The sequence below is a fragment of the Puntigrus tetrazona genome, chromosome 16 (assembly GCF_018831695.1).
Source record: "Puntigrus tetrazona isolate hp1 chromosome 16, ASM1883169v1, whole genome shotgun sequence".
Classification (NCBI taxonomy): Eukaryota; Metazoa; Chordata; class Actinopteri; order Cypriniformes; family Cyprinidae; genus Puntigrus; species Puntigrus tetrazona.
In genome coordinates this window covers 15,171,806-15,277,974 of record NC_056714.1, presented here as the reverse complement: position 1 = coordinate 15,277,974, position 106,169 = coordinate 15,171,806, and the positions used below count along the sequence as shown (strand labels likewise).

The window sequence follows — 106,169 nt, the reverse complement described above, 5'->3', positions numbered from 1 at the left end:
AGAATTTTGCTGTTCGGCGAGGAGCGAAGAACTGATTGAATTAATAACCTTTCAGACATGACAGCACGTAATGAAACAGAATGGCACGTTAAGCTGAGTATGCTCCACAGCCTCTGTCACTCACCATTTGTCCTCTCTGTGCTGTCAGTGTGATGTTCACAGGCACATGAGTGCTGAGAGGTAACAGCGGCTTGGGAACGTTCAGTTTAGTCGACTTACTGAGTGTAATCAATGAGCTCATTAGCAGAATCCCCCGAACCGCTCTCTTTAGCATAGACACGTTTAAACCGCTGCTCAACAATCGACTACAGCGGCCTTGCTCAATACTGCTGGGGGCTGAACAACAAGCACGTTTTGAAAACACGGGCAGAAACCGCGAACTACTTCATTTCAACTGAGAGAGACGTTTAGAGTTATGCTGGGCTCTGCTAAACAGCACTGGGCGTTTGGTTTTGTTGGGGTTTTTTTTGGTTAACTTTTTGTTTATGGTCATCACCAGAATCGTGTTGTGTATTACAAGACGCACGACTGTTGTCGGCCTGTAGTCGGTGTTTTCCAAACCAAATATGCGATTTTAAAGGCATGTCTAAATATTAAGATGAATAAATAGAGTAATAGAATAATCGAAAGAGGTAAATTATTGTCCTTGATCAAACCAATTAATTTTACACGTCCTCTAAAGGGTTATAAAAAGTAATTTTGTCGATTAACCCCGTCGACGTTAGCAGCGCGTGCCACACGTGAACGTCTAAATACCTCTAAAAACAATTGATTATATATTTTTGTGATACGTTATATATATATATATATATATATATATATATATATATATATATATATATATATATATATATATATATATATATAAACCCAGAATGAAAGTTGTCATGCCGTGCTATATGCTATTTAGCAAAATACCTCCCGCGGTCGTTGTCATGGTTACCCTACAAGCGTAACATATATTTATGGATTTATGAGGTTATGCCTTGATCATGAATATATAAATACAAAACTCTAATTCAATATTCAATTATAACATCTATACCCGTTAAGGCACTGTAACGTTTACACATACATCCTGTCTTTCAGTCACACAATGACACGCACGCACACAGACACAGTCATGTATAGATATATACTTTATTAATTCTCTCTGGTAAAATAAAATTACAAAATAATTTCAACCTCAAACGGCACCTCCCTTATCTATAATTAATATTAATAAAATCGTTTTTTATACAGCAATTATAATTTTCATGACGAATGAGAAGAATGCTATCTTATAATTATAATAAATATGAGCTATAACTGCGTTAGTAATTATTAATGGTAAAAAACTGAGCGATACAAAGCTAAGTTTCAGTAATAGCATACTGTACAATATTCCAAGCGGATGTAATTCAGTATTCCGGCCACAGGATGTCACTATTAGTCAGTTTTCAAAATGGTCTCTCCATTGGAACGGGGTCAGAAGTAAAATAGTCTCTTATTCCAACACCATTGTAATAGAAGCAATTCCACTAAGAAAATGACTATAATCACTCATTCTACAGTTATTTCCGTGTGAGCAGCTGTTCCACCTTGATGGGGTGGTTTTTATAATGTATCGACTGGCTTCAGCGTCGCTCTCCGAAATAATGCTTTGCTCAAATGGCTGTTAGTCTCTTGCAGACTGTAAAAAGTGCTGTCCAGATTTCATAACATTCTCAGCTGTTGATTATTTATACTCTCTCTAATCCCAACCACTCCAGTTCCTTGTTTTGCAATAAACACCTCAGTCCGTTTCAGTCAACTATAGACAGAGCACTTTGGTAGCAAAGACGGAATCAGAAAAAGTGTGCGTGTGTGTGTGTGTGTGTGAGAGTGAGCGAGCGTCCATGCATGTTAACATGTCTGAGTCAGTGTCTTCTAAAATGTATACATTCATGGTAACAGTAAAGTACGTCCGTCTTGTGGACTACATGGAATATGGCAGTTTCGTCATAGGGTTTTTGTGCAAATGTTAGCGTCTCCTTCATCAAGATACTGTAAATTCTGTGGCGTTAAGCTGCGTAATGCTCGTAGTTACAGTGCATCGTATGTGAATGTGTGTGTATGGTCATCTCGTCTCTTCGTTTCTCTCTGCCCCGGAGGGAACTTCCCGCACCAGCATCTCAGCAGCTGGAGCTGCTGGTGTTGGGACTGTCCTCGGTGGGCTGAGTCGGGACGGGGTTGGAGCCGGAGCCGGAGGGGGGGTTGGCTAGAGGCAGGCTGGCAGCGGTGGGTGAGAGCGCAGAGGGCACAGTGGGGCTCAAGACCTTGGCATCACGCTCACGCAGCAGTTGAACGAGCGCGGCATGCTGGGCGCTGAGCGTGGCCGACAAATGAGCGGGCAGAGCGTTAAAGCCGGCCGTCAGCTGCTCCACCCGCTGCTCCAGACTTAACATCTGCCTCTCCAGATCCTCACTGCGGTCATTCAGCTCAGACATCAGCTCATACATGACGCTCTGCATCTATGTGGAGAGAGAATGAGAGCCGAGTTAGACAGAAATACTGTGGTAAAGTAAAGCGAGCGACTCGGGGCAGTCAAAGAAAGAGAAAAGGAGTACACATACTGTACAAGAACAGAAGACAGATTAAATAGAAAGAGCTGAGATAATAAATGGAGCAATAAATACCCAGAGGAAATAAAACATCTCAAACGAGATCTCTTTTAAAGTCAACATGGTGTTCACAAACCATTTGCTTTTTAATATGATGCGTTTCTGAGGAAAACGGGATTTTTGACTAATAAAAAGTATTGGATGGGACTTGATGGAAAATGACTGGGTTGCAAACAGTGGGTGGTATGTGCCATTATGGAGCTTGCTAAAACGAGTAGCTTTGGCTGTTGGTTAGCACTACTCAATAGTAACAAGAAAAGCAGAGAAAGAGTAATTATTATATTTGTAAGAAAGATTATGATGACAATAGTTTTTTACATACACTGATGCACCATTTGTAATAGGACCAGGATTGTTCATTTTGTAAATAACGTCCATTTTTATCTCATCTCGTCTTTAATTTCTTGTAGAGTATATGCCTCGGCTAGACAGTCAAGTAAAATTAAACAGAGATTAAATGGAGAGTCTCCAGCTTCTTCAGTTTTTCATATGAGAAAATTACTCCAATAATCTCCCTGCTTTTTCCTTTTAAGTTTCTCAATGAGAAAGTGAAGTCATCTAAACTATGCAATACATATTCAATGTCAATAGTCTTTTTTTGTTTGTTTTAGAGAAACATCTTCAGAAGACAAAATTCAATTCAGTTAAATTCAATTAAATGTCTCCAAAGCAAAGAAAGGGTACCAACTGAGAAATAATATGGTCCTCTGAAGAACTGTAAAATAACTTACAGTAGTCTAGTAGTCTTAATCTTAATTGTTTTTACAATACAAATTTCTTAAATAGTTCAAATATCTTGGTTTTAAGCACAAAGCTAGTAACATTTTGTGAGTTTTATGTTCACGAAAGAAGAAGAAGCAAATTTGATATTAACGCTTGTTTTCTCAAATGTCTCAAAATGACTTTACATGTTACTGATTTTAATACAGATTTTTGCTGTGAATTTTTGTTAAAAGGGTCATATGATGTGATTTCAAGTTTGCTTTTCTCTTTGTGGTGTTACAAGCTATTTATGTCTAAGATATCTAACGTTGCAAAGACTAGAGTCTCAGAACTAAAGAAAAATTCTTTATAGAAGATAAATCTTGACCAGGGCTTCCTAAAACGGCTTGTTTTAACCTGCCCCCACTTCTCTCTGTTACACTGTGGCTTTATTTTCATAACGCTGCCCAAATGTTTACGCAAAAAGACATTATTCTCACTGTAGTGTTGTTGCCAGTGCTATGTCGTGGAGATGCTGTTTTTCGCTGTGAAATTGAAACTACTTTATAAAGCTTCCAAAAGAGGACACAACTATAAATCAGTGGTTTATAACACTGTTCCAGAACAGTTCATCCCAAATATTCAGGTGTTTGCTGCGCATTTACAGAGAACTTATTCTTGAACCCATGCCTGTGCACACAGGCTATAAAGTGAGGCAATTCCAACTCTGCAAGGACAGTCTGGCGCTTTTGACTCACAACCTTTAAATAATTACATTGTCTTAATAAAAGAAATTCCTACTATTCAAACACGAGTTTTGAGCAGTGTAGTGTAGTGCTTGTTGTTTGTCCTTTCTCTGATCATTAATGCAGACATAGTGTTATGGTTACGATGGTGCGATGCAACGCAATGCGTAAAAAGAAAATACTCATTATAAACAGTAATTATGTCTCCACTGGTCGCTACAAAATGCAACATTTGAAATGGCTTTTGTTGTTTTTGTGTCATAGCACCAGGAAACAGCATCACGTTACGGTAATGGGAGTAAAATTTCAGTCACGCGCTTGAGGTATTCAGCCAATCGCAACGTACCGCATAGCCGGCCAATCAGAGAATACCTCACTTTTTTTTAGAACAACAAGCTTTGTAAAAATCAATGCGTTTCAGAAAGGCAGGGCTTAGACGAATGTACAGTATGTGGAAAATAATGTTGTTTTTTTGTTTTACTTTAAACCGCATAAAACATTGCTTTACTCCAAATACGCGAAATAATGTTTTTTTAGCAACATCATATGACCCCTTTAAATAAAGAACATTTAACGAAAAAAATGCTTAAAAAAGAAGAGAGCATGCAACAAAATGTACCTTGAGCAACCCAAATGAATTGATTCTCATACAAAGCACAAAAAAGGCAGACTCACAACATGTACACTGCGCTACACCTTCAAATACCCAAAAAGAAAATGCTACACAGGCTAGGAACGCATGACAACTCACTCTCTTTTAGAAAAAAGCACATAATAGAAATAAAAACACTAGATACATTCATAAAAAAAATGCCCAAACACACACAGCAATCACGAAAAAATATCTTGAATTGCACACATTTTCTGTCATTCTTCAGCTTCCTGTCTCTCTCCCCTCCCACCCTCTCCCCGTCTCCTCGCTCCCACTGTCATCCCTGCTTTAACACTTGTTCAGGTTGCTAGGAGACACAAAGCCACAGAAACAAACGGGTCAGCATGGAAACAGTTGAATGCTGAGATATATTTGGGAAAGCAAAGGTATGTGTGTGTCACCAAGCATTATGTGTTGCAGTCGATGTTCTTGCAGCCTTGGGCGTTATAAAGTGTGTGTATGTGGGCATGGTAAAATTGCAGGAAAGGGAACACAATGTCATTGAAAGTGTGTGTGGGTGTCTACTGTTTCCTAACAGATGTAACGTGCATATGCGTGGGCTCTGATGTGCGACCATGTCTGTGATTTGTGTTGATGTGTGTGCATGTACAGTAGTCTTACCTTTGATAAGTCCACCAGGGTATTGGCTTGATCACTGAGTTTTCTCTGCTCCATTTTAACACTTCGTAATCTAAACAAACAGACACACACACACAACCCATTAGACCTCCTTCTAATCTCTCGAGCACCAACAGCCCTCAATTGTAAACCTCAAATAGCTAATTAACTTAATCATCTTGTTTTCTTTATTTGTTTGTTGTTGATGAGAATCCCCCAAGATGAATATGCAATTATGGCGTAAATCCTAAAAGCGTAAGACTTAAAAGGATTCCACAAGTGTGGGATTTCTTTAAAAGAAAGGCTTCGCTTTGAAAGGAGCCATTAAAATTGGCGGCCTGGGCCATGACAAAACAGTGACAGGAGGATTAGACTTCTTCAAATGATGAGTATGTGTGTGGTGTGGTGGGCACCCACACAGAGGATAGCATTAGCATCAGCAAGCTAACAGTCAAAGAAGCTGATACAGCAGTCACAGTTTCGCCAAGCGAACAGTAACAAACTATAGCAGTGTATTGACAATCTGACAAATCAGAGAGACGTTTTACCAAATTGGATGTGCTTATGAATATTATTAGGTGATGTAATATTTGTTCAGCTAATTAATTCTGATGGTGCAACTCATGACCAGCTAAGGACCTGAGCTTAAAACAGCTCAAAGCAGCATTTATGCTTTAAAACACACCTAACCAGCATATGCGGGGTTTTTTCAACAGGGAATACATAATGTAAATGTATCAAGCTAGCTCTAACCGTATTAGCATTAGTGCTTACATATTCGTCCAGTCTACTGCCAAAGCAACCAGCCTGACAGAGGCATCTGTTTGGTCTTAAAGGGAAAGTTCACCCAAAACCAAAACGTTTGGGACAAAATGAGGGTGAGTAAATGACATGACTTTCATTTTTGGGTCAACTTTCTCTATGAAATCTTATTCACACTAACTAAAATGCAATAAAAATGTTCCAAACAGTGGGGGCACGAATGTTGAAATGTCTAAAACGTTTAAGTTTAGGTTCACACAGACAATAACAATCAGTATAGCAATAGATAAGAATATTTAGTTTATTATAAGTGTGCAATGCAGTGCAGGCTGACACTTTTGATCCAAGCTCTTTGAAGTCATGTAGATTCTGATTGGATGTTTTTATTAACAATTCTTAAAACATTTTTGCTATAGCTATTGTTTGTATGAATGGCTTTTTACAATCCTTTATGAAGTTACAAATACCATGATTAAACTATGCTTAGTGTAGCAAAACAACAAATAATTGGTTGTTTACCATGGCTTACTATAGTAGTTTATAAGAAAAAGCTGCCACTTTCAGATGTCTTGAAGATATTTGTCTTGGGTTTTTTTTCTCAGATACGGTGTCTGTGGGCAGGTCAGACATGCCAACTAGCACTCAGCCCAAATGCAAAGCACTTCAAATGCTTTTTGTGCGGTTTTAGCTTACACTGCTAAAGCTCACTTAGCATATTTGACGGTCTGTACGTGTGATCAATGTGAGAATATTAAGTGTGTAGATAAGAGTTTGAGTACGTTTGCGGTGTAAAGCTGTGTGTCTGTGATGGGAGGTTGTTTTTCTCACTGGTGAATGGCTTGGAGGAACTTCCTCTGATGCTTGCGAACGCGGGAGTGGTCAATTTTCTTCATCAGCTTGGTGTGCTTGTATATGAGCCAAGTCTCTCGTAAAACATTCGCCGCTGCGTTCTTTATCTGAGGGAACATGTCACCATAACAACAATATTAGCAACAGGAAAAGCACCTCAGGAAAAAGTAATCACAAGTATAAGCTCTGCTTTGCCAATACACACACACAAACCCAAACGTCTGCCAAATTAAAGGTCCTCTTGGGAGATACTCCAGAGTGATCTGACAACAGATTTTGTAGCACATAATTCTGTCATCCGGTCAATTCACTATGTAGGCCCCAGACCAGCAATGGCCAATAAAAGAGGGTCAACTCTAAAGCTGTTACAAGATATCTTTATATCTTTGTGGTGAAGTTTTGAAGGACGGAAACTCTATTCTGACAACAGACAAGAAGTCATTAATTTCCAATGGATATGCAAGGTAGCAGTCACATGCATGTGTGAAAATGTGAGCCTCAAATTGGTTAAAATATTCAAACTTTTACAATTAAACCATATGTGACCATCCGACAAAAAGTGATGTAATCTAATTAAGACGATGATTGTGATGTGAGAGTTTCCAGCGTCTTTAAAGACTCCTGAAGGACTTGTTTAAAGACTAAAGAAATGTGTTTATAAATAATTATGTCAGAAACAATTATTTTATTATAACACTTATTAGGCTTAAAAATACTTTTCTTTCGGTGGTAAATATATATATTATCTATTCACATTACCATGGTGAAAAATAGGTGACGGCTGCTTTAAGAACAATTTTAAAACTGAGGGGCTGCCATTAGGGGCAAAATGCACAAATTTTTGTGCAAATTTTAGAGTGATAAGGTGACTTTAATATTAGTCACTGTACTGTTACAACGCGAAGTGTAAAATTATATTCATTCAGGATTTATTTGCAAACTCAGTCTGCATTTTTAGCACTTGATTCACTACAAAAACACATTTTAACATAGCACAGTGCTATGCTAGCGCATTTAGCATCTGGTTAGATGGGACTGCAGGTGGTTAGTGAATAAGATGCAGGTTTTTGGACAGTAATACAATGGTATAATGTAATGTTTCAAGTTTCAAATAATACAGTTAACTCCAGGCTCTTCCACTGCAGGCCTTCTTGTGCATTGAAAGATTTGTGTGTGATGTCCTCAAGCCACGAATGCTCTCTAAATCTCACATATGGCACCAGAAAAGAGAGGGAGAGCAAATAAAGGACAAAATTGAATAAAAAAATCTGGTGAAGAAAAATGAATGAGGAGACTTCAAAGGAGCGCCGCTTCGGAGAAAGAACAATTACATCCTCGGTGGGCAACGGAGGGACGATAGAACCTTCCCGCTTTTAATAAGCTCCTGATTTGACAGTATTCCTCCACCCATAGGGCAGCACCAAGCTTTTTTTTAAGCACTGTGTCTGGATTTAGCCCTGTGCAGCTCTGATTAATTAACAGTGGTCAGTGTATTTAATAATACAAGAGTAGGGGCTCTGGCCCAACCTCAATGCAGGTCTCATTTATGAGAAGAACCAGAGACAGGGCAAGTTAGAAAATGAGAGAGGGAGAAAGATGATACCAGATATAATTTAGGCAGGGATGCTCTGAGCAGTCTACAAGTGGCGTTTACAGGCATCTGAAATCCAAATAACAAGCAGTCTTATATTCATTATAAATAATGGTACAGAACAGCTTTCTTACATCTCCTAAATATACAAACTAGATCACACAGTATTATTTACTTATTTACATGCATACGACTATTACTTACTGTTTACTATTTTAATGTTTGTTTTGTCTGATTTTAAATACACTTTTGAGGTGCTTTGTACTTGAGATCCTCTTGGTACTTTGTCAACAGTCCCTGGTTGAGAACAACTGATTTAATCGAAACTGTTCTACACAAGTTAATCAACAAACCGTTGCCTCCAACTACAGTTTGATTGATTATTATGCGTGTTTAAGAGTCAACATCCTAACCAACCACACTGACCTCTTCATACAGTATTGCTGCATAGTTTTTTCACATGGCAATTACTACTAGGTATAGTACAATCAATCAGAGACAAGAGACCGAGAGAGAGACTGTCAGAGAGGTCAAAGCAGTTGCAAGTGGACGTCAAACAGAACGAGACAGAGGGCAGGGAACTGTAATGAAGTCCGGGCCGTCGTTGTTGACTGTGGTAAATTGAAGCCTTACCATTACAGCAGCTGCCACACCAGCTCGCCGATTCAATCATAGAACATTTCACAAAGAAAAAAGTCTACAGGATATGCACTACACTTTTACAATAAAGGTAATGGAGCTATTTGATTCTGTTATGTATTTTTAGAACTTGCTACATTTTTACCAATTTCTAAGAGATTTTTTAATAATCTAAAGAATCATTTTCCACTATAAAGAATCTTTTGTGCAATTAAGATCCTGTGTGTACTGAATAAACTCACCTATCTATGAAAACCCATAGATATGAAGCTGGATATGTATGATCCTAACATTCAAAAGCACCAGTTTTCAAATATCCCAGCATATTAATGTTGTTTTGTCATAACATGATATTCTTAAAGTAATTAATGCAAAAATTACACTTTATTAATCAAAACTGTAAAAGGGAATAAAAGGTGTCGAGTTTTATTGCCTCTAGTGTTCATTTCTTTTGAAAATTGCAGTGATGTGTACTTCTGGGTTCGTATTTCGTGTCTCGCTAAAAAATGCACCAAGGTGCATTCATGCCATGAGCTAAGACAGGAATAAACAGGTAGTTAAAAGTGGCTAAACTGAAAGAACATTGCACTGTGTGTTCATCACATGATAACCTTTAAAAACAATAATTGCATTTAAAAAAAAAAATGTTTTTTACCCTCATGAATGCATATTTATTCTTGAAGACTGACTTTTACAAGTGTGATAAGTTAGGAAGTGCATCGAATATATTTACCTCTTATGAAAACTTGTGAAAATGGTAGCCTACCAACATGATTAGAAAATTGGAACACTTTATAAAGAGCACATTAGCATTTCTATTTAAAGGTAGATTGTGGAAAACAATTCCGGGCTGAGAAGCCTGTCTGTCTTCGCCATACTGTCAGTTCCTTCTGACAGCGAGGCGAGGAGGAACAGCCTGCACCCTGTCATCCAGTTAAAGGTAAACCATTTGCCGCCATGTCTCCACAGCAACAGGTTTGTGAGGTCAAAGTTGCGAGCGCATTTTTTCTCTTTTAGTAGAGGTTTGTAACCATAGTAGCTGCAAACCCAACGCACAAGGATTATTGCCACAGTAACGCTACAGCATTTATCGATCTCTCTTTCTCTCTTCCCCCGACAGCCTGTTAAACTGAGGCAATTGGGTGAGCGTGAGGTAATAAACTTTTTAAAAACAAGCTCGCTTTTCATCCTCTTTTTTCAGGAAGGCATTTACTGTAGCTGCTCATCTGAAGCAGCACTTCACTGCTAAAGTGATTTTTTTTAATCTGCGTTGCAGTTATTGATCACCAGCCTTCTAGTCACTGATGTCGGCCATGATGTTGCCTACATATTTGATACAGAGAGCTATTTCTGAGTCCTTCAAGTACATCAAAAATTTAAAAGGACCAAAGAGAGAAAACTAGTACATGCATAAGCTTTTTTGAGAATAAAGAAGTGTACATTTAGTGATGTGTGTGTGTGTGTGTGTGTGTGTGTGTGTGTGTGTGTGTTTACCCGTTTCGTGAGCTGTGTGTGTGTCCATCATAAAGTTGTGCACATGCTTCTCTGCTTTTGTCAATTCAAGCTTCCTGGCTACCACAGCAACTACCAAAGCAGTGCATCCTGCTCCCTGCGAGAGACAAGAAACAAGGTCAAGGTGAGAGAACACACACACACAGACACATGAAAACATTACATACTTGTCTCATTAGCATAGGCTACATGGAACAACAGGAATGATTATAAACAAATGATTTCCAATGGATAAGCTATGGAAACATTAACTCCCATTTACGACCAATCAAGCAGATGTTTGTAAAGTGGTTTAAGTAAAAGGAGCTAAATTACAAATATGTCAGGGAAAATCGTAAGAAAAAAATATAATAAGAAAAAAATGTCTTTTGCTTTAAGAAAATGAGGACAATTTTAGGGCTATTAGGATTTTTTGCGGTGTTACATTCTGTGGCATCATGCACCTATTTCTTTTAAGCAGAGAAAGCAGTGGCAGTTCTGTATACATGGTACCCTTGGGGAGACGAGGCATGACCAAAAGGAAAAAAAACCTTTTTAAAGACTATTTCTGGTTGTACAGGTTTTTGTTTTTAAGTGTGAAAGAGAGCCAATGTCTAATCTTTACCTAACATGTAACAGCTTTGATGTTTAAATAATACCTCCTTTTGAGATATTATATAAATGTTTGGGCCCTGTACAAATTTAAACGATTTTCTCTTAAGCTCACCAGGCTGCAATGTATTGATCAAATATACAGTAAACAGTATTATTACTATATTCTATAGATATCACGATATATCAATATCATGAATTCTTTTGGCCATAACAACCATGGTGTGAAAAATATAATATTGTGACTGACCTAATAAATATATAGATTAAATATTACCCTGACAAGAGATTGAGATTTTCTAATTTAGACTGGGTATTACTGGAAAGACCAGGGTGATACAAAACACACACATACACACACACAAGGTGTATTCCCATTTACACATCACTAAGGTGTAAACTGAAGATATCACCATCAGCTACACCAAAGTGGTAGAGGCACGCAGATGAAAAGAGATTGAGGCGGGTTGCGATAAAATGAGGAAATAAACCCATTTAGAGGTGAAGAGTTGGAGTGATGCAGGCAGGGAGAGAGGAATAAAATTTCAGTTCAAGAAGAGAGAAACAATATTTCCGTGCAGAAAGAGAAGAGGTCTGGGGAAAAAAAGATGGAGAGTAAAGATACGAGAAGAGGAGGGAAGGTGTTAATGAGGTCGCAGAACTACTAATAAGAAATAGATGTGAATTAAAAAGTCACTAATGAAAGTGTGTGTGCTTCCTATGACTATGCATGCCGTATATGTGTACAGTGTGTGTGTGTGTGTGTGTGTGTGTGTGTGTGTGTGTGTGTGTGTGTGTGTGTGTGTGTGACATTAATGGAATGTTTTTAAACCAACTTGTAGGACATAAAGAAGAGAAACGTCAATCCAAAAATACCCTACACCCATTTCACAAGGCATAAATATAAAACAAAAAAGCCCATTTTCAAGAAGCACTTCTGTTGCCCATATTCAGCACTTAATAAAACATGACCACCATCCACGGAAAACCCCTCTAGGACATTGATAAAGTGTGTATATGTTTTTGCCATATGGCAGCTTGTATAACCCCATTCATCTCTTAAAGTGATAAAAGAGAATCACTTATCCGCATTGCAGTTAATATTTCACCTCTTTCCGGATGTGAAGACTATTAATGTCACCTGCCCTCAGACCAAAATACATTGTGTTAGAGCTGACAATGCTGAATCTTCAGTTATGATGCTCAGCTATAATAATCCATTAGCCTTTAGCTGGTGTTCGAATGAGGAAGTGAGTTATTAAAGATGCTATATTGATATATAATGTCCTAAATTCCACATCTGAATTTGCAGACAGGAAAGACAGGTGCTCCTTGCATCCCTAAATCCTCGAGCAGCACCAAGAGACTGGCAATCTAAAGCCCTGCCTAAACACTCCCGTTCCCGCAGGGCAGTGGTACAGTCTAACGGAGTTGGCCTTCCATGTTGTCATAGCAACAAGTCCCATAATTCTGCCTATAGAAAGTCATTACAATCACTCTCAACAGTAAAAGAAATCACATCCAACACTCTTTCTCTCTCTCTGCTTCTCTAATACCTGTTCTGTAATGCTTCATCTATTTAGCAGCTCACATTTAAAAATGGAAGGAACACAAGCGGTTTGAAACATTAGCTGCCCTTTCAGACAATTGAGACTGTGAGAACATGTCAGTGTTATCTGGGTCAATGACACATTGCTGTTTCTTTTATGCCAGATCTAATCATTTATTCAAAACGCATTAAACAAATAGACGTCATACTTATAATTACTTCAATATGTCTGCTTTATGATAAGCATGTTTTTCATTTTAAATTAATTTGAGGGAGCATGAAGCTAAAAATGTCAAGATGATACAGCTGTCCTGATATTATAGGGAACACAAAATGCCTCATTAAAATGTAATTCATCAAAAGAAATCCTTATTAAACATTTTGGCATAATCTTTTGTTAACATTATCAATTCTTATATAGTGCTGTCCAACGAATAATAGTAATACATTGCATCCAATATACGTTTTTGTTTGTATAATATATGTAAGTGTACTGTGTATATTCAGTATATATATATATATATATATAAAAACTAAGCAATTAATTGTGATTAATCATTTATATATATATATATATATATATATATATATATATATATATATATATATATATATATATATATATATATATATATATATATATATATATAGATATAGGAGTGACTCGCTTGACTGTGTTTCTAGGTCAGTAAGTTAAGTCTTGAAAAATATAAAAAAACCTTGAGATACAGGTTATAAAAACTTGAGAAAAAGGTTAGAAAAAAATTAATTAAATAATTAAATTAAATAAAAAAACTTGGTATTGATTTTATATATTTTACACAATATCATGAAATTATTTAAAATGTTAAAAATGTTTGGTCACTTTATTAATGACTTTTGTCTCTATTTGCTCCTAATTTGCTACTTATTAATAAGTTTATGTACTAAGTAGGATTAGGGATATAGAATATGGTTATTAAGGATATGTGCTTTGCAAGCACTAATAAACAGCCACTATGTTAGTAATAGTCAAAGTGTAAAGTGTACACCAAATGTATAGTAATAGTAAAAGTGCTACCAAATGTTTTTTTTTTCCAAAATAAATTTGTCAAATGTGTTTAAATTAGGGTTTCCTTTTCTTTATAATGCACATTCTTATTTGCTTTTGACCCATCTGCTGTGTGATTGTGTGTGTGTGTGTGTGTGTGTGTGTGTGTGTGTGTGTGTGTGTGTGTGTGTGTGTGTGTAATCGAGAGGGAACAATCTCAAAAAACTCTCCAAATGAAAACAAACAGAAAAAGAACCGTCACATCACATTAACCACGTTTTTCCTCTGTAGTCTCTCTGAGAGGATATTTAGAGACACTGAAACTGACAGTATGTGAACAGGAAGAACAAATACTCCAAACACGACAACAGAGAGAGGAGAGAAACAAGAGAAAGTGACCTCTACTAACAGACATTTACAATCTGCAAACTCAACATCAAAATAAAGACATCTAAACCGTTGCGATACACCACCTGTCAAGCATTTCTTCTTGCTCAGAGACATACTGTAAAGGCTCTGAAAGAGAGATTATAATAAGAAATACCTGGGGCTTACATTAAGCTAATGCTATTGTACTTTAAGCTAATCAGGCAGAACAATGGCAGCCCACAACAGCCGCAAAGCTGAACAAATGTGCTGTCCCAGAATACACAAAGGGATTCGTCCTAAAAACACTCGATGTTTGCATGCTAGTGTGTCCTAATGTTTGCTAACAGACGTGGTTGGTGAGACTGCGGTTGGTGTGCAGGTTTGGGAAAACATATCTTTAGACTATCCCTAGCTGCCGTGGGTGTGAAACCTCTGTGCTATTTGTGTGTGTTTATACCATAATTCCTGTGAGCAGACACACTCCCTTGCCACAGTAGGTGTGAGGCACCATGTCTCCATATCCAATGGAGAGGAAGGTGATGGAGATGAGCCACATTGCACCTAAAAAATTACTGGTCACATCCTGAGCATCATGGTACCTGAGAGAGAGAGAGAGAGAGAGAGAGAGAGGGGAAGAGAGAGAGAAAAGAGGTTCAGTTGGGAAAGATTTGATTATTGAAGGAAACTTTGAACAGGTTCTGCCTGTGGAAGGTATGGAGAAGCAATAACTGGATGTGAAATAGGCACAAATATCACATCAAAGTTTTTGCATCAAACACTTTCATACGTTTCCATTCCTTAATCTGATTTGCAAAGCACTGTGAAGGAAAATCTTACTGCGTACCCACAGGCTTCTTGAGAAACTTCTTAATTGTTTGTTATACCTTTGATTCAGCATGAAACAAAAAACAAAAAAAAATTAAATAAATGAAGGCAGCGACTATTTGCACTAAGTGTAGTCACATTCTTCAGTGATATGCTATTTACACTAAGTGAAAATAGCAATGGATTCTATGTATACTAATTAATAATAGCAGCATTATTTACTTGCAAATATAATTTTCTGCTATACTACTTATTGCAAGTGCCAATTATCTGCACCTCAGTACTGATGTACATTATAAAACAGAATGCAAGTGTAAATGTCAATTTTAATTCAAATCACTAAATAGATGCCATTGTTGACACCCTTATTGGGACAATAAAGTCCTCCCTACATCTATCCTAACCCTTCCTAAAACTTTATATATATATAAGTATATATATAAAATATTCTCATAGCTTCATAATATTAGAGCTGAACTACTGATGACACATGGACTAATTAATGAAGGAATTTTCATATTTGGATGAAGTAACCCTTTAAGGCAGTGGTTCCCAACCGGTGTGCCGCGGCACTAAGGGGTGCCGTGAGATCTTTTGAGGGTGCATAAAATTTCAACAAAATTTTTTTATTATGGCAGAATCAGTGTAAACAGTATTCTCATATCATCTAGGACTAGGTATAAGGTGTTGTTGCATGCAAACTCTCGAAATGAAACAAATAAATAAATAATAATAAAAAAGCTACTGAGATTTTAAATATATATTTCCTTATAAGGGTGCCGGGAACTTTTGAAAGGCTTTCCAAGGGTGCCTCAAACAAGAAAAGGTTGGGAACCACTGCTTTAAGGCATTGTATCAACCTCGCAAGAACGTAGTTAAAATAAGATCATCCACTTAGCAGAAGGTCTGAAGTCCACTGTGTGTGTGCTGGACTGAGTAAGAGCAGCACACAGCCTGCAGGGAGACTCCTCCTCTGGAAAGGGCCTTTAACATGATGACTTTGAGTGCAGTGCATAAAAATAGAGCAGATCCCTGTAGGCTCATCTCACAACAACGCTGCCTTGATCAGATGTGGCAATTCAAATGCGCAAACCGTCACTCATACCACGCCGCTCAAGCCTGATCATAATCATCAAACCTCAGGTCCCCAATCCGGGGAACCCTCAACATTTTAAAGCGTCTACTCCGAGACTAACACGCATTTAGAGTTTGTAACCACAACAACACGTCTGGTAAGAGTCGGAAACACCCACTTACTGGCCTGAGGGCCTAGTTTATCCTGCGACCCTTTTAAGACGCAACATGGGAAATCTGTTGATGCACGTCGCGATTGGCTGCTGCCCGAAGTGCACAAGCATCTGAAGGAGGAAGAGCGCCGTTTATAGACAGGGTGTGAATGAAAGTGCTTCATTCCGTCTCTTTCTTTCCTTCGATCCCTCCTTCTCTCTGGTTTCTTTTCCTCCCCGCAGAAGAGAGGATGTGTGTTTGCACACCTCAAGCGGTGTGTTATCTTCCAGGCAGTGCCACTTATTGGTGAGGATTCAGGTGAGTCCTCATTAAGCATAAGAAACTTGACAGCGTCTAGACAGAATGGTGCAGCTGGAAACACAATGATTCATTTGTTCATTCTTCCTAACGTTAGTTCTCTCCCTCACCTCTCACACACTCTTACGGTCCAGGCAGCAATGATCCACAGGGAGATACTGAAGACCAGCAGCACCGTGCCCGGGCATATGGTCATCAAGGTCTTCATCACAAACCGTGTGTTAAAATGCACCTGAAAAGAGAAAAACGTGGATGTCATTCATCACTGTCACTAGATGAAGTTCGACGACTTACAAGTAGTTTCGAGAAGCTTTTGATGATTGATAGAAGTGGCTTATAATGCTTGGAAACTGGTAAACATTATATCATGAACATGAAATAAAGTAAATAAAATAATAAAATGATCTGAAATGAATTTTATTTGTTAGTTTTGTCGGTCTCTTTGAACAAAATTACTTCCTTAAAGTTAATATATAGAAAAAACTGTGCTATTTTTCCAGTGTAACTATTATAGAGATACTAGTATGGTTTTTAATATTTTGTATTATTGTTATTTTGCTATGTTGTTTATTTTTATATGTTCTGTTTTTTGTTTTTATAAGTTTAGTGAAAGTCACATTAATGGAAAACTAGCTTGAAAAAAGTTTACATTTATTTTACCTAACGATTGTTTGATTTCGCACAGCTCTGTTGTTGTTGTTCTTTCTTTTTTTGTTTTGGTTTTAATAACCCTTCAATAAACAAATTGGCACACTCACAGAACTCTGATGTCAATTAGTAATTTTATTATTAAGTTTCTTAGATAAGGCGGGTTGTTGAATACACATCAAATGCTTATAAAGACTGAAAGCTGTTACATATGAAAAGAGAAGTAGAACAGTATTTTTATATAAATACAAACTTCATTGTTAAAAGGCTAATGGTTTTCTTTACAATATTTGTCTTAACTGTTCTAAAACCAATTTAGCTTCTTCACATTCCAAATAAAGAGGACATATTTTCATCCTCAAGAAAGTAGTATAAGATGCTGAGTCCCTTATGGTGGTCTTATTCATATTAAGACAATCAAAAGCTCACAGTTTCTCTTTTATTTGTTGCAGCGGTTTCATTTGTAAATTAATACAACTGGCTGAGATCAAAAGTTATGCAAAGCGGCTGTGCAAAAACAACCACTGTGACTTGAACTATTACGACTGTAAAATACTAGGTGTGCTCTGGCTGAAATCTACAGGAAGAAAAAAGGTTTGTTTTTTTTACATTTTCAGCTCGGTTTGAATCTAAAGTTTGAAGAGCAAGAAGTGCTGCCACTGTTTGTTTGTCTGCTATTTCATCTATACTTGACTGAAAACAACAATATTCATTATCGTCATCATTATTATTGATTTGTTTTACATAAAAGTCACATAAAGGGCAGCTCTCCAGAGGGAAGGCGGAGATCTCTGAGCTAAGATGGACCACGAGATCATTAATGATAAAACAGCACATGAGAGGAAAGAGAATTAGCATTTACATCTCTTTGAAACAAGAGCTTCTTTCAAAGGACAAAGTGATTACCCTCTCCAATCAGCCATTCAAATTAAAGTACGGCCGGACTCTTTTCACCTGTTTCGGGTTATTTTAATGGCAACCAAGGACAAAACTCAAACTTTGAACTATCAAACACTTGACAGCCGCAGCAGTCATTCTTCAGTCTCTCTTAAGCACAAAGCTGAAGAGATACACGATATTCAGAGACATCAACCAGCCATCTAAAGGAGAGCCGAGATAACCCTGCTTGAAAAACGCACAGCCATCTATCATAAAATCCATTACAGCAGAAAATTCATCAGTCACATCAACTGACACACCGAGCTGCGATGCTGCATCCTAACAATGCAAAAACAATTAGAGAAAGCTCCTGTCTGAGGCTGACCTTCAACTGAACGCTAGTTCACTCTGACCCAGCAAATGCCAAGGTACACCAAATAGCAAATGGCTTTTGTTGGATCTACTAACTCAATTTTAGTAGCATGTCAGTAGCTCAGCTGTTTCAATAATAATGTAGCTTTTCCAATAACTGTGACATCACAGTTTATATCACATCGTGTTGAACAGATAGCATTACAGCTGAGCCAGCTACACCATAATCAAAAGCTCTTTCCTACATGTCCTTAATATTGGTTTATTTCATTTCAGTGACTCATGTGAATGAAGCAGTTCCAAAAGAAGAGTCAAGTCTCTCTTATGCAGAAGGGCATCAACATTATTTGTGTCTTCTTGTGTTTGTCACTAACCTCGAATAAAGATTAATTTAGAGCCTCCTTTTTTTTGAGCAGGAGAAAAACTGTTAGTATTAAATGATAAATGGTATTATATTTTTAAGAATTTTACCAAGTATCTTCAGCGTAATCATACTTGAAATACTCCTTTAGAGAATAAGTTGTAAATTATTGTAGATTAACTGTCTGCTCTTAACATTTAGTTACATTTTAGTTTTTAAAGTTGCAGAATGTAGTTTTTATATAACGTTTTCAATATGCCTAGGTTTTATTTATTTAATGTTTTAGTTTTAGTTGTTTTAGCACGTGAATGTATAATAATATTTAAATTAATTTAGATAAAGTATGTTTTACTGCAAGCAACAATTAATTTTATATGCTTTCAGTTGTTTTGAAAAAAACAAATTGTGTAAAAATTAACAAAGAAATAATAAATAAATACTCAAATAAGTAATAATTTCTAGAACTTGACATAACTATGTTTGTATGATGCTTTCTTAAAACTGCAAGAAATCATAAAAATAATCACAAATATTTTACTCTGTAATAATCCCAATGTTTGTTGCTCTTTATAGGTTCATCATATTTTGGAGTCCCAAGAAATTCAAAAGTTTCACTGGCAGTTTGAGTGTGTTTTTTTATTATTTAGTAGCTTGAAGCAGTAGCTTGGCCAACAACCGTAAGGTTGGATCAGTCTGTTGCTGTTTGTTGGGTCAGTGTGAACCAGCCTATAAATGTGCAATCTTTAAACCGTCAGTAAATCTGACAGGTTCATCTTTCTCAAGAGACCGAACAAACCACATAAACACACACAAAACCTCTTCCTCCCTGTGCTCATGATTGTCCTCATAAAAGCAAACTTTACTGCCCTCAGACACAGCATGTACCGCATTTTTCTCATCTGAACCGATTCAGCTTCTTCAGCGCTGTCATACAGTCACATTCAGACGGGACAAAGACATAGTCTCCCGAGAGGATGTGTTTATTGAATCTAGGGCGCAAGTGGGCCATTGAAGCAGACAGAAAGGGAAAAGCTGGCAAGCTGATGAGGTTTGGTCTGGGCCGTCTATAATACCTGAAGAAAGCTAGCTGTTAGCATTCCCAATCATCTCAAAGGAAGTGGCTTGGCTTGTGAAGAAACTAAGTGAAGTATGTGATTTAAAAAGAGACCTCTGAACTGGAACTATGCGATACGCTACTTGCAAAAACATTTTGTTACCAGTGGCTAACGAGGCCATGCTAACTTGCCAAAATATGAAAACCGCACTCACAAGCAGATGCTAGAAATAACAATTTACGCCCTAAATTCTCAGAGTTGGGTTGGGTTGACCTCTGACCTTGTTGAGTGCCCCTATGCTGCGGGAGGAGGCGTCGGTGAAGAGCTTGCTATGTAGCAGCATGACTCGGGCGATGAGGTAGAGTCTAAGGAACATGGGTACAGACAGCACCATGTCTAGATCTGCCTCCGCCTGCGAGGGAGCGTAGGAGAAGGCCAGTCGCGCCCGCCACATGAACTTGAAGTCCCCCGGCACCGGGTGAACCGCAGAAACGATCAGCTCCAGAGCGATAAGCAGCACTCGCTCCATGGTCATGGCGATCCGCCAGTCGTCCGCACCGTTGTCAATGACGAAGAGCTGAAGGGGAAAAGTCAGAATGGGAATGTTAAACGATGCAAATAGAGTAGAGTTTTCCAGCAAAATTTCAATTTACATAATGGATATCAAATTTGCATTCAGTTTCTCAAAAGTGCTCGAGGGAAGACGGCAGTCACTAGCTGCAACAACGACATAACACAAAGAAATAAAACCAAGCCACCATAAAAGCTTTATTAACTGTTCTTTTAATCTAACACCATGTACAAATTAGATGCAATTGTGTAAAGCAATAAAAAGTGTGCGCAAGTTTTGTTCCAATATTTATTTATTCATTTTACACAAGTTTGATATATAAAATAAAATATATATAAAATAAATAAAAACCTACAAAAATAAGAAAAGAATTAGCATAAAATAAATTAATTTATTGATAAGTAAAGACGTTACAATTTGGTTTAATATCTTAAACTTAACATAGTGAAGTTATTCATTCATTATTCATTCTTTTGCCCACAGCAAAATCTCATTGGTCAAAAAATGCTCCACAAATTGCACCTGTATATCCACCTTTTTCCTCAATTCAGAGGCTTTCAGTTCGTTAGATGTTATAGGAAAATAACGAGGAGAATAACAACAAACAGTAAAACCTATTAAATTATATGTATTCATAATTAAGATAATACATTAAAATAACATTATAAGACACAACATTTTCACAAAACTGTTTTGTACAGCTAAAAATAGCTGGTCGCATATCTGGACCCATAGCGTTTACAAATGGCGGGGGCCCATTTTTACGAAAGGAAAAGATGGATAGAGTTGATTATCTTATAATTCTAAAACCCAAAAAGAATTTGCGTCACCATTTCCTCCCTTCAGAATTTCAAACTTTTTTATTTGATGCATGCCTGTGTGTAATTTATCCTGAACAAAACAGAAAATTACTCATAAACACTCATTTCAAATCATAAATCAAAAAGCGTTATTCTAAAAACCCATTAGAAATTCCGGAGGGAACCCGAAGCCCAAATGATGCAAATTCTCTTCCGAATTTTAGGACCAAACCGCTCTATTAAATATAAAATACATTCTGATCAGCATAAAATCATGTTAAGTCGCACAGTATTTTCGCTCTCAGCGTGGACAGACAAATTGCTTGTCACGTCGCGCCTCGGAGAACACATGAGTGCCTCGCAGCAAATCAAAGAGGAAAAAACCGAAAGTCCAGTCGCGCAACTCAAGAACCATTGATCATCCATTTAATCAAAAACTTCAATTGCAAATTAATAATTCAGATTAGCTCATTAGAACAACTAATAAATAGAGCTGCCATTCGAGCGTGTTCTCAGACGCAGCGCATGAGGCAAAATGAGAGGGAAACAGATTGATGAGCCCCACAATGAGAACACGCTCAGATAGTCATTTTATCCTGCCAGGAACGCCAAACAGATAGAGCAATAAGCAAACAGAATTCCGCTGGCATAATGTGCACTGACAGTTATATGACTCTCTCTCTTTCTCTCGTTCCTTCTCCCAATGCAACTTCATGTCAGGCGGTATATCAGCAGAGCCTAACGAAGGAACGGGAAGCTAATTGTGCTGGCTGGCGGCGTTAGATGTGTTTAATGTTAATTGTAAGTGTTAGATTGGCAAGGTTTGTTTAATTGATAAGCAGAAGGCAAGCAGGGTTTTCCCCACTGAGACATACACACACACGCACACACACACACACACACTCGCACACCCACAGGAGGGCTGCAAATGATTATACATGAATCCCGAGAACTCATGAATGAAGTCTTATAGCTCTTCTGTAATATATCGCGCGTGCCTATATTCGTCGTTGAGCTTTGCGCAACAGGTCTTCCTGGCATCCAGTGAAATCGCTTTGTTTGTCTAATTGTTCGCGCATGTGTGCTTGTCTGACTCTGTGTGTGCGAAGGGCACGGTGCATGTCGTATGGCTGTAAAATGTGCATGTTTTTTTTTTTTTGTGGAAAAGCCAGCCTCGTCATGGTGACTGTTGCCTAGGCGACAACATCAAAGACCAGCCAAGCTTAATTAGGGTCCCCTGGTGAGAGAGGGCGAGAATGACTGTGTGTGTTTGTGTGTGTGTATGCGAGCGCAAAAGAGAGAGAGCGTGAGGAAAGCGAGAGGGAGCGACATAGAAAGGAGGTGGAAGGCAGGGAAAGAAGCCGAGAAAGGGAATGAATGTGCGGGGAAAATACGCGCGTGTGGGTGGGTGGAAGGAGAATGAAAGAGAATGTGAGAGTGTGTGTGTGAGAGAGAGAGCATGTGAATCTGTGAGAGGCTTGTTTGGATGGGTGTATGACTTATGAATAATGGCTGACCGATATGGGTTGTAATGACTGATACCATTGACATCTACTGTGGCCTGTGGCTGATTCAGTGCTGATTTATTGTAAATAACCCAGGGGAATGAGATCGTAATAAACACTCATTTTAATTAGTTAAAACATTTTACAGAAAAAACATCAGATAAGATGATGATTATAAAAGACACATTTTATAACAATAAATTAATCAAATCAGCAATTTTCACTGAATATTCACTGTAGGTACTTGAAATATTAGTATTGGGATTTTTAATGTATTAACATTTAATAAACATTAAATTTACTTAATTTAAAGATTTTCTACTCAAAATTACCTAAAAACAATTATAAAAATATATGTTTGTTATTGTCAGCTTTTAATAATCAATTATTTAACATTATTTTTCATATTAAACTGATGAAATCAAATAAAACACACATTACATTTAAACAAAATCCAGAAAAAATACTTGAAAAAGATCATATTTATTTGAATGTTACAATTTGTTTTAGATTTTATGATTTACCTAAAATTCACAAAAATATTTTAGACAGATAATGTTTATTAATTTTCCAATAATAAATAATAATAAAATGTTAAATAATAAATAAACAATATTTTATAAAACCAACAAAGCTCAACATAATATCTGAAAACAAACCATGTTTATTAAATGTTTAAACATTAAATGAATAGTATGTAATTAATAAATAAAGCAATGTTTAGTCATAATTTCATAAAAATCAGCTCTAAATGCCCAAATATCAGTTCACAATACCAAAACCCAATATAAACTCAAAACTGGCAAATATCTTTCTTTATAGCTGTCTATGACTACTTATGGCTGCTTACATAATTTCACATTTTTACTGAAAATCGTCACGATCTTTATCACTATAAAATGGTTCTTATTTCTGTAAGCTGTGCATTTATGACTAATCGTGGGAATGTTCCATGTAACTTTCAGGACAAAAAAGACATTAAAATTTCACTTTTCTCCCTCATCATCTCTTCCTTTCCTCCTCCGCACGTTACTCCTAATTCATCTCTCCCCGCTACCTCGTCCCCCCACCCGTCCTGTCGTTCTTTTTCGGGCCAAATCGCCACCAGGATATGCTGAATAATTAAATTCCATTAGTGAAGGTAATCTGTCAACATGAGTGACTGAACTGAGCTGCCTCCCTAAACCCATCAGAGAGAGAGAAACCCAGAACCTCCCAATAAATGAGGGCCAGAGCCAATTAGGAAAAATTAGGAAAGGAAGGAAGGATGAATAGGAAAGCAGACAGCGAAATGAAAGACGAGAGAAAGAGAAAAATGCAGAGGTTAGGAAAATCGGGACAGTCCAAGAGGGAGACGGCGGTTGAAAGAGGAGAGAGAGGGGAAGAGTGAAGCAGAGCGAGAATAATAGTGTCTGTTTTGTTGTTTTGCCCTGTCAGAGATGAACACCTTTGTTATGATAATGGAATTATAAGTCACACACATACACACCGCACACAAACAGATGCTTACATACATACTAATTCAGATCACCTCACTTCCTCATAATCACAAGTCCGGGGAAAACATTGGGCCATTTTTTCCTGTCTTTTATCATTGTTGCTTGTCAGATTGTATGATACGGCTCCAGTGAGATCTTCAATACAAGTAAAGGCAGACATCAACTGTCTTCATGTCAGAATACATGATGTGTAGTTCTCCAGACTTTTTTCACAACTGACAGCTTTGACTGGGCAGTTTCGGTCTATTCTGACATCCTTATACTTACATGCAAAAACGGCACCATACAAACCCTTAACGTATATATATATATATTATACATATTAGTAACACTATATTTTTTGTGCATGATATCAGTATTATAATGTGAGGGGAATGTTAATTAACAATCAGCATTATTGGTAAGTAAAACAAAAAAAAATCATAAAAAGTTTTGCCTTGACCGTATCTGAAATAAGTGGAGGTACTTAAATGGCTAAAATGAAGAAAAAAAAATGCTAAATTAAAATAGATTAAAAAATAATAAAAATGACAAAAGCTGATAAATTGAAAAAGCAGATATCGAAAAAATGAACCTTCTTCAAAATATGAATAAACCTTTTCAAGCATATGAAACAGCACTGTTATCAACAAATTGTTAATAACCTTAAAGGTATAATTCACCCAAGAATTTAAATTCTGTATTTAATTACTCACCCTCACTGCATCATTTTTCATCTGTAAAAACTATTTATTTACATATATTTACTAGTGGATGCACTGTACTTTTATCATTTAAAAAGTGACCAATAATCTGTGACCAATATGTAGATTGATTTCTGACAATTAGCCAGCCCTAGAATGGTTTAAGTTGGCACAGTGACCAAACTTGGTCTGTGTTTATGGAATCAAATCAATTGACAATGAGTCAGACTAACTGAAATCAGCCTGGATTATTTGGTAAATCTGCTTTAGTTATGAGATGCACATCCCTAATACACACATACATGATCTGGGTAAAAACCGGGTGCAAATATCCTCATAGGTAAGAAAATGTCACCAGGTGTCTTAGCAGCAGACACAATCCAAATATCTGACCATGTCAGACTCAGAACTTCATCAGAAGCTGAAATTCATCATAAAGGCAATTAATCGGCCGTCGGTAAGCATGTCACGCTAAACGATCCGAGACTGTCAATTTTGCCCTATGGCGAATCTTTTATGATCCCTGAAATTTGTTGTAGAACGAAACCGTGGCAAAAAAACAACCGGCTTAAGACGACCTAGAAAAAAAAAAATCAAGAGAGCAGCAGGTAACTCCAATCAACTCAGATTACCACTGAGGCAGGCCCAAAATACCCCACACTGCCGGATATAGGCACACAGGCTAAATAAGCGGGGAAATCTGCCCGCGGTGCTTTTAAAAGCAGCTTGGAATTCCCTCTGTTTAAAATAAATACATTTATACGCACACTTTCTCTCTCGCACAACCTCCCATGTGTGTAGCCAGTAGCAAAAACAGCAGGAAAGCCCTGCCGTTTCCACCAAGCTACAACTCTCACACAGTGAGCCTGAGAGACGAGATGTGCTGTCACGGTGCTTTCGCAATGTTCTGGAAACGTTCCTCTGTCGTTCCGTTGTCAGCACCACCTTTGCTGTCAGTTAAAAGCCCTACCTGTGCATTAGCTCCTTTAAGGCAGAGCAGAGGATCTGTACCGCCTGGTTAATACTATGGTAACCTCTCAGCTCTAAGTACAGGACTGTCACTGACACCTCATTCCTTCTCCAGAACCCTGAGGTGATCTCTTCTACATTAGCATTCTGCTTACGCTTCGCTAACCTATGCTTTTTCTTCAACATTCAGTTCAACATTTTAAGTCCTGCTTTTAATTTTTTTGTACCGTAACTGGAGAGTTGACGAATTTTGTAGGTTTTTATTTTTGTCAACATCAATATTTTAGGGGATAAAGTAGTAATAGGAAGTGATATCTCAGTACTTCAGTGCTTAAATTTAGCGCTTGGAGTGCTTCAGGTTCACACAGAACAAAACAAGTTTAACAAACTCCTTTCAACACTGCATAGCTGTGCAACTAAAGAACAATGTCATTTTTATATATAATATAGCAGTGCAATAATAATTTTGAAGTTACCACAGTTTTATTGTGCCACCAAATAACTGTATTTGATACTGTATATACTAAATTATAATTCCCATGGTAAATTTCCAATGGCTAAAAAAATTCCTCATTAAACATTTATCCTTTTAAATAGTCTTCTACTCATGTTGTGTCACTTACCTAATACAGGAACTCAAATGCACTGCATGTTAAGTCTCCAAGGGCCAAACAGCTTCAAAAAGCTCATCATAAAAACCACTCAAGCAAAACGTTTCTAGAATCAGTCCAACCTTGAACTAAAGATAATTATAAAATTGGCTTCAAGTAATACTGGTGATTCACCAAATTCTTTAATGGGTCTTAGCTAAAGCTGTACAGCCATGAATCATTTTTAATATGGCTCTACAGGAGCCAAGCAGTTCGCAAACTTTAGCCAAGGATGAAGCATGTTGGCTCTCAGGAAGAGAGCACTCACATTAACACATACACCTGAGTTCAAACGCTACCTTAGAAGCACTTTCAACTACACGGGCAAAGTGGATTTTGACTAAATAAAAATAAAAATGGCTTCCATTGAGAGATTCGCAGGACTTGAAAGGATAGTTCACCCAAAAGAAATAAAAATGACATCATTCACTTGTCCTCATTTTAAAATGAAAAAAAAGACATTTTGAAAAATATGTTTTTTGTTTTGGACCCCATTGATTTTCATTGTCTTGGCAAAAACAGCAGAAATTTTAAATATCTTCTTTCCAGTCCACATACACACATACACACACACACACACTCAAAAGCCCTGCAGGTTTGGAACAACATGATAGAATTTTTATTTTTAGATGAACTATTCCTTTAAGGTGTCGGATAATTGATCAATATACCGTCTTAAATCGCTATCTTTGTAAATTGAGGAATGAAGTAGGAACAGTCATTCCTGTCTCATTCCTCTCTGTCTCTCTCCTCAAAAACATCCCTAATCAACACCTACTCACATCATGTTTTTATCTCCTTTAAACCATGTCGATACACAAAAACACACACATGCATACACACACAGACAATCTCTGTCCAGGAAAGAGCTGCCGAAGTCTGACTCACACACAGGAAGAGAGTCTCATCACCACGGAAACACTTGCATAACGCCGAGCGTACATGAGAAACTTCTCAATCCAGCGAAATGAATGAAACACAGTCTGCACCTTTACACAACCACACACGTATTGTCGACGCTGTATATCTGTGTGTGTGTGTGTGTTCGACAGCAGAAGCTTAAAAGAGCCTGAAGCAGACAAATAATTCACAGACTCACAGACAGAGGGGGCAAGGGAAGGTTGAATGAAGGTAAAAATACAAGCAGAGAGGGAGAGAACAAGCAACTCAACATGCATCTAAAGGGGGGGTGAGGAAAACGTAGGAGATTAAAAAAAACAACATGGAGTGAGAGAAAGCACACAATCAACTGATTTTAGCAGAGAGAGAGAGAAGAATGGGTATATTTGATAGAGGAGGGAGTGTTAGACAAAGAAAGAGTGATGGTGCAAATTACAAAGTGGGAGGAATACACAGAGATGAAGGGAAACAAGGAAGAACATGCTGTTTGCATGTGTGAGCTTGTGATATTCTGCTGAATAAATGTGTGAACTGATTTCACGCTATAAAGAAACACACACACACACACAAGTGGTAGCCCCTAAAAAAATCTACAAGCCAAAATATATATATATATATATATATATATATATATATATATATATATATATATATATATATATATATCAGACTAATGCACAGATCTATTTTGAAATATCAGATGTTCGGTCCTGCTCTGAAAACATAATTGACTTGTGTACATAAATTTCATATAAAAGTATTCAAAAATGCAATTGCATTTAACCACAGCCTCGATCAGCCACTTTAGGACAATCAAACACAAAGCACACATGAAAGTCTGAAAAAAAAAAAAAAAAAAAAAAAAAGATCAGAATCTATTATAAAATATTCAGAATCGATCCGGAACCGTTGAAGAGAGAATCACAATACATAAGAGAATAGTTTTTTCTCCCATCCCTAAATAAGACCAATTCATCAATGCACCCTCGTTGAAAATAATAAAAAAAAATATATATAAAAATTAAAAAATAGAATCTTACTGACCCAAAACTTTTTTAACTGTAGTGTATATTTAGTGATTTGATTAAATTGACCTATAGCTGTAAGCCGCTATTATCATCCATCCCTCATTTTGGACTTTAGAAGATAAGGAGACTTTTTTCATGGGCAGACGCTTATCTTATTCCTATGGTGCAGACAGATAGCAGTCGAAGTGAGATGAAGCAAAGTAAAAGCACAGGATACCACTCTGAAAATGTTTCCCACTACATCACTGCTCATCTTCAATGATGGGAGCCAGCAGAGCAGGTAGGACTGCTGCCCTCGAATGTCCGTGTTTCATGATTCAACACTGCTCAAAGCAAATATATTAATTATTAATTAAGTACTCATTTTATAATGCACTTGCATTCTGTGGTTGTTAAAGAAAGTGAAACAATCTGGAAAGATGTAATAGTTGACCCCAGGAACGTACATTACAGAAAAATTTAACATCATGTAAACAATTAGTTGGAATAGCTGTGTCAGTACTGCCATCTTAATAATGGTTACATTTTAAAAAGTTAAATGAAATGTTATTAATCAAAAATCATGTCTAAATTAATTTATATCATGAAACTTTTAAACCATTTAACCACATTACATGTTTAAGTTCCTATGAAATGTTTTTTTTACCAACCTTATGTTTCATTGTTACCAAATTCTGTGTTAGCATGTCTAATTATTAAAAAACATAAAAAAAGTTTCATTTATTCTTACGATAGCCTTTTAATTTTTACATTAAAACATATAAAAAAACATTTGTTTTTTAATTACTGAAGATTTCATGTTATTTTTGGAAAATAAAGGGGATTTTATATTACAGTTAAAACATTGAAGAAAGGCTGTATGATCATTCCTTAAAAATCAAGTTTTACACATTTTTGTAGTAGACTATTATGTAAATTCTACTGAACAATAATAATATATTTCTACCCAATGTCAAATGAAACCGAACTTAATTTTGACAGGTTGATGTGAATATTACTACAGTTCAGTGTGTGCATGATATAAGGATAGATTTACTCAAATAAAACTGTAAAATGCTCATGAAGTAACTATCGGAGCAGTTCTGGAGATGTTATTCATGTACTGTATTTATGTCCTCATTTAGTAAGACTGGCAGACGTTAATATCACCGGAAGCATCACACAAACTTCAGTATAAGTAGTAAACAAAACTGTGTGTCTGCACCATTCATTAACACATATTTTTTGTGGCTTAATATTGACAAATACTAGCAGGCGAGAATGTGCTGTGCGCGATACAGAGAGCGCACCATAATATAGAGAAACGGCATGCAGTCGTGTAAATTAGATAAATAACGTATGGCTATTTATTTTGTTTAATAAAACAATAACGTGTGTATCTGTTCTATAAAGAAGGTAACTTTAAAACTCTTCTGTTGTGGTCTGGCACTTTAAAGAAAATTAGATTAAATTAAATTAAATTAACTTGACTTTCAAGGGAGGCGGGGGTGCTGTTGCACTGCCCAACACAGATTTTTTTATTATATAAGCAGGCTACGTTTTAAAATATTTGCTTATTTAAAATAAGTTTTTTTTAAGCATCCAAATGTTTACAGACAACAGTTCGGTATAAAAGAAAGCATATTTATAGAAAAACGCGGCGGGTGGAAGCACACACTCGAGGAACGTCTCTAGCGCACACACGTGCCATATGCACGAAAAAGACAAGCTCAGAATCGATTCAGAAATATTTAGAATTGATTCAGAATCGCTGAAGAGAGAATCGCGATGCATCGGAGAATCGATTTTTTCTTCCCACCCCTAATCACGTTATTGATCATTACATCCCAATGTAATATCTTTCCCAGACATAACCGACTGTTTTTGCAACTCATGTTTTTTTATTATAAATTTGTATTTCAGAGTTTAAGAGCAATAAGCCAAGAAATAGAACGTCCCGGTTACGTAGGGAGGGAACGTGACGGAGACATTTCATCAGCTGTAACACGATTGCGTTGACTGACTTTGATCAAATTAATTGGTTCTTGCTGAAAAAAAAACACTTTTTATTGTACAGTATATAAGACAAGTCAAAGTGCTTAATGTGAAATTGAAGTAAAAGGAAAGAGATCCATGAGAGATAAACAGTACAAATGTGTGCATGTGTGTTCATGCCAGTACTGGAAATTGTTCATGTATTCATTGATAAAAGAGCAGACAAGATCTTTCTCAAGAAACTGTCAAACAGCCACAAAATGACTCACTCTCAGGAACAAACGGCCCCAAAAATATCATAAATACTAAACGTCTCAGAGACGTTTGCGTGTGTGTATGAAGTAAAGACAGACTTAAAAGGAGTTGAAAGTGCCACTGTGTGTGTTTGGCTACTGAGTGTGCTGTGAGCGACTTTCCACTGCTAACCTTCCTATTAGCATAATGCTAATGAGCGGTTGAGTTCAGCTCCCCTTGCTGAGGGCAACAGCCTAAAACAACATTACTCATCTGTTCTGCACGCCACACTAAAGGGGGGAGGATGTAAACAAAAAAACAAAAACACAAATTTTGAATGTGATTTTTCCTCCTGTTTTTCTGCACTTTGACACCATCACAGTGTAGCACAAGCAGACTGATGCGATAGACGGAGGCGAGAGTGTTTTGTTTTACACATGTGATGAAGTGTAAATAACTATTAGAAACAGTCTTTACGTATAGGCCTACTGAATCATTATTTCAATTAAATCAGTGCTTACTAAAGCACTGTGAAGTTAGCATGTGATAATACGCCATTGTACTAAATATTTATCATATTTAAGTATTTTATTGAATGCCACAGTATTACTGCTGCACTCCATGTTTTCAAAAACCGTTGTAATACCTGGTTTACAGTACTTTTAGTTCAGTCAAAAGTTATGGACAAAATAGCTAAAGTTTTAGCCCAATTTTTCCAGCTAAAAAGGTCAATAGTATAGTATAGTATGCAGCTCTAGCACAGCTCACACAACAGACATTTTTCAAACCAAGCACATTTCTGTTGAATTTGTATGACCGTTATGAAATCTACATGAAATGACTCTCTTCTTCTTATCTCAATAATTGGAATTTGTCGATAGTAAGTTTGTTCACATTTTAATAACAGACACTAAGGTGAGATGATTTTTTGTATTTACCTGCACCTCTCGAGCATGGTAAGCGATGATTAGTCCAAGAAGAATGACGGTGGAAAGGCTGATAAGACACTTCAACGCCAGTGAATACATGGAGCTCTGTAAAACATATGCAAATAATGTTATTAGCACGCTCACAATTATTATTTTTCAGAGAAAAAATATTTTCAGGTGCTAACCCTTAATGTTCCCAAAGCAAATAAAGAGCTAGTTCAGTCAAAAATTAAATGTCTCACATTGTCATTCCAAACTCATGCGGCTTCACGAAATCTAAAAAGGTTTTTTCTTCATGCAGTTTCAGTGAATGAGGACTTAAGTTTTCAAGCTTCAAAAGGATGCAAAAGCATCAGAAAAATGGTCCATATGACTGCTCAAGCCGTACGATAGGTCTGTGTGATGAACAGACGGACGTTTTTAATCATGTGATAAAATGTCCTGCAATGAGATCATATCAGAGGCTTACATATGTTACTTTTTTATGAATAGCAACTGGAATATCACGCGCAACTATCCATCACAGGAATACATTGCATATAAAATATGCTAAAACAGAAAACAGTAATAAACCTTGTAGTAATATTTTACCGCATTACTGTACATTAGTGTATAAATACAGTTTTACTGTATTTTGACCAATAAATGCAGCTGGTTAAATTAAGACATAAAAAACATACAAACTCATGGGGCCTTTTCCAAACTCTTCAAAGGTTGACAGCGCCACGCCTCATTCACTATTATTTTGTTATAATATATGTGATATTGTTTAAAAAAATGTACATTTTGTGTTCTACATAAGACAAATAATCCTCCGACATGAGGAGGAGTAAATGATGACAGAATTTTCATTTTTAGGTCAACTATCTCTTTAAATAAGAAATGAACAGCACAATCACAGCATGTGCATCTGTGCCATACAGTCTGCCAAGACATTTTTAGTGTCTTTTTATAATCTATGGATTACATGCACATCACTTTCAATCACACCATACACACACAATGCCATGGTTACTCAAACAAGCGTCTCCCTGTGTGTGATTGCAGGGATCTCAACTTGACACCTAGAAATACACTACTACCTGCTGAACTCATCACAATTTTCATTTAACACACACACACACACGCGCAGACACAGCTTGCTTAAACTATCCCCTGCCTGAAAAGCAAAAGTTTTAAATTGTTTCCAGCCTGAGCCTCGATGACGTCCAGCTGAACCGCACACATTATTAGATTGGCCACCCGTGGGCCTAATTTAAGGCTCTGTACTGGAAGCATTATTCTACACGGACAGACAGTGGTGTCTGGGGGACCCACGGCTCCTCAAACAGTCTCTCACTCTCACACTGACACACACACACACACACACACGTATATAAACACACAAGGAGCACAAACAAACTGTACCCATCCAGGGGCTAACAGCTTATCAATACAGCAACTGCTGTGTTTCAGTCTCTGTCAGGCTTCCAAACGAGTCTTAGAGATGATTTTCTCTAATGGGTGGAAAGATTGATCGGCCCTATAAGCTCAACGTGATTTATTCGGACAGGACATGTTCCTTCATCAATGTCACTGCTGGTTTTGGAACAACATCAGGGATTCCGCTCATGTTGGTTATTGTTACTGTTAAAGCTATGACTTTCCGGAAACTAACTTTAACGCACAAAAAATATAACAAATATGCACAGACAATAATGCGAATGCACAGTTGAACTTGAACTAAGGTACAAGCTAGTCAGAATGCATAACTCAGATCCTGAATAAGCCATTTCTGTAACAACAAACCCCACATAGTGGAGCATAAATAACAATTTCGGAAATAAAGAAAATCATATGCATAAAGCGTGAAGAATTTACAACATAAATTTCGAAACTTCGAAAAAAATATAAAATGTTTATACCCTCAGGTAAATCAGCTTTGCTGTAAAATGATGATGACATCCATTCCTTGACACACAATTTCAAAACACACATAAAAGCATAATATGACACATCAAAATAACAGTAACATGATACAAGTGCTCCAGACTCTACCACTCGACCCAACTAAATGAAACGTATCATAAATTATATAAATTTATATAATTATACAAATCATATAGCTGTAAAAGTACTAATGCTAATACTAAATAGCAATATTAAAATACTGATACTTTAACATGATCATTATAGGCATTTATTCCAAGGGAAATATTGGCAATTTTAGTGTTTTATGTTGATAAATATTTTACGTTTGATAAATTTTTCCAAATTGACATTTCAAAATTTCACACATTAATATAATTTTCAACATATTTTATCTTTGTTACTAAAATTATACATACAGCAAGTCAATAAAAATTATGACTATAATGAATAATTTAATTATAGTCCATTTTATTTTTACTGAATTGATATATAATTAATAACATATTACAGCATGATGTAATATATTACATGAAATAATAAATCATTTTATGCATAATCTATATTATTTATATAATGATGTACAATTTAATAATGCAAAAAAGTATTATATTATGTACAGTTTCAACTTCTTTGGGTACAGTGCATATTTAATACGAAAGGGACCCTTGCAGACTCTTGGTGCTACTGTGAAATATTGACTAAATTAAAAGGAAATCTAAGAACTAAAAAAACTATAAAAATGTGAGCCTTTAAATGAAAACATGTAATGTCAGACACCGCGTAAAGTTGAGAGAGATCTTTACCGGAGGCTTTTTGTTGAGGGTGCTAAATATATTTAATGCATATGCGGTCTTGAAGGTCAGAACTTCAATTTTGCTCTCCTCTACGTGTTTTTTTTCCTCCTTTTTTTGATGATGTGCTACCATCCTACTAAGTGAGCCCTCCTTGTCTGTGAGATGACTATTTTATCTCATGTTAAATACAAGTGTGTGAACGGAGAGTATGACGACTCAGACTTGGGCTAGATTAGCAGTTATTGATCCAGGTCATGATGGACACCATGCAGAGCTAATAGGCTTTCTGAGCTCCATTAACTCCATCAGCATTCTCTCGCACGCTCAACATCTTCCTTTCATTTTTCCTCTATCTATTCAACATCCTCTCTTTACATCTCCCTGGTCCTTTCATAAACACTGAACAAATCGGCTCTGACGTCTGAATACACAGTCATCTTCGAGCCTTCTGTCTGTCACGAACAAGCTCGCGCACAAACACACACACACGCACATTCGCAGTTGAATGTACCGCCACAAATGCACACAGTCATCTGTGATTCTAATGTAATTACTTCCTCTTGTTTCAATTTCTTCATTTGCTGCTGATGTTGGGTGAAGTGACTCACTTGAAAATTCTCAAACCCAAGCCACATGCAACGTTCGCACACGCTAAACCGAGAGATTTTTCAGATCCTGACACACAAACAACACTCGCAGCTTAGCCACGAGAGGAAGGATGGCGTCTTCACACACACAAGCCGAAGATAAAACAAGCGCGGCACAAAAATCCTTCAGGAATATTTGGATATTCAAGACCAAAGAAAATACAAGGGGGAAGAGATGGACCACAATGGAACGTGAGAAATCAAAATATGGTGGATGGTAAAACAACCAATTGCCTTTTTGATGGTTTGTTTATATTAGTGCTTAAAAAATGAATTGCGTTAATCAGTCATGGACTGTTATTAAATACGATTAATCACAAGTTTAAAATACTAGGGTTTAAAATGTGTTGAAATAAAGAAATTCATGACAAACTAATATAAAGAAACAGACCTCTCCAGACCACACCTCCACCAAGTATGAGACATAATCATTATTCTTCTGTTTTTATTATCAGCCTTTGTACTGGCAAATAATAAAAACTAAATAAATAAATACAAATATTTTCTTGTGACCTTACGTGCAGTATTACGACAAAATGCATTATGAGAAAGCACATGTTCTTGAGCTGCATTAGAGATAGCATTAGCATCATGCTACATACAACAATTATGAGATTAATATTACACTTCTACTCACTTTAAACCACCATTGTTTGTTTGTGCTAACCTCCCTTTGCGGTCACATGTGGAATATGGCCATTTACTGTTGTTAAAATATGCTATTTCTATAATTTTTGTATGGCTGTACTAATTAGCATTTCAGATGCTACACATTCATTATTATGAAAATATCAAAATTTCAAGAAAATCACATACAAACCATATCCTATCGTAATTATTTATTATCTTATAGTGGCTGTCATGTTTCTGCTGTGTAAAAGCCTTAACATGTAATTTACGAACATTTTTAGCACGATTTGAGCTAAATATGCTACATTTCTGATACTATTAGTGTTAAATGTATTGCTGATTTGAAATGTGTTATTAAAATGTAATCAGGTCAAACAGTTTCATTAGAAAATGGACTTATATTTCTATTTTCGACAGCTGCCAGGGCTACTACCAAGATGGCCACTGACTGGACCAAGCCTTAAAGGGACTTCATCCAGGGCAAAAAAAGATTTGCAGATGATTAATATCACTGTATGTGCTGTGTTATGTGTTTTCCCCTTTATTCGGAGCACTCTGTCTAAGTCAAGCAGTCTAATGATGTGAGCCCTCTGGCCAAACCAATCACACGCGCCACACTTTATCATTCACCCTGAGACCTACACTCACCCCATACAGAAATACACAGCAAATAAACCACAATCAAGCTCTATAAACACACACACAACACAATAAATACATCACCAGCACAAACACACACACGCACCCAACCCCAGCTGGTAATACGAGAACATGATCCGCTTCGCCTTTACAAGGAAATTTTATTGCTCAGTGGCTGCTCATTCGTAGCTCAGTAGACTTTGAGTTTTTAGTTTTGTTACTTGAACTTTTGAACTTGAACTGTTTTAGTTTTAAAAAAGTAGTGAAGCTTTTTAGCATAACTACATTTTACAGCAGATGGTATCATAACTTGAAGCGGGTATAGGATTTAGAAAATCTTGCCGTTTTGATTAGCAAAAAATTCAGCAATAAACATGTATTTTCTGTTAACTTTTAGACGTTTTCGGTCTTTTTGCAGCAGTTTCTCTTACAAAATACTAATGAGATATCTTTGTAACAAAGAAAAATAAAAGATTGCTGTGACTGAATTATGATGTCGACATTTACTCCGAGTCTATAGTAGTAAATGCTCTGTAATGCAGGTAAATATGATTTATACCCATTTATCCAAACCAGTATTAAAGAAAGACAATCAAAATATAGGCACATTTCTAAGGAGTACTATGCAAAAAAATTCTTTTTTGCTTGTAGGAGAAACAATTGAGTTATTTAACAGCCATTTGATTGACATTTTTCATTCCTATATGTCAAGCTGATTTGGTTAGTTGAGATATCAATATATCAATATATCAATGCATGACTTGTAAATATATTTAAATGTATTCTGCAAATGAATAAATGTTAAAACAGCTTGCCATATTTCTATTGAGTTACCCATCGATGCTATTTGTTAAACCACAAAACGAAAAAAGGTGAAAAAAAAACCACACACCCACCTCCACCAAAATCAAAATGTTACAAAAACAGTAATGTATCTTACTTAATGAAAAACACACACACAGATAAGCCCAATTACACAAGGACTGGCACACACACACACTTGATTACACACTGACATACACCATTACACCCCTGAAAACCCAATTACACACTCAGAGGCCAAGGAAAAAAATGGAAACACACACAGCCTCAGCTACATGCACACAGTAACAGTACACACACATACATTAAGCTTAACATTAATGGCCATTCAAGGGTCTTTTTAATTCAGTGCACTATTGCTCCTTCACTGACCCTTCCTCTGGCTGTCCATCTCTCCTCTTTCCTCTCCTTCTCCCCCTTGCACTCTCTTTTTCTCTATGTACTGATGATTATTGCTCCCATGAGAGTGCTGTAATAGCGTTAGCGTGGCAGGAGTGGGATTAGGGTCCCTCAGCCCACTGGATCACCCCTTGTATATGTGTCTTAGAGATGGATTACACACAAACACAGGTAGGGACTTTCCACTGACTCCTATTGTTTAATAATGAGCTAAATACATGTTCAATCTTTCATTCTCAGATTTAAAGTGCAATTCCCTATGATTGTAAAGCTGAATTACTCCAGTATTCAGTGTCACGTGATCCTTCAGAAATCATTCTATACGTTGATCTGGTGCTCAAGAACGTTTCTTATTATTCGTAAGGTATTTACCTGCATATAAAACCCCATATATACACACAGACCCCCATGACCTTGTTCAAGGCAACAGGTTGATCAACTGAGGCACCTGAACGCTTCCTCACATCTACTAAACAAGTCTAAGCCGAGATGTTCCCCAGGGAGGCATGACAGAGCGAGGAGGGTGTGAAAATTAAGTATTGATTTGACAGTGGCTTTTTCCAGGTATTTAGGGTTGTTAAGGGTCGAGCAGACGTGTGATGAGCTGGAGGATGTATTCAAGGCATGCTACTTTGTGCATTTGTACAAGCACTGAACAGTTTTATTCACACCTAAATTGACCTTTATATGCTATACGATGGGAAAATATTTGAGGTTTTGCATTATTTTAAATAAAGAAATTGAGATGATTTGCTTCCACTGAAGCTCAAGACGCTCTTTGCATCGTCGCATATCACGCTGGAGAACATGATCATTAGGTTTTCATCAGGAGTTCATCAGCAGTGCTGCTGTCAATGAAGCAAAAGAGGAAAACCAAATACGAACACAATCTTATACCCATTTTTATGCTAGTAATATCATTTGCAATGAAAAAGAAGTGCATTAAATCTGAAAAGGCTAAGTAGAAGCATTTTCATTAGTGGTCTCAGACTTTTGGACTCCTGTGTACAGCATATTCATATATCAGCTGGGGTTTAGGACAGCAATACAATTATTTTGCAGTAATGTAAGGACCTAGTTAGCTAGTTAATATGTGACAAGGTGGCTAATTCGTACAAATTCATATGGATCATTCAAGGTTTTGCTAAATCGTATATGTATTTTAAGAGTTGACAATTCATATGAATTAGTACAAATGACCTACACCTAACGCTGGCCCTACTCGTCACTGTGGTTTAGACAAATCGTAAAAAAACGATTAGCCACCTCGTAAAATACATACAAATTGGTCATGAGACTGCGTCGGATAAAACACAACAAACAGTGATAGTAACATGCAAAGTCTCCGATTTCACACTGCACTTTTTCATGCTGCTCTTATCAGCTCTCTCCTGTTCTTTTACCTGTCTATTTATGGAAGGAAGGATGTGTACAGAGTGTGAATGGACTAGACATCTTCTGAGAATTTTCAGCTGAGCAAGTACGAACACATATACACACAATGCTTAACATCAGTTAACATCATCACACATTCACACAGTCATATAAATGATAGGAAAACTGATGAGGAAAAGCAGGTGTGCATTGTTTTTCTAACAGTTCAGCCTGAATTAAATTATTCTGCTCATACATATACTGTTGTGCAACAACACAAGTCACTGTTCAGATGTTTTACTTCAAGACATTTGCGTGATATTTGTCCTTAAATAGCTCTTGTGTGTACAACTAATCTCATCCTAAGCCTCTGTTGTCAATTCTAAACAGCAGTTTAAAACTAGTAACAGAGGCTTGGGTTATTGATATGTAGACCAATACAGTTATCGGAAAAAGAGAGAGAAGCACCTTTGAAATAATTTGGCGAAGTGATATGGAACTGTTATATAGTAAAGACCTGTGGAATTAACTATTTCAGTTTCCTAAAAAGAAATTGCATGTCTTACATCATATCCTAACCAGGTGCAATGCAATAAGAGACAAGCAATTTGTTTTTCCACAGCAGGCACAAATCACAACAAAATCAATTAAAAATCACAGCCAATCAGAAGAGAATATGGGCAGGCTCTTTCCCCAAGTGTTCTGCACTCACAACGAAACAGATGAGTAACTACTGTAACCTAATTCATCAATACAGCCATTTTAAGTGGTTAAAAATACACACAGAGTGACTGAAACAATATTTGGAATTAATGAAACACGCTTGATGGTTCACAGCTTTAACGTTTATATTTCTGTTGATTTTTTTTTTAAGATCTGAGGTAAATTGTCCATGTTTTTTTGTTTTTTTTTGCAGCATGGCTATAAATGTCAAACAAAATGATACTGAAACTCACATTAACATTAAACAAAACATAATCAGTACCTGTTATAATATAATATGTTTGTATGCTGTCGCCAGCCGCGACAGAAACCGTTTCTAAAATAGAATTAGGTATGGCATCGTTTCGTGGCATTGCGTCTTGTTCGAACGTTCATCAACCAAACAGAATCAAGCATTCAACGGCCCTTTAGGAAAAGACTACAGAAATTATATGCATATTAATTCAATAAAATAACTGTAATTAATCATGGTAGATTAGCAAAAAAGTTGCTTTAGAAGACAACTGTGCTTTATTTCACTGATTATAAGTAATCTCCGACGGTAGTTAAATAACTCGTTTAGGGAATTTGAGTTGGTCATTGTTATTACATAATTTTTAAATCAGCGTTTTAAATTGACAGTCATGTGTGCACCTATTCCCATCCAGCATACACACTTCACATACCGAACTAGTCTTCATTTTCGTATGCTCAAACACAGAAAGCATGCTTCAGCTTCTTTGCTTTGATGTGCACATGACTACAATTTCAAACGAGAAAGGAGCTTTAAGAGGTTAGGAAAATGTTTTAGACATAAGGGGTTTCCATCAGGAGCTTCATCCTTTCAAAAGCAGCTGTCTCACACACACACAGTTCAAGCAGTGCAGTAAAGCCATCAATAGGTGCTTGATGGTGTGCAAAGGTGATTATCAATAATCGATATAGCCGGTTACTCAGAGATTTGAGTGTTCGCCAGCATCTAAGCAGTCACTTTCCCTTTAATTTCCTCCACAATCACTCCAGATGCTCCACCGTCCATTCACATAAACTTGTTTCATATGGGAGATAGTATACTGGGTATTTGAGGAGAGGTAATTCCCCATTAGATGAGTCGAGTCAAACAGAAGCTGTTTGGAGGATGTGGAAGAGCATCAGCATCTCACATGTCTCTGGACCTTCAGCAGTAATGCACTGAGAGAAAAGCCCTTTAATTGCTCTGAGGGGCGATGCAGCACTAACAGGATTCTATTGTGCTGTTTTATAATGGCTATAATGGTATACAATCAGCATGGCCATTATTCATGTGCAAACTTGACTCACTCACCCGTTTTCCATCTCAAATAAAGAGATTTTATTACAGCCTTTCATTTCATCTCTCCTAACACTCACTCGCTTTTCTCTCCCTCTCCAATAACACTCCCCCGTTCACCGCCCACTACAATAACAGAGAGAGAGAGAGAGAGAGAGAGAGAGCGAGAGAGCACTAAGGGATAGCGAATACGAGAAAGAAAGGAGAAAGATATCCAGAACAAGAATAATTACCCGGAGAGAAGAGGAAAGGAATTGTCAGAGAGAGGAAAAGGAAAAAGAGTGCAAGTACGAGAGAGAGTGAAAGAATGAGAAAAGAAGAGAAAAACATGAGTGGGTGAGACAGAGAGAAAAAGAGAAGTAACGTGTAAGTGGGAAAAAGGGAGAGACAGAAAAAGAAACCCACAGGGAAGACAGGCAGCAAAAGAGAGATACTGAGACAGAACAAATTTCCTATACGTCTGCCATATCAGAAGCACCTGCAGAACAAGGACCACGGCCACAAGTAGAAGTGATTTCCAGACTACATGCTGAGACAGATCCATTCAGAACAGTGCCAGATTCAAGAGAACACCTCATAACACTCGCACAAACCCACTCGTGCGCAGACATACACTTCAGACGGCTGCACTGTTCCAAAACCCACTGTGCATTTTAGGCAGCACAAAGGTTTGTTCATGAGAAATATGCAATAGTTATTCTGCCTTCTAAGAGACCTCTTTTTAAACAAAAGCATCAGCTCATAAAATGTAGCCTTTGACAGCAATGCAATCCCAGAATTCATCGTGTTGAGCTCGAAGAAATAAATCAATTCAAGATGGACGATGAAGCACGGGAACTGTTGATTGTAATAAACAATCGTTCTGCAATGATCAGTAAAACAGTCCAGCGTCATAAAAGAATGCTCTACTGGAATCAACTGAACCTTTGCAAAAGACCCGCCCTCCTTAGTTACTGTAGCTATGTCAAATCAAAACATCTGTTCTCAAACGTTAAAAAAAATACATTGCAGGAGCAAGGAGGGCACAGACAAAAAGCAACGGTGAAGACAGAGCTACTTTTGGAATAAAACAAAGTCTTAGTTTTCAAATATTGTAATACATTCAAGCAATACTTTTTTGTGGATCTTTACTACATTGTGACGGCTCGCTACACTTAAAGCAGCACATAAACAATTATATTTCCTTAAATTTACTAGATAAGCACCAAATAGTCATCAATGAACATCAAAAGATATTGTATTTCTTATATTTGTTTGTCTGATGAAAATGGTATACTCGCATTATAACTGCAGACCTCCCTGCAAAGCTCCAATTGATATAGCGTCCCAAATCTTACTGATATTATCCAATATTTATGTGCGCTATGTGTTGTGTAGCAAAGGTACCCAGTCAAACCCCACTGAAATCTGAGGGTACTGAATGCCTTCATAAAGCAGACCACATCACATACAAACGTACCTAATATTTATGTGCGCTATAATTTTTGAAAGCATATTTGAGTAACCAATTGTTATCTTAGCAACACGACATTATCAGACATTATTAGGTTTCTTTAAAACAACTGAGGGTTGAGTATACCTGCATAAACTTCCAAATAACTTCCTGTCACCAACACAAATTAGGCAACTGACACCAAAGCTACATAAGTCGACAGCGAGCTCAGCTCTGTCTGTTCCTTACTTACTCACACACATACATTCCGCCTTCAATCTGAGACTGTGGCTATTACAGTGGAAAATATTTCACCTTGACATGATGTGTCAGTTAGATTCAATCCTTTTAACGTAACATCACAAGAATCAGTCACTTACCTAACTCCAGCCTCACAGTTTTGTGATTTGGAGACTTCGGCTTTATATAAAATGTTACTAGTCTGTAATTAAGCTGAAGTCAAAGCCAGTTTTTGAGTAATGCTATGTAGGCAGTTACGACCACTTCGATCGTCAATCAAGCAACACTTGATTCTTAGCTCAAGAGCCGACTGCGAGGATGTGTGTTCTCGCCTCCCATGAATTCAAAACTTATGCAGAGCAAAACGGAGGTTTGTCATGCATAAATGAAGAAAGTGTACTTCATATTCCTCCAGAATTTATAAATCTAAAATTTATAAAGCTACACCACTTTCAGTATTAAACGTTTTGGCTTTTGACAGCATGCTGTTGATTTTGACAAACAATTTTGACTAATTTCTTAGTTCTTTACAGTAAGACACTTACGATGGACATCTAGAGAGTGTGGATGGTTTAAAAGCTGAAATATGTAGCTAATTACTTCTGGCAATGTGGAAATTACATGGTTTATTGGCTTTACCTGGTCATAACACATCGAAAGACCAGACATAACTCCACAGAAAATCATGTGAAGTGATTATTTCATGTTAGTTTCATGGTGGCACATATAAACGCTTTTATTCTTCCACTGTAAGAGACATACCATAAATACAGAGCCCTGCATATGATATTGTGGCCATACATTAATATTTTGTTCCCACAATTTCTTTTTAGTTCAATAGTGGGTAACTACACTGAATTAAAATGATAGATATAAGATGAATGATAGTATAATGTGGTGGCAACTGAACTAAAATGAGGAAACACGGCCATGTCAACAAATTCTTAATTCATGGTCACAATATCCATTTTTAACCACATGCTATGTGTTGGGAGCTGTATGTAAAAATGTTTGCTTGTTTTTAAAAGTGAGGGATGATTCAAAATGTTCCTCTGGGAACTTGTTTGGATCCAGAACCTTTGTTAAATAAGTTTCCAAACCTTTCTTAAATCACACAAATATCACTGATCTCTACCCCACTCAAGAAATCTCCCAGACAGCTGTTCAAAATTCCTTCTAAGCTTACAGACATCTGATCCAGCAGCATTGCTAACCTTTAATGTGTACTGCACATGTGTATGTTTACTAAGATAGACAGCTATTTAAAACATTCATGCTCACGCCAGATACACAGGTGCATCATTATTACCCTCTCTTTGAAAAAGGCGACAAATGCCATACCGATTCTCCATGGATGTTTGTTTTGAGAGCTGATTTTCAACTTAGCCTGTGCAACGCGATACCTTTCAACCTCGAGATAACAGAAGTTCCTGTGATTAGGCACTTTGTGCCCATTCAAACTGAGACAGCTCATGAATGCGACTTCCGAAAAACATTTATTTATATCTCTGATGATTAAGTTGCTTGATTATTGTTGGTGTTTGTGGCAAAAATCACGCATTCGCATCGCACTTCTAAATTTGGTCACTCCAAATGAGTCACTTTTCGCAGATCATTTGCTTTAAACAGAAATTTCTGTCATCATCTATCCGCCCTCACCTCGCTTGGAACCTGTGACTTTTTCCTGTAGAACACACAAGCAGTTACTATACGGTCAAAGCCGCTATGCTCCATTAAGTAAAACGCAACTTGGCTGTGAAAGCCAGTTGCAAAATTTGCTTGGTTTACAAAAGATAAATAAACAAACAGAATTAATGACGCTATATTATTTTGAGGTGTAGTGTTGGCGGGTGTAGCAATGTCCGTAGCACCACTCAATCAACTGAGAATACGCATGACCAGCCTGAACCCGATGCAAAATTTGTGAGTGGAAATCTTCTAACCTCCTGCAAATTTCATCTTTTTTTTAGATTTCATCCATGAAATTTCCTGAACAATAGTGCACTTGACCACATCTTAAATTAAGAGCTTGTTATATGGGAAAACATGGAAACACAGCGGAAATCTGACATGCAAGAGCCAATGAGTGGTGTAAGCACGTGGGTAGATTAATATTTATATAAATAGGAGTATAAATGAAGTCAAAGCAACATTTTGTGATTAGAAGACTTGGATTGAATTCATAGGAATTGTTACGTTTTGGTTACATGGACATTCAATGGGCGGACAAAAATGTAACAACATTAGGGTGAGTAAATGATGACAGAGTATCCTTATTGGATGAACTATCCCTTTAAGCGATTTTCATCTGGTTAAACATCTGCTCTGGCGCATTATGGTTCATTGTAAACTTGTGTACCGCTTTACAGGCTGCACTACATGGTGTATGGCTGTATCCGAGTTTCACCATTGTAACAGGAACGGAATATGGGAAGCACACACATACTCTCATTCTCATTCACACACAGAGCAGGACCAGCAGGATGTGTGCTCAAGCCCGACTCGGAACACAAAGTCCTCACCTTACTGTAGACACCCCAGGACAGCTCGGTCTCAATCACCATGACAACAATGCCAAACATGCCGAATATGAGCGCATAGTCACTAAGTCTCTTCCTCTTTTCGAACAGCGCCCTCCTGTGGCCTAGTTTGTAGCCAATGTTCTGATTCTTACGTTTAGGGGCTTTGGAAGCGGTCCTTCCCGGGCCTCCCACGACAGCGCCGCCCCTCCTTCCATTAGTCCCGCCCCCAGCCACGCCCCCAAGCACCCCCCTGCTGTCAGAGAGGGCGTGGTTCTGGTGGTAGATGGACATTTGATTGGCCGAGGCCTCGAGTTCGTAAGCGTGTCCGTAAGGCGCATCCTCTTTCGAGGAGATGACGATCTCTGGGGGGTTCTGGGATTGCGACTGACTGTGTTGAGAGGAGGCCGCAGTCGCCTGGCTCACGCTCGCCCCGCCCTCTTTGGTGTCACTTCCGCTGTCGGACTCGATGAGGTTCCGGCGGGAGGCGCTGAGGCGGCTGAGTGGCTTCATCACACCGCCGCTGTACTTGCACGAGCTCATGGCGATCTCGGTAAAGGGGTTACTGTCCCGCCTGTGCACCAGGGGACTGGCCTGCCTGTGCTTACACCCCCTCTCTCGCTCCCTCTGCTCTCGCTCAGTGGAAGGCGAATGAGAAGAGTAGAACAGCGCATTGTAGACGGGCGAAGTCTCCCCGCTTAGGCTGTGTTGACTGCCCAGGCAGGAGGAGAGCGGCGTGCTGGTGGGGTGGAGCGCGTTGGGGATTGGCGTGGACAGCTGGGGTGTTGTGGACAGGGGCAACTTGGGCAGCGATGCCGGGGGAAGGTTTGGCGTGGTGGGCGACGGAGTGCCATTGAGACGCTCCAGGCTGCTGTTGCCTCCCGTGTGATTCGAGTGGTTGGTCCCAGGGTAGTTGCCAGAGAGGGAGGCATGGGAGAGACCACCGAGAGGGAGGGGCAGACGTTGCTCTTCGTCTTCGCTCCCGCTGAGAAGGGCCAGACTCAGAGAGGGAGGGGGATCCATGGCAACCAGGCTCCAGCAGGTTTGTTTGTGCTCTGCTCCTCAACTCTGGAGTTTAGTTGGAGGGAGAGATAGGAAGAGAGAGAGAGAGAGAGAGAGAGAGAGAGAGAGAGAGAGAGAGAGAGGGAAGAACGGATTGTTATGTTATTTATAACCGAATAAAATTAGCAGGTGAAAGGGAAGCTGGATTAAATGGGGGACTCCCCTCATGTTAATAAACCAAGGATGGACTGAAAGTGTTGGGTGACACTGAGCTGTTGCAATGTTGCTTGAGGAGTTCATGTGGAAGATTTTTGGCGAGTGGAAAAAAGAGAAAACTGATGAACCTATGAACCCGTCCACATCTACTAATCGCTCTGAGCTCTCTCTCTCATTCTCTCTCTATCGCCTTTTCTCTTCCTCCCTCTCTGACACCCCCTCCTCTCCTCTCGCTCCTTCCAGCAATATCTGTCACATAAATGCAAGCAAGAGTCTCTGTATTTTTAAAGTAACTTATGCAATGGTCAAATCGTGGCCTCTGGACTGACCTGTGACAATTGCAAGACTCATCACATTACCATCACTGCTTTGAATTATTTGGGCATTCGAGTTGCATCTAAAATACACACCAGAACGCATCGTTTTAGTAATTCTGTGCGTTCATAATCGTGTAGAAATAGTTAGACCTCAGGTATAGATGACAGAGAAAGACGTTCAATGAAATGAAAATCAAACCGTCTCACTTACCTCTCTCCTGTCAGTCTATCTCCACCTTCATATGGTGATTTCAAAAGCAGTGCAACAATATTCCTCCACACTTTTTCTTTTTCATGTTGTCAAAATCATGCCAGCGTTTCTTCTCCGCTCCGTTGTCAAGCAGTGATTCCGGGTTTTTAACGACAGAAGTATAAACCGCTATTTCTTAAAACGAGACTCCTACAGACGAAAGCTGTTGCGTTTAACACCTGAACAAGGATCCAAATAAAAGCGGAAAATAAATTGCGGGAAAGGGATTTAGTGCGCTGTTTAATATTTCAGGAAATACATCCACCCGTTGTGTTAATTACCATTATTCGCCTCATGTGAAGAAAAGCGCTTTAAAGTAGCATCTGGATATGAATAACGGTGAAAGTAGCGATAGTCTGATATTGTGTAGAAATGGATGCATGTCCTCCAGCTCTCACTCTGACAGCACGTCTCTCATTCCCTCTCTCTCTCTCTCTCTCTCTCTCTCTCAACTTCTCTTTTGGGCTCCGTCTCTCCGCCCTGGTCCCTCCTCTCTGCTCCTCTCATTGGACACACATCGCTGAACCAAACAAATAAGCTCTGAAAAAAACTAGAGAAGAACATTTAATTTAGAAAAACCACCTGCCTCCTCCACTGCTGTTCCCGCTTTCCTAGCACAAATCTAAAAAAAAAAAATAAAAAAAAAAAAATAAATAAATAAAATAGCTAACGAAATAAAAAGTAAATAATGCAGTTATTATTATCGTTATTATTATAGTCCTTGTTGTTAATTTAAATATAATAATATAATATATGATTAATATACATGTAAATCATGAAATAAAAATCTTGCACTTGCACAGAAAAAGCTAATTACAAAAACAAATTACATTTAATCAAACAGATGTGAACACTATAAACTGCGATGATTATATGGTGCGATTAATAAATAAATAATACAACGATTAATATTATTATTAATATTATTATCAGAGTTGTTAATTATAATAACGATGATGTTGATTAACTATAACTTAATTGTATTGTTTATAATAAAATGTTGATGAATGATAATACATAATTAAATAAAAGTGGCCAAATCAATTATTATTATTATTGCAATAGTTGTTGTTGATTATAATGTATTATAATGTTGTATGATTATTTTATTAAATGCTGAAAAACAATAATAAATGATTAAATAAAAGTGGCCAATGAAATAAGTAAATATGCACTCATGAAATAATGAAACTTGTAGCTAATACTAAGTTACAAGGTTACAATAACTGTTATAATAACCAACTAAATTTTTTGTATGTATGTGTGTGTGTGTGTGTGTGTGTGTGTGTGTTTATTTAGAAAGAGAGAATTTTTTCAGCACGGTTTCTTCATAGGTCATTAATGTAAGAGCTTAAAAAAAAAAAAAAAAAAAAACATGAACTTTTCACTGCAGGTTGTCACTTTGGCACAACTTAATTTGACAAAAGAAGTTAGCAAAGACAAGCAATTAAATTTAAGATATCCATTTTAGTGTGCTGTCAGCTTGCTGTGCCATAGTCTGCACAGTCAACAAATCATGACAGATCTTGTCAAAGTCTCATCAGCATAGGTGTATAAACACACAGCTGCCACAGCAGGTCAAAGCCCACCAACAGGTGGCCAAGGGCACAGCCGCTAGCCAACTTCCCACGAAACTAGACCTAACTGCCCCTTTGTCAAAAACAACACTTGTCACCGGGAAATACACGGCTGCTGGTGCCAGTCCAACAGACATCCCCTGAGCTGATGAGTCTGTGTTTGTTAAAGGGATAGGTTACCAAAAATACAAATCATTTATTCACACTCATGTCATTCCAAAGAGGTTATTTAGGCATACAAAAAAAAAATCTGTGACTTAATGTCGCACCAATAGAATCTATCACATACCAGTAGACACTATTATACTTTCCATTAAAACCAATACAATTCCCATTATAACCATTAAATCCCGTACGTTTTCTATTTGTTGCCTGGGTCCTATTGTTTTTTTCAGCAGGAATCTCTTTAGTTAATTTTCAAAACAGAAAGTACCAGCACTTTAACAAATCCTTTCAGGCAAACCTTCATGTGACCACATTGCCAATGTTAAGATCCGCTGTTTACGACGAGCACAAACCACAGCCATCTATTCAGCCCATATGTTCACCGCACAGGATGCTGACCCTTGCTAATGCATGCTAGATGCTTAAAAAGAAATGAAACAGTTTAAACGAGTTTACAGGTGAAAGCGGCTCATCACTTTGCTATCTCACAGCAACAGTGCACTCTCCATCATGCCATTATGTTCCGGCTCTGGTAATTACCACGTAAAATCCAACATTTCAAGCTCCCCAAACCGGATGTTGCAGGAAAATGCTCTATCAGCGCGGACAGAGATATTTTCCCTCGACAGGTACGAATAAATTAAATACACATGTCACCAGGAGAGATTTCCCTGGATTTAGGGCCTGTTACAGCACGAGCCATATGTCGACCCGGTGACGTCAGTGGAAACACGCAGAGTCATCGTTCCTCGCCGTTCCTGTACATGTGACTGACACAGACACAAAGTTTCCTCGTGTCCTAAAGCCACCCACAGACGGACAAAACAATGATACAGAGAGGAAAACTTGAGAGGAGGGATTCGACGAAAAATGAAACAGACGGGATGACAGAGAAAGGAGTTGAAGCAGTAACCCACTGGAAAGGTCAAAGGTGACCGTGCGAGGACAGTGACATAATGGGGCACAGCTGTCCAGTTCTAACTGGAGAAGACGGCGGATGACAGCTAAGAGCACAGCTCAGAGGAAAAAAAAAAAAGGGAGAAATCTTTCATGCCGCTTTCAGTCTCTCCGGCAGGGAAGGTTATGGATACGCAGAGATGGGGAGATAGTGACACCAAACAAGTGCTTTTGTTCCTTTTGTGAAGAGAAAAGGTCAGCTTGATCCTGAAGGACATCTATGAAGTGGTGTATTACAGAGAGAAAGTTCAAGAGAGAATGGTAAATGCTGAAAAAACACTGGTAGGATAAATATATACATACATACATATAAATATATATATATATACATATATATATATATATATATATATATATATATATATATATATATGACTGAACAACAGAATGAGCACAGGCAGAACGGTTACCATGCCAACACCAGAGTACACAGACAGTCGTCTTCTCTTTTTTCCCCTGTTGGATGAAACCATTCTGTCTAAATGCCAAACAAGCCGCATCGGCACGGGAGGAGGAGCTCTTCATCTTTCCTTGATCTCGTTTTTATTTTAAATTGCACTTCTCGCTAATAGACACGTAGGCCCAGCGCGTTCGATTCACGAGTGCACGGAAGGGATGACCGCATCCACGCATCTAAGCATGGCGTAAAATTCCCATCATCTCCACCTCGACCGAAGCGCACTCACGCACGCACCCATGGATGCTAATCGATAGCAGAATGGCATCGCTCAGTGGGCAGCGGGGCGAAAACAAACCCACCTTATTTACTGCTAATGTGAACTCAGCAATACTACACTTGAGCTATGCATCATCCGCCGGGCCGTTGAAAACGCACCGTGTTCTCAGAGTAGGTGGCGTTGGTGACCCCTATGATTCAGTGGACATGCTAAACTCATGAAACGATCCATCAGATTGAGTCACGGCCCGTAATCTTTCCTGCTTCCAGCCATTCAGCTCCAGCCGTCCCTCAGTCGCATGCTTCCACACTGTTTGATGGCAATGAACAAAAGGGGTTCGCAGAACTGAAGGAGGCAGAGAAATTTGAGAGCGAGATAAAAGGGGTTAGAGCGAGAGCAGGAGGAAGCGAGGAGGAAAACGGGAAATAATAACAGAATGGAAGAAGATAAGGAGAAGAAATGACACGCAGTAGAGAGAGTGAGTGATGGGGGGCAGAGGGAGAAAGAGAAGGAGAGACAGATGGACAAACAGAGACAAGTAAACAGAAAGAGAGAGGGGTGCCACAGTAACAGTCTGGCATGACGCTTAGCTTTAGATCCCATTCAAGTATGAACACACACACACCACATATCTCTTTATCGAACAAATAGCTATAACCTTTAACGGAAAGACATGGAGGAAACACACACGGTCTAAAAATATACATTGCCGAAAAATGAATAAAGAAACAGCAGGCTTCAAAACAGCCTTAATACTCCACACAGACAAGAGCAATGCAATCACAGAGAGAAGTATTCTTCATGTTCACTAATGGACTTCCTTACTGCCCACACAGTGCTACATCAGCACTCAGCGCTACCATCCCGCCCCGGCCCTAATGTTCTAGCAGGGGTCGGTCAATGTTCCCCTGCCGTTCCAACTTGGCTGGGTTAAATGATGAAACATGTCTTAAGTGTTTTGGAAGACAATTTTGAACGGGCCGAGTAACAAAAAAAGCTGAATTTGGGGACGTGGCTCTGTGACGCTGGAGAATTCGATCGATATCTGGCAATATAAAGATGCTCTCGATTTGTGACGCACTTACTGAATGATTGATGATCATTGGCATCTTTGCGGACATTTGCTTTTGTTGTCCCTATACCAGCTCTGTTTAGACTCTTCTGTCTAAATAATGACAAACTTGACTTTGACCATTTGTCCCCCACAAAAAAAAAAGTTCAACTTTTTTCGTTAGAGTATTCTAAACAAGCAAAAGTGTGCTGTGCAAGTTTGTGAACACACAGCGGATGCTTTTAATGGTAAGATACCGTTCGTCTTTGACGTATGCTTTGAAGACTGCTGTGAATTGTTTTTTTTTTTTTCTTTTTTTTGTTTCAGTTTATTTCAAATCTGAGGTTTGTCTTGATTTGTAACAAATGATGTTGGATCCTTGTCTTATAAGAGTGAAGAAACAGATTGTCTTTAATGTATGACTGCTGTAAGATTTTTTTTTATTTTTTTAATTTTGTTGTTCATGTTTTTAGTTGAGATTTATTTAGTTGCAAATTTTGTTTATGCTTGTGATGTAACAATATGTCTAATAACTGCTGCTATTTAGCATTACTTTGCTATTTGCTATTTAAAACATTGTTCTGAATTCTAAATGAAATACTGTAATTACTACTAATTATTAATATCTTAATATTCACGTTATTATTTCCAAATTACATGACAGAAATAGTAGTTAGTAAAGGTATCAAATACATATTCCTATTTTAGCTAATATAATCAAACTACTTTTTGCACCATCTTGATATATCAATGCAAAGAAAATTATTTTTAACATTGTTCTGAATTCTAAATGAAATACTTTAATTACTACTAATTATTGTCTCTGAATATTGACCTTCTCAATTAAATCCTATTTAATCGACACTATATAATATCCACGGGTACCGTAACGTGGGGAAGGTTAAGACAATTTCAAGGGCCCGGTATGTTTTTTACCAGGGGCCACGGAAACCATAGTGGCACGCTTGGTGATCACTAATTCATAAATAGTATAATCTACAAATTATATCTAGCCCACAAATATTTTTTAGCAAATATATAACAAGTCATTTTTGTAACTTTTGTAAACCATAAACTCAAAAGTTTTGACAGGGCATAGACTAGAAGCTGCATGAATTAGAAAAACGACGTATGACTGCATCATGGGCGTCAAATTAGCATGTATTACAAATGCTGAGCTTGAGGCTCAGTGCGGAGCTTGACTGCCATTCTTCACTCTAATTAAATATTACAAACATTCTGAACGAATGTACATTAAAGTTGGATGTACTACCAACGGAATATTTCTTAATATGAGTAACAAATTGGGTTTGGTGGAAAATATCTATCAAGATGTTAACCAAAAGTAATAACCGTAATGAAAATCTAATTTTACATCTTTAAATCTTTAACAATTGCTTTCTGCTGGTTACTCGGGTCTTGTAAAACCGGTAGCTTTGAGGCTAAACCACTTTATGTTATCAGTAGCTTTCAATAGAGGAAAACGCAGTCTTGAGATTTTTTACTTGGTTTACCTTATACTGAAGCAGACAAAACATGGGTTTGCCAAAAAAAAAGAAAAAGAAAAGGTATTAGGCTAATCCATTACATGTTTTAGAGCTTAAGACCCTTGACACCCTTCAAGGGTTAAAAGGAAAACCGGGGACTCCTTGCCAAAATTTGACTTCTACCAGCTGTTCTTTGATTTGTGAGGACATTTACCTTGTTCTCTCTCTGCCTTATGTGAGAGCTGGAAACCTTTAAAGCTTTCTCATTACACACATACCACCTGCAGCCCCGGGAAAATTCCCTAAACTAAAGGCGACGCGGTCAGGGTTAGCCTGCTATAAACAGATTACTACCTAAATACCAGTCCATCATCCCTACCCTCTACTCTCACCTTCCACTCACCTTTTCATTCCCTGCTCTCTCTCGTTCCAGCTCTCCCCTTTTCCTGCCACTGCTTTCAACCTCTATTAAATGTTGACTTCTTTCATTTGCAACTGCATTATGCCTATGGATCATATTTCTTCAATTGGTACCCGTTCTCTGTTCTAATTCTAGTTCTTTCACAGAGCCTCAATTGCAATCTCTTTTCTCACCATGCACCTTTCTAGTTCTTCTACTAATGTAGAAGCATTATTGACACTGTATTATAAGATTTAAGTCATCGACATCAACTGTGCATTACGCATCAACAGTTAACGTGACGTTAACAGCATTTATTAATCTAAGGTTAATGAAGGTTACAGTAGTTGACCCCAAAAATTTTAATTGTTGTGCCAAACCTGTATAACTTACTTTCTTTTGCATTGTTTGCGCATACAGCGAAAAACACTATGATCAATAACAACTGTTCATCATTAGTTCATGACACCTAATGCATTGACTGATGTTACGCAGTGTGCAGTGTTACCATCACATCTTTCGCTGTTTCTGAGATACACACCAAAGACGTCCTTTGAGGGAAGGTTACAAGCGGTCCGATATAGAATTGGTTAATTCATGAAAGAAACTCCATAGATCTGGCACACACTGCATATAGCAGCACATTATAACCTCATTATGTAAGCCACAGATATGCACAGAATTCTAAATACAGTAATAACACTTGCGCTGCGACAGTTGGTGTGTAGGTGGAAGTTAGAAGGGAAAGCCCTGAGAGGTTGATCTTTCTCTCTCTCTCTCACACACACTCACTCTCCACAGACACACACATTTCACATTACATTAGTGCATTTGTCATTCTAGCCCAGGCAGGCCCGCAGAACAACTTTGATTCTACTGAGTCAGCTGGTGGAAGACTGTGCGCTTTTCATGGGAGGGTAAAAGCTGCGTGACGACCTTATAATGCGCGAGCAGTCTTAAATGTTTTGTTTCAGGGCTCAAAACAATGTCAGCTGCCGCAATGCATCGCGGGGATGCCAAAAGCACTGGGAGCAACAGCCACGAACACACGTAGAGTCGTTTAGTGACCTTTGCTTTAGTAACTCATTAACCAATAGCAGCCAGCTTCACTTTCGCGTTCCCCACTGTTTCTTTTTCCCGAGGCCTTTTCTGCTGCCCACACTACTTCACGAACTCCCTCGTTCCCTCCTCTCATTCATTCTCCTCTGGGGCATCGATCACATCATTTACACGGATATAGAGCAGACTAATATTTCATATACATGCTGCGCGCTTGTTTGACACATCCGTCGAAATATTCGATCACTTCCGAATCAGATAATGACCTTTTTTTCTTTTCTTTTTAGAGTCTGACAGACAGACAGACACGGCGGATAAACCCTTGGACGAGACAGCTGTCAGTCTGAGGCCAGCAGCGAAAGTCCACATGCTTTTTTTAATTAAGTGTGAAATTAGCAATAAAGCTCACTAACGCGGCTGGTGGTATTTTACACCTTACCCAGCCTATAAAAATACCCTCAGACGACCTGCCAGTAAATTAATGAGGGGAAATGAAGAATCACGCTAATGTTCTTTCTCTTCTGCAGCCATCTCGTCCAGGAGCTCATTCTCAAACCTGCCGCTCTGTGAACTACAAGCGACAGGAAAAGGTCGCCATCCAGCGGTAAAAAAAAAAAAAAAAAAAAAAAAAAAAAAAGCTTAAAATGGATATTGTTTTCGTGGACTTTCAATATTATGTATATAATACATATACAGGGGGAAAAAAATCACTGGAATACGTGCAAGCAAACAACTAGACCTACTGTAATGATTCTTTTTAATTACCTCTTACATTTAAGCTATTAATCATTTTGTGATTGGTGAAATATTTTATTATAGAAGATTATTATATACAGAAATTAAACACACACTGTATGAGATATATATATATACTCATTAGGCATATATTTTAAACTAAACGTGTATTGGGACCTACGCATAAAAGGAGAAGATCCGAAGACACTCTGTTAAAGAGAAACCTATCATTTCAGGAAAATCAAGGATGTTTCCCACAGAGTAATGCACTCAGAAATTGCAAGTAGAGAACAACATCGCACTGCAATCTTGAGGGATGGAATGTGAAGTAATCGCCTTCGTTTTCAGGCCAATAAAAGATCTTTGCGTACACCGCGCTTTTTTCTAAATATTAAAAATTCAGATTAATAAACCCGAATGCTTTACGAAAATAGTAATAATGTTAAGGAAACATTAAATGATCAAACATTATTCTAAAGTAGCTATTTAAACTTGTCATGGAGCATTTTTTCCCCTGTCAATATCTTTTTTTAATATATATATTTCAGTAGATATATAAATAATTATGTGGATTAGCTTTGTTTTCTTTGGAAAAAGTAATCCGAGACAACCCACTCTGCCCTAAATATCCCCTTCCAAATATGCTGGAAATGCATGCCATTTCGGCTACACTTCAACCAGAGCGAGTTCAGAGTTTGCTGGGAAAACAAGATATTAACATGGAAAGAAAATATTCTTTACTTTCAACAGAACAGAACTAATCTTAAAAGAATGTGAGTAGGCATACAGACATTGGAGGCATACAGATTCACATTTGCTGAAAGGAAAGAGAAACGTTGGTATTGCTTTAGTCTTGAAGCATTGCATCAATTAAAGGTGTCTGAACACATTAAACATTAGCAGGGCAAATAATATTCCAAACAACAGTTTATATCCACAAAGATGCGCACACACACACACACACGTACAAATGTGCATATGATTGATTTGTGCTGTTCATTTGCCTGCTATAGCCTTCACAAATCAAAATGTAGACTATCTGGCTGCATGCAATATCTACCATGAGCCTGTCAAACAACTCACATAAACAATAGAGAAAATAGAGCATACACACCTCATATAAAACACATTCTAAAAATTAAAAGATAGAAAATAATGTGATTTCAAAGATACGAATCATTACAAAATATATACATACAATATATACACATACATAAACACACACGCATATATATATAAACTCGTTCAGCAGACCTTATATATATACATCTGTGTGCATATGTATCTGTATTTACATTATGTATACATTTCAAGCAGTCTAGTCCAGGTTCGTATGTGGAACTTCACATACTGCAACATAAAAAAGAAAATAAATAAATTACAACACAGAACTTTATAGATCAATGATAAATTAATATAAGATGATCAACTTAAGAGTGATAGATCACCCAAAAATGTAAATTCTATCATTATTTGCTCACCCTCGTGTCATTTTAAACTTGTATAGATTCCTTTATATCTGTAGAACACAAAAGGAGATATTTCCAACAAATGTTGTTAACCAAATCTGGTGATCATTGACTTCTTCTGTATGCACAAAAACATTTCTCAAAATATCTTCCTTCACGTTCCACAGAAGCAGAAAAAAAACCTTGCAGGTTTGGAACAACATGACGGTGAACAAATGACAATTTTTAAAAGTAACCTTTTAAACCATTTAATCCATGACCTGACCAGCATCACCCGCCATTCATCTTTTTATTGAATCAGGGAATACCTAAATCTTTTATACGAATCCAATGGACAATGACAGGAAGTAGTGAGAAACGGCGTTGTGGCCACGCGTTCACCTAACACAGTACTGTGATGGGAGCAAACGGGAAAAAATAAGAGGGAAACACACTAAAACAAATGCAACCCTGTAGTTACAGCTTTCTAAAAAAAATATCTACTTCATGTCTCATCAAGTCCAATTTGCCTTGGGTTTATAGCTCAGTTGCCATGGCAGCATCCCTTTCTGCTTTGTCATGATGGTTAAAGTTCAAATCCCAAAGCCACAGGCTCACCCTGGTTCGGTCTCTTCAAGACAAATCTCCTCAGTTCTCTCTCTCTTGCTGCTGGCCGTTCTTCCTCTCCCTCTATCCCGTCCTTTGCTCTCTCTGTCCCTAAAAGCCCTGTGCTGCAGAGTTAACATTGTTGTTATTCGAGCCCGAGCAGCTATTGGGGTCAACGGCGCAACCCGGAGGGCCCGGCGCCCGCGCATCCCCACTTACTCCGCTTCTGGCTTCTCCCTCGAAACTTTTCTCTTCCAAGGGCTTCCCGATCCAGGCACCATATCCATGTTGGTTGAGCGCCAGGAAGAACAGCCTCTTGGCATCCTGGAACGAAGTGGCGGCCATCTTAGCATGGGCGTAGGACGGTTGTGCCAGCAGATCGGCCCGGCCCGCACGCTGGCACAAAGCGTGGAAGAGACGGAACAGATTGGACTTGGAAACCCGCGATATCTCCATCTTGGGACTGGCATGAAAAGAGAAGAGAAGTCTAAGTCCTTTGGATGAATATTCAATTAGCCAGATTAGCTGGATTTCCTTTTTTAAAATCACTGTGATGCGTGACGGATGGGTCGGTCTCTCACCTATCCAGTTTGCCCTTGGTGCCATCCAGCACCTCCACGGTAAACTGGTCCGGCTGACTCCAGTTAACGCTGGACTCTTTGGTCTTACTTGTGTGCCGCGTGGAGTCATACACACTCACCCTGCCCACCTGCAACAGTGGTATGGAAATGAAGTGAAAACCAAGTAAGAATAGACGTTTCACAGAACTAGATGCTGTGCGTTTTCCGGTGAGCGTACCTCTGGGTGATTAAGAGTAAAGTTTGCTGGTAAGCTCTTTTTGAATGCATCCCCATCTCTAGCCAATCGGCAGCATACTGCTCGAGTCAGGTGACCATGGCTGTAGAGATACCCTGAATAAACACATTAAAAAAAAAAGTTTTGTTTATGTATAAAGCATTTACATTAAGACATTAAAATAATAATAATAATAATACATTTCATAGTACATTAATAGAATTTAAATAGATCAGATTTAAATGTTTTATGTTTATTGTCTGTAATGTTTTTATCTTCCTGCTACTTAAATTTTTTGGGGTATTTCTTTTATAATGTTGTCTAACTGGAAAGCATGAGTTGTTTTCAAATGTGCTACACAAATAAACAAACAAAAACAAAAAATTATAAAAAATACCTTTATTTTATATTCTTTAACTGAATAATATAAACAACCCTGATTTAATAAAGGCATTTTAAAACTGAATTATATATAATTTTATAATAAATATACCTATATATTTAGCATTTTAAAAAAATTATATACTAATAATAAAAATACATTTTACAATGAATTTTATGTTTATTAAGCATGTTTACATCATTTAATTGATTTTTTCGACCTATAAATCTGTTTAAATTAAGCTGACCTTTAGTACTTGGATTTAAAGCCTTTATTGTAAACATAACTAAACAAAAAACACACAAAGACAGGCTTGAAAACACTGCACTTCATTTCTCAAAGGATGCTAGGAGTGTTTACCAAGAGTTATCGAGCGCAAATACACGGGGTGGATGAAGTGGCTAAGGAGCGCCCCCTGTAGGCCGAGCACGTTCCAGCGCAGGATCTTGTCGCTGCAGCTCATGGTTCGGAGGCGTTCACCGTGCTGAATGCCATCCCAGGTGGGCACAATATCACTGGACTCAACTGGGATGGTGCCTTCACCTGAGAAAAGAAAAAGGCGGGGAATCTTAGATCAAGTGACCAAAGGAGAAAAAAAAAAAAAAACACCATCTGCATCTGCTCTAGCAAACTAGTTATTATAGGTAAATTAAGCACTCTGGAATTACAGAAAAGTATGTCACAATACATCATGAGGCTGTTTTTTTTTTACTTCCTTGTCAGCAGTGTTAGACTCACCACAACAGCTACCCAAGCACAACTGCCAACATCATGTGTCGAACTGTCAAGTTAAATCCACAGGAAAACGTCATCTTACCTGCCAACCGTTTGGCCACGTAATAGCTTTTCTCCTATCCCTCTAGACAATGGCAGTTTTGCCTGGCAAAAGGCCACACTCACGTGGCTACAGAGATAACCATAACCAGATGGCACTGATGAACACTGCTGAGTGCGTCTTAGTTAATCCAACAGTTAGCGCACTAGAGTTAGTGTACCTGAGGTCCTGGAATTATGCCACAGCACGTTGTACAGAAATCCCGAGGACAAATGTTATTGGAGGGGACTTTGAATTGAATTTTTGAAGTATAGATATCAAATTTATTTGTATCTATTTTTTTATATATTGCATAGAGTGATTTGGTCTCTTACCATTCTCCACCTTGGTTCTGAGCTTGCCCTGTTTTACATTCTCAAAGAGAGGCATGTGCTGAGATCCGTTTAATTCGGCTGCCTCGCTGCAAGACTTATCGAACAGAGCACCATCGCCACATGGAGCAGTGCTATGCGACAGAGAAAAGAGCACATGAAAGCAGTGTCATTCATGTTTGCAGATGAATCTTGATTCTAAAACTAGCTCGGAGGAAAGGAAGTGCATGTCTCACCTAATATAGAGATGAAAGGTGATGTCAGATTTGATCTTCAGCTTCCCATCGTCTGCCACCTCAAAAATAGTCTCATCACCAGGGCTTTCCCAATGCTTCATCAGCTCGCCGTACAAAAACCTGAGCCAGATTTTTACAAACAAGACATGCAGTTTTTCTACTTTTAGGGCTACTGGTGAACATCAATATTTTTTGTAATAATAGTAAATAGATGGCTTTTTACAGACTCTTTTTTCTAGATTTATTAAACTGTTAACATTAGTTATATAAAATCATACAGACATTACAAAAATAAACTATCAATTTTTAGATATAAACTAATATTATTAGTTTCAATATATTAAAAACCTAAATATATAAATTATTTTTATATTTTTAGATAATAATAATAGCAAAAATGTTCTAGATTGATTAAACTGTGCTAAAATGAGATATTTCAATATTCATGCTACATAAGCATTTTAAATATACTTATGACATATAGAACAAAAATATCATGGTAAAAATAAATTATATATTCATTTAGACATAAATAATATTAGCATATATCAATATACACATACACACACATATACGTGTGTATATATATATATATATATATATATATATATATATATATATATATATATATATATATATATATATATATATACACATATATATATATATACATATATATATATATATATATAAAGAATAAATGTATAACAATTGTATTCGTTTCTATTAGTATGTATCTATATTATTGCCATGTGAGCACAAATGGCTATTTTTTTTAATAACATTGATCTATTTAATGTATATTTCCAAATACAATACAATAATCATCAAGAAAGTCCAAAGGAGAAAGACAGCAGGCATACGAGCTGACATTCTGTCTGTCTTACAGTAACATCTGCAGAACACTAAATATAAAGTCAATATATTTATGAGCTGCTATGAAATAAGACTCCTTCATCTTGAAGAATGAGACGGAAAAAGCTGTAGAATGAGAGGAAAAATGAATTATGCAATTGCCAGTGAGGGAGAGGGAAAGTTCTGCTGCAAGCTGATACCGGATAAAGCCTCTCCTGGAGATGATTTCTGCGTGGCAGTCATTAACTGTGTCCCCTCGAAGACTAAGCTCCTCACCCTTCACACAGCGGTTTCCTACAGACGCAAGGCCACAACAATTACAGCACATCTCTAATTACAGTGCACATGTTCGTTGTGTCTGTGTTTAAGTCTATTTGTGTGTCTGTACCTGTCCCGAGGCTGACAACCGTTCCCAGAGTATCTGATCCTTTTCGCATCACAATGGTAGCAAGAATCTTCCTACCCAGAAGGCTGTGCTGGATGCGCGCTGTGAGGGCATTAAAGCGCTGATGGCTCAGCATGGCGATCTGATCATGCATCGTACTGCCTGACACTGGCAGCTGAAACACACAAAATCAGTTCGATAATTACGTCACACATGATAAATATTTTAAAAGTAGCATAATTAAATTAATTCACACATGAAACAATTGATATACTACTAGCACTACTATATAAAAGTTTCAGAAATTAACAATTTTGCCAGCTGGAATTTATTTCTATGGGCACGTTTACATTCCTGAGGGAAATATTTATCACCACTTGAATTCTGTGTTATCTTTACAGGCAAATACTTACATTTAACTTTAAACATGTTATGCAAAAACCCTGTTATAAATCACAGAAGCTATGAAATTAATAATTTATATAGATCACATCCGCACTGCGTGATGAGGGTATTCATAAGTGCAAAGAATTTAATCTCACTGGACAAACACTAGACTTTTCAGAGCCTCTGATTATCACGTTTAACCCAAGTGTCTCTTATTGACTATTCCAAGCGCAAAGGAAAGGTGAGTGGTTGTTTATAAGGCTGAAAAAAAGAACCTGATGCAGTGTGCACAATTTAAAATTCTATGAATTTTTATTTATTCACTTACTCATTTCATTTTAATGGTTTTAGATATAATTTTTGCCACTTTATCTGAAATTTGTGGTGCATTTCTGTGTATTTTGGTCCCTGTTGATTTCTGACCTCGCTAAATACAAATGTATGTGTTTAGTACATGTAAAAACCTTTCAGATACACTGTAAAATCCGGAAAAAAAAAATACAACAGTTTACATTATCGAATGTCGTTCCTGCAAATTGACTTTATGTCTATCAGAGGCTTATCTACACAGCAAAAGCCAACCACCAATTAAATCTGATACTGCTATCAAATATTATGACCCCTTGATATTTGTTAATCAGAAGTTAACGCATAATCAAAAGTTACTGCTAGTTTTTATTATAGACTTTTATTAAAGTTGCTGCACGTTTAATACCTCCGGCGTGAGCTCTCCAGTACGTGCTGCTTTCTCTGCTTCTCCAATGAGCACTCGAAGAGCAGCGTCCGCAGCCTCCTGCTTCCCCTGCTTTTTATTACTAGCACAAACTGCAGGAAACCACCGCCCTCCCAATTTAGCCTGGTATGTAAACCTTAAAAAGAGAGAGGCAAGTTGATTGGATTTGAACTTTTTAACGTGTGGCTGTGCAGCAGAGAGTCAGACACGCTGAGCTGGGAATCCTGCTGCTTTTGTGATAAGGACATAAAGATCACAAAAACACAACCGAGATTAAGAGTGCGCATGTACTTGGGCTCGTGCGAGGGTCCGGACTGGCCCACCAGGCGGATCTCAGCAGCAAAGCCTCGAGCACGGGCGTACTCGAGAAGGCCGGAGACAGCGTTGTTGTTCAGGTGATTGATAAGGTCACCAACACCTGCTTCGTGAGCTGCCTGGAGCTCAGCTGCGGTCAGAGGGGGTAGCGAGGGACACGCGTGAATCGCTGGCTGAGACTCGTTGTCCCCCAGCGGACAGAAAGTACCTGGAGGCTAAAAGAGAAAGACTGGGCTTAATCATCCGGCACACAAAATCCTCCTTTTCCTGTCTTTCAAATAGTCCTCTTTTCATTCTTGTACCACGTCCAAACTGCTTTTCACCTTGTTGAGATGTAGTAGTCCATCTCCCATCAGCTCTTTCACAGCCTCCTCCGCTGCCAGCTGCTTCGCTGCTTTCTTACTGGGTGCTGAGGCTTCAGGGAAGAGGCGCTCTCCGACCTGCACGCGGAACATAAACCTGACACAGGAAGTGAGGAAAAAAACAAAAAAGAAGTGCAAATGACAAATCAGTCAGAGCAGACACTGTCTTTGAAAATCTAACAAGGTAGTTTTTTTTCCATTGAGCTCTGAATCTTCCATTCAGTTTGAATAGTTTCACACACAACAGAATGAAACGGTGACAACTGAATAAATCAACATACTACAATGACTTCAGAAAATTCACAGTTTGTGCTCTTTTAGCTGTTCACACGCATAATCATTTGCTGCTGCAGTAATGCACACTGAAACATTAAGAATGACAGAAATAAAAAATATGAAATTATGCATACAAGAATGCTGTCAAATCATGATTTTGCCTACTACAGCCAAAAAAATATTTTTGTCTGGTAATGCTAATTTGGCAGGCAGTGCTACATTTACATCAAGGCCAGTAATCAGAGCCACTCTTTACTGAAGACCGCGAATATCCCCTGGCAAATGAGAGAACTCTATATGTTTGTGGAGGCTTTCCTGAATGAAATCCAATATTAAGATTTTTAATTTTATCAGCTGTACAAAAAATAAGAGAAATTACACTCATCGGTTCTATTTTCAATCTGCTATTAACATATCTAATATGTGAAAAAATTAAAAAATAAAAATACAGCTACCCAAACTGAAGAACTGTCAGCACTTTCTCAATGGACATCAAGTTTCATTGATTTGTCCGTGTTGTAAATTAGGGTGTGTTGGTACACCTGAACAACCTTCAGGGGCTGTAAATTTGTCAAAATCATATTGTCTTTTAAAAAAAATGCAATAAGTTTAACATCTCATATTGTTGCTGTTTAGATATCAAGGATAAAAAAGGTATAAAACCAAACTGAATTTTCACTGGGAAATTATTGCAAGATTTTTGTTTTTATTCTCATTAAGGTCACACATATGGGAAAAAAAAAGTTAATTTGGCAAAAAAAAAAAAAAAAAAAAGGAACACCCTTTCTGTTTTTATAAGTATCTGACAATGTATTTTTTAAAAGCAGGTCTCAGGTTTGCGTAAAATGCTCAGAGATCACTGCAAACACTGAAGAATGCATACAGATTATATATTACTTTCATTAAATATTCAGTTTAATACTACTACTAGGCCATCATAATTTCTATATTATTTTCATTCAATCGTCTTTTTTTATTTGTCAGTGCAAATTAGACATGGATGCTAATGCACCACAGCTTTCTACCACTTCACATACTTTTATAAGAGGCAAACCCCATTTTGGTGAAATGATGTAAGAGAAACAAAAGAAAGATGAGCAAGGTAAAACAACATTTTGGTCCAGGATTACACACATTAAGCACATTGTATTGCACAGACATTGTATTTCATATGTGGCAAAAGTCACACCGTAGAGGCAAAGGGAATTGAGGACAAAGAACACAGTCAGAAAGGGGAAACAACAACAAAAACAACAAAAAAAGGCTGCAAAGAGAAAAGAATAGCACTACTAAAACAACAACAACATCATAAAGCTCAGTAGGTTCAGTAATTGCAAAAAGGGGAAACTGTAAAGGTGTACAAAAAAAAGAAAGAAAAGCGAGTCAAGAGTGAGAGGGGATACTATGAAAGGTGCATGGAAATTGTGGAGAATGTGAGAATAGCAAGGGAACAGAAAAGCCTGGAAAACATATCAGGACAAAAAGCTTGTGCCACAGGATTAAAGAGATACAAAACCTAAAGCCCTTTTACTGTGGGATGTGTTTTACCTTGGATCATGGGGTGGCCCTTCCTGTCCTGTCTTGATAAACTGGATGGCATGCCCACTGCGCTGGCTATGCTCCATTAGAACAGATACCGGGTTCTTTCCTCCAGGTAAAGACCGAGAAAGAGCTTGGGGTGGAGTATCTGTACCACCCTTTATGAGACCGAGAGAAACCAAATATATTTTCATATACAACATTTTGTAATCATTCAGTTAAAAGTAACATAGAATATAAAAACTGCTATGAGATTGACACTGAAAACCAAAAACAAACATACTAGCATATCATCTGCCAGATCAGTGTTTGACTCAGCTGCCTCAATCCACAGTTCTTCTTCTTCACCACCATCACCAGCTCCTTCCATCTCCTTCAAAAGAATCTTTAGTGTTATGGCTGCAGCATCTTTTTTGGCCACTTTTTTGTTTGGACCATCAGCCGGTGGAAACCTACGACCATCTAGCATGACCTGCATCCGAAACCTGGAAATGAAAAGAAAAACCTCAAACAATAAATCAGTGAAAACACAGTTGCTGTGTGTTTCTACTAATTCTTAATTATGCAATGGTACCGCTTTAGAATAGGTAGCACTTTTATCTATTAACTACGACTTTTCCCCTCAATAAATTGTTAATTTGCTGCTTGTTAATAGTTAGTATGGTAGTTGTTAAGTTTGGATATTGGGTAGGATTAGTGATGTAAAATAAGGCATTAATATGTACTTCATTAACACTAATAAATGGCTAATATTCTAGTAATATGCATGTTAATAATCAACTAATCAACTTCTGTTACATCTCCAAAAAACACCCAAACAAACAAACAAACTTGAGCCGTTTCATAAATTTTTAAATGAGTCACTGCTGTGCAGCAGCTTTCCATACAATACAAATGCCCAGATGTAAACAAAACTCTCATTAACTAACCTGGGATCATGTGAGGGTCCAGACTGGTCCAGAAGTAGGAATTCACAAGTGTGTCCAAGATGCTGAGCAAACTCCATTAGTCCACTAACTGGGTTCTTACTGCGGGCCTCTCTCAGTTTCTGCAGTCTGCTCGACTCCAGGCTTTGAGCTGGGGGAGGGGGAGCAGCCAACGAAACAGCAACCTCGGAGCGAATCGTGTTCAGGAACTCTGGAATATCGTCAGATGCCCACTGTGAGCGTTCTCCTCCATTACTGGCCATATCCTGATAGTAAGGAGGAGGTTGGAAGTAGTGGAAGGTGTGGGAGGAAAGTTCACTGGGTTTGGGTGGCATTGCTTCATGGCCAGGCTTGTTAAGCTCTGTGTTATCATGCGTGTTGTTGCCTAAAATCTCCATTGGCTTTGCTGTGGTATCACCTGAAAACTCAAGTCCAGCATTTATGTTTGTAATTGCTTCCACAGCAAAGTTAATCATCTGTGCACTGCTTTCATCCTGTTTTGCAGTTGCAGCGGCTTTTCGTTGGCGGTCCATCTTTTCTTGCCGATGTGCACTAAGCGACCAGGTAGGCGGTGTAACTTCAGAGTCACGTTTTACGTCTCCTTGTTTCTCCATTGCATAGAGCGTGGGATTAACCTGCTTGGCACTTCTCAGGCCAAGGTTCTTGGCAATCACAAGCGCATTGCTTGTACCTGCTTCATAGAGGTACTGTAGGACCTTCTCTTTGCTATCTTTAGTATCGGCCATTGTTGACAAGGTTACTGACTGCACAGCAGGCAAAAGAGTGTTTTGATCCCGGTCAGGAAGCAATGTTTCAAAGGTATCTTCACTTTCAGAGTCCTCTGACTGGTCAGTGGATTCGCTGTCAGCCTCAACAAGGACCCGTGATGCAGAGGAAGCACAGGTGTTGATGAGATTCCCTGTAGACTCTAGGTTTATGGATGACTTCTGACCAGGCTTTTTTTCAGATTCCTTTGAAAACTGAGTTTGGCCTCTCTCTTTGATGGGCTCACGGTCCTCTTCCTTGCGGAGGCTCCACAGAGGAGGACTCTCACCTTGTTTTACGGCTTGGTTTGTCCTTAAGAGGGCATATAATGCCTTATTAACAATCTTCTTGGGAAGGCAGAGTTTTTTACCCAAGGCCCTGGCCTGAACAGTCTCGCCTGGCCTGAGTGACGTCAAAAAATCGAGGACCAGTTGCTGGATCTCAGGGGTCAAATACAGGGACTCTCTGACCGAGCCGAGAGAACTGGAAACCTTGCTGGCAAGGCTACTGCAGGACGAGGTGTCAGAGGTGTCTACCCTTGTTACCTGGTCACCCAAACGCAGATCATGAAGGCCCGAGGACACATCATCTACCTGTGTATTCCAGTAGTGCTTAGTATATTGACTGGGATAATACTGTCCCTTCTGGAGATAGTGATTCCAGTGAGACTTTCTTTTAGGTCCAGGTTTATTTCCGAAGTTCTGATCCCTTTGCCAGTTTCCTCTGCCTCTGCCGTAGCAGTCTCTTCTTCCAAAACCGCTGCCACTTGATTTGTAGTCACGATAACCTGCCTGGTACTGGATACGCCCAGTAGAGACCTCTTCTCCTCGGCTGGAGGTTTGGGACGCTCGCTGCTGGGGTGCTTTGAACTGTGGAGCCTGTGCACTCTGCCCCCTGAGGAACTGCACCTGGTGTTGTCGGAAGCTTAGACCATTTGAGTTGAAGATCTGTTCACTGCCGTGCTGGGGGGATGCCCACAGGGGTGGATCAGAGGGGCTAGGGGGAAAAGGACGAGCTCGTGAAGGCACGCCAGGAGCACCCGGGCGAGTGGAGTAAAAGGAAGGGTGCGGATAGCTTCCAGATACAGAGTCTGGGCTTGGGACACGAGGGCCCCGTGGGTGACCAGTGTTTTGGTGGTAATGAAACTGAGGTTTTCCCTGTTGGGGAGGGTGGGAGAATTGCTGGCAATCTTTGTAAAACCCTCCTCTACCTCTGCTCATAGCGCAGGGGTGGGGGGGTGAGAAGGGCGTAGCGTTGGGCTTTGTGGATGGGATGTGTGCACGTGTTAGGATGAGTCTCAGCTGTCTGGAAGTAATGTCATAACAATACCAAAGGCCTAGTCTGTGCACTGCTTCTGCAAAGAGACAGAGAACAACAGAGAAATCCATGAAAGAATGCAAAGGGGATGCAGGCTTTCTGATGTTGCAGTGTCACAGTACAGACACACATTTCTTGGCAACCCAGTAGACTGTAATTTGAGGACTTGGTAAAAGGCTCACAGATTAATTATTCATGCTTATTGTGACACAACCAATTTATTTCTGGCTTAGCGGGTAATTTGCGTATCCTTATGGTGGGGGAAAGTGGTCATGGGTATTAGAGGAAAGTACACTGAAGGACACGCTCTAGCAAAATGAGCAACTATATAAAATAAAGCACAATGAGGGGTAAAGCGCTTTTTTACTAAATGGCAAAGACTTTGTGAGATTTCAGTGAACCTAACACTAGTTTAGAAAATCCAGTACTCAGCCAGCACAAATTTATTGTTTTTAATGGATTCAGGCATTAAAATTAGCAAGATTATGAGACATTACTTAAGGCATCAAAAAAAACTAACCACATACTTTTTCTAATTTACTATTTGTTAGACACCAGTGTGCTAGGGGTGTAATAGTTCAAGTTTTTCACAGTTCAGTGAATATTTCAGTTTTAGAACTGTCACGATTTCGGGACAGTTCAGTCATGGGGGCGAAGATGCTTGGGGGGCTGGGGGGTATACCTAAATAAATCTCCATAAGAATATTATGCTATTTATTAATAAACATAATAAACATTAATAAACCAGTTTATCTTAACTTACAGATTTTTTTTTTTACATTATTAAATGCACATTTTTAACGTGAAAAACAGCTGCATACTTTTGCTACACACAGGGCTAAATTTATTTTAAGATCTATTGTTTTAAGTGGTATAGGCCTACTTATTTGCTGCACATTATGTGCCAAAAATATAAATGTTAAACAGCAATTATAACCTTTATAAAAGGAACACAGTTTGAAAACAGCAGTTAAAATCCACAAATTACAGGAAATAAACATGAACAAAAAAAGTGGTTGAATGAATGAATGAACTGAATGTTCTGCAGGAACACATTCAGTCTTCTGAACATTGCATCACTCTACTGTCATGTATTAAAGAATTAACAATGAAAAACTGAGAGCATAGCTTTCAGTTAGAATTACAATTTTACTTTCTGCTATAAAGCAGCTCTCCAGTATGGATCTACTAATGTTAAACCTTTTAATTAGGGAAAGTAAAAAAATGTAAAAAGATATTACGTTAAAGTGATGTGTGCAAAGATTAAAGCCTGATCTCACTTAGGACTGTTATGATTATCATATTAAGTAGGCCTATTTTAAGAGTGACAATGTTGTAAATTAAAAAAAAATAGATATATATCTTATTTTATATAGAGAGAAAGAACAGCCCCCTGCCATATAATAAATATTAAAAAAAAATATTGCTATTTAAAAAAAACTGCTATAAATATTATATATGAAACAAAAAAAATTACACACCTGAACTTACAGCCTTCTACCAACACAGACAATAAACAATTCCACACTTTCACACAGAGTCGGGCTTACTGTGACCCTGATCCCCGATGCAGCTTCACACATAACAGCTCACCCTCTAAATAAACTGAAGTGAGAGGGAAAGTGATTCTGCTCGCTCACAATCCACGTGCTGCTCCATGTGCATTAAGAAAGGATACTTGTGGATACTGGAGTTCTGCTGTTCTTCTCTCCCTCCCTATATTATAGTCCATTACAAAATATAGTAAATTAACCAATATCAGAAAAAAAGTACAGTAACAAATACATTTAAAAGGGCGTAGCTTGAAAGAACTTGTACAGGGCTAAGGGTACGAAAAAAAAAGAAGTCTTTAAAACTGTGCATTAAGGTAGAGGTGTTATTGAAAAGAATATTGCACAAAAATTAAAGTAGAAAATAAATACGGTTTAAAAATAGGCGATTAATTTTAATGCTTTTTATTGATTTATCTACATTAATGTAATATGGTTTCACGTTCATGCATAGAGATTGCATAAGCCATTTCTAACCAACAAAACATCTGCATATTCTCTACACTACATGACTTTTGTATAACCTATTACGATTTTAAACATTTCCATGCCTTTGGAAAATCTCTGAACTTGCGATTTTAAAATGCCCTCATATTTCCAGGTTTTCTGTGACCGTGCGAAGTTAAGAACCTATCACAGAACATTTTTATTACATCACCCAAAGGCACAAGTGGGACCTAAAAGAAAATAGCAAAATGACCGCATCTAAAGCCTTCATATCGTTACGGCAATGCACAATTCCTAGTTGTAGTTCAGATAATTCAGTCAACGCAGAACAATATACCACCTACTTTTGTAAAATCCTATTCAAAAAAACCCAACCCAAGAGATCATATGAAAAAGTTATACGTACCTCAAAAACAAATGAGGGTAAAAGATAAATAAACTTGAAGCAGATTACCCAAACTCGTGCACTAAACACTGTTCCTCACGAATACTGAACTTGAACTAAACAGATCACTCTCCAGCAACTTGTTGTCTCCGTTCGCCTTTTGCAAGTGTTGGGGTCAACAAGCTCCAGCACACGAGATGATCCCGAGATTCGTCTTATTGCATTTGGAAAGCACGTTGGGAAAGCGATACGCAAGGAATAATAAAACACGCGTAAAAGCGGAATGTCGTGATCCAGGCACAGATTAGGTTTCGCTTTCCATTCTTCATCAAGCTCTCAAACTGCTAGGCACTACACGCATGTCTCCAAACCGACAGCAGGGGACGCCATTAGTCAAAAGCGCCTGAAAGTTTTAACATGTTACGCCTTCACAAATTTAGTTATAATATACTATGACAATTAATTAAAACGTATCATAAAATGCGTCTAAAAATACCAAGCAACCAGCCCTACGTGCATAAATATTGAAAGAACTTATGCGGTACGACTGTATTCATATTACTGCATATCAGTTAACGGCACGACATATTAATACTGCATCGCACTACTCATTTTATCATAGCCGTTGAACTATTGGTTTCGTTTCGGATTTCACCAGCCAGCAGACTGAAAGCAAACCTCCACCTGCGACCCTCCCAGATGCATAATACATGAGGTTACAGTACCGTGACCGACATGAAACTGCACTGCAGTTTATAACCTCCTTATACCGAAGCCTGAAGAGCAAAACAACATCTTCAGAAGCGCGCGAGTGCGAAACGCTTCCGAGAGCGCGCGTGCGTCGTCGTCGCCCCCCTCAAAGAAAAAAGTCCGAAATAATACAGGTCACGTACGGACAAACGTCCCCCAGAGGCGCTTAATAACCCAGTTTATCCAATACACGGAGTCACGCGAAGTTGCAACTTTTATAGCTCAGGGCTTTAGGATAGACAGCATCAGTGACAGAATGACAGCCGCTGCTTTCATCGGCGGGTTCAAGAGACGCAGAGCGTTCTTTCACGTTCACTTTAATCTGTTGTTAAAGAGTATGTGCATATTTTTTGGTGTGCTTTGGTCAAATGACGAAAAATGTCACTACTAATAATGCACTTCGAAATGAATACAGCCAAACAGTGAATGCTTGAAGTGCAGCTGAAGTGACTGTACTCGGTTATGAACAAGGTACTTTTTGTTATTGTCCATTATCTCTGTCAGAATCTGAAATATTACAATACGCAAACAGCCTAAACGAATAAACAATAATTCTTTTCGCTGACCTAAAAAATGTTAGAGCACAGAAATCAATGAAAACAAGTCAATTCAAAAGACAAGTAGGAAACAATATTGCGGTATTAAGGTGATTACATACTTATATTTTTCCTCGCTCAAGACACACATGTCTTTAGAAACTAGCCCTGTCCATACTATTCTTTAGCGAGTTTCCACGAGCCAGTTAAGTTAATGCAAAATGTAAAACTACGTTTGCAAGGGCATCAGAGGTTGATAAGCTTACACTAATTTCGCTGCAAGTAACGTTAAGAAAACAACCCGATACTAAGCGTTTACTTCTCTTTAATCCACCTGCAAGCATGCAACCGCATAACACATAGAAGAGAAACCCGTGTGTTGAGAGGATCCGGTATTTAATGCGACAGCTAGCGATAAACAGCGACTGGCAAAGCTTTGAAGCGTCTTTCTCACCCGAGCACAATCCAGTTCCCGTTCCGTTCCGGAGACGCAACGAAACCCTAGATAACGCACAGCTGCGTGCGCTTCAAGGAGAAAATATACTTACATGCGCAGACGACGTACACAATCCCGCAAACGTCCCTGCAAGAGGCCACATGCAGATAGAAAACACAGCGCTGGTGAATGACAATGAAATGTGGCGCGTAGCTGCGACGGTGTTTTTGACGCTCTCTGATGACGTAGCATTTCGCAGCGAACCGCAATGTGATCCTAAAAACACGATCGGTTATTAATGACACGAAAGACTTATTTGTGCAGTGCATGTCTTGAAACTATTATCTATTTATTTATTTAGCCCATGTAATAGCCTTTTTTTTTTATCTGTACCAAGTACAATTTGTGCGGATATGAGTCATATAATATAGTGTAGTAGCCTATATACATTCGATGGGTTCCTGGAACTAAATATGCAAAGGACTATTTTAAAATCAAAATCGTTTTAAATAATAATGCATTTATGTAGTTAATTAATAAATTCAAATTTGATTGTAAAATATTAAATCCTATTTTTAATAAACTCCAAAAAGCCCTAAAGTTAAGTAAATAAGATATTTATCTAATTGAATACTGATCAGTAAATTAGAAGTGTAAATAAGCAAGTAAAATAAAAACAAAATGGATTTCAAAAAGTTTTTTTGTGTGTGTGTGTGTGTGTGTGTGGGGTGAAATGTTACAGAAGATACATATAGTATCTATAGTATCAATTGCGTCGTTATAAATTAATCTCTATATTGCTGCCTTTTCATTATTATTGCTGAGGAACGATCATATTTGGGGGGGTTTAAATGATTAAAGCCCGCTGCTCTGGAGGTGTTTATCCTGACAGACTTCTTTTGTCTGATTTGGTGAGCAAACCTAACCAGACATTTCTAAAGGTGTACATGACAGACTCAGTTACTACTTAATAGACCCGTACAGCAGGTTGAACTTCCTCAGCTGGCAGAGGCAGGACGAGCCGTACTAGCCCGGCGCTCACGCTGCTGCTGAAGTGACACAAAACGGCTCGTGTTTCAGGCCCCATTTGTTCTTTAATTGTTAAGTGCCTGATAAAATCACTAGGGTGAAGGTCAATGACACGACCCACAGAGAGCAACACTACTGTTACTAATCCCATTCACAATTTATACGGCTGCTCAATTATTTACGCATTGGCACCTCGTGCCCACATCTTTTTGATGTACTCGGATTATTCCCCTCCACCTCCGAAAACATCTGTCACTTGTTAAGAAAGCCCTTATCTCATTGAGAGGCCATCAAAAGGTTAAAAAAGGCACGCGGACAGAACCCCTCGAGTCAATAAATCAATTTATTTAAAAGAATATGTTACATTTTATTATAATGCTATGACCAAACATTACCAAACATTTTGCATTTACATTAAGTCATGTTAACTTGAGATTCCCATTTCAAAACCTCCTCCAGGTATTCTGTTTGTCTTGCTTTTTGTTTCACGTGTAGCGTGTGCCCAAAATCTCATCTCTGTTGAAACTACACCTCGGAGACACTTTGTAAATGTATTTGTGCCTTATTTTTGAAAAGTTACTCAAAAACTCACACCGCTGAAAATACTGTACACAGAGATAGTTCTGTTTGAGTTTCATATTCAAATAAATTAAAGTATCAGTCAATAGAGAACGACAACCAGAGCAAACAAATGGGGGAGTAAAGAATGAGAGAGGGGGAGAGATACAGACAGACAAAAGGTAAAAGTCTCATCTTAAAGCCATCACAAGAAAGAAAGAAGAAAGATTTGAACCGTATGCTTATACGCAGAGGCTTTGCATGAATCTGTGAAATCCTATGATAACCAGTATAACCGTTATATAAGACAGCTCTGGTAATCCAACAAAATCAAATCCGCTGATCGTTGTTCATAAATCACCCGCTCACTCAGTTTGTCTATTAAAAGGAATATTCCAGGTTCAGTACAAAAAAATAAAAAAAAATATATATATATATATATATATATATATATATATATATATATATATATATAAAAAATATAAATTTTATATATATATATAAAATATATAAATTTTTAAATATATATATATATATATATATATATATATATATATATACACATATATATATATATATATATATATAAAAATAAAAATAAAGCTAAAATAAAGGTAACATGTGGCCAATTTTAAGAGGATTTAAATAAACTTTTTTTTATGCATTTAAAAAGAAAAAGTTGTCATTGCTAAGAAAGTATATAGTTTTCCTTTAATTTGTCATCAATTAATATACTGTTTGTGCCTGTACTATTAAAACAGTATTCTATTACTTCAGCTGCTTTTATTATAAGTACCTCACTGTAACCCGATTGCCTTTTTATATTATTCTTTTTGGCAAAAGCGCTGTCAGTTGAGCTCATCTTGTATTAAAACCGAAATATCCCTTAAAAGTCAATACATGCGATGACAGAGAAACATAATGGAACAATGGCAGGACAGAAATGGCATCTCAGTCTTTACACACATCACAAACGCGTCATTCAAAAAGTGCAAAACATGTCATGACTGGTCCGGAGTGACGGGTTTGTATGCGCCTGCGCTACAATAAGTAACACTGAAGAAAAAAAAAAAAGTCAGATAAAGACACTCACACGTGGTTTGATGGAGACGACTTCCTGTGCGCTCAGAGCCACCTGCTGCTGGGTGAGGGCATGGCATCCTAAAACTCACAAACCAAGCAGCCAAACAAGCACACATAACTAACACTGCTGGCTTTCCGATTCAGTGCTTCACATTTCTAACACTGTTAAAACAACTCAAGTCATATGTGAGCAGAGCGAACACCCACTCAACACTGGTGCAGATGATCAGTGGGCAGGTGTTCTTCTGCCATGGCCAGACCCACACAGAATCTCTGCAGATTCACAACACCTAGAATTCACAAGTTCATCATATTCCTCATTCCTTGAGTCTTTGCTTTAAACGCTGCGCGAACAATGTCTAACTTGATCATTAGCTAGTAATAAAATAATTCTTATTTTAAAACGGCATTAAAACGGATTTATACTTTAATATTCATGTGTGATGGTCCTCAAGCAGGTCTCCGGGGCCCACTAACATGGCTTTAGAATGACTTAAAATAATTCAAAATTGAACTTTCTTAAAAAAAAAAAAAATACAGGAAAAAAAGGTTCATTTCCTTTTCTCCTAAGCAGCTACTGTTTCGTTAAAATAAATACAATTCACCAAAAAATAATTGTGGCTAATTCCTTTGATATACTGAAAATCCCAGTCAAGAGTTTGGAAACAAGCATTTTTGTAATAACTACAGCAAAAAGCATATGTAAAGCAATACAAAAATACTGGTAAAACTAGTAAACACTAGTAAAACTCAAATTAGGGGCCTTTAAATATGGTTCTGGAAATGCAAAAATATAGATATTTTTAAATATATCTTTGAACAATATTATGAAGTAATATGGAACAAATAATGTGGATCCTGAATTAAATTGGGTCCCTCAAATCATTTTATAAAAAATTAAAAACCCAATTTAAAAGGTTGGTCACTTTCAATAGCCTCATGGGTAGCGTGCTGACATACAGTGCCACTGCACGGACCTTTCCCAATCCCACCCCCATCTCTCTCAATAACTTCGCTTCCTGTCTTCCTTGTCCTATCAGAATAAAGCCATTACACACGGAAAAAAATTCTATTATACATATATACATATATATATATATATATATATATATATATATACACACACACTGTACGTGTGTGTTGGTGAATGCTTAGCACATTTTGAATAAATAATTGGTTTTCCAAAAAAGCATTACATCATTGACCAATTTAACACTTTTAAAATCAGCACAGAAATTCCATCTGGGCCTGGCGATGGCTAACGTAATCAAATACTGCTTTGGAGAATAAAAGACAGATGAGAGCACAAAAAAATTAAATTAAAAACCTCAGTTCAGCTAAAGGGCTGAAAATCTGTACAAACCTACTACCAACACAGTGGCAATAGTGAGGTAAGAGACAAATTAGTGTGGAAAAGCATGGAAAGTATTGATCTGTCTCTCTTGCCCTTGTTTCTAGGCTTGTTTTCTCTTTCCCTCTCTCACTCTGATTGTCCAAGTGGAAAATGTAGTAATGGTTTTTGCTTTTCTTTTTTTTTTTTTATATAGATACATTCTGAGAGAGCATCTCTGCCCTCACAGGTGCATGTGTTAGTGTCAGGATGATGCATTAGTCAGACCGCCGTCGTTTCCATGTCTCTGCAGAAGCCCAGTCTCTCAGTTGTCTGCATCTGACCAGTCACATGACATGAATTTAGTCACAATGCTGGTGCCATGTCAACGACCAGGGTGCGTTCATCAGACAACACTTCACCGCCTCTGTCTCCTGGAGCATTATAGCTTTTCAGTATCATCTCCCGTCCCAAGCTGGCGGTCAGTGTGTTCAACATAAATATTTCCAGTCCGGTGAAATGATAGCATAATTCTCTAAAAAGTCTCTTGTAGTTCCACATTTTGATCGATGTATTGTGGTTGTGTAGTTTCCTGCTTCATATCTTATTTCAGTAATTGTGTATCAGTAGTGGATAAGCATATGGGACTGGTTTGAAATGTTTTCTGGGTCTCTGTATGGAGCTTTTAGTGTACGTGTGCGTGTGTTTGAGAATTCAAGAGGAGATGATCTCTTCGTTCATGTGCCTCCATCCCTTCTGTGTCTCAACAGTTGGAAGATATTCTGTCAAAGAGAGACGGGTTTCAGAGCACAGACATTAATATCCACAGCACAAGATGGAGGCAGGCAGAGCCTTACCTTACCGCACATACCATCTTTACTGCAGTTCTTATTGTCCTTGTCCGTGGCCTCCTCTTCAACCTGAAAAAACAACATATCAGTTAATAAGAGCAAGAAGAGCACGCAGGCACTCACTGATGTACTTGCAAAAAGAAAGAATTAAAAAAAAAATACATGGCACTGATGTACTTACCTCTTTTCTCCATTTGAGTTCACAGAAGACTCTCTCGAAACACTCGTGCATGTAGTTGAACTGGAAAGGGAAAGGTTTTGTTTTTTTTGTGCAAGGGCTCAGTGCATGTAAAAATGTCAAATTATGAATGTTTAAAATGGCAAGGCTTAAGATATATGTGACAACCACAAAACCAGTCACAAGTGTGAATGTTTTGAAATTGAGATTAATGCATCATCTGAAAGCTGTATAAATAAGCGTTCCATCAATGCATGGTTTGTTATGATAGACTATATTTGGCCTAGATACAACTACCTGAAAATCTGGAATTTGAGGAGTCTTATTAAGAAAAGTTGTCCAAATTAAGTCAATAAGCAATACATATTACTAACTACTGGCTATATATTCTATTCTATTCTGATAAAATATAATACACACATGCATGCTCATATGTAGGAAATTCATAAAATATCTTCATAGAACAGTCTTAACCTGATTCTTGGCATAAAAGAAAATTGTATAATTTTGACCCAATGCAATGTATTGTTGGCTATTGCTATTACTTCTGACTTATGGTTTTATGGGCAAGGGTCACATATGCAAATGATAAAGTTTTATGGCAACAGAGTCTTGTGCAGGATGCAAGATCACACGGATGTATGAGACTCACATATGGAGTGAAGATTTTGACCCAGCGAGGTTTCTTCTCCCCTCGTGCATACTCGAAACAGAAAGCCATTCCCTCTTCATCTGTGTCCCATCTCTGCATCTCGGACCATTCAAAAGCTATCACCTGATTCTGTAATGACAGATCATACAAAAATCACCTGAACTGTGTTTTTTCTAATTTATAAAATAAATAAGCATTTTTTTTTTTTTTTTTACTCGGTCAAAGCAAGCACGCTGACCTCTAGAGTGCCATCCTCTGTGCACGCGTGGAGTTTAAAGTGGCGGATGCTTATCGCAGTGACCACGTGACCTTTCCTACGCGAGTCACAGGAGCAATGTGGGAAAGTGATCTCATTGTAGCCCTCACAAGTCCTCAGAATACTTAAATACTGCAGAGGAAGAAGGAAACAATTGCATTAAGATTCTAGCACTTTTCAGTTAGGGATGTACTGCACAAGATGTTATGGTGACATCCAATACATTTCATTAATAATTTGAAAGTTTGGGGCTGGTAAGATATTTGAATGTTTTAAAAAAAGCAAAACTGCATTTCTAAAACAGAAATACAGCAAAACCGGTAAAATGACCATCTATAAAGAAATGTTTTGTATACATTAAAAAAGTATATTAATCCTGTGATGAAAAGGTGAATCTTAAAACATGTCTGTGTTACTGTTCTGTTTTCTTCCAAAGTCGCTTAGAAGGTAAATTTCTCCTTTTCCAACTCCCCTAAAGTTAAACAACTGAGTCTTAGCTCTTCTATAGATATAACCTATTCTAAGACCGACAGAAATGAAAATAAGTGATTATCTAGGCTGACATGGGTTGAAACTATATTCTCATTTCAGTGTAAAAAAAATTAATTCAGATCAAGTTTAATGATCTCTGCTAAGCTGCACTAAAATGAGTCTATTTTCAAAAGTACTGGTGTGTCCCTTTAATTTAGTCTAGGCCTAGGCCCCATTAGTAAAACCAGACCCATATGTATAATTATATAAACTAAATGCATTAAAAAAAGCACAAGATGATGACATATTAAATAGTAATTAAAATGTAAAACTACTAATTAACTAATAAAAAAAAAAAAAAATCAAATGAAACAAAAACTACAAAAGTAGTTCACATGACCGCTCGCGTTCTGCATATATATAAATAAATAAACCTTCATAATGACAACTCTGTGATATTGGATTAGAGAGCTCTCAGATTCAAAACCTTTCTTTTGTGTTCCACAGAAAACATAGCGCACTGGTTTGAAACAACATTATGATAATTAAGTAATGATTGACTTTTCATTTTTTAACCACTAAACCTCCACTACTTTCTATTACTGTGAAACTGCATTGTGGGTTGGACTGACCATGGTCATTTTCCTCTGTTCAGTGAGCTTTTGGAGCTGGTAGGATTTCTCTCCCGCTTTGATGAATCCCTTTTTCACATCATCCAGAGCCTGAGAGAGGGCCCAAGTAAACACACAGCAGTTACAGATTAAAAGCGCACTGCCACAAACACACGTTCGCTCAAAAACACAAACGGAGAGAAGACCTGATGAAAGCAATAGTTGATGGCCAGCTCATTATCATTGAGCAGAATCTCTTCTTCTGTGGTGAAGAGCCACTTGCGAAGCGTGAGGCAGGTGCCTGGGATGGCAGACGTATAGTTCTGTACATATAGCTTATGTGGAAACTCATTAGGGGCCAGCTTGCGTGCTAAGAGATAGAGAGAGACAAAAGCATAGAGGTTGATAAGCAGTGAGAAACAGGGACAGAGAGGGGCCAAGTGAAAAAGATGAAGAGTCAAGAGTATTTATAGAAAGGCTTTATTATGTACTTCATTCATCATTGTATGTCACTTTATATCATGAATATTATATATTTAGATTTAATAGACACTATATATCATAAGGACGATTTTTTTAGCAAGGTGCTACATTAAATTAACCAAATATCACAGTAAAGCCATTTACATGCTTTTAACATATTTATATTTTATATAAATGCTGTTCATTGTAGGTTTTTTTTATTCAGATAACCCTGAAAAAAAAGTATTGCTTTCCACAACAAATATTGAACATCTGTTTCAACATAGATAAAAAATAATATACGTTTCTTTAGCACAAAATCAGCACATTAGAATCATTTCCGAAGGATCATTGTGAGATATGTTTACAATTTAAAACTATTAAAGTGATTTCTGAAAGATAAAAAATCCACCAGGTATAAATTACACATAAAAATATATTTAAATAATAGCAAAAACTAAATTTCTTACTTTGACTGGGACTGTACATAATAAACAATTAAAATAAATAATTTTAATAATTTAAACTGCGATAATATAAATTCTGAAACGGATAACATCTGAAAATAAAATTGTGGTTAAAGATGCTGTTTAATGTATCTAATAATCAGATGTTTCAATATTTTTAGAAACCAAATTGAAGAAATCTGAACCAACACAGGCGTAAAAATACTGCCAAAATAGAAAAAGAAAAACTCTTACCAAAAGAGTGGTTAATGACTTCAAACAGGGCAAAATAACTCGCAGTAATGCTGTCCATCCCAATTTTTGTTACAATAGCCTGGAAAAAACAAGGGGAAGAATGCAGTGCATGGTTCTGGACATTTCTACATTCGATATAAAATGTGGCGTGATTAAATGCAGTACCTGGTAGACCTGGTCTGTTGTGCAATTCTTTCGCACTCGGACGGTAACTGTGGTTTTGTCTGGCATGGCTATCCTTAGCTCCACATCAGAAACACCGTTATAATTCTAGGAGGAATGAGAGAGAGAGAGAGACCTAAAAATACAGTACAAACAAACAGAGCAGCGCTTCAGGCAGAAGCACCCTGACAGGTAGAGACTCACACTCACGGACGAGCAAGGGAACATGCAAATGGGTATACAAATAACATCATAACTGCCACATTTTCAAAAGCACAATTTCATAGAATCAGGTGAATTTTAACAACATTAAACAGATACAAAACCAGGTCCATCTGGTTTGAAAAGACATACATAAAAGACATAAAAGAGGACTATTCAAAAGTACAGTTTTATATTTATTTTATATACTTCATAATCTTTTTTAAATCAAATGTTCCATTACTAGTTGCAGCTGACTAGCTACTTGCATTTCTGGTACATCTCCTATTACTTGCAAAAAGAAAATAAAAAAATAAAAAAATACATGGCAATATATTCATTAAAAATAATTACATTTCATAACCAAATAATTCCTTATGGTTTATACTTTTTTTATTACCAGTGAATATTATATGAGGCTATTAAGAATCGAATTAAGATAAGAAATATGACTTTAGGTTACGTCTAGATTTTAGACTACTGCATTAAAGGGATAGTTCACTCATTATTTATTTATTTTTTTTAACTCTGTCATTAATTACGCATTAATAACTCACCCTCGTGTCATTTGAAACCCATAAGACCTTTGCTGATCTTCGGAAAACAAATTAAGATATTTTATATGAATTCCAAAAGCTCCCATAGACAGCATGGATCCTAGCATGATCAAGGTTCTGAAATTGTTAAAATAATTCAAGTGACAATTCAGTGGTTCAACCGTAGTTTTATAAAGCTACGAGACTTTTTGTGTGCAAGGGGGAAAAAAAGACGACTTTATTCAATGATTTGTCTCCTCTGTGTCACCCTATAACCCTATTTCGGAGAGTACGCTATGATCTAAATAAACAACATATTAGCGTACATACTTTGTATACGAAAGCTCTCCAAAATGGTGCCATAGTGTGACGTGGAGGAGACCAATGGTTAAATTACGTTGTTAATTTTTGATTTCTTTGCACAAAATGTACAAAACCACTGCTGTTAGGATCCTTGCTGTCTATGGTAGCTTTCGGAATTCATCAAAAATATCTTCATTAGCATTTCAAAGATGAACAAAAGTTTTAAGGGTTTGGAACGACATATGGTGTGAGTAATTAATGACTTTCATTTGTGGGTGAACTATGCCTTTAAGGGTCACTTAATAATTGACTGACCCTTTGTGTTTCCCATGACATCATATAATAGTGAATCTTTACACTAATGACATCTTCTCTGTGGCAGCACATCAGTTTTTCTTTACTACTGTGTGTTAAAGGCACATTTTCAATGCTAACTGACCTATGACACTTTATGGGTCATTGATGAAGAGAAGATGAAGATGATGGGTCATTGATGGGTTTTTGGGACACTGTCCCATTGTTTGATAAGAGGCCATTGTCCATGATTTAATCATTATCTGAGACATATAAGAATGCAATGCTGCAGTTATCCTCAAGCTAAAGCAGAGTTTTGCAGGTCTACAGTCAAGTACATGTAAATGTACCTGTGTTTGTCCAAGTACATAAAGCTGAGCATGAAACATTTTTATCATCCTGATGTGTTTAAAATTAGGCCTGGCCACCTTGTCCCACAGGACAAACCCTGCATGCCCAGACAGAGTGGTCATGTAATTACTGAAAAAGAACAGCAATAGATATTGCCCATGGTATATTTTAGCTTGTAATCAACCTACGAGTGCAACCAAAACATATCAAACAGCCCTGCCATCTTTCATCCTATTTTTGTTGAGATCAGACAACCACAATGGGAATTTCTGGGCATACTGTGAAAAAAAAAACCCCACACACACATAGACTGCCTTTTTTCTCTAAATATCAGCAAAACTGCATGTGATACTTATTTAATAAAACAGTCCAATTAATATAAATGTTCATTGTTCTTGCTCTATTTCATCAGTTTCAAAGAAAGCCACGGCTTAACTTTTTTGCATCTCTGCAAAATACACAATGGTGTTTTAATTAGTCGTTTGAACAAATATGTTGAATTAATCACTTAATGACTCACTGGAAATATTAGTTTATATTGAGGGTGTTGTGTTAATTGATACCTAATGGTTGAACTAGGTACTACAGTCCAAATTAAAAATACTGAGTTTTTTTTTTTTAACACCTGACCCCTCCTCCTCAGACTTGACACACACGTTGCCAGATTGACGACAACAACAACAGAAATTAAACGTGCAGTTTTTTTGCTAACTGGCAACCCTGAGTCAAAAACGTACATACAGCACCTAAAAGTATATTTTGCCCAAATTATTTTAAACATCAGTATTCAAGGTTTTTATTTTTATTATTAAATATCAAAAGGTTAATTATGCATTTGGAAATGCAGTTTAAATGCATCCATGTCCTGTAATGCATCTAAATGACACGCTTTAGATTTTTGATTATTTATTTAGATTTGACAGCACAAAAATCTTACTAGCAGTTTCTCACCAAACACTTAAATTAATTAAATTGACACAAAAGATAACATTTGCCATTTGTAATATGTAAAATTCCACAAAAGGTAAAAATCTATTCAAACTTGAAACCTACTTTGTATTTTTCTGTAAACTAACCACTTCTCAGAATTTAAAGAACATAAAAAGCTTTGAGAGGCAGCTGTCCCTGGCAGTCCTAAACCTGCTAAAGTACCAACACATTAACAGCAAAATATTGTCTAATTAAAGTTACTGACAATTTCAGAAAAAAAAAAAAAACCCAAAATAAAAAAAACATTTTTGTTATTATCGCACACCCCTAGCTGAGGTGACTATTTTTACCCATAATGTGCGATTGGTATCATAATATTATAGTGGTTGTGAATATTTGTGAAAAGCTTACCTCATCAGACTCCGACAGAAACTCCTGCATGATGTCGCTCTCTCCGATCACCCGAACAGAACACACTGGTCAAATCAAGAGAAAGGCAGAGGGTCGAGGTTAGAATCTACTGTAAACTTTTTTTGCCCCTTCCTATGTCGTCTTGTCTAGAGCTAGGTATCGTTCTAAATATTTTTATATCAATACCTTCCTGAACGATACATTCTTTCTATACCAATTGCATGAAATTAATATTAACTACATTACATTATCTAAAATAATAACTTTTTTTCCCAGCTTATTTTTCCTTGTTTATGCAGACTCAAAGACTCATCTAATGAGCCACTGCAAAAAAGAACAAAACATAACACAATAAATCAGTTTTGAGTAAAAGTGGAATATGAATCTTATTTAATGTCTTGTGTAACAAGATGCTACATTGTGTATGAATGGTCACATAACACATGCTTTCGGTCATGTAGCATGAACTGACTCCGCGCAGCTCCCATACTCTCAACTGGAAATGAATAACTTCTGGCCTGTCACTCAGAGATAGTGGAAAGCTGGTTTGAAATGCAGCGGAATTGCAAGTATGACAAGGATTGTTTTCTTTTTAAAATAAAAATGCACCAGCGTAAATTTAGGCTTGCATCTAAGGGGTGTGGGTCGCATTCACACTACAGCCTGATGTGTGAACCACATCTCTGAGAGTAATGAATGTAAACTAGTAGGTTTGTCTGACTTGACACGAACCGACTGTGGAGACCAATCGGTGTGTTACAATACCATGAGAGTTACAGAGAGCACACCACTGCTCCTGCATTTGAATTGCTCTTGCAGATATCAAACTCTGATGGATCTGCGCTGTACCTCTTTTTTTTTTGTTGTTGTTCCAACACGGGTTAAAGCTTTGTCTGTCTTTGGAAATCTTTTACAAATATTTTGAATGAAAGCCATGACTGCCAAGTAATGAACACTGTTGAGGCCCAGAAAAGTATGAAAGACATTGTCAAAAATATTGTGTTGCGGCTGACTCCCAAAAATTGTTGCTATGATGACACAAAGAGACACAGTATTGTTGAATAAAGTTATTTATATTTCCTTTGCATACAAAAAGTACTCTTGTTGCATCATAACATTCAGATTGAATCACTGAGGGCAGATGGACTATTTTCGACAATGACTTTTGTACTTTTCCGGACCTTTTACTTGGCAGTCAACAGGACAGGCACAAGCCTCAGGGTTTTTATTCAGATTATCTTTAATTTTGTTTCCGAAGACAAAACAAAGCTTTTATGGGTTTGGAACAAAATGGGGGTAAGTGAATTATGACAAAATCTTCGTTTTGAGGTGAGGTAACCATTTTGGTAGCAGACTGGCTATGACATCAAGGCAATTCGGTCAGTGCCAAAAAAAAATAAAAATAAAAATACAGAACTCAACAGTCTTCTCTTACCTTTCTCCAAGTATTCCTCCAACCCTCGTCTGCGAGCGTCTAGCTGTTGCTCAGACAGAGAGAAAGGCCATTTCCCAGGCAGCTTGGGAAATGCAAAGTTGGCAAATTCCCTCTTCAGATTCTGATGCAAGATGGCAAACTCCCGATAACGCTTCGAGCACAACTGCCTGCCTGCCATGTACACATTGTAGACCTGACACAAACACACGACGCAGTCAAAAATAACTATCAGGGGAAAAAGTATCAAAACAAACAGAAGCATAAAGCGGCCACAGCAGATATAACCCTCACCACAAACTTCTCTCCGTTCTGTTCCACATGTTTGTAGGTGGGTACAGAGATAGGCACGGCCTGTTTGTCACTGTAGTCATAGCAGGACTGCGATGAACCATCGTCCCCAGGATCAAGGCTGTCCGTCTCTGGCTGAGGAACGGACAGGACAGCCAAGACTAACTCTTTCTCTCCAGCTCGTATGAGATCTACCACCTGCTTATGAGTGGCCCCTTCCACATTCACCCCATTTCTGCAAATGCAAGGAAAGAAGAAAGGATCTGTTTACAGAATTAAACTTGTAATCACAGCCAATACCAGTGTGACGTTAAACGGTTAAAGCTATAAATCTCGTGCTTCCAGGAACGTTTAGAGGGTTAATGTCAGATCAGATATCTCCTAATCCTGAACCACTACTTAGGCGGAGTTCCTGGAGCTTCTATTTTCTGGTCTAATCTTTTCAAAGCTCAACAATAAGAATGGCCTGCTGGCCCACGGCCATGTGTGAGCATGTTTTGGCCAGCTGACATAACAGGTACTTGCCCTTTCAAGACAGTGCTGTGGTACCACTAAAAAAAGTTCACATTTATCGATCCTATAATGTAATGTTAAAATGTTTGGTTTTCTTGCTGTGACTTGTTATTTTGTTTCACCCATACACACACACACACACACACACACACAGTATATAAACATCTAATATAAAAATGCATAGGTAAAAATAATAACAATTCTTTAAGCTGACCGGTGGGAAAAAAATTGCTTATTTTTGAGCTCTACTAAAAGTCAGGGTTTATTACAGCAGGGAGTTCTTAGTAGATGACTGAACAGGTCATTACTCAAAGTAAGACATTTCCTGCCCTGAAAACCTTAGTGTGACTACAAAATGCATGGTAGATGTGGTATTAGTATGAGTTTTATTTTGTTAATGCTTTTAATTCCGGCTGTTTCAAACTGTACTCAGTTCAGAAAACAAATGCTGTCTGAACATGTACTCCAATGTGAACTGAACACTTTCCAGCAAAAACACTGCAGTAAGATCACTGGAACAAAGTACTTAAGATTTAAGTACTTAACAGCAATTAGCAGCACACTCCATCATGTGTTTCTCGTAGACACTGAAAGACACTCTCAGTCAGCCGCGCTAAGAAAAGCTCTTACTGTACATAAAAGAGTGGTAAATATCATGCCATTAAATCAGAGTTTTATGTTGCCCGTGGAAACATTTTGACTGTAGGTCCAGCCTATAATGTGTCCTCAAACTGTATCCCTCCTTTTGACCCTTCATTAAACACAAGAGACAGAGCAGAACGACTGCTTCCAGACTGCCCCAAATGTAGTTCCACTTTCTCAAAGCTGAGCCCTTCATTATATATTTGTCATGACATTCTACTTTACACTCGCCCATTAATAACATTGTAACAAGGCAGCACAGAGAACTGAGCGAATTAAAGATGAAAAAAAAGCCTAAATATAAGCCAATAAGTCTTTCTCCATGTTTAAGGGCTACAATCGGGTCCCCAGTGCACCCACCAATGCAGAAAGGTCATGCAAAAATGAGCACATCAGATTTCATTCCCCCCATGATGTAGTAAAGGTATCTTATTATGAAATTCTGGATGTAATTGGCCAAAAATCGAAAAACCGAAAATGTGTTGTGATGATTTATTATTTTATTAAAGTAATTTCATAAGACTTTTTAAATTTAACAATTTTAATAATACTGAATGATAAAACAAGCCTTTAAAATAACCACATTTTGACTGAAAGTAACACTGGATGAAATTTACATTAATCATGGTAACACTTTACAATAGGGTTCATTGCATTAATTACACTGCATTAATGGAATACTCTAGCCTAGTTTTTGCTGTGCATTATGGGATTGAATGAGTGCACTCCAAAACGTCCAGTATGGTTTCGGACACTAGCACTAACATTCCGTACTCTACATATCAAACACAGAGATAAAATAGTGCGTTAAGATCACATTTTATTTGAAATTAATTATACCGTTTGTTTGAATCAATTCTCGATCGAGAGAAAAGGAGATGCAACTGTGTGTGTTACCTGGGTCTGTGCGTCTCTCTACAAACAATCAAGCTATGTTTAGTTACTTCAAAAATAGTGAGTTTACCACCTCGTTGCTGAGAAATATAAATGTAGCAATCTAGTAACTCTAGGCTACAGTCACAGGACATCGTTGACCTCCCTCTCTCTCTCCCTCTCCCTCTCTCTCTGTGTGTGGGTTAGTGTGCATCAATTAAAGCAGTGCATTAATACAGAATGGTAAATAAACTGACTCAGAACTACTTGGAAATAAAAAGGAGCATAATAGGTCCCCTTAAAAGTGCTGGGAATCTATGCAGACTTGCAGATTCAATTCGATTTTGATCCAGTCAGGTATTTTTTAAGAGAAAAATTGTTGTGCAGCAAGTTTTTGAAGGTAAAATCCAGTCCATTTCAATACCAATTAAAATATTTGGTAGTTTTATGTGAAGGCTGAAGATTTCACCGTGGGTGTGTTCACATTGATTTGAAAAAGACTTCCTAAACCTATTTCAAATATAAACTTTAGACAATTGACTTATTTGGCCAACTAAATTTCACTATAACTTTCACATCTTAATGCTTTCAATTATGCAAAATAGACTTCCTAATTGATTCAAAAGAACAATGTTTATTTACCAAAACGAGTAAGAAAAGTCATTTGCTCGTAAATCAGCTGCACTGGTCATTTAGTATTTTAGTCTTTGCACAACAGCATGAAAGGATAATTCAATAAAAATATACTTTTTGCCAATATTTTGAGGCTCACAGTTTTATTGCATTCCACTAAATGCAGATGGCAAACTACATACATTACAAAAATATATGGCATGGTGCAGGGATTAGTTTTCATGCAGCTACTAAAAAATAAGCATAGTGTAAAAGGTTTGCTCTTAACACTTTAAAAATCAATATCAGGACTGATCAAATGAAGAAAATAATTAATGAGGAAACTGATCTTTTTAAACAGCCCTTTCAGTCGTCTCTGAGGGTGCTTCGCTAAACATTGCATTTGATTTCAACTTTGCATGCCGAATGTTTATAGGAGCATCCACTAACAGAAAGGGTTGCTGTTACTGTTTATAAGATGGATGAGCACTGCTTTGCCCTCTTCTGTCCTGAGTTTACACTGACTGATGCTGATGCTGAGCTCTGTCGCCTTCAGCGCCACGGAAACCACTTTTCACCATGGCAACCAACGCCAGCATCAATGAGGTGCCCTGTGAATATTAAGATGCAAGCGGAACCGCTCCAGTGAAGCATCGAGACCCAATAACAACAACAAGCAATAAATCGCATACCGAATAAAACCAAGACATTCCTCCTAATAGATATCCCCTAGAGTAGTCCACGATTACATAATCGTGCTGCAAATGTTTGAGATCACCATGGACGTGCCGATCATTCAGAAGGTGTGTGCTATTGTTTGCAAAATTGTCCGGTGCGGTTTATTTCGATTTCGACCCAGTAAGAACAGTGCGCAGTCAGCTACAGCAAGATGAGAAGGAATGAGAGAGCTTGTCTGTTCACGGTGCTGTATGTGACCTGAATCTGCAATGAAGACAAACGCGTCCAAACACAAACCTCCTTTATCTAGTGGAAATGAAGCAGCCATTCACGCAGAGACATACACCGATGCATATGACAAGCAGAGACACTGCGTGCAAAGAGATGTTAAAGGGATAGTTCAGCCTGAAATGAGAAAGCGTGTGTCATCATTTACTCGGCCTCATGTAGCACCTAATGTATACGACTTGCTTCTAAAGAACAGAAGATTTTAGACAGAGTCAACAGTCTCTATTCATTTTTTTTCCCAATACAAGGAAAGGTAATTGTTTGAGAATGTCATTTTTCGGTCCAAAAATAGTCTGAATAAAAATGAGGTTGACAGATGATGACATATATATATATATATATATTATTTTTTTTTTTTTTTTTGGGTAACTATCTCTTTAAGATCAAGGAGGCTGAAAAGGCAGGAAAACAAAAGTCTGTTCTGTCAGATGTCCTTGAATTCATCAAGACAGCTTCTAAAAAATGAGATATTTCCTAAAACCCAAATGATATGGGATTATTGCAATACTAGATGTCTGAATGACAAGCCTGGATGTGCTCAGAATATTAAAGCCTGCTGTAAACAAGTGCTTTCTGCACTCAATGGACAAATGTGTCTTATTAGGGATGCTCCATTACATCTGTGTGGCATTTAAATGACACATTTTTATCAATCTACCCCATTTTTCGTGACTGAAAAGATGCTACAGTGACTAGGTTAGCTAACTTTCAGCTTCTCACTACAATACATGTCAACCCACTTATTAGCCACGTTAGCATTTGCCTAGAATACGGCTTCATTTCTCTCTTCATAAGTTTCAAATGCCAAAAACGCACTGGTGACTTTCGCCTATAGTGTTTAAGAGAAAACTGGCCGCTTTCTGTCTATCAAGGAACGACGGTGAAGGTGGGCAGCGCTCGTAAGCGCGTCTTGATGTAGTCCATGGATCATTTACATATAAACTTACACTTCAAGAATACGGTCGCCCTTTGAGATTCCGGCTCGGTCTGCCGCGCCGCCCGGTAACACGGCACTGACGTGCTGCAGCGGGGCGTAAAGTTCACCGTTGATGCTCCTGAGCTGCCCTCCTTCGCTTACTTGCCCGCGGACATTGAAGCCATAGCCTGAGTCCGACTTGACGATGCGGACCAGCCGAGGCCCGGAGGTGACCGTGGTCGCGACGAGGCCGCCGGCGCACGTTCCCGAGCTCATGCTGGAGCCGTTGCGAGCCGCTGAATGAAGCGCGGAAGGGCCAGCGGAACGACTACAGTCTCCTTCGACAACATCTGCCATCTTTATTTGATGAATTCCTGCCTCCACAGCGGGCTCGGGCGCCGAAGAGCTACATGAGCTTATTGGCTGTCTGAGTGCGTCAGACTCCAGACGGGAAAGACTGACGCCAAACCGCCCCCATCACGAGACGTTTTCGCTTTTGCGTGCTTTGAAAAGTACGTCTGTCACGTAACAACAAAGCAGTGCACCATGGGAAATGTAGTGCGGAACATTGACAGAACTTTTTTTTTTTTTGGTTATTGCAGTCAACATAGTTACTGAATGTTTTTGTCTTTTTAAATAGAGATGTTTTAAATAGGTATAGGAAAAGACAACTGCCATATAGCTTAATGTGTTGATTAAAATGAAGGTTACAAATATCATACTAGCGCTGCTTATTTTAAAATAATTAAAAATCCTTATGCGTTCCGCAAGCGCCACCTGCTGGCAGTGAATGAATTTTCAATTTTTTACAGCCTTTCTGGTTTTGAATAAATCATATTAAACCAGGCATTAATAATTAATAATTTATAGAAAATTTTTATTTATTTATTTTTTAATCTTTTAAAAAAATGCTTTTACGGTCATTTAACAGTTTAATATATTACCATAGACATTGCCCCATCCCACTTATATGGCATAATTGGTGCACTTAAAGTGGTCTGGGTTCGGTTCTTTTAAAGAGGACTCCAGTGTGAAAACACCTCTATGAGTGCCCAAGTAAGAGTTAGAAGATCCTTTATCAAGGCCACCACAAGATGGAGACAAAATGTTTTTATATATTTTGTTATACACTCCAAGTATATATATATATATATATATATATATATATATATATATATATATATATGTGTGTGTGTGTGTGTGTGTGTGTGTGTGTGTGTGTGTGTGTGTTGTGTTATTGTTTTCAAGTTTCCTGTAGGCCATGCACTGTGTATGCATAGCCTGTAGCAAAGGTTAATGTACTCTATGTAATTTCACAATTTGAAAACAATGAATGTATTCAATTATGTCTCCTCTATGTTTCTCATGTAAAAAATGAAAAGTTGACTTAACTTAAAATTTCCATGCAACTTGCTGCACAGTTTTTTTAGGTATACTCAACCCAAGTCATTGAGTAAAATCACATGTCTCTTTTTTTTTCAGCTAACACACTTTATTATCTTGACCGCTGATGTGATTAATTTTTTTGTGCTTCTTGGAAGATGTTTGTATACAGATGACAAACATTAATAGTCTAATAAGTAGACAGCATCGTCTTTGTTTGTAAGACAACTTACAAGACTAAGATATCTATAAAATGGACACAATTGGTTGAACATACTCTAGGCTTCAAAACTAGCACGCTAACTTGTGGCAATCAACAAATGTTAAAAGATGAGTCCAGTCTATAAAAACTGGAAACCAATTAATAATTTAATTTCCTTTCCTTTCCTTTCCTTTCCTTTCCTTTCCTTTCCTTTCCTTTCCTTTCCTTTCCTTTCCTTTCCTTTCCTTTCCTTTCCTTTCCTTTCCTTTCCTTTCCAACAATGTGGTGGTTTTATTTGGTTAAAAGTGAACTGAAAAAAAATAAATGAAACTTGAATGTTATAAAAGCAAATTAATTGAGTGAGATTACGTTTAAACTTAAACATTCTTTGAACATGAGATAAAATGTAATAATTTTAGACTCTGAATGGCCGAGTGCGTTTTAAGGCCCCTTATCAAAGCGAACACAAGATGGAGACAAAAGGTTATATTTTAGGTGAATGCCTTTTTATTAACGCAGTTATTTGCGACTTGTCTGATCACTAAATGGAAATTGCAACCTTATGCTTTATACACCAAAGTAAATCTTTCTATCGGGATATTTGTGCTTTGTTTGTGTAGCCACATCATAAGTTGATGTATCTGTGTAATTTGCGTTATTTGACAATTCATTGCATGTTAGTATTATGTTACTAGAGCTGGTGCATGTTAGGTGAACGTTTCAATCTGAAATTTAAGCATATAGTTCTAATATAGCTATAGGAATAACCTTCATGCAGAAAAAAAGAACACTCACACCGACGTATTGTAAGAATACAGATTTAATTTAAAACCTTAAAAGCTGTCATTCCTGGTTTCAGATAGCTTTTACAGATAAACTCTTTCTGTAAGGAAAATGTAATTATTTGCTTTTCTTGAAAAAATCATTGCAAAGCATGGTGATGCAGGCAATCAAGGTGATGTACTCCTGAAAGTCCACAGAGCCATCAGCATTTGCATCCAGATCCTTAAATATTTTTTCCAGAGCTTTCTGGTCACTGGTTTTCTATAACAAACACAAAAAAACCACAAAAGCCTAATCAGATACTGTTAAAAAAGTGATGTGCATTAAACAGCACATATATTAGCCCACAATGTATTTATTATATGAAAGTTTGTGCAAAAGAATTAAACATTTTTAATTGTATATGTATATATATAGTTTTGCAGTGCTTCTCACCCCAAAGATTTCACCCATCTCGTTATTGAGCAGATCTTTGAGCTCGCCTTTGCTCAGGGTGGTTTTGTCTCCCTCCTTTCCTGAGTATTTGTAAAAGCTCTCAATCAGCATAGCCATTGCTTTCTGGACCTCTGTGAAATGAATGTGATATCATAAATATCATATCATAAATAATAATATTCATACAATAATCATAGTAATCAAACATAGCTTTTTTGTTTACGGCATCCAAAATTATTAGCAATGTCTAAAGTACAATACGGAATTTCATGCCCATCAACAATATAATGCACAGAACTAGTTACAGCCCTCCAGAGGCAAGCAGAAGGGGGAGAAGAGGTGGACCTTAATCGTCTAAAGAGAAGATTTTTAAGCACAAGCAGATTATGGCCAACACCCTACATACCCTTTAATTAAGACAGAATGCAGCTTGATTTTGTCATTAGTAATTTAATCCACCGTCATCTGTCTGCTTTTGCTTTTTTTCAACACACAAATTCTTAAACTATTCTACTAATTATATAAAATCTGAAAAACAAATAACACATATAAACTAAACTACCTTTCCAAGAACACAATTAATCTACAAAATCTGAATCCATTAAACTTTTATAGCGTAGCAGTGAGAGGCATGCATTAGTTCATTTTAAGCAGTGAAACAGTTCAGTACAAATATAAAAAGTCTCTTACGTGTCATGGTGTTTCTGGAGTTTACGGCAAGCAGGAAGTGAAAGAAAATCGGACTGAGCGAGTGACAACTGAAGGAACAGACTGGGTGTTATATGCAGAAAAATGTCACGCCCCCGACTTCAGCTCCTCCCACCCTGACTGTCCCAGCCCTTAACACACAAATGTCCTTTCTTACTCTTACTATATTCTCTCTCTTTATGTTCACACCCTTAATCCACAAAAAGGGGCAGGTGGAACAGGCATCTCTTAGTATTTATTGCACTACTTTCCGTGGTTAACAATGTCTCGTAGCTGTTCTAAAATCACTGTAAACCACAGCTTCTGCGGGCTTAAAAGTTAGAATTGCTTAATAGTCGCCAAATGAAGAGTTGAAAACGACACAATGTGCACAGATAGACAACGCCATCATCAAATCTACTAACAATATAATTTCGTTTTTCAATGACATTGCTTCTTACCATAGATTATACATTAATAATTTTGAATGCTTTTCAAATCTTGTAAATACTTTAATACTGATATTTGAATAGAGCTGTGACGACTGTGAGTCATTCAGGCACTTCACCAATATTTCTGTTTTCAGAAGAATACCGATTCAGTGGCAGCTTTTGTACCTTTTTTTCTGAGAGTGTACAGAACTGTAATTCTCAACTCTGGCCCTTGAGGCCCACTTTAAGATCAAACACAGCCGAACGAGATAATCAAGGTTCTCAGGATCATTAGAAAGTTACAGAGAGTTTGATGAAGTTTAGAGCTAAACTCTGCAGGAAAGTGGACCTAGAGGGCCAGAACTGAGAAGAAACTAACATTCCAAAATCACAACATTTACTACAAAAATATATTTTTCTCCCCTTGATCGCGATCACGTACTCCATGAAGTCCACAGTACCATCGGCATTATGATCCAGACTCCTAAATATGTTGCCCAGAGCTGCCTTGTCACTGGTATCCTTTGACAAACACAACATGGGCAAAAGCGTAATCAGAGACAGGGTCAGTGATGTGAACTAAAAGACAAATATTTACATCAGTATTAGCTCATAGCATATTTATTATGAGAGCTAATACAAATGAATTAACTTGTTTTAATTATGCTATTTAGTTAAAAAGATACTTTAAATAAAAATGTCATCATGAAAAAGAAATAACATTTCCCAAAAAAAAGGCATAGCCCGTCTCTTTATTGAACAGTCCTTGAGCTCGCCTTTGTCAGGGTGTTTTTTTCTCCCTCCTTTCCTGAGTGTTTGTGAAAGGCTTCAAATAGCAGAGCCATTCCACCCAGGGCCACTGTGAAATGAGTGTGATACAAAGCAGGTGTAGCATAAAGAACAATATTATTTATCAGTGAAACGAAGATTGCAAAAATGTAGGGTATCTACACATTTTGAATACATCAAACCATTAAAACACAGCAGTATCGTATCAGTGAGATGCATTAGTCCATTTTAAAAAACATTGTTTTATCACGCACCTGTCCACTTTGAGGTTCTTTTTTGTCAACTTTGAAACTCATCCAGCGTTCAGATATTTGTACTAGACATTAATGCAAGTTAATGCATAGTTACATATAATAATGACTGATTTGCATATGCAAACCTAACATTATGGAACCCTTGTAATAGAAGCATTTTTGAAATGATCAATACAATCAATCAGCTGAGATAACTATTAGTTATTTAAGTCTTACGTGGCATGGTGTTTCTGGAGTTCATGGCAGGGAAGAAGTGCACAAAACTGATGAGCACTAAAGCAACAGATTGAGTGTTATATGCAAATACGAAACTCACAAAGTGTAAAAGGTACTCAAATTTTTTACTCAATAAAAAGTACAAGTATCTGGAAGAAACATGCTTGAGTAAGAGTAAAAAAGTACAGCTTTAAATTTTTACTCTTTTCTGAAAGACATACAGACGTTTGGTTAAAGGGAGAAAACAAAATGCAATGGCACCAGTCAAAGACATATCTAGAGCAGCAGTAACCATTATCATTTATCAGATGAACACAAGCTAAGATTAAATCATCTCTCTTCGTGTAACATTCATTCATTCATATAACATAAGTATGGGACAACCATAAATGACAGAAAGTCATACAACCTCTGTGTCAACCAGTGTCTTCTGGAGTGAAACAATAGGCATATTTAGAAGATTACAAATACTAATATTTTAAACTTGACTGCCGTGTTCACTTTGTGTGGTTTCTGTAATGGTCCTGTCCCCTTGCACTATACGGACTAGAAATATTTGCTCGTGTTCATCTGAAGAAAGAAAGTCTGGGATTAAATAAGTAAAATATCACTTTTAATAACAATGTGATGCAGAGGTTAAAAACGTATTACAGACATGAATTGGTGGAATTAAGAAAATTTGTTGAGAGTCATAAAATTTAAATATTTTGAAAGGCCACTTTTTTGTGTTGTCTACCTCACTATCTAAAATGATAATTCATTAATAAATAATTAATATAACTTTTAACTGGTTAAAACATCACTAAACATGAATTACAATTAAGCAAACGTACAATGTTCATTTAAACATTTTTTTGAGATTTACTAACATTTAATAAAAAAACAAAAAATTCCCACAAAACTAAAATTAATTTTAGTTAAATATTCATCACTGATTTTACCTGCATTCAATCTTGTGTAGTCAATATATTACACAGCTAATGGCTCTATCCAAATAGAAAGTATAATAAATCATCTTTGCTACCTCAACATGCTTCCTCAGATTTGATGGTGAACTAATTGAACCTAGACATTATCTGAACAAAGTCATAACTGAAGTAGAAATGTGTGTGTGCTTGATGCGTGAAAACAATGATCACTGGTTCTCACATCAAGCACGCACGTTTGAGCTTAGGTTTGCAATATTTAAAGCACATTCAATAAAAAAAGGACTTTTTAAGTTAAAACAAAATTGTAAGGAGTAAAAAGTATTCTTTTTTCTTCACAAATGTAATTAAGTAAAGGTAAGAGTAGTCAGTTTAAATCGTACTTGAATAAAGTAAAATGACTTAAGTATTTTACACCTCTGCAAACTCCTCTTTTTTTCCTCTTTCCCAGCCCTGAACAAACAGGTGGGCTTGGCATCTCTCATTATAAGTGTCTAACTCAACTGGTTAAACTAGCTTCTAACCACACACAAACAGCCAAAACCTTAGACTTGATGCTTTTGGCAAATCCAGTGTCAAGACCTGCCCTGACTGGCAGCACAAGTAGGGTGTTTCTGAGAAGCACTTTAGTGAGGCTGCATGAAACCACTGAAATATTTGTGCAAATCATTCATTGATCAGTAATTCTATAATTCTATCTGTGCAAATCATCTTAAGGCCAAATCGTTTATATGCATGTTTATGGATGTTTTCAGACATGTACAAGTTGAATGAAAAACTCTGAGGTAGGAAACAGATGCAGTAAGCCTGCAGTAAGACAGTCAGTGGTTAATATATTAATAAATTATTGTAATAAATGTATTATTTACAACACTTTCCGCATCCCCTAATGATCTAAAGTGTAAACTAATCATCAGTTATAAATGTTTTACTCATCACCTCAGTGTATACGCACACACAACCTGTAACCGGCAGGTTTGTAAAACATTAACAACTGATGATGAGTAGTTTACATTTTAGATTATGGAATGGAAAGTTGCCAAAAATGTATTACCTCTTATTTGCTAGACTTGTTCTTCAGTCTTAACATAATAGCTGTGTTTATGCAACTGACGAGGTGTAATATCTGACTTGTAGCAGGGCCCAAAAACCCGGAAACCTCACAATGGAATTAGGCCATTAATCAGTAAATATGCCACGAATATTATACTGCCATAAATTGCGTTGAAATAATTAATAGAGCAGTCGAAAACCGGTTCTGTATGGTTTAAGAGCACAGGGTAATTGTCTACTATTCTAAGCACTGCTCATAGACAATACAGACTATATTGTATACATTGTTTGTAAAAACGACTCCCAAACAAACAACCATCTACAGCTGCTTATCTGCATTAAATATTCTAGATGTTGATCAACCACAACAGCAACAACAAAATGCCTATTTGCATGTTTGTGAGTTAATGCATATCTTTCATTGCAATGCATTTTACTCTGGCATGTTAGTAACTTAAAAGGACAGTACATCCAAACAATGAAATTTACTCATGTCGTTCCAAAGCTGTATGATGTTCTTTCTTCTGCAGAACACAAAAGAAGTGGTAAAACGAGACTATAGGTTTGCTTAGTGTAGTTACACGTTTGAGAGCCTTTTAATATAAGCCTGAATTTTTTTTTGCCTGAAGTTTATTTTGCAAGAGCATTAACTTTAGCTGTATGAACATAAAACATCTGCAAGAAAGGTGCACCATCCCTCTAAAGGTGCCAATGTCTAATACAAGGTAGAGATGTATTCCACTGTAAGATGACAAACCACTAAAGAAACAATTTTCCTGCACAGCCAAACAAAACTACAGAAAACACTCTGCAAGGACAGAAACCAGAAATAAAATGTGCAAAAATGACATGCATTCTGTTTTTGAATGATAACTAGTGGTACAGCGTAAGATAATGTGTGTTGTGTGTTTGCTTTATGTAGTTTTTATTTTTAGCAACCCACTACTGAAAATACGTGAAAGGCATTTAGGGACTAGTTTTTCAGGAGCAGTGAGTTGGAAGTGAGAGAAGCCAGGGAGGGAAAAAGAAAAAAAGGGGCGGAGATGACTGGCCTCATTTAACCTCAGTCTTTATGTAATACAGTGATGGTGACTCACTCGGGTAGAATTTCAACTTTTTTCTCTTTTGCCACAGTTGCTCTGTGAACATTAATTTTTATCTTTTAACATACAATTCTGTTGTCATTTACTCATCAAACCGAAACATTCTTTAAAATATCTTTTGTCTTCTGCAAAAGAAAGAAAGCCATGCACGATGTGAGCTTGAGTAATTGAAATACCAGGGTGGTACCCTTTCAAAACATACAATTATTTAAAACTTAGACACTAATACGCACCCTTTAGCGCTTGTGACAGAGTATTACCACGGTGTCAGTTTTGAGTGTAAAACAGCAACTTTTGTGCATCAGCAGTGAGAAATCAAACGAGATCAAATCTCATCGACTCAATTTCCTTTTGTGAGTCACCATCCAAAAACATCTATGAGTAAGTGGGACCTCCCTGGCGCCATTTTGACCACGAGTGTTTTGGTTAAGATCAGCTTCAGACCCTCAGTGGAAGTGGGCGGATGAGAGCATGAGAGGAGAGGACATGGCAGAAATATTTGTTGTGGAGGTTTGGAGGTTGGTCTCGCGCAGTTATGCTTGTTGTTGAATAAATATGCTCAAAACGCATGGCACACACATCTTGGCTCTGATTAAACTTAGATGCTTATTGTTCTGTGTTGACATAGCCAGAGGACAGAACACAAACAGCAAGATATACAACGTGAATTCCCCTCCCTTTCCCATTGCCAATGTTAAATACAGACAGCTGCGTCACTGATGAGAGCGTTAAGAAAAATTGGAAAAAGATGTCAGCTAGACACGTTCTCCCTTTTCTTATAATAATAAACATGCTTCCATTTGAATCTTGCTTTTTTATACAAATATATAGAACCACGTTTGTTAAAACTAATTTGCATATACCTAAAGCCGCCTGTATTAATAAGGGAGATTGTCAAAGGTTGCATAAATGGCACATAAGGATGTTACAAACCTATACAACTATATTTACAATATTTTTGGTTAAAAAAGTAGATTATTTAGTATGCCACATTTTGGCTGTTTCATAAATTCTTTCACGTTTCCTAATTGTTTCAGTTTTTAAAAATTGCTTACAAGCTTCTAATGGGCAGATTAATGAGAATTTGTTTAATGAAAAAACTGCTTCCACAATAGCTTTTTTACTAAACAAGTATCCCAACTGAGACTCTACTGTCCAGACAGCTGCCTATGGAAGCACTACGTGACTTCTTACTTCACAAGTCAATTAGAGAGAGCCTGTTTGTGTGACTAAGAGAGTAATCTGAAACATTTCTAATATAGTCTTGTGTTAGTGGAAGCATCAGACTCTGTCACGCAGCTGAGGTTGTATGTGTGTGTGTGTGTGTGTGTAGTCCTGGACTGTTGTGAATTTTATGGCCATCAGTGAGACTTTACATCTCTGTGGTAAGTTTTCTGGCCTTCTCTGGCCTTATAATATCAAATGAATGAAGCAAGTATTGTGTTTTGTTGATTGTTTGTTTGTAATGATGCTTCCTACAGGAAATGCTTTGTGTTTTGTTATAACGCTTCTATTCTTCTGTTCCCCTGAATGGAAAATCACACACCATCTTCACACTGGCCCCCACCACAAACGTCTCTTACTTTCTCTTTGTTTTGCTATGATTATTTCTACCTCACCCCCTTTATTTCTCTGTGGGCTGATAAATGTAATGTTTTCCTGATGCCAGCTTTATTTCCATTCTGGCACGGTAAACTTTAAAAAGGAAAACAACTTTCAGCTGCATCTCTGTGCTGTTTCCTACTCTTGAATGCTTCCAAAATGTTTTCTCGGCTCCTGAGTGCACTAGAAATAAGGTTCTCTTAAATGAAGCAATGAAGTTTAGTTACCATTTGCTGTGTTACAATCAGATTAAAGTCAACAGAACAATCATCTAGTAAACATGCCAACAACAGTATCCCATTATATAACAGAACTGGAATAGTCAGTGAATCTTTTTTCTTAAATAAACCCTGTTAAGCATGATGAGAAACTATTAAAAATTAAAAAAAAAGAAAAAAAAAAACATTTCAGGTTGTTGTATGTGTAAACTTTTACCTAACAATCGTCCTCTAGCTCGCTCCAGGGTTTACATTCAGAATCACTTAAAAGAGACCAAAATTGTGTCAACTGAACATTATGGTACGGTTTCACAATGAAAACCATTTAGCTCTATGGTGATAAAGAATATTTAATAACATGCTATTCAATTGTATTTTTCCTCTGCAGCCCACTCACAAATCTGACCCCAAACCAATTAAATGCTCACATTTCACCACTCTTATCTTAAACGCTGTTAAAGCAGTTGAGACTCAAAACACACTATTAAGAGAACAGTCTCCTGACTATTGTGCCACTTTACCTCGGTGGCCATTGTCTGTATTAACTACGACGAGCCTTTCATTTCCACAGTTACCACAACTCGTTTTAAAATTTCCACAGGATGTTTAGTGGGTTTTTTTTGTGCATTGCTGTATGTTTATTGCACACTGGAAGTTATAGGGCACCGTTCAAATGAATCAGGTGCATCATCTGTCCTTTGTGTTTGTCCCCACATCTGTAATACAGGTTACTTGTGCAAAACGATCATGAAACTAGTAGGCCTTTGCATTGTCTATGAAATGAAGGCGTATCAGACACCTCTGAGATTTAATCTCTGGGGTCTCTGTTAGTGTTAATGTGGCCCTCCTTGAACTACCACTGGATGTGAATCATCCACCTCCATCCATGTTCATGTAAGAAGCCTGCAGTCAGTGTTTGACCGATATTACCTCATTAGTTTCATAAAGCAACCCTGAAACTTTATATTACAACGCTTCTCATATTGCAATCTTTTTAAGGGTAAGTCACTCTTTCTGCAGCAGTTGTATGCCGCTTTGCAAAACAAATGTAGCCTAAATGTGTATTGCAAATGCAAACTATATTTATTGCCTCTAAACATAATTTATGCTACTTTTTGTCTGACTTTGTCTGCATTCGTTCTTGAAGTTTGAACGGTTGAAACTGTCATCGCAGCACCACGCCCAAATCATGCCACATAACAAAAAGACAAGAGAAAAAAGAAAGGGTGGGACAGAAGCATGTAAAGATCAGGAATTCAGTGAGTGCATTTGAACTCAGAATGCTGTACACTTCCTGGTTTAAATGCCCGATTTTGACAAATGCGCACATTATTCCCTGCAAGTTATCATGCATTTGAATAGACAACAGATGAGTCACAAGCAGTCCATATTTGAATGCAGTTTAAAATCACACCTTACTGCATCATCTATTCCTCAATTTAAACATTTAGACAGTCTTTTGCATGCATTGTGTACTGACATTGAGTTAAAGTAAGATTAAATACTTCACTTTAATTAGCGATCTACAGTATATAGCACATTTCAGATTGAATGTCGAAAGGTTAGCCACGCCTACTCATTCTGTTCACCCTAAGCACAGTAAATGCTAGGAATATACTTTTCCGTCCGTAAATATAAAACAATTGCACCGTTAAGGTGTTTATTAGTTACGGTTTTCATCACATCATGACTTTTTTCACATTACATCATGTGGGGTTTAAGTACCAGAGGATTTCTTCAGAGTAAATGCCATCTGTTCCGTGTAAACAGGCCTGATCGAGATGCTGTTTGTGTGGTTTGTGTGTGTGTTTAGGAACATGTGGGTGTGTTCGCTCTTACATTAGACGGCAGTACAGGTGCGGAGGACAGGGACCGCACTCTGGGAAAAACAATATATATAGCAGAGACTGTCCCTGCAGATATCTTCCTGGTAGCATGTTCACAGGATATAATACATGTAGTGAGGCCCAAACGTCAATGACCACATTGAAATCTAGGATTATTATTATGTATAAAACTGGAGGTAAAAAGAAATCTGCAGTTAATATTCTGCAGTATTTCTGCATCAAATAAAAAAATGGTGACATTGATCATCATCCCAATCTTGTGGAGTTCATGCAAATCTGCCTGTATTTTTAAAGCAGGTCCAATGTTGAAATGTTAAGTACTCCATTAAAACGTTATGGTCATTCACAGTGTTGGTTTAATTCGTTACTTTAAGCAAGTAATTACTATAATTTATTTAGAGTAAGGGATTACTTTTATTTCTTCTGTTATTTACAGTTAGTTCTACTAGTTACAGTTACTTCTTCAGGTTCTTCAGCTTCTTATGTAATTGAACTTAACGCTGTATAAAGACTGTAGAATATTTATAGTGGATTTTGCATCAAAATGTAACGTATGGCCTTAAAATGCATGCTTTTTAGGTAGCCTTCTTACCTCACTTTGGTGAGGCAATAAGAATATTGTTAACACTTTATTATCTAGTTCTCACCATTAACTACTGGGTTATTGGCATGAATATTACTGGGATATTGGCTGCATATTATTCCATAAAAAGCACACATAATATCTTATCCTGCAAGACCTTATTCTAAATCCTTAACATGTATCATGACATGTTGCTGAACGGCATTTCCATATATACACTTTCAGAACTACATTAATTTGAGAAAAGGATTAGGACTGGGAGGCTTAAACAGGTTTGAACCTGCTCCTTTACGTAAGCTATACACTATACAAAAGCTATTGCTATTATGCAACAGTCTGATATATTACTCTCTTTGACTGTTTTGAAATTTGAATATCGATTTGTTTTTATTACAGCTCTTCATTTCATCTTGAGTCTGTAAATGTGACATATAACCGACTGATCACTGACCACAATCTTTGCTAGCAATTAAGCTTGATCTCCTAATGAAAACGAACACGTTATTTGCTTCTGAATTGCAGCAGTACTGTTAATTTGAATAAGTCAATTTAAAATGAGATACATCAAAAAAACAGAACTGCCTGCGCACCTGTCAGCACACCTCTGTTTGATCTAGACCATTATGAAAGCATAAATGGTAGGGCAAAGTTAATTATCCTTTTGCTTACATAAGCGGTTTGACATACATTTTCTTAAAATGGAACGTGACTTTAATTGTGCACTGAATGTTAAAGTCTTCTGAATTTTTTTCCAAATGTGCTAATACTTCTTTTAAACTACAACAGATGTTTTCATGTGTAATCTATTACAATCGTCAGACGTAAAACTGTGTAACATTACAGAATAAAATGCCGACCAATGAAGAGGTAATAATGAATGAATAATTTTTCATCCTTTTGTTGTTTATTACTTTTTTATTTATGAAACTTACCCACATTCAAGTATTAAAGAAAAGAATGCATGAAGCTAGAATAAAATATATTCATATAACAAAATATATACAAATTAATACCTAAAGGTGACATAGTAGTATACGTAATATACAACAATATTTAATTAATATACTATTAGTATACTATAAGTTCAAGTAAAAGTACTGTTTAGTACTGTTATACTTATTTTATGCTTTTTTATACTTTTAGATACAAGAAAGTTTCAAGCAGTATTGAACCAGTCCACTTACAAGTTTACTACTAGTATACTGATATTTTTATACTTACTACATAAATAATAGGTAAAATATACTTGAACTTTACTCAAATATACTTAATGAAATGAACTTCAAGTATACAACTTTTTGGTAGTGGTAGCCAAAAGTTGAAATGAATTTTACAAAAGGTAATACTTGTAAGCTTTTCTTAAGGATAGGGCACATTTATAAAACAGAGGTGTGACACAGAGCCATTAGTGTCAAATAATGTTACAAAGCCATTCTCTTAAAAGAACATATTTGCATGCAAGTTTGCATTGAGCAAGTAGGTCAGCTGCATAGAGCTTCATTCAGCAAGTGTGTAAAAAGTCACAATGCGTTTACAAATTATCTTTTATATAACAATTGTATTCATATAAAATAATTGTGTGATATAAAAGCATATCATAGAGTAAAATCATGGCCTCCGAAAGTCCATATAATATTAAAGCCTATAGCATGCAACCGTTGAAATCAAGTTATGTGCTATACAGGTTTCTTCAAAACATTGAATGCAATTACTGATGTAAATATGTACATATTGTTTTAAAATATTAAAAAGGAATTGTGTGAAATAACAGAAAAAATCATGAATGTCATCATTGGCAAAAAGATGACGTATAATAGATAAAGCGAAAAAATAAAGTGAGAAATACATGAGTGGTAACAAGAGGTTTTTATTGGTGTTCAAAAAACATTTTATATTGTACTGTTCGTTAGACAGGACATGCATTTTTCACAACACTCTCTTTTGAGAAATGTTGCTTACTATTACATGAATTACTAAATACTCTCCATTTAAACAATATTTTTTTCCTCTGCCTTTCTCACAGCATATAAAATGCAGCATTATTACAGATGATCAAGAGGTACTTGTAGAAGTGTTAAAGTGTAAAGGATGTGTGTTTTCACTTATCCTGACATCCCCTGCCCCTGTCTCTGCACTTATCCTTGCCATGCTTCTTTTTGTAGTAGCCCCTGGCTAGGCCAGCAATACACTGACTGAATTCACGGAAGTTCACTTCGCCATCATGGTTTTTATCCAGGTCTTCCATGACCTCCTTAATATCGTCTGGATCCACTTTATCCTGAGACAGACATAGAGGGAGGAATGTCAAAGCTGTAATAACGTACATACCACTCATACGTGTTTTGCCAGGAAAACAAAAACAAACAATGAACAACTATTGGAGGCATGCTAAAGATACTAAAAAGGATGCCAGCAAGTAAAAGATGGGTTAAATTAAGATCCTCATGCACGCATTTTATGACTCATTAGGGTAAACCCTTCTCATGCCCGGTTGCCAAGATAACATTGCACAACAACCGCACAGCATTTAATTAGATTTGTTGCAACATGTTGGAGGTGTTCACTTCCTCAAACCAATAGCCTTACACAGCTTCATCGTTTTCTACGCATATCTCTATTTCTCACCTTAAATTCAGGACTGGTAATTTGGGCTTTAAATAGCTGTCCAAGTTCAGCATTACTGAGCTGGGTTTTCTGCTCATCTTTGCCTGCATATTCCTCAAAAACCTCCACTATGGCCACAATGGCTTTCTCCAGCTTAGACATGTCTATAAGAAAACAAGAGAGAGAAATCATCTCATGCACTAATGCCTGTCAGAACCTCTTCATGCACATTTCTTACGCAGAAATAAATTCTTTAAGCCAATGCAATACGACACAATTACATCTGTTGCAAAAATAACCACTAAATTATATATTGCATTCTAAACTATAAACGTCTTCTCTGTCCTATTTATTTTTTGCTCTGTACTTTCGTTTTCTCTCTTTTTCTGTTTTCCTTCACCTACCTTGAAGTTGGTGTGTTCCCGTAGAAGTTAAGCAGATGTTTTGTTGGAATAAATCGTCTGGTTTTAAAGCACAGATTTTATACTCCACAGCACACACAATGGCAGGGATGACTCATTCTTCTGCCACGAAGGATCCCTAGCACACTCAGTCCAGTTCTATGAGACTCACATGCACTATTTGTAACACTTTTTTGCTTTAAACATCACATTCTGATGTGTTTGACTCAGCTAGTTGATTATAGTAACTAATAAGTAAATAAACAAAACATAGGGGATTTCTCTAGTCAGACTGTATGGGCAATCTGAGTCATATTTTAGTGACTCGTTCGCGCTCTCTTTTGGGGCGTTGCCTGCCCTGAACGCCATATTTCCAAGTTGTTGTTTTTTTTATGTGAATGGGCAAGCTTTAAACTTTCTTTTAAAAATGTTTCAGATTCGGGCATTTATGATAAAGATAAAAGGCCCATTGTGCGGCTATGACGCTTGTGCTGATGTTTTTGTCGAGGTTTGAATCACAAGCTTCATGTTTGGAATAAACGGACACACGCTTATCCTCTCTAAATCTAGTCTTCAGACATCAAAGAATTCCAGAAATGTGCAAAATGTTGTAAAGCGGCTACGTGAACATTTTACCTGCAGCTGTATACAGAAATTCAAACAAAAATGAAAGCCGTCAGCAGACAGTGGTGCATATAATAGTGCACAAAACCACATAGAAATTGACTGCTCAGCTTCATGAAAACCGATTGTGCAGCAACAGGATTATTCAGTATCCTGTTTAAGCTTTTACTTTAGGAGAGAAATGCTACAACATTGACTCATCGGCCACGAGTGTCATAATGTATTGATTTTTGTCTGGTTTTAGATCCTGAAAAAGTAAACACCCGGATGAACAGACCACACCCTTTTGAAATCACTTAACCTAACATACTTTTCACGGATGACAAACTGAATATATATTTTTATCTTCATAAAAACAAGCAAAGCACATGTCATTGTTACAATTAACCCCTGTGACAGATCTGTAGACTGTGAAGGGTGTGTACGGTTAAGTGTATGTTATTTAACCATCTTTTGTTCAGTGCCAGTGCTATAGTAAGCATATATACACCTCCGGGGTTTTTACTGTAGTGCACAAAACAAACACACACCTAGATATGTGCACACACACACGCACACACGTAGATGTGTAGGTGCCATCCATCATGAACGATAGATGCCCTCTACAGTAAAACATTATAATATGTAAAGCGCATAAAATGCACAAAATACTACAAATCACTTTATATAGCATCATGACATTTTAACATAAAAATTGATACAGGAAAACAAACATGTTGATGTCGGCACGCCAGTTTGCCCCAAACTGTATTTAGCAAACATCCACAGACATGTTTGATCTCATTTGTGGAGCTATTGTGGAGGGAAAACGAGTGTTCTAGGTCTACTAGAAGAGAAATAGAAATG

The 106,169-nt window shown here is 37.4% G+C and overlaps 5 protein-coding genes across 12 annotated transcripts; all 5 read right to left on the bottom strand.

Annotated features, from left to right (window-relative positions):
• Positions 1–1,121: 1,121 nt before the first annotated feature.
• Positions 1,122–47,315, bottom strand: kcnn3 (potassium intermediate/small conductance calcium-activated channel, subfamily N, member 3). The gene is given in 11 exon segments (XM_043260474.1): positions 1,122–2,492; positions 5,364–5,433; positions 6,951–7,078; positions 10,696–10,716; positions 10,718–10,810; positions 14,710–14,851; positions 16,733–16,854; positions 20,218–20,514; positions 31,689–31,784; positions 45,101–46,165; positions 46,844–47,315. Coding segments are annotated over 10 exon segments (2,328 nt in total). The 5' UTR covers positions 46,121–46,165; positions 46,844–47,315; the 3' UTR covers positions 1,122–2,153.
• An 8,389-nt stretch (positions 47,316–55,704) lies between these two features.
• Positions 55,705–71,804, bottom strand: adar (adenosine deaminase RNA specific). 7 transcript variants are annotated; one of them, XM_043260219.1, is made up of 16 exons: positions 69,867–70,282; positions 68,945–69,179; positions 65,385–67,500; positions 64,739–64,940; positions 64,465–64,613; positions 62,602–62,737; positions 62,255–62,493; positions 61,946–62,099; positions 60,847–61,018; positions 60,659–60,752; positions 59,604–59,723; positions 59,371–59,501; positions 58,582–58,764; positions 57,843–57,955; positions 57,626–57,753; positions 55,705–57,507 (listed from the first exon to the last, which is right to left on the bottom strand). In XM_043260219.1, exons 3-16 carry the CDS (start codon positions 67,364–67,366, stop codon positions 57,156–57,158), a joined length of 4,155 nt encoding a protein of 1,384 aa, XP_043116154.1. In that variant the 5' UTR covers positions 67,367–67,500; positions 68,945–69,179; positions 69,867–70,282; the 3' UTR covers positions 55,705–57,155. The 7 variants fall into 7 exon arrangements, with proteins under 7 accessions (XP_043116154.1, XP_043116149.1, XP_043116152.1 ...); XM_043260214.1 differs by having other exon boundaries at positions 69,057–69,179; XM_043260217.1 differs by lacking the exons at positions 68,945–69,179; positions 69,867–70,282 and adding an exon at positions 71,680–71,804.
• A 2,039-nt stretch (positions 71,805–73,843) lies between these two features.
• snx27b (sorting nexin 27b) lies at positions 73,844–89,672 on the bottom strand. 2 transcript variants are annotated; one of them, XM_043261472.1, is made up of 13 exons: positions 89,214–89,672; positions 84,664–84,895; positions 84,373–84,565; positions 82,938–83,002; positions 79,915–80,019; positions 79,750–79,828; positions 78,793–78,956; positions 78,608–78,697; positions 77,487–77,636; positions 77,249–77,377; positions 76,600–76,659; positions 76,425–76,487; positions 73,844–76,349 (listed from the first exon to the last, which is right to left on the bottom strand). In XM_043261472.1, exons 1-13 carry the CDS (start codon positions 89,537–89,539, stop codon positions 76,305–76,307), a joined length of 1,701 nt encoding a protein of 566 aa, XP_043117407.1. In that variant the 5' UTR covers positions 89,540–89,672; the 3' UTR covers positions 73,844–76,304. The 2 variants fall into 2 exon arrangements, with proteins under 2 accessions (XP_043117407.1, XP_043117406.1); XM_043261471.1 differs by having other exon boundaries at positions 76,439–76,487; positions 89,214–89,671.
• Positions 89,673–91,569: 1,897 nt separating this feature from the next.
• Positions 91,570–92,814, bottom strand: LOC122360707 (ictacalcin-like). Its single transcript, XM_043261528.1, has 3 exons — positions 92,676–92,814; positions 91,986–92,116; positions 91,570–91,811 (listed from the first exon to the last, which is right to left on the bottom strand). Exons 1-3 carry the CDS (start codon positions 92,680–92,682, stop codon positions 91,668–91,670), a joined length of 282 nt encoding a protein of 93 aa, XP_043117463.1. The 5' UTR covers positions 92,683–92,814; the 3' UTR covers positions 91,570–91,667.
• Positions 92,815–103,545: 10,731 nt separating this feature from the next.
• s100w (S100 calcium binding protein W) lies at positions 103,546–105,021 on the bottom strand. The gene is made up of 3 exons (XM_043261526.1): positions 104,703–105,021; positions 104,320–104,462; positions 103,546–103,972 (listed from the first exon to the last, which is right to left on the bottom strand). Exons 2-3 carry the CDS (start codon positions 104,458–104,460, stop codon positions 103,793–103,795), a joined length of 321 nt encoding a protein of 106 aa, XP_043117461.1. The 5' UTR covers positions 104,461–104,462; positions 104,703–105,021; the 3' UTR covers positions 103,546–103,792.
• Between the last annotated feature and the right edge of the window lie 1,148 nt (positions 105,022–106,169).

Bases quoted from the DNA above. Each gene is read 5' to 3' on its own strand.
- adar (XM_043260217.1), bottom strand. From the start codon at position 67,366: ATGAGCAGAGGTAGAGGAGGGTTTTACAAAGATTGCCAGCAATTCTCC. The intron at 59,502-59,603 runs GTGAGACATGCA...TCTGTCGCATAG, and splicing joins ACCTTTCATCTCTATATTAG to CACTGCTCCATGTGGCGATG. The intron at 57,956-58,581 runs GTAAACACTCCT...GTGTTTATTCAG, and splicing joins TTTGCGCTCGATAACTCTTG to GGTATCTCTACAGCCATGGT.
- snx27b (XM_043261471.1), bottom strand. From the start codon at position 89,539: ATGGCAGATGTTGTCGAAGGAGACTGTAGTCGTTCCGCTGGCCCTTCC. The intron at 77,378-77,486 runs GTCAGCGTGCTT...CTGTCATTACAG, and splicing joins CAGAGGATGGCACTCTAGAG to AATCAGGTGATAGCTTTTGA. The intron at 76,488-76,599 runs GTAAGTACATCA...TTGTTTTTTCAG, and splicing joins AACTCAAATGGAGAAAAGAG to GTTGAAGAGGAGGCCACGGA.
- LOC122360707 (XM_043261528.1), bottom strand. The intron at 91,812-91,985 runs GTGAGAAGCACT...TGTTTGTTATAG, and splicing joins AGATGGGTGAAATCTTTGGG to AAAACCAGTGACCAGAAAGC.
- s100w (XM_043261526.1), bottom strand. From the start codon at position 104,460: ATGTCTAAGCTGGAGAAAGCCATTGTGGCCATAGTGGAGGTTTTTGAG. The intron at 103,973-104,319 runs GTGAGAAATAGA...TGTCTGTCTCAG, and splicing joins TTACCAGTCCTGAATTTAAG to GATAAAGTGGATCCAGACGA.